Source organism: Mobula birostris, chromosome 15, assembly GCF_030028105.1.
Source record: "Mobula birostris isolate sMobBir1 chromosome 15, sMobBir1.hap1, whole genome shotgun sequence".
Taxonomy (NCBI): Eukaryota; Metazoa; Chordata; class Chondrichthyes; order Myliobatiformes; family Myliobatidae; genus Mobula; species Mobula birostris.
Window position 1 is genome coordinate 51,069,254 of NC_092384.1, and position 139,109 is coordinate 51,208,362.

General features: G+C 42.7%; 1 protein-coding gene across 2 annotated transcripts; it reads right to left on the bottom strand.

Moving 5' to 3' along the window:
• Positions 1–53,312: 53,312 nt before the first annotated feature.
• LOC140210628 (cadherin-1-like) lies at positions 53,313–112,459 on the bottom strand. Of its 2 annotated transcripts, none has more exons than XM_072279759.1 (15): positions 112,300–112,459; positions 111,904–112,003; positions 100,132–100,325; positions 95,898–96,056; positions 93,688–93,843; positions 91,587–91,731; positions 83,776–83,948; positions 72,645–72,773; positions 70,675–70,860; positions 65,158–65,402; positions 63,860–64,002; positions 60,616–60,840; positions 59,422–59,643; positions 57,824–57,943; positions 53,313–53,398 (listed from the first exon to the last, which is right to left on the bottom strand). In XM_072279759.1, exons 1-14 carry the CDS (start codon positions 112,348–112,350, stop codon positions 57,867–57,869), a joined length of 2,205 nt encoding a protein of 734 aa, XP_072135860.1. In that variant the 5' UTR covers positions 112,351–112,459; the 3' UTR covers positions 53,313–53,398; positions 57,824–57,866. The 2 variants fall into 2 exon arrangements, with proteins under 2 accessions (XP_072135860.1, XP_072135861.1); XM_072279760.1 differs by lacking the exon at positions 53,313–53,398 and adding an exon at positions 54,555–54,631.
• Positions 112,460–139,109: the final 26,650 nt, after the last annotated feature.

The following is a 139,109-nucleotide window of genomic DNA, read 5'->3' on the forward strand; positions in this document are numbered from 1 at the left end:
CCCTGTATTGTTAAAAACCCTGTGATGGACATTTTTTAAAAAATCATCTTCGACAATTTTTTTTCCCTGAGGAAGGGGAGTGTGAGGAAATCCAGGAGTGCCCCTATTAACTGATTGAAGAGAGACAGAGAGAGACATTTATCATTGATGGTTTGTTTGGAAAGGAGAGAGAGACAGAGTTATTTACCACCGATATGTTGCTTTTGAAAAGAGAAAGAGAGAGTTGAAGATTAACGGTTGGACTGTCACTTTAAGGCATTGGAAGTAACTTTGGATTTTTACTGAGTTTGGAGTTGGAGACAGCACCGAGCAGCTCGTAAGTTGCTATGGTGACCGAAGGCAGTGTTATTTAATGGACACCCGATGTTATGATTTTCAACCGGTTGTTGATATTTCTTCAAGGACTTGTTGCCTGCTTGTGCATTTCCTTTACAGACAAAGGAAGGAGGGACTCTTTGAATGACAGGTGATGCTCAGCCTGGTGAAATAAGTAGGAGGTCAGATGATACAGACCTCAGACACATGATCTGGACACTGAATGAGCATTGTTGTGCCTGCAGGGAAAGTGGGTTTTGGAGGATCGATCAGGCAGATCGATCCAAATTGCTATTCCAGTTTGAGGAGAAGGGGTTGACTGGTGGGGAGTTGTCTATGTGTCCACCCTCGCCTGGGTGATAGCTCCACCACAGAAAACCGGTCCCCCTGGTTAAAGTCACAGTCGGTGACTTGTAAAGGATTTCGGAGGACGACGAGAAGATCAACGGCATCAGCTCACCTGAAGACTCAAATCTCTCCCTCTCTCTCTCTCCCCATCACTACTCAACTCAATACCATGAACTGAACTGAACTTTACTCAACATCATAAGACTGTATCTTTTTACCCCTAGACTTAAAGAAGCTTGGTTTTCATACATATATATTCCATACTTACTTTTATATATAATCATTGCTAACCTGTTTGATTTATTTTCATTTATATTACTGTATTGCATAGTTACTAATAAATATTATTAGTTATAGCAATACGAGACTCCAAAGTGGTTTCTATTTCTGCTGGTTCTTTATCCCCGTCACGGGGTACATGACAGATGAAACAGGAGCACACTGTTGACTCGGAATCCCATACTGTAAATGTGTTCAGGAAAGTTTCCTTCATCAGTACATAGAAGTCCCAATGAGAGAACATGTGAAACTGGATATGCTGTTAGGGAATGAGTCAGGGCAAGTGACAGAAGTTTCTCTAGAGGAACAGTGAATACAATGCCATTAGTTTCAAAGTAAATATGTAAAGAGATAGGTCTGGTCCATGGGTTCAGATTCTAAATTGGAGAAATTATCTTGCAAATGTGGATTGGGACAGGCTGTTTTCAGGCAAAAGTGTACCTGGAAAATGGGAGGCCTTCAAAAAATGAAATTCTGAGAGTACAAAACTTGTACGTGCCTGACAGAATAAAAGATAATGATAACAATTGTAAAGTATCTGTCATCCGGGTTGGGGGGGGGGGGGGGCGCGTGGCTAGTGAGTGAACCCAAATGCAAGACACAGACAGTGAAGTACTAGGAACAGGACTTGACTAGAGAGCTGGAACAAGAACACAGACTTGGTCTAGGACATTGGCTAGGCAAGCGGGACCAGGACAAGGAACTGGGAACTAGGAGCCTGGGCTTGGACACCGAGTTGGAGACTGAACAAGGACCCAGAACCTGGGTTTTGACTCAGGCTTGGACTCCGGAACTAGGTGAAGACATGACATGGTCTTGGGAGACAGGGCTATGCGAGGCTACAGGACAGAACGAGAGACTCCTAGGCAGGACGAGAGAACTCCAGGACAGGATGAGGGAAATCCAGGACAGGACGAGAACATGAAGCCTTGACTTGATACTCAGGAACAGCCAAGTTTTGGACTTGGGACAGCAGGAACCGCGGAACCTTGGAACCTTGGACTTGGGACAACAGGAACACAGAACTCAGAGCCTTGGTCTTGGGGCATGGGAACATGGAGCCTTGGACTTGAGAGACAGGAACATGGAACACAGAGCCGGGACAACCTCCTTGGGAGCAGGACGTAGGGCTGGGACTCATACACAGAATGCTGAACACAACAAGACGGTTCCCAACATTAGGTAGCGGCAAACAGCCAGACCTACCTAGCGAAGGCGTGGACACAGAGACAGTTCCCAAATCTAGGTAGCGGCAAACAGCCAGGCCTACCTAGCGAAGGTGTGGACACAGAGACAGTTCCAACTCAACGATAGACAGTTCCTTATCATGACACAGCAAGACTCCATTCTCGCTCCATTGGTTGAACTTGACAAGGTTGCAGGCAAGGCTCCAGAAGGAAGGGGAAGGGAAGGAAACAGTCCAGCCTCAGAGTAACAGCAAAGACAGCCTGGTTTACCCAGCAGAGGCAAGGACAGGAAGGGACAGATCCAACCGCAGGGTAATGGCAAAGACAGCCTGACTTACCCCACGGAGGCGAGGACAGGATACTGAGGAGATGAACAGCAACTACACTTGAACCCAGGGCCACTTATATTCCCAGCTCCAAGACGAGCATCAGGTGCTTATGATTAACCCCAACTGAAACAAGGGACAGCTGGAAGACCCAGAGTCCGAAGTTCACGGACCGGACTGTGAACCGGAATGTGGACTTCACGGACTGGACCATGACAGTATCTTGATTTTCAAGAGATATTGAGGCTCTGGTTAAGAGAAAGGAGGAGATGCATAGCAGGTATAGGCATGTAGGAACAAATGAGGTACTTATGGAGTACAAGAAATGCAGGAGGACCCTTAAGAAACAAATCAGGAGTTTAAAAGAAGGCATCAAGTTGCTCTAGCAGATAAGGTGAAGGAGACTGCTAAAGGATTCTACAGGTATGTGAAGAGCAAAAGGACTGCTAGGGACAAAATTGGTCCTCTAGAAGACCAGAATGGTTATCCATACATGGAGCCAAAACAGATAGGGGAGAACTTAAATGCATTCTTTGCATCTCTGTTTACTCAGGAGATATACAGAGACTATAGAAGTGAGGCAAAGTGGTGTCAACTTCATAGACCCTGTACAGATTATGGAGGAGGTGGTGTTCACTACCCAGTGGCAAATCAGGGTGGATAAATCCCCAGAGTCTGACAAGGTGTCTCCTCAGATCCTATGGGAGGCAAGTGCAGAAATTGCCGGCGCCTTAGCAGAGGTATTTAAAACATTCTTAGTGACAGGGGATTGGAGAATAGCCACTGTTGTTCTGCTGTTTAAAAAATAGAAACCAGGAAATTATAGGACAGTGAGTCTGAATCAGTTGAGGGAAAGTTGTTGGAAGGTATTCTAAGGGACCAGATATACAAGTATTTTGGATAGACATGGATTGATTAAGGATAGTCAGCAGAGCTTTGTGTGTGTTAGGCCATGTCCAATCAATCTAGTAGAGTTTTTTGAGGAAGTTACCAGGAAAGTGGATGAAGGCAAGGCAGTGGATGTTGTCTACACGGGCCTTAGTAAAGTATTTGACAAAGTCTTGCATGGGAGGCTAGTCAAGAAGGTTCAGTCACTCAGCATTCAGGATGAGGTTGTAAATTGGATTAGACATTGGCTTTGTCGGAGAAGCCAGAGAGTGGTAGTAGAGGATTGCCACTCGGATTGGAGGCCAGTGGCTAGTGGAGTGCTACAGGGATCGGTGCTAGGTCCATTGTTGTTTGTCATCCATATCAATGATCTGAATTAGATAATGTGGTGAACTGGATCAGCAGATTTGTGGACGATATCAGGTTTGGGGCTGTAGTGGACAGTGAAGCCGGCTATCATGGCTTGCCGCGGGATCTGCATCAGATGGAAAAATGGGCTGAAAAATGCCAGTTGGAATTTAGTGCAGACAAGTGCAAGGTGTTGCACTTTACCAAGCAGGGTAGGTCTTACACAGTGAACAGTAAGGCATTGAGGAGCATGGTAGAACAAAGGGATCTAGGAATACAGGCACATGATTCATTGAGCATGGCTTCGCAGGTAGATAGGGTCATAAAGGAAGCTTTTGGCAAATGGCATTCATAAATCAATGTATTCAGTACAGAAGAGGGATGTTAAATTGAAGTTTTATAAGACGATAGCTCCTGACAAACCGGGTTAGGGAACTGGAGCTGGATGAACTTTGGATCATTTGGGAGGCAGAGGCAGAAATAGAGAGGAGTTACACGGAGATAGGTACCCCTAAGAGTCAGGAGACAGGTAGCTTGGTGACTGTCAGGAGAGGGAAGGGGAATAGACAGAATGAGCAGAGCACCCCTGTGGCCATTCCCACCAATAATAAGTACATCGTTTTGGATGCTGTTGATGGGGATGACCTACCAGGGACAAGTTGCAATGGTTGCGTCTCTGGCACCGAGATGGGACCCTCAACTCAGAAGGGAAGGAGGGAAAAGAGGAGAGCAGTAGTGATAAGGGATTCGATAGTTAGGGGGACAGATAAGAGGTTCTGTGGATGAGATCGAGAATCACGGATGGTCTGTTGCCAAGGTCCGCGATATCTCGGATCGAGTCCTCGATATTCTCAAGAGGGAGGGTGAGCAGCCGGATGTCGTGGTACATGTAGGGACCAATGACGTGGGTAGGAAGAGTGAGGAGGTCCTGAAAGGAGAGTTTAGGGAGTTAGGAGCCAAGTTAAAGGACAGGACCTTCAGGATAGCAATCTCAGGATTGCTACCAGTACCACGTGCAGGCAGGTTTAGAAATAGAAAGATAGCGCAGATCAACACGTGGCTGAAGACATGGTGCAGGAGGGAGGGCTTCAGATTTATAGATAATTGGGCAGTTTTCCAGGGAAGGTGGGACCTTTTCTGGCAGGACGGTTTACAACTGAACTGGAGGGGGACAAATTTTCTTGCAGGTAGATTTGCTAGAGAGGCTCCGGTGGATTTAAAGCAGATACGAGGGAGAAGAGGAACCAGAGTGTAGGAACAGATGTAGGGAAGAAGTAAGAAAATAAATAGTAAAATTGTTTGCGCTGTTAGTGATAAACAGAGAGTAGGAGGTGGAAAATTCTTTAAATGCATCTATTTTAATGCTAGGAGCTTTATAAGAAAGGTGGAGGAGCTTAAAGCATGGATTAATACCTGGAAGTATGATATGGTAGCTATTAGTGAAACATGGTTGCAGGAGCAGTATGATTGGCAACTAAATATTCCTGGATTTAATTGCTTCAGGTGTGATAGAATGGGAGGGACAAGAGGGGAAGGTGTTGCATTGCTTGTCAGAGAAAATATTACAGCAGTGCTCTGGCAGGATAGATTAGAGGGCTCATCTAGGAAAGCTATTTGGGTGGAATTGGGGAATGGGAAAGGTGCAGTAACCTTTATGGGGGTGTATTATGGACCACCAAATGGGGAGCGAGAATTGGAGGAGCAAATTTGTAAGGAGGTAGCAGATATTTGTAGTAAGCACAAGGTTGTGATTGTGGGAGATTTTAATTTTACACACATAGACTGGGAAGCCCATACTGTAAAAGGGCTGGATGGTTTGGAGTTTGTAAAATGTGTGCAGGATAGTTTCTTGCAGCGATACATAAAGGTACCAACCAGAGAAGGGGCAGTGTTGGATTTCCTGTTAGGGAATGAGATAGGTCAGGTTACAGAGGTTTGTGTTGGGGAGCACTTCTGGTCCAGTGATCACAATACCGTTAGTTTCAATATAATTATGGAGAAGGATAGGTCTGAAGCCAGGGTTGAGATTTTTGGTTGGAGAAAGGCTAACTTTGAGGAGATGCGAAAGGATTTAGAAGGAGTGGATTGGGACAATTTGTTTTATGGGAAGAATGTAATACAGAAATGGAGGTCACTTAAAGGTGAAATTTTGAGTGTACAGAATCTTTATGTTCCTGTTAGGATGAAAGGAAAGGTTAAAAGTCTGAGAGAGCCATGGTTTTCAAGCGATATTGGAAACTTGGTTCGGAAAAAGAGAGATATCTGCAATAAATATAGGCAGCATAGAGAATCTGAGGTGCTTGAGGAATATAAAGAATGTAACAAGAATCTTAAGAATGAAATTAGAAAAGCTAGAAGAAGATATGAGGTTGCTTTGGCTAGTAAGGTGAAAATAAATCCCAAGGGTTTCTACGATTATATTAATACCAAAAGCATAGTGAGGGATAAAATTGGTCCCTTACAGAATCAGAGTGGACAGCTATGTGTGGAGCCAAAAGAGATGGGGGAGATTCTGAACAATTTCTTTTCTTCGGTATTCACTAAGGAGAAGGATATTGAATTGTGTAAGATAAGGGAAATAAGTAGGGAAGTTATGGAAACTATGATGATTAAAGAAGAGGAAGTACTGGAGCTTTTAAGGAATATAAATGTGGATGAGTCTCTGGGTCCTGACAGGATATTCCCTATGAGCTTGAGGGAAGTTAGTGTGGAAATAGCAGGGGCTCTGACAGAAATATTTCAAATGTCATTAGAAACGGGCATGGTGCCAGAGGATTGGTGTATTGCTCATGTTGTTCCATTGTTTAAAAAGGGCTCTAAGAGAGGTGGTGGCATCCGTTAGTCTCGCGAGACCATGGCTCTGCGCCTGGAAGGTCTTGCTTCAGTCTGTGTTAGAGCAGCATCTGTTGTGGCTGTAGAGGCCCATCCGGGAGTGACAGTCTCGGCTGCAGTGACTGCACTTGAAGGCGCTGTCCTCCAGTGTTGTCTTGGTGCTGTTTTTCCGACGAGTGCGCTTTTCTTCAACAGCAAGCCTCAGCTTCTCTTCTCCTTTTTTTAGACCTCTGTGTAGTTCCAGCCTCCAGTGACAGCGATCGCTTGCGATGTCCTCCCACCTCTCGATGTTCATTTTCAGTGACTTCATGTCTCTCATTCAAACGTCTTTGAAACGAAGATGGGGCCGCCCTTGTGCTCTCTTGCCGGAGACTAGGTCCCCGTACAGCAGGTCTATCGGGATCCTCCTGTCTGACATGCGGTGTACGTGGCCCAGCCAGCGGAGACAGCATTGTTGGAGCAGGGTGAAGAGGCTGGGTATCTGGGCACGTGCCAGGACCTCATTGTTGGTGACTTGGTCAGGCCACCTGATGTCCAGGATGTGTCTCAGGCTGCGAAGGCGGAAGGCGTTGAGACGCTGCTCTTGTCTGTAGTAGAGGCTCCAGGTCTCGCTGCCGTTAAGCAGTGTTCTGAGGACGCAGGCCCAGTAGACTGCAACCTTGGTGTGCGTCGTCAGCTTTCTGTTCTTCCAGACTCTCTTTGTCAGCCTGGCGAATATTGAGGCTGCTCGTCCGATCCGTCTATTGATCTCGGGGTCTAGGAAGAGGCTGTCCGTGATGGTGGAGCCAAGTTATGTAAACTCGTGAACTACCTCCAGCTCGTAGTTGTTGATGGTAATGGCAGGGGGGTGCTCAAATGCTCCACAATCGACATGATCTTCTCCCTTCGACAGCTACAAGAGAAATGCAGAGAGCAAAGACAATCACTCTACGTCGCTTTCATTGACCTCACAAAGGCCTTCGACCTTGTGAGCAGAGACAGCCTGTTCAAAATCCTCGCCAGGATTGGTTGTCCCCCGAGGCTCCTCAGGATAGTTCAGTCATTCCACACAGACATGAAGGGCGTCGTTCAGTTCGACGGCTCTTCTTTGGAGGCCTTCAACATCCGCAGCGGTGTGAAACAGGGCTGTGTGCTTGCCCCCACCCTGTTTGGCATCTTCTTCACTGTCATACTGAAGCACGCCTTTGGAACATCAACTGATGGTGTCTACCTCCACACCAGATCGGACGAGAGGCCGTTCAGTCTGTCCCGGCTGAGGGCAAAAACCAAGGTTTGTGAAGTACTCATCAGGGACATGTTGTTTGCAGATGACGCGGCACTGGCAACACACCCTGAACAGCAACTGCAATGTCTCATGGACAGCTTCTCAAGAGGCTGCCAGGACTTCAGCTTGACCATCAGCCTGAGGAAAACCAACGAGTTGGGCTGAGGCATTGAGCACCCCACTGCCATTACCATCTAAGTGTAAACCTAGCAATTGTCGGCCTGTGAGTTTGACGTCAGTGGTGGGTAAATTGATGGAAAGTATTCTTGGAGAAGGTATATATAATTATCAGGATAGACAGGGTCTGATTAGGAGCAGTCAACATGGATTTGTGCATGGAAGGTCATGTTTGACAAATCTTCTTGAATTTTTTGAACATGTTACTAGGAACGTTGACAAGGGTAAAGCAGCGGATGTTGTCTAAATGGACTTCAGTAAGGCCTTTGACAAGGTCCCACACAGAAGGTTAGTTAGGAAGGTTCAGTCGTTAGGTATTAATATTGAAGTAGTAAAATAGATTCAGCAGTGGCTGGATGGGAGATGCCAGAGAGTGGTGGTGGATAACTGTTTGTCAAATTGGAGGTCGGTGACTAGTGGTGTGCCTCAGGGATCTGTACTGGGTCCAATGTTGTTTGTCATATACATTAATGATCTGGATGATGAGGTGGTAAATTGGATGAGTAAGTATGCAGATGATACCAAGATAGGTGGCGTTGTGGATAATGAAGTAGGTTTTCAAAGCTTGCAGAGAGATTTAGGCCGGTTAGAAGAGTGGGCTGAAAGATGGCAGATGGAGTTTAATGCTGATAAATGTGAGGTGTTACATTTTAGTAGGACTAATCAAAATAGGACATACATGGTAGATGGTAGGGCATTGAAGAATGCTGTAGAACAGAGGGATCTAGGAATAATGGTGCATAGTTCCCTGAAGGTGGAATCTCATGTGGATAGGGTGGTGAAGAAAGCTTTTGGTATGCTGGCCTTTATAAATCAGAGCATTGAGTATAGGAGTTGGGATGTAATGTTGAAATTGTACAAGGCATTGGTGAGGCCAAATTTGGAGTATTGTGTACAGTTTTGGTCATCGAATTATAGGAAAGATGTCAACAAGATAGAGAGAGTACAGAGAAGATTTACTAGAATGTTACCTGGGTTTCATCACCTAAGTTACAGAGAAAGGTTGAACAAGTTGGGTCTTTATTCTTTGGAACGTAGAAGGTTGAGGGGGGACTTGATAGAGGTATTTAAAATTATGAGGGGGATAGATAGAGTTGACGTGGAAACAAGAGGACATGAGTTGAGAGTTAAAGGGCAAAAGTTTAGGGGTAACATGAGGGGGAACTTCTTTACTCAGAGAGTGGTAGCTGTGTGGAACGAGCTTCCAGCAGAAGTGGTTGAGGCAGGTTCGATGTTGTCGTTTAAAGTTAAATTGGACAACTATATGGACAGGAAAGGAATGGAGGGTTATGGGGTGAGTGCAGGTCGGTGGGACTAGATGAGAGTAAGAGTTCGGCATGGACTAGAAGGGCCGAGATGGCCTGTTTCCGTGCTGTAATTGTTATATGGTTATATGATAGTGAGGTTTAATTTGGAGTATAGTATGCAGTTTTGGTCTCCTGCCTACTGGAAAGATGTAAACAAGGTTGAAAGAGCACAGAGAAAATTTACAAAGATGTTGCCAGTCAGATCTGGAGGACCAGAGTTATAAGGAAAGATTGAATAGGTTAGGACCATATTCTTTAGAATGTAGAAGATTGAGAGGAGGTTTGAAAAAGGGACATATACAAAATTATGAGGCATATAGATAGAGTAAATGTAAGCAAGCTTTTTCCACTGAAGTTGGGTGGGACAACTACCGAAGGTCATAGGTTAAGGCTGAAAGGTGAAAAGTTTAAGGGGAACATGAGGGAAAACTTCTTTACTCAGAGGTCGTGAGAGTGAGAATGAAAATTATCAGTACAACTATAACTTATGAACCTCTTGAGGGAACTTGTGGAGAAACTGGTTCTACTCACTATTCATTTTGCAAATATGTTGCGTATGCTTTCCAACATGTTCCAAGGCCTCCTGTTCTCCGAGCCACAATGAGCAGACTAATGTCAGATTACAGAGTGGGATAAGAGAATCAGATGAGATCCTTATCCAGAGTATAGAAAATTATTTTAGACACATTCTTTGGCATATTTTCACACCACATTGGAAACAGAGATAATATTTCATTAGTAGTTCAGCACTTTGGGTCATCCACTCAACAAATATAAGCCTTTCTGAAGCAGGAAAGACCTGGAGTGGGAGATTAGCCATTGTGATTCATATTTATAAGCTCTTGCTCTATGTTAGCAAGTCTCGGTAAACTCAACAAGTTAAATCGGAATAAAAATACAAACGTTTGTACTTTGATTTGTTGGACTTCAGGTCAATAATGAATTTGAAGGCTTAACCAAACTTGAATATCAAGGATTGGTTGAATTGAGTGGTAGACATGCAGTGTTCAAAACTAGTTCATACACAAAATTGGGTACAATTTTAGTCCCAATTTCAAAGAAAATGGAACCATCGTTCTTCAAACCAGTGTGCTGAGCTGTGTAATTTCAACCACATCTATTAATGCTATTCATCATGTCCTTACTCACTTTGACCACAGAGCATGAACATCCTTGTCTGCAGTAAAATACTCAAAAGTTGCAGAAACTGATAACAAAGACAATTATTTTGGAAGCTATATATAAGATTAACTAAATTATGGAATTATTTTAATCTCCCATGCTGGGTTGCAGCAGGGGCTCCAAACAATTTATTTATAATAGATGAAACCTTCAAGACAAAGAGCACATCGGTAGTGTCGATGAGGAATCGCAATGAGTGTACATGGAGAGCAAAGCTACGTAACTTTAAGAGCCAGTTTTCAGTTGTGGTGTCTTTTTAGATGAATTCTGTACAATTGACAGTACATTCTGACAAGTTCAAAAAGCTGAAAGAATGCTTATAATGGTCGTAGCATGGCTCTCAGAAGCCATGTAAAAAGTAATGCAAAATGATTGTCTTGATAGTTTTCCAAACCTATTCGATACACACCTGTTTTTTGCTTTCTCTATTGGCATTTGTAGGCCACAGATGTGCTGTTGAGGAGGTGAGGGGCACTTATTCGAACCAGGCATTTTCAAGTAATAAACAATAGTCTGAGGAAGGCTCTTCTCCACTTTAAACCATGTGTCAGAAACACTTTGCAGATCAGAAGCTTGTTTCTCGGGGAAGTGAATCTGTGGGTTTCAGAATATTGACACTTAAAGCAGTTTGAGCCACAACTTCAACATTTTGTACACTGTGCACTTTAAATAGGATTATGTTTATCGTTGTCTTCAAAAATAGCATTGAATTGTGTTTCATCTGCTCTATAACCATTCCATGGCAGATTTCTCAACATTGCAATCCTACCCCCATCATCACACTGCTGATTCTCTGGTCATTGTCACACAGTACTATATGTGGGAGCTTGCTGTGCACACACTAACTTCTACTTTTCTTAAATTACAACAATGTATAATTTATAAGTACTCCCTTGATGGTAAACGCTAAACATCTGTTGTCACCACTTAAATGTACAAATGCATGTCTATTTTTTGAAAAACTACTTTTCTTTTAATTTCCTGAGATCTTAACAGTAAACAAATCTGACCTCTGGAAGCTGGAACAGGAATGTAAATACCAGCTTGCCTTGACAGCTTTATTTTTCAATGATATTGTCTAATGGCTAACAGGCCTTTTGGCCCATCAAGTGTAGTGGTGAACTGTTACTTTCAGTTGTTTAATAAATCCCCACCTTACAGTGAGTTCATCAAGGAAAATCTACAGCTACCAAAAGATGGAACTGAAACCTGAAAATGCTAGAAATACTCAACAGTTCACACAACACCTCAGAAGAGAGAAGGAAAATTAACATTTCACATCCATGAGGTTTAGTTGGTCACAAGTCTGCGACATGAACGTGGTTTGTTTCTTCAATGGTAGTGAGTAATCTGAGAATTTCAAGCATTTTCTGTTTTTAAGTCTCAGGTCCTAAACCCCTTCACGCCTCCACCCTCAGAATAAGAATGTTCATCCTATTGCCTTGTCAAGGTAACAATATGCAGAAGCAAAGAACTGAATCAGATAAACCACCAGCCTTTGCAAATTCCTGATGTTGGAGAGTTGTATCAGCTCATTAGGTGTTTAACATCACACCTAATAGAAGAACATTTCTGCTGAGGTATTCGTGTCAAAGCACGGCAACCCAAATAGTTAGACATTTAAATCAGCACTTTACTCCAAGTACTGACCAACTGCCTGGAATAGAGAGCAGATACACGGTGGCAGGGCCTCCGGCACTGAGTCTGACCCTGTGGTCCAGAAGGGTGGGAGGGAGAAGAGGAGAGCTGTCGTGATTGGAGACTCTATAGTCACGGGAGCAGACAGGAGATTTTGTGGACGTGAGAGGGACACCCGCATGGTTTGTTGCCTCCCGGGTGCCAGGGTCCGGAGTGTCTCTGACCGGGTGCACGACATCCTGGTACGAGAAGGAAAGCAACCAGAAGTCATGATACATGTTGGGACCAACGACATAGGCAGGAAGAGGGATGAGGCAAATTATGAGGCTATAAGGCTAGAACTTGCATGTGTGAATTGGGATGATGCTTTTGCAGCGAAATGTACTATGGACATGTGGTCGATGTTTAGAGATCTCTTGCGGGATGTTAGGGATAAACTTGTCCTGGTGAGGAAAATAAAGAATGGTAGGGTGAAGGAACCATGGGTGACATGTGAGGTGGAAAATCTAGTCAGGTGGAAGAAGGCAGCATACATGAGGTTTAGGAAGCAAGGATCAGATGGATCTATTGAAGAATATAGGGAAGCAAGAAAGGAGCTTAAGAAGGGGCTGAGAAGAGCAAGAAGGGGGCATGAGAATGCCTTGGCGAGTAGGGTAAAGGAAAACCCCAAGGCATTCTTCAATTATGTGAAGAAAAAAAGGATGACAGGAGTGAAGGTAGGACCAATTAGAGATAAAGGTGGGAAGATGTGCCCGGAGGCTATGGAAGTGAGCGAGGTCCTCAATGAATACTTCTCTTTGGTATTCACCAATGAGAGGGAACTTGATGATGGTGAGGACAATATGAGTGAGGTTGATGTTCTGGAGCATGTTGATATTAAGGGAGAGGAGGTGTTGGAGTTGTTAAAATACATTAGGACAGATAAGTCCCCGGGGCCTGATGGAATATTCCCCAGGCAGCTCCACGAGGTGAGAGAAGAGATTGCTGAGCCTCTGGCTAGGATCTTCATGTCCTCGTTGTCCACGGGAATGGTACCGGAGGATTGGAGGGAGGCGAATGTTGTCCCCTTGTTCAAAAAAGGTAGTAGGGATAGTCCGGGTAATTATAGACCAGTGAGCCTTACGTCTGTGGTGGGAAAGCTGTTGTAAAAGATTCTTATAGATAGGATCTATAGGCATTTAGAGAATCATGGTCTGATCAGGGACAGTCAGCATGGCTTTGTGAAGGGCAGATCGTGTCTAACAAGCCTGATAGAGTTCTTTGAGGAGGTGACCAGGCATATAGATGAGGGTAGTACAGTGGATGTGATCTATATGGATTTTAGTAAGGCATTTGACAAGGTTCCACACGGTAGGCTTATTCAGAAAGTTAGAAGGCATGGGATCCAGGGAAGTTTGGCCAGGTGGATTCAGAATTGGCTTGCCTGCAGAAGGCAGAGGGTGGTGGTGGAGGGAGTACATTCAGATTGGAGGATTGTGACTGGTGGTGTCCCACAAGGATCTGTTCTGGGACCTCTACTTTTCATGATTTTTATTAACGACCTGGATGGGGGGGGGGGGGTAGAAGGGTGGGTTGGCAAGTTTGCAGACGACACAAAGGTTGGTGGTGTTGTAGATAGTGTAAAGGATTGTCAAAGATTGCAGAAAGACATTGATAGGATGCAGGAGTGGGCTGAGAAGTGGCAGATGGTGTTCAACAGGAGAAGTGTGAGGTGGTACACTTTGGAAGGACAAACTCCAAGGCAGAATACAAAGTAAATGGCAGGATACTTGGTAGTGTGGAGGAGCAGAGGGATCTTGGGGTACATGTCCACAGATCCCTGAAGGTTGCCTCACAGGTGGATAGGGTAGTTAAGAGAGCTTATGGGGTGTTAGCTTTCATAAGTCAAGGGATAGAGTTTAAGAGTCGCGATGTAATGATGCAGCTCTGTAAAACTCTGGTTAGGCCATACTTGGAGTACTGCATCCAGTTCTGGTCACCTCACTATAGGAAGGATGTGGAAGCATTGGAAAGGGTACAGAGGAGATTTACCAGGATGCTGCCTGGTTTAGAAGGTATACATTATGATCAGAGATTAAGGGAGCTAGGGCTTTACTCTTTGGAGAGAAGGAGGATGAGAGGAGACATGATAGAGATGTACAAGATAATAAGAGGAATAGATAGAGTGGATAGCCAGCACCTCTTCTCCAGGGCACCACTGCTCAATACAAGAGGACATGGCTTTGAGGTAAGGGGTGGGAAGTTCAAGGGGGATATTAGAGGAAGGTTTTTTTTACTCGGAGAGTGGTTGGTGCGTGGAATGCACTGCCTGAGTTAGTGGTGGAGGCAGATACACTAGTGAAGTTTAAGAGAGTACTAGACAGGTATATGGAGGAATTTAAGGTGGGGGGGTTATATGGGAGGCAGGGTTTGAGTGTCGGCACAACATTGTGGGCCGAAGGGCCTGTACTGTGCTGTACTATTCTATGTTCTATGTTCTATACTAAAAGGAAAAGTTGGTCAAACTAGAGTTGTTTTCTCTGAATTGGCGGCAGCTGAGGGGAGATCTGATAGGTTTATAAAATTATGAGAGGCATAGATATAGTCCACAGCTTGTATCTTTTTCTCTGAACTGGAATGTCTAATAGTAAAGGGTATGCATTTAGGGTGAGGGGTGAAACTCCAAAAGAGTTGAAGGGAGTGTTTTTTTTAAACACAGTGTGGTGGGTAGCTGGAAAGTGCTGCCATAGTGATGATGGAGAGAGATATGACGGAGGTTTAATCTGCTGTGAGATGGGCACATCAATAGAATGGAAAGATATGGATCATGTCTGGGCAAAAAGGGCTCCACAGTAGCGTAGTGGTTAGCACAATGCTTTACAGTACCAGCAACCCACATTCAACTCCCGATGTTGCCTGTAAGGAGTTTGTACATTCTCCTGGTGACCACGTGGGTTTCCTCTGAGTGTTTCCATTTCCTCCCACAGTCCAAAGACCTACAGGTTGTTTGGTTAATTGGTCATTGTAAATAGTCCTGTGATTAGGATAGGATTAAATCAGGATTCGTTGGGTGGTGAGGTTCATAGTGCCTACTCTGCATTGTATCTTAACAAATAAAAGGGTTTCAGTTAATTAGCATCATTAGCTTAATCAGTTCACAATAACATTGTGGAACACTGTGTTCCTGTGCTGTACTGTTCTTTGTTCCTGCTCTACGAATAGAGGATATATGCCAAGGCCAACAGTTTGCATTCTCTCAATAACTCCAGGCAAAGTCAGCAGGAAAAAAGAGGAGTCCAGTGGACAACAATAGAAAATCACAGCATTGTCTGCACTTTGATCCTTTCAATGTTCTCCACACAAAGATTGTTCCTGATCTTCTTGCTCTGTGCCAGCTGCTGGAAACAGTTCTAAATCCCTTTACTCTAACATACACAAATTCATCAGTCTTGGCTTTGGATTAACTCAGTGCCTGTACCTCCACAGCTCGAGAATTCCAAAGATTCACAATCCTGTGTGTAGAAATTTCTGCTCATTTCAGTCTTTAATGGTACAACACTGGCAGAAAAAATAAACAGGCAGACTATTATTTAAATAGAGAAAGAATTCAAAGTTCTGAGATGCAACGGGACTTGGGAGTCCTCGTACAGGATACCCTTAAAGTTAACCTCCAGGTTGAGTCAGTAGTGAAGAAGGTGAATGCAATGTTGGCATTCATTTCTAGAGGAATAGAGTATAGGAGCAGGGATGTGATGTTGAGGCTTTATAAGGCGCTGGTGAGACCTCACTTGGAGTACTGTGGGCAGTTTTGGTCTCCTTATTTAAGAAAGGATGTGCTGACGTTGGAGAGGGTACAGAGAAGATTCATTAGAATGATTCCGGGAATGAGAGGGTTAACATATGAGGAACGTTTGTCCACTCTTGGACTGTATTCCTTGGAGTTTAGAAGAATGAGGGGAGACCTCATAGAAACATTTCGAATGTCAAAAGGCATGGACAGGGTGGATGTGGCAAGGTTGTTTCCCATGATGGGGGAGTCTAGTACAAGAGGGTATGACTTAAGGATTGAAGGGCGCCCTTTCAAAACAGAAATGCGAAGAAATTTTTTTAGTCAGAGGGTGGTGAATCTATGGAATTTGTTGCCACGGGCAACAGTGGAGGCCAAGTCATTGGGTGTATTTAAGGCAGAGATTGATAGGTATCTGAGTAGCCAGGGCATCAAAGGTTATGGTGAGAAGGCAGGGGAGTGGGACTAAATAGGAGAAAATGGATCAGCTCATGATAAAATGGCGGAGCAGACTCGATGGGCCGAATGGCCTACTTCTGCTCCTTTGTCTTATGGTCTTATTGTAACACTGTGAATCTGGTTTGAGGTTCATCAGCCAGCGGAAATATCCTCGCTGCAATCAGCCTGCCAGGCTCTGTAAGTTTCAATGAGATTGCCTATCATTCTTCTGGACTCACATGTCCAGGATACTCAGTCTCTCCTTACACTGTAAACCCACCATCCACTGCATTCTCTCCAAAGCAAGTACCAGGTAAGCAGATCAAACTGAAATCAATGCTTGCCTCATTGATGCAAACATCACTCCAGGGCCTTGACCAGACAAATCTACACCCCGTGGCCGCTTTATTCGGAATAGAAGATATTTAATAAAGAGGCCAGTGAGAGTCGAATGACACTTTTGAGTGAGACTTCAAAACTGTAAAGAGAATTGCAGAGACAAATAAGGGTTCTGTTTGATCTGGTGGCTGTCTCACCCGGGCAGCAGAACTTTCAGGTCAAACTGACAAGGCAGTAGGGACAGACTCTTAGTTCACCATTTCAACTTCAACTTTTGGTGTCCAGAAACTACTGCCACTGATCAAATCCTCTTATAAAGGGAAGTAGTGTGTGTTAGAGAGAAAATTCAGCACTTCCATTTGATAGCCATGCTAAAAGGGATGAGTAAGACAAGGGAATCAGCAGATGCTGGAAATTTCAAGTAATGCAAACAAAATGCTAGAGAAACTCAGCAGGTCGGGCAGCATCTATAGAAAGGAATAGAGTCCACGTTTTGTGCTGAGACCCTTCATCAGGAAGTGTATCCCGAAACACTCTTTGTAAGTGGCAGAAAGCTTTTGGTTTATCAGGTTAGCAGAATGGGCAAAGAAATGGCAATGGAATACAGTGTTGGGAAGTGTATGGTTCTGCACTTTGGTAGAAGAAGTGGGAGACGAAAGATCGAAAGCAGCAAGCTGGCTGCTGGCTGTGTGCCCAGAGACCTGAGTTCTTTGGGCACAGAGCTTGGAAAAAGCGACGCAACAGACTTTTAACCTCGTAACTCAGTGAGCTGTTTGTTATGTCTCCCCTCTCGCTGTGAAACGGAGACACCTCTTTTTCCTTTATTAGTGGGAAGAGAGAGAGAGCCTGTGGTATGTCGAATACTGGGTGAACGAGTAGCCTTTGGGGTACTGCAAGTCTGTGTCCTTATTGATGCTTTGCTGCACACTTGAATGCTCAGTGGAGGGTGCCGATGCTTTTTTGCTGGTAGGGGAGGGGGAATCGTTGCTGAGGGCTTTGGAGTTCTAACATTTAACTGTCATTCATTCTTTGGGGCACACCTCTGTTTTCATGAAAGGTCATGAAGAGAAAACATTTCAGGATATGTATTGTATACATTTCCCTGACATTAAATGTATCTTTAAAACCTTTGAAATGAAAGGGTTGACTATTTTCTAACTGGAGAGAAAATACAGAAACCTGAGATGCGAAGGGACTTGTGGGTCCTTGTGCAGGATTTTCTAAAGGTTAATTTGCAGTTTAGTCTGTGGTTGTTGCAAGGATGTGGCTGGGGACGAACCCAAGAGCGGGACACAGGCACAGAGACAGGGTTGGGAGGCGTTAGCGCAGCCGCGAACATGGTACAGGTATTCAGGAGAAACTTTACACGGAGACAAGGTTTACGTAGATTATCCAGAGAATGGTACGGAGCTTAGAACTGACAGTCCTAAGGAATCAGGAAACGAGGTTTACACACACTAAAATAGACCAACGAACTGGCGAAGCGTGACAGTGACACCAGGGTTCTTATCCTCAGTTCACTGATGGAAAGCAGGTGTGCGGTAATTAATGAAAACGGGGAAAAATTAGAAATCAGGGGGCTGGAATGCGAATTGTTTTGGGGAGTGGGCGCATGCGTGAATGTGGTTTGGAACTTGTTGAGGGAAAAGGAGTGGGGAAGGAGCGGGAATTGCTGGGAGGGGGTTGTGTGGGTCCAGTAATGGCGGACAAGGTGAGAGGGGGAGTTGAGGGAAAGAAAGTGGAGAAGGAGCAGGATAGGGATTCGGGATCAGAGGTAGACAGCTGGGGAGAGATGGATTATTGTGAAGGGAGAAATAAAGGGAATGAGGAGATAGTGAGGTGACGGATGAATGAAAACCGAGACAAGGGGAATAAAAGAATAAGAAATGATAGTTGAGAAAGCTCTGAAAGTGAGGAAGATGAACAAGTTCAGAGAGAAGGTGTTGTCATAATTAGGTTTAATGAGAAGGCTCAGGGACATATGGGTTAATTTTCTTCATTTGTGCTAACAACTGGCAAATAAGAAAGGGGAAATAGTATTTGCGAAAGTCCTTACTGATGGCAACTTATTGGTAAGATGTGCGAATGAGGAACGACTTGAGAAAGCACTCAAGCTAAAAGAGATAGGAAAATGCAAGGTGGAATACACTGGGAGGGTGGGAGCACAAAATAGTGGTTGTAAAGGAGTGATCACGGGGGTACCAATGAGTATAAATATGGAGGAGTTAAAGAGAAATATCAACGGAGGGAAAGTAATGAATGTTCAAAGACTGAAAACAACAAAGGAGGGAGTGAAAAAGGAAAGTGAATCAGTATTGATTGAATTTGAAGAAAGAGTGCCAAGGACAGTGTTCCTGGGTTTCATGAGTTACCCAGTAAGGGTGTATGTGCCAAAGCCATTGAGGTGCTATAATTGTCAAAGGTTTGGACATGTGGCTAAAAACTGTAAAAGGCAGAGGAGATGTGCTAGATGTGGGGGTGATCATGAATATGGAAAGTGCGGAACAGGAGTGCAACCAAAGTGCTGCAATTGTGGAGGAGCTCATAATGTGGTATATAGTGAGTGTGAGGTTATGAGACGGGAGAATAAAATTCAAGAAATAAGAGTGAAAAGAAAGATTGCTTATGCAGAAGCTGTAAGAATGTCAAGAGAACAGAATAATGCTCCTAATGAACAGGGAGCAATAGGGATACGAGAGATGTAACAAAGAACAAATGACAGGATTTATGTAGACAAAAAGGCTCTAGTAACATTCATTGCAGGAGTGATTAATAGTACGGCTGAGGTAAAGTCAAAAAGTGACAAAATTCAGCTGGTGGTCAAAGCAGCAGTAAACCATTTAGGTTTAGTAGGACTGACATGGGAGGAAGTGAGGGAAAACCTCACTAATCAGTCAAGCCAGGAAGTGTCATGAGTTGGTTAATACTAATTATGGTGATTCTTTTACAATGGAGCTTACTGGCCAATAGCCAGGAATTCAAGCACTTTATTAAAGAAATGGTTGTAAAACCGGATGTAGTGTGTATTCAGGAAACTTGCTTGAAACCAACTTTAGACTTTGTGGTATATGGGTATACAATGATAAGGAAAGATAGAAATCTAGGGGGAGGAGGGGGTTGTGCTATGTTAATCAAGCAAGGTATACCATATAGGGTACTGGAAAAAGGAGATGATCAGGAATACATAGTGGTGGAAGTGTGGGAGAGAGGGGAGGGAGTGGTTATAATTATCTACTACAATCCATGTAAAAGGTTGGATTTGGACAGCCTATTAAGGATACAAGGACAAAACAGACATAAAATAGTGTGGTGTGCAGATTTCAATGCTCATAGTACAATATGGGGGGATCAGATTACAGATCCAAATGGAAAGGTAATTGAAGATTTGATGGAAGAAAGGGATTTGGTGTGTATGAATGATGGTAGAGGCACAAGGATAGACATAACAACAGGAACTGAATCACTGTTAGATATTACGTTAGTGTCTAATACCTTGGCTGGCATTAGTAACTGGGGAGTTTGGACTGTTTCAACAGTAGGCAGTGATCACTACCCAGTTTTGTGTTCAGTGGGTGAAAGAGTTGAAGTAAGACCAGGTGGCAGAATCCCAAAGTGGGTGTTTGGAAAAGCAGATTGGGGTAAATTCCAGAAGTTGAGTGAAGAAGGGTTGACAAAGATTGACATTTCTGGAAATATAGATGAATACAGTCAGGTGACTTCAGCAATTATTATAGCAGCAGAAGGATCTATACCCAGGGGTAAAAATAGGATGAATAGGAAACTGGTACCATGGTGGACAGTGAAATGTTGTCAGGCTGTGAAAAACAGAAACAGAGCTTTCAGGCTAGTTAAAAGAACTCATAATATGCAGCATTTGGTTCAATATAAGAAAGCACAGGCAGTGGTGAGAAGAACTATACGTCAAGCTAAAAGGGCAAGTTGGAGGAGTTTTTGCAACAAAATAGGAAGAACAACACCTGTGGGAGAGGTATGGGGAATGATTAAGAGGATGAAAGGAGATAGAAGGGAATGGAAATATCCAGTAATGATATCTGAGGAGGAAACGGCAGTCTCCAGTAGGGGTAAGGCTGAGATCATGGCCAAGTCATTTGTACAGATACGCAGTTCAGAAAATTTGTATGAAGAAGGGAGAACGAGAAGGGAAAGAACAATGAGCCAACACTCAGGTGTGTTAAACAGGAGGGAAGGAACAGATGATATAATTGATGATCCATTTACGTTAGCAGAAATGGTAAGAGCAATAAAGAGATTGAGACCAACCTCCCCAGGGAAAGATCTGATATGCTCTGTGATGCTTAAAAATCTAGGAGAAGTTGCTGCATTTTTATAACAGAGTGTGGGAGGAGGGAAGATTACCAAGTGCATGGAAAGAAGCAGTAGTAATTCCAATAAGGAAGCCTGGCAAGGATCCAGCAAAACTCACTAGCTACAGACCAATAGCATTAACATATGTAAGATAATGGAAAGGATAACAGAAAGGTGTCGTATGACGTTGAGAAGAGGGGAATGCTGGCAAGTTATCGGAGTGGTTTTAGGAAGGGAAGGAATTCCATGGACTCAGTGATAAGGTTAGAGACTGAAATAAGGAAGGCCCAGGCAAATAAAGAATCAGTAGTTGCAGTGTTTTTTGACATTGAAAAAGCCTATGATATGATGTGGAAGGAAGGAAGGATTATTAATTAAACTGCAGAAGATAGGGGTTGGTGGGAGAGTTTTTAATTGGATTGAAGATGTTTTGTTTGGTAGAAAAATTCAAGTTCGGATTGGATCAGAATTATCAAAACAGTACATAGTGGGACATGGCACAACTCAAGGTAGTGTGATTAGCCCGTTACTTTTCATCATTATGATCAATGATGTCTTCACAAAGGTTCCAGTGGATATGGAAACATAGAAACATAGAAAATAGGTGCAGGAGTAGGCCATTCGGCCCTTCGAGCCTGCACCACCATTCAGTATGATCATGGCTGATCATCCAACTCAGAACCCTGTACCAGCCTTCCCTCCATACCCCCTGATCCCTTTAGCCACAAGGGCCATATCTAACTCCCTCTTAAATATAGCCAATGAACTGGCCTCAACTGTTTCCTGTGGCAGAGAATTCCACAGATTCACCACTCTCTGTGTGAAGAAGTTTTTCCTAATCTTGGTCCTAAAAGGCTTCCCCTTTATCCTCAAACTGTGACCCCTCGTTCTGGACTTCCCCAACATCGGGAACAATCTTCCTGCATCTAGCCTGCCCAGTCCCTTTAGGATTTTATACACTTCAATCAGATCCCCCCTCAATCTTCTAAATTCCAACGAGTATAAGCCTAGTTCATCCAGTCTTTCTTCATATGAAAGTCCAGCCAACCAGGAATCAATCTGGTGAACCTTCTTTGTACTCCCTCTATGGCAAGGATGTCTTTCCTCAGATTAGGGGACCAAAACTACACACAATACTCCAGGTGTGGTCTCACCAAGGCCTTGTACAACTGCAGTAGTACCTCCCTGCTCCTGTACTGGAATCCTCTTGCTATAAATGCCAGCATACCATTCGCCTTTTTCACCGCCTGCTGTACCTGCATGCCCACTTTCAATGACTGGTGTATAATGACACCCAGGTCTTGTTGCACCCCCCCTTTTCCTAATCGGCCACCATTCAGATAATAATCTGTTTTCCTGTTTTTGCCACTAAGGTGGATAACTTCACATTTATCCACATTAAATTGCATCTGCCATGAATTTACCCACTCACCTAACCTATCCAAGTCACCCTGCATCCTCTTAGCATCCTCCTCACAGCTAACACTGTCCCCCAGCTTCGTGTCATCAGCAAACTTGGAGATGCTGCATTTAATTCCCTCATCCAAGTCATTAATATATATTGTAAACAACTGGGGTCCCAGCACTGAGCCTTGCAGTACCCCACTAGTCACTGCCTGCCATTCAGAAAAGGTCCCGTTTATTCCCACTTTTTGCTTCCTGTCTGCCAACCGATTCTCTATCCACATCAATACCTTACCCCCAATACCATGTGCTTTAAGTTTGCACACTAATCTCCGGTGTGGGACCTTGTCAAAAGCCTTTTGAAAATCCAAATATACCACATCCACTGGTTCTCCCCTATCCACTCTACTAGTTACATCCTCAAAAAATTCTATGAGATTCGTCAGACATGATTTTCCTTTCACAAATCCATGCTGATTTTGTCCGATGATTTCACTGCTTTCCAAATGTGCTGTTATCACATCTTTGATAACTGACTCTAGCAGTTTCCCCACCACCGATGCTAGGCTAACCAGTCTATAATTCCCTGGTTTCTCTCTCCCTCCTTTTTTAAAAAGTGGGGTTACATTAGCCACCCTCCAATCCTCAGAAAATAGTCCAGAATCTAAAGAGTTTTGAAAAATTATCACTAATGCATCCACTATTTCTTGGGCTACTTCCTTAAGCACTCTGGGATGCAGACCATCTGGCCCTGGGGTTTTATCCGCCTTTAATCCCTTCAATTTGCCTAACACCACTTCCCTACTAACATGTATTTCCCTCAGTTCCTCCATTTCACTGGACCCTCTGTCCTCTACTATTTCCGGAAGATTATTTATGTCCTCCTTAGTGAAGACAGAACCAAAGTAATTATTCAATTGGTCTGCTATGTCCTTGCTCCCCATAATCAATTCACCTGTTTCTGTCTGTAGGGGACCTACATTTGTCTTAACCAATCTTTTTCTTTTCACATACCTATAAAAGCTTTTACAGTCAGTTTTTATGTTCCTTGCCAGTTTTCTCTCATAATATTTTTTCCCCTTCCTAATTAAGCCCTTTTTCCTCCTCTGCTGAACTCTGAATTTCTCCCAGTCCTCAGGTGAGCCACTTTTTCTGGCTAATTTGTATGCTTCTTCTTTGGAATTGATACTATCCCTAATTTCCCTTGTCAGCCACGGGTGCACTACCTTCCTTGATTTATTCTTTTGCCAAACTGGGATGAACAATTGTTGTAGTTCATCCATGCGATCTTTAAATGCTTGCCATTGCATATCCACCGTCAACCCTTTAAGTGTCATTTGCCAGTCTATCTTAGCTAATTCACGTCTCATACCTTCAAAGTTACCCTTCTTTAAGTTCAGAACCTTTGTTTCTGAATTAACTATGTCACTCTCCATCTTAATGAAGAATTCCACCATATTATGGTCATTCTTACCCAAGGGGCCTCTCACAACAAGATTGCTAATTAACCCTTCCTCATTGCTGAATACCCAGTCTAGAATAGCCTGCTCTCTAGTTGGTTCTTTGACATGTTGGTTCAAAAAACCATCCCGCATACATTCCAAGAAATCCTCTTCCTCAGCACCCTTACCAATTTGGTTCACCCAATCTACATGTAGATTGAAGTCACCCATTATAACTGCTGTTCCTTTATTGCACACATTTCTAATTTCCTGTTTAATACCATCCCCAACCTCACTACTACTGTTAGGTGGCCTGTACACAACTCCCACCAGCGTTTTCTGCCCCTTAGTGTTATGCAGCTCTACCTATATCGATTCCACATCCTCCCGGCTTATGTCTTTCCTTTCTATTGCGTTAATCTCCTCTCTAACCATCAACGCCACCCCACCTCCTTTTCTTTCATGTCTATCCCTCCTGAATATTGAATATCCCTGAATGTTGAGCTCCCATCCTTAGTCACCCTGGAGCCATGTCTCTGTGATCCCAACTATATCATATTCATTAATAACAATCTGCACTTTTAATTTATCCACCTTGTTACGAATGCTCCTTGCATTGACACACAAAGCCTTCAGGCGCGCTTTTACAACTCTCTTAGCCCTTATACAATTATGTTGAAAAGTGGCCCTTTTTGATGCTTGCCCTGGATTTGTCGGCCTGCCACTTTTACTTTTCACCTTACTACTTTTTGCTTCTACCCTCATTTTACACCCCTCTGTCTCTCTGCACTTGTTCCCATTCCCCTGTTGTGAACTAACCTCCTCTCGCCTAGCCTCTTTAATTTGATTCCCACCCCCCAACCATTCTAGTTTAAAGTCACCTCAGTAGCCCTCGCTAATCTCCCTGCCAGGATATTGGTCCCCCTAGGATTCAAGTGTAAACCGTCCTTTTTGTACAGGTCATGCCTGCACCAAAAGAGGTCCCAATGATCCAAAAACTTGAATCCCTGCCCCCTGCTCCAATCCCTTAGCCACGCATTTATCCTCCACCTCATTGCATTCCTACTCTCACTGTCGCGTGGCACAGGCAGTAATCTCGAGATTACTACCTTTGCGGTCCTTTTTCTCAACTCCTTTCCTAGCTCCCTATATTCTCCTTTCAGGACCTCTTCCCTTTTCCTGCCTATGTCATTGGTACCTATATGTACCACGACCTCTGGCTCCTCTGCGGATGATGGGGCTTTGTTGAAAAGAGGCAGGAACATGGAGCTACAAAATCAAGAAACTACAAGAAGCAATTGATGAAGTGGTGGAGTGGGGTTATGATTGGGGATGTAGATTTTCAGTAGAAAAAACTCAAACTGTATTTGTTTACCAGGAAAAGAATTGAGATAGGGAAGAAGTTAAGGATGTATGGGACTGAATTAGAAAGGGTTGGATCATTTAAATTTCTTGGAGTTATATTTGATTCACGATTAACATGGGCAGACCATATCAGGAAAGTTGAGGAGAAATGTAAAAAAGTAATAAATGTGATGAGATGTTTGACTGGTAGGGAATGGGGAGCAAGTTGTTCAGCGATGAAGAGAATGTATGTGGCTTTAGTGAGATCTGTGTTGGACTATGGAAATATAGTATATGGATCAGCAGCTAGGTCTCTTATAAGGAAACTGGATGTGATTCAGGCTCAGGCTTTGAGAGTGTGCAGTGGGTCTTTTAAAACATCACCAGTGTCAGCCCTACAGGTAGAAATGGGAGTAATGCCTTTGGAACTAAGAAGGATGCAATTGATGGCAAACTACTGGGCTAACTTTCAGGGGCACAACGATTCTCACCCCGCTAAAGGAGTGTTGCAGGAGTGCTGGGAAAATAGGAGGTTTCAGAGGGATAACTTTAGTCAGGTAGGGAATGATATTGCTAAAGAATGTGGAGTGTTTGATCTAAGGATAAGTCCTTCAGTAGTTTATCCGGTTGTAGCTCCATGGAAGCTTGTATGGCCTGACATAGACTGGCATTTGTTAGAGGTAAAAAGGAAAGGAAAATATAAAACTGATTTGGTAAATGCATTTAACTGTCATGTGATGGAAAAGTATAATGATTATACTCACATTTATACGGATGGTGCGAAGGAACCTGAAACAGGAGTGACAGCGTTTGGGGTAGCTATACCAGCAAAAGAAATTGGAATCAGCAGAAGAACATCTAATAAGTTAGGGGTGTTTACAGTGGAGATGCTGGCAGTGTTGGTTGCGTTGCAATGGGTGCAGAAAGCCAGACAAGTCAAAGCATTGATATGCTCAGATTCATCCTCAGTTCTAGCAAGTTTAAGGTCTTTTCACTCAAACAGTCGGCAAGATGTACTTTATGAAGTCCTTCAGTTAGTTACAAGAATTGCAAATCAGGGAGGTCAGGTAAAATTTCTATGGGTTCCAGCACATGTAGGGGTGAAGGGGAATGAGAGGGTGGATGAGTTGGCAAAGAAGGCATTAAAGAAAGAAAATGTAGAAATGCACATTAGTATCAGTAAAGCACAGGTTAAGTGTGTAATCTGGGAAAAAGTCAACTGAACGTGGCAAGAAAGATGAGACAGGGAGGGGAAAGGGAGGCATTTATATCAAATACAAAGAAGTGTTGCAGGTAGGAGGTGGATACAGGAGAGAGGAAACTGTGTGGACTAGGTTAAGGCTAGGCCACTGTGCATTAAACAAAACATTGAAAATGATAGGGAAACACCAGACAGGATTGTGTGAGGAATGTCAGGAGTCAGTAGAACATGTAGTTCTGAGTTGCGGGAAGTATGGGATACAGAGAGAGATGATGAGAATTAAACTAATTGGGGAATTGGGGGTGCAGGAATTCACATTAAGAGGGTTGCTGGGCATGGGTGAGAGAGCACAGGTTAGGGTATTTTTAGCTTTCTTAAAAGGTACAGGGGTTTTTTATAGGATATGATGGATAAACAGGAATAGGGTACTCAGATGGCCAAAGAGGGGAGGGTAAAGTGTATGTTAGGGTATGTGTGTGTGTGTGTGTGTGTGTGAGAGAGAGTGATTGGGTGAAGGGATTTAGAATGTAAGTCTATTGCACACTCCGGAGCAGAAGGTGGCGGTAATGCACCATTAAGCTGGGTGCCAACTGCCATAAAACAAGACAGAGAGAGAGAGAGAGAGAGAATTAGAAATCAGACAAGGGGATTAAGACCTAATCAAGGAGATAATAGCAAAATGGGGCATTGCCAGATGGGACCATGACAGTGGTGAGGCCTCACTTGGAGTATTGTGAGGAGTTTTGCTTAGAAAGGATGTGCTGAAACTGGAGCGGGTTCAAAGGAGTTTCATGAAAATGAATCCAGGATTGAATGGTTTGTCATATGAAGAATGTTTGATGGCTCTGGGCTTGTGTTCACTGGAATTCAGAAGAATTATGTTGACCTCTTTGAAACCTATCAAAAAGTGAAAGGCCTTTATAGATTGGATGTGGAGAGGATGTTTCCTATGGTGTGAGAGTCTATAACCAGAGGACACAGCCTTAGAATAGAGGGGAGTCTTTCAAAATGGAGATGAGGACAATGGGCAAGTTCCTTTGCTGTGTAACTCGGTAACCCAGGTTAATTCAACCCAAAATTGCAATGCTATAAAATTCTACCTGTGGAGGGATGAAAACGAGGTTTACTGATTTTAAAAAAAGAAAATTTGGACAAAAAAAGCTGTGCGAGGGCAGTGCGGGCAGGACATAGGACAGACGAGGAGAGAAACGCAGCAACAATTCGAAGCTGAAGTCATGAACTGTTAAGAGTGGAATTAGTAGTGAATATCTTTACCCTAATAACTTGAAACCCTCAGTGTGAAACCCCTGGAGGAGACACAATAACGAGAAAAGATTTATTGAATCTACAGCTATAAGATGCAGCAGCTTTAACAAGACAATATTGACAGAGAAGAGTGTCCAAACTCCCTACTGTGTAGACGGGAATTAGTTCTGCAAAATCATACCAAGGCATTTGGTCAAGTTTTGTACAAGTTTGTGAATTGACTTTCCGTGGATGGTCAACTATTTCATTTCAAAGAACCAAGAAACACGATGGCGAGTCACCCAAGATGCAGAAGCAGTGTGGGAGCAAAATGTGTAATGACGCAGAGGATCTAATACGGTTGGATGTATAAATTTATTTTCATTCTAAGAATCCGAATTTGATTTTCTTTAAGAATTGATTACTTTTGCAAGAACTTTGATAAGTTACTAAATGAGATTGTTTAAGAGTTGGAGAATTGCTGTGAAAGGAGTTAAACTGCGTACATATAATTTTTGAACTTGAATTTGAACTTGCAGATATACTGCTGGAAGTGAAACTACAGTTAACTATAATACGTGAGAATCGGAATTATATTGAGTTTTCTATCTAACAAGGGTAAGTAAAAAGGGAAGTTTAGTCTGTAAACTTTTAAATAGGGAATAACACTGGATCTATAGTTAGAGAAATCAGAGCAAAAAAGGTTATTCTAATGATTATTACTGACTCTAACTAAACAGTAATTTGGCTTTTGTTGATATCTAAGAATTGGAACCTAAACAGAATGTTTGAATTTTGAATTGTTCTTGCTCATGAAAATATTTTGTACATACTGTATTTTTCTTATAAACAAACTTTATTTCCAAAAGTGTGTGGTTTCTATTCCCTGCCTTGTTCCGATACCTGGATTCTTCTGATGGTCTATTAGCACCTAGTGTAATTTGATTTCCTCTGGAGAGTGCGACGACTAGTCACACACGATAGGACTGGTGCTACTCAGGTGTTACAACTCTACGACTGTTTGCCAAACATCAATTAACCTGTGTGGCATACCTGTAGATTACAAGACAATCTACCTGAAAATGAATACTGTGGTTGCAGGAAGCACATACAAGTACTTCAGTATGACACTTTTGATCGGCCAGAGGGATGGATGCTCAAGGGCTACCCTCCACCTCCAGGGTTGTTCACATCAGTGCACTGTCCAATGCCTACAGCTGCTACAGCGAGAGACACCAAACAGCCAGGATCAGGAATTGCTGTAGATTTCCTCAGGCTGAGATTCCACTGTCTGATCAGAGCAAGCAGACCTGGATTCCCTGGATTCACGCCTGGTGGCAGTGATGATGTGTTTGTTCCTTGAATAGTGACTGAGTAGCCTTGGCCTATATTCTCTGGATTTTTTTTTAACAGATCCCATTGATGTTGTCTGTTTTTGTCAATCATTTAGCAAAATTATTATTAGGCATAAAATCTTAATACTGAAATTATTCAGTAGCAGTTACAGGGGAAAAAAGCCCTGGGACTGATTGATGTTGCTGTGTTGATAGCAGCTGAGAACACAATGGAATAATCAAAACTAACTTCTCCCATCAACACACTCACAGAGACTCAGAGACTCACAGCATCAGTTGTTCACCCATATCTCAGATCTCAACATTCCGGCTTCTAAAACACAAAATATTAATTCTTTGTGTTGACCATGTGAACTCTCACCTTATGTTTGCAATCTCCAAATGCACACTTTGTAAAAGATTAATTTGCTTTGATGTGATATATTGGGCACATTTAGAAGTTTGCCCTGGATCACAAGCGTTAATACTGTGATTTGGTTGGGTTGGTCTCTGCATATGTTCATTACCTTTTTTTGATACTAGCACACATTCCTATCCTCCTTTCTTCAGAACTGTGCTTTCCACGCTCTCCCCCAGTTTTTCAGTCTGTCAACACAGATAAGTCAGTTCAATTTCACTCTCTGCATCTCTTTTTGCGAATCCCTTCACGTTGAAAGAAATTTAACTGTGTGGGTTTCCTCCGGGTGCTCCAGTTTCCTCCCACATTCCAAAGACATAATTCATCGGTAAAGGTCAGTAAGTTGTGTGCATGCAATGTTGATGCAGGAAACGTGCCGACACTTGCAGACTGCCTCCAGCACACTTTCAGACTGTGCTGGTCACAGATGCAAACAATGCATTTCACTGTATATTTTGATGTTTTGATGTACAATGTATGTGACAAATAAAGCTAATGTTTAAAACGAAATCTGTAATCTTTCTTTTCATTAGCTGAACAACCTCATTTCCATTCTCATTATAGACATTCCCTCTCCAGTTCTCCCCCTACCACCCCCTCAGCGTATTTACTGTAGTAGGCAGCCGTTGCTCCCAGGGGATCATGGGTTTGAGCCTCTGGTGGACTGTGGTCTCTCCAGGGCCCAAACCTTGGCGGGATGTTTTGAAGAACCGGCTGTGCCCATGCAACGGGCTCCCCTTCTTCACGTCACTGATGCAGTCCAAGGGAAGGGAAAACACCAATAGAGCTTGGTAGCAGTGTCGTCGCAGAAGTTGCCAGAGTGAAGTTGTAAACAACATCAAACTGCCTTAGGGACCCCGGCTCTGGATTTCTTCCTCGGGGTTTACTCCCGAAGCCTTTCCCATGGATGGGTATGGCCGCAAGGCAGCGGAGGTTTAAAATCAGAGTTTTCCTTCTCCTAGGTGGGCTGCAGTGCAAAGCTGACGAGCCCTGCCTGCCCGAAGCAACTGGTTTTGAGGCGCCAGTGGTCTGCTTTTGCCCCTTCTGTTGTCAGTAGAAACAGTCTGCTGGGCCTAGTAGCTAAACCACACGTGAAGGCCAAGAGGTGGACTAGGCTGTCAGAGTCAAATGCCATTTGGAATACTATAGGTAGTGGGAGCTTATCCCCATTACCACCCCCTGGCTATGACAACCTTAGGAACCAGCATATTAATACACACACATTTTCTGACTTTTCCCAATGAAGGCTCATTGACTTGAAAACATTGACCCTGTTTTTTTTTCACAGATGCTGCCTGATCCGCTGAGCGTTGCCAACTTTTGTTTCAGATTTCCAGCAGCTGCAGTATTTGCTCAAGTTAGCTGTTCCCAAGCACTTGTAAGTGGCACTTTGTAACAGGATGAAAACCAAACAGACCGCATGTGAGGAACTCATTCATACATCAAAACTCTTCGATAGCTGGCTCTTTTAATATGTTTGTGTGGAATAGCTCAATGGGGTTTCCTTGCAAGGTGCCTGCATACTGTTATTCTGCTCAATGAATCCGCAGTGACTTAGGGCATGATAGGTATTGCCATGGAAATTGGTACTTTTTACACCCTTGCTAAAAGTGTAAAATTGATGCAGAAGCGTATAATCAATGTGCTTTAATTCTTCCAGTCCTGCTGAAGAGTTTTGGCCCGAAGCTTTGACTGTACTCTTTTCCATAGATGCTGTCTGGCCTGCTGAGTTCCTCCAGCGTTTTGTGTGTGTTGCTTGGATTTCCAACATCTGCAGATTTTCTCTTTTTGTGCTTTAATTCCACTCAGAATTGCACAATGGTCCCATAACCTGACTGAATGGTGAAAACAAGCTTGAAGAATAGAAACAGTTGAGCCCTATCACAGTCTTGATGTGATAAAAGGCATTTTCTATGTCATAATGAGTATGTAAAACGTGAGTTATCAGAAACATGAATCACTCATCAGCTCCAGTGGAGGGCGCTCATGTTGTGTCTATAGATAATCTACACATCAGCAGCCTCATATCTTATTGTCATTCCTCTGATGTAACCAATGAATAATTCTTTTTAACTGAAAGTAATTAAAATGGATTTTAATATATGAGTGTTGTAAGGATGTACAACCATCTTTTGTGGTTGAATCATATTCATTTAACAAAATATATGATTTATTTCCTCAGGCCAGTTTGGTGTCAGCGAAATTTATAAAACCCATTTGGTGTGAGAGACATGCGATGAAGACGAACATTACTGAACGTTTCAGTAAGAATGCTGCTTTCAGAGCAGGTGCACTTCCTGCTCGGTTTTGGTTAAACAATCACATTGCTTGCAATTCTCCATTCTGTTTTGCAATATTGTATTATTTTCACAGCAGTGAATTATTCAAGATATATATTGCATTTTCTCCTATTTATAACAATGTTTCAGTGGTACTTCCTACATCATCTGATTGAATATTAACAACATTTCAAGAATAAGTGTTTAAGATTCCTGCTTGTATTATACCATAAGATCATAAGGCATGGGAGAATTAGGCTACCCTGCCCATTCAGTTTGCTCTGCCATTCCATCATGGCTGATTTATTATCCTTCTTAACCCCATTCTCCTGTTTGACACCGTGACGAATCAAGAACCTATTAAACTCACTTTAGATGTACTCAATGACTTGGTCTTCACAGCCGTCTGTGGCAATGAATTCTACAGATTCATCCAGCATTACTCCTTTTACTAAATGGATAAGCACCTTACCCAAATATCCATTCCTTAAATGCAATTTGTTATAAGCAAATTTAACAGTTTTGCTTGGCTTATTATTTTTTCTGAGAAGACTTGGCAAGTATTGTCATGATGTTGTAGCAAACTATATGAACTCTCAGAAACCTCAGCAATTGCCTCTAAGGAGCAATGCCCTTCTCATATCGGTATGTGGCAGATTATCAGAAGTAGCTTCTAAATGAGCCTTGTCAGTCGGGATGTTCACATTTCCTGTTTTATTGCATGATTCCTCTTTATCAGCAAAATGCTTTTAATGTATTTTCCCTAATCTCACGATTTTTGAAGATGTGCCTGTGCTTGTGAAATTCTGGTTTCTCCCGTAAGGTATCTCCCTTACAACAATTTTTCAACTTCCCGGTTCCCCGGGATTGCCCTCCCCATCTGTGGTTTCTGCTAAGCCCACCCCGTGAAGATAGCTCTCACTTTTGTTCCCTTGTGTAAAATGTAAGTTCCAATTCCCAAATAATTATGTGCATGTTATTGAGTTACCTTTCAAATCATTCTACCACAAACATGAATTGGTGGAGGAACTAAATAAGCATTTTGCATCATTCTTCACTGTGGAAGACACTAGCAGTATGGTGGAAGTTCCAGGTGTCAGTGGTCATGGAGTGTGTGAAGTTATCATTACCAGGGAGAAGGTTCATGGGAAACTGAAAGATCTGAAAGCAGAGAAGTCACCTGGAAAAAATGGTTCTAAACGAGATGGATGAAGAGATTTTGGAGGCATTAGGAACGATCTTTTAGGAATCCCTAGATTCTGGAATGGTTGTGGAAGAATGGAAAATTGCAAATGTCACCCCACTCTTCAAGAAGGGAGAGAGGCAGAAGAAAGGAAATTATAGGCCAGTTGGTCTGACCTCAGTGGTTGGGAAGATGTTGGAATTGATTGTAAAGGATACGGTTTCGGGGTACTTAGAAGCACATGATAAAACAGCAAAACTGTGAAATTTGCTTATAAATAGGTGGATCCTGGCACCTAGGGGGCAATTTATCATCTGGGAATCTAGCTCTCACCCACAGAGCCTCCTGTCCATTCTGCTGACTAATGAATCCCCTGTCACCACAGCTTGCTTTCTCTCCATTCCCCCCCCCCCCCCCCGACTTCCTTTCTGAGTCACTGTGCCAGAGAGCCAACCACTGTGACTTTCCTCTGTTAGGTCATCTCTCCACCCCTCCCAAGTGGTATTCCTGTTGCTGAGGGGGACGGCCACAGGGGTACTCTGCATTGGCTCCTTAACCCCTTTCCCTTTCCTGACTGTCACCCCGTTTCCTGCGTCCTGTATCTTGGGTGTAACTACCTCTCTAGATGTCCTAGCTATCACCTCTTCAGCCTCCCAAAGGATCCAGAGTTTGTCCAGATCCAGCTCCAACTCCTTAACGCAGATTACTGAAACCTGCAGCTGGATGCACTCCTCACAGCTGTAGTCGTCAGGGACACTGGAGGTCTCTGTTTTCCACATCCTGAAAGAGGAACATTCAACTATCCTGACCAGCATCACTACTGTCCTAACTGAGCAGATGTAAAGGAGGGAAAGGAAAAAAAAACTTACCTAGCTAGAGCTTTTCATTTGGCTCTCTCCCTGATTGAAGCCTCTCTTCACTGAAGCCTTGAAGAGCTAAAACCTCAAGATCACCTCTCTGACCGTGTCCACTCCACTGATGGCTGCTGCACTTGCCCCTGCCTTCCTTTCATTTGCTTTTACTGGCCAATCCCAAATGCTGATCGGTCGCCGGTCAACGCTCCAGATAAACTGCTGTGAGTCGCTGCCTTTTCTACTCGGTCACTGAACGCTAAAACAAATTGACGTATCAAGTAATTAGGTCAGAAGGTACAGCCAGATTTAGGAACCACACATTGTAAACTTATGCACAACCAAAAATACGGACCTTCAGAATGATACAGGCTTTGTCTGAGGAAACCAAAGGTAGCTTGTAGTCATAAAGGCAATCGCAGAGTCTACGCTGACCTTCAACCACCATCTAGTCCGTTGATGGCTGGTTCTTCGCTTGTGAAGATCAGGAGGGAAGAAGTGTCCTCAGGATCTCTCTTGCCCTGAGAATTCTCTGTAGAGTACTGCTCTCAGTCACCCAGGGTTGTCCATGCGAGACACATGGCCTGGCCAGTGGACCTGCTTGAGCAACAAAGAAGTTTCAATGCGTGGAGGTTGAACCTTCTCCAGGACCTCGTCGTTGGAGTCACGACCCTGCCAGCTGATACCCGCAATGGAGCAGAGGCAATGCTGATGGAAGCATTCAAGCAACCGAATTTGCTTGTGGTACAAGACCCAGGCTTCAGAACCATATAGCAGTGCTATGACAACAGCAGCCCTCTACACCTGGATTTTTGTCCAGCTGGTAGCTCTTCCACGCACAATTCTGGAGGCACCCAAAGGCACTGCTGGCTCTGGCGAGTAAATCGTCAACGTCCCTTACTACTGTAGTGTCGTTGGTGATGACACTGCCCAGGTGGGTGAAAAGGTGGTCGTCAATGATGATCCGAGGAGGACACCATGAGGGGGCTTCTGATAGAGGATCATGGTTTTCTTCAGACTGAAAGCCCTTGCAGCCTTGGCAAACTGTGAATGCAGCCTGTAGTGCGTCCTCTGTGTGCGTGAGAAGTCCACAGTCGACCGCTCGAGAATGGGCTCTTGCATGGGTTCTGTTCAGGCGAGAAGGCAGCAGAGGTTGAAGGTATTTCTGTCAATGCGGAACCGAATGTAGATGCTCTCTGAGCTGGTCTCTTTCGCTTCCTGCAGCACCATGCTGAAAAAGATGGCAAAGAGCATTGGTGCCAAAACAGAGCCCTGCTTCACGTCAGTTCTGACGGGGAACGGGTCAGACAGGTCAATGTTGTGTTCAACTTGACCACTTTGGCCTTCATGTAATTGCTGCAGGATGGTGAGGAAATTCGGGGGACAGCCGAGCTTTGACAGAATCTTCCAGAGACCATCGCGGCTGACTGTATCGAAGGCCTTGGTCAGGTCAATGAACAGCTGTTACAGTTCCATGCTCTGTTCACGACACCTCTCCTGCATCTGGTGCACGACGACGATCATGCTGAATGTGTCCCTGTTCACTCTGAATCCGCACAGACTCTCTGTGAGGTTGCCTTCAGCAATGTTTCTGTCGAGGATTGGCAGGATAACGCCTCTGTAGTTTGAGCAATCCGATTTCTTCCCTTTGATCTTGCACAGGGAGACAGCATTGCATTGGTCATTTGGGACTGAACCTTTCTCCCAGCAGAGTGTGAACAGATTTGTGAGTTCACTCAGAATGTCTCCAGCCAATTTGTACACTTCTGCTGGGATCCCATCAATGCCTTGGGGCTTAAGGCATTTCAGCTCGGAAATTGCAGCTTCGACTTCGTCCAGAGTTGGCGGGCCATGAAGCTTAGGCCAGACTTCATGCTAGGGGATCATTTCAATGAATTCTTCTTGTACTTGACGATTAACCCCAAAAAGGCTCACATAGTACTTTGCTGATTGCCTCATGATGGCTTCCATGTCTGTCAGCAGGGCGGAGCCATTTGATGAGCATGGAGGAGCTTGAATCTGACAAGTCAGACCGTATAAGGCTGAGTGTTGCCGGTGTCTGCATAGTGCTGCATTCGATTTGCATCTCTCTCAGTTTGGATTGGAGGCTGCTGCATGTAGCTCTGTTTTCTGCCTTGGCTGCTTGGTTGTCGGGTATAGACAGCACCACTTGATGGCAGGAGTGTTTCTTCTGCAGCAGGTTCCACATTTCAATGTCATTTTCATCAGACCAATCCTTGTTTCTTCTTGAGGGGTACCCAACTACCTCGACAGTTGCATCTTGGATGGCATCTTCAGGTGCTCCCATTTCTTTCCTGTGTCAGAGTATGTGCTTGGGGAGTCTTTGCGTCTATGCCCCCACACATCAAGCAGACACTGCTGTCAAAGAGCGGTTCTATCGGGGAGCTGAAGTCTCTCCTATTGGAAACCATCTAGTCCAATCCTACATTAATTCTATTTTTTTTCTTTCCCCCTACTTTCTTGTCAACTTACCCCAGATTCTACCAAAGCACTGGTAGCATTTTACAATGCGCTAGGAACTGACCAACACATGTCCTTGAGATTAGTGCCCAGAGGAAACCTACAGTTACAGAGAGATTGAGCAAACTTAACAGCACCCAGCCTTAGGATTGAATCCAAGTCTCTGGCGTTGGAAAGCAGCAACTGTACAACCTCCGTCTCTGCGTCACCATCTTTATGTCCACCATTCTGCTTGTGTGCGGCTCTTGTTCCAGCGGCATTTACTGTAGCTCCTGGGGAACACACTGACGCCGGTTGCCAGGGTAGGCTGTGTTCCGCAGGGGACACCCAGGCTGCAACAAATGTTCAACAGTGCAGTCTCATGTTGTGTCAGAGAGAGCCTGCTGTGATGCCAAAGTGTTGGGATGGACAGAGGTTTTTGATGGACTCTCGATCACGGTGTTTGGGGCTTGCTATTGCTTGCATGGTGGTGGGGGTCGGGGGGGGGTGTTGATGCTTTTGCGTGGGAGGAGCAAAGGCCTTTGCGTTTCTAATGCTTTCCTATCCTTTGTTCTTTGGAATTTTTCCCTCTGTTTTGTGGATGTCTGCAAAGAATAATGATTTCAGTTTATGTACTCTGATATTAAACTGAACCATTGATTCATGGATCCATTTTCCCCCTTAGCCCCAATCTCCTGCGTTCTCCCAGATCCCTTCATGCCGTTACCAACCAAGAATCTATCAACCTCTGCTTTAAATATACCCAGTGACTTGGCCTTCACAGCCATCTGTGGCAAAAAGATTCCACAGATTCCCCACTCTTCGGTGAAAGAAATTCCTCCTCATCTCTGTTCTAAAAGGATGTTGTTCTATTCTGAGCCTGTGTCCTCTGGTCGTAGGCTCCTGCACCATGGGAAACACCCTCTCCACGTTCTCTCTATCAAAGCTTTTCAACATTTGATAGGTTTCAATGAGGTCACCCCTCATCCTTTTGAATTACAGTGAGCAGAGGCCGAGAGCTATTAAATGCTCATCATATGACAAGCCCTTCAATCCTGGAATCACTTTCGTGAAACTTCTCCAATGTCAGCATGGCCTTTCCTACATAAGAGGCCCAAAACTGCTCACGATACTCCAAGTGGGACGTCACCAATGCATTATAAAACCTCAACATTACATCTTTGTTTTTATATTCTAGTCCTCTCGAAATAAATGCTAACATTGCATTTGCTCTCCTCACCACTGACTCAACCTACAAATTAACCTTTAGTGAATCCTGCACTAGGAATCCCAAGACTCTTTCCACCTGCAATTTTTGAATGTTTTCTCCATTTATAAAATAGTCTACGATTTTATTCCTTCCAGCAAAGTGCATGATCATACACTTGCCAAGCACACTGGGCATATGGTGAGGAAAGCTGAGACTTGCAGCAGCAAGAACAGATTTTTTTGAACTCAGTTTGTTGTTTTTATTTTTATATCCTCCTTCTGTATTAAGACATTCAAACAGATAAAGGATTTAAAGACCCAAAGAAGTATTTGTTGCCCTGATTGTATTTTCCCAGGCTACACAATTTGGGTACCAGGAGTGGGGTCATGCCAAGTCAGTTTAGAGGGTTTTTGATGTTTGTATGCAGTACAATGTACAGTTGTGGTGAAGAACAGGTCAGCTGATCCCATATATTGGAAGCGGAACCTGGTGTCGCGTGGAGACTGGTAGAGTCTGTGACTTGAGACTTGGCTGTGATATCAGGAGCTGACGCCAAGACAGTGATCCAGAGAAACTGTGCCAGTGAAGTCATTTTTTTTTCTGCAGGAGACTTCAGCAACCTTTTATCCCTTTTCTGGGCTTGTTGCAGAGACTTTAAGGACTTGCATTTTCACAAAGTCAAATTCATAGGATGAACAAACTGAACCTGATTTAAGTGAATAAATTAATGAGTTGTGTGGAGGGATGAGGAAGCCATGGCAACTATAGATAAACTAAGCAAGAGGTCCTCTGTATATGTTCCAGCAGAAAGACAGATTGTTCCATTTACGGGTGATGTTGAGGAAGACAGGAGCTCTGTTGATGACTTTATTGAAGAAGTTAAATCTGTGCTTCGTGTTAGAAATCAGTCTGACCAGGATCAGTATGATTCTGTTCTGTCATTGCTTAGGGGTGTAGCCTAGAAGAAGAACTGATGCGCAGTGATGCGGAAGGAGAGGCATCTGAAGACTTGTTTGCCTATCTCAGAGAAGCTTTTAGAGACGAGCGTGGTGCACCCAGCTGTTGCATAGCTTCTATAGTAGCAAACAGCGTAGGGGTGAAGACATAAAAGAGTATTCATATGTCCGAGCACCAGCCCTTAACTTGCAACTGAAGTGTTACCCGGAGTGCTGTGGTCAATGAGAGGGTGGTGCTCAGAGATCAATTTATAAAAGGCATCAGAGACCCTTCCCATAGAACAGAGCTCCACCGATTGGTGCGGAACAACTTTGAGTCCTCAATGATAGAAGTGCGAAGGGAGGTTCATTGTGGTTTTTAGAAGAGTCCTCAGGAAATGTAAAGCCTGTATAGTCAAAATGCAGCAGTTGCCAGGCACAGTGCTCAACTCTTAAAGCTCAGGGATGTAAGTCTGTCACTCTAGACAATGTCTTTAAAGTAGTCGCAGAGCAGGGCAAAGCCATTAGTGAGTTGATTCAAGCAATGAAAGATCTTGCTGTACAGAGAGCTGTTGCACACGCTACCAGCAGTAGATCTAAGTTATAGCCTAGGTTCAGAGGATGGGCAACCAATATGTTTCAAGTGTCAGGTGAGGGGCGTTGTGTCTAAGAATTGCCTACAGAAGCAAATTGCAAGGGATGTAAAGCCCACATCCTCCAGCCCTCGGGGAAACTGGGACACCCGGTTGTTGTGTTTCGTGAATTCAGGGGAACCTCAGAGACTTAGATAATGTACAGCCATCCCATGGCTGGTTACGGCAATGTCCTGACATTGAGAGGGTAACAGTTGTCGCTGTCCATTGCCCGTTGGACACAGGTAGTCAAGTGAGCGCCATGACTGAGCAGTTCTTTTGAAATCACTTGAGTGGAGAGGATGAGGATATGCTGCCCCTCCTGGCTGACTTAGGTTAAAAGCCACTAACAATCTTGATATTCCTTACAACACACATCAAAGTTTCTGGTGAACACAGCAGGCCAGGCAGCATCTCTAGGAAGAGGTACAGTCGACGTTTCGGGCTGAGACCCTTCGTCAGGACTAACTGAAAGAAGAGCTCATAAGAGATTTGAAAGTGGGAGGGGGAGGGGGAGATCCAAAATGATAGGAGAAGACAGGAGGGGGAGGGATGGAGCCAAGAGCTGGACAGGTGATTGGCAAAAGGGATATGAAAGGATCATGGGACAGGAGGCCCAGGGAGAAAGAAAAGGGGGAGGGGGGAAACCCAGAGGATGGGCAAGGGGTATAGTCAGAGGGACAGAGAGAGAAAAAGAATATGTGTATATAAATAAATAACAGATGGGGTACGAGGGGGAGGTGGGGCAGTAGCGAGAGTTTGAGAAGTCAATGTTCATGCCATCAGGTTGGAGGCTACCCAGACGGGATATAAGGTGTTGTTCCTCCAACCTGAGTGTGGCTTCATCTTTACAGTAGAGGAGGCCGTGGATAGACATATCAGAATGGGAATGGGACGTGAAATTAGAATGTGTGGCCACTGGGAGATCCTGCTTTCTCTGACGGACAGAGCGTAGGTGTTCAGTGAAGCGATCTCCCAGTCTGCGTCAGGTCTCACCAGTATATAGAAAGCCACATCGGGAGCACCGGACGCAGTATATCACCCCAGCCCACTCACAAGTGAAGTGTTGCCTCACCTGGAAGGACTGTCTGGGTCCCTGAATGGTGGTAAGAGAGGAAGTGTAAGGGCATGTGTAGCACTTGTTCTGCTTACATGGATAAGTGCCAGGAGGGAGATCGGTGGGGAGGGATGGGGGGGACGAATGGACAAGGGAGTCATGTAGGGAGCGATCCCTGCGGAAAGCAGAGGGGGGGGAAGGGAAAGATGTGCTTATTGGTGGGATCCCGTTGGAGGTGGCGGAAGTTACGGAGGATAATATGTTGGACCCAGAGGCTGGTGGGGTGGTAGGTGAGGACAGGGGGAACCCTATTCCTAGTTGGGTGGCGGGAGGATGGAGTGAGAGCAGATGTGCATGAAATGGGGGAGATGCGTTTGAGAGCAGAGTTGATGGTGGAGGAAGGGAAGCCCCTTTCTTTAAAAAAGGAGGACATCTCCCTCATCCTGGAATGAAAAGCCTCATCCTGAGAGCAGATGTGGCGGAGATGGAGGAATTGCAAGAAGGGGATGGCATTTTTGCAAGAGACAGGGTGAGAAGACGAATAGTCCAGAAAGCTGTGAGAGTCAGTAGGCTTATAGTAGACATCAGTGGATAAGCTGCCTCCAGAGATAGAGACAGAAAGATCTAGAAAGGGGAGAGAGGTGTCGGAAATGGACCAGGTAAACTTGAGGGCAGGATGAAAGTTGGAGGCAAAGTTAATGAAGTCAACGAGCTCAGCATGCGTGCAGGAAGTAGCGCCAATGCAGTCGTCGATGTAGCGAAGGAAAAGTGGGGGACAGATACCAGAATAGGTTTGGAACATAGATTTTTCCATAAAGCCAATAAAAAGGCAGGCATAGCTAGGACCCATACGGGTGCCCATAGCTACACCTTTAGTTTGGAGGAAGTGGGAGGAGCCAAAGGAGAAATTATTAAGAGTAAGGACTAATTCCACTGGACGGAGCAGAGTGGTGGTAGAGGGGAACTGATTAGGTCTGGAATCCAAAAAGAAGCGGAGAGCTTTGAGACCTTTCTGATGAGGGATGGAAGTATATAGGGACTGGACATCCATGGTGAAAATAAAGTGGTGGGGTCCAAGGAACTTAAAATCATCGAAAAGTTTAAGAGCGTGAGAAGTGTCATGAACATAGGTGGGAAGGGATTGAACAAGGCGGGAATAAAACAGTGTCAAGGTATGCAGAAATGAGTTCGGTGGGGCAGGAGCAAACTGAGACAATAGGTCTGCCAGGACAGGCAGGTTTGTGGATCTTGGGTAGGAGGTAGAAACAGGAAGTGCAGGGTGTGGGAACTATGAGGTTGGTAGCAGTGGATGGGAGATCCTCTGAGCGGATAAAGTCGGTGACGGTGTGGGAGACAATGGCCTGGTGCTCCTTAGTGGGGTCACGATCGAGGGGTAAATAAGAGGAGGTATCCGCAAGTTGTCGTTGTGCCTCAGCAAGGTAGAGGTCAGTACGCCAGACTACAACAGCACCCCCCTTATCAGTGGGTTTTATAGTAAGGTTAGGATTAGTGCGGAGGGAGTGGAGAGCAGAGCGTTCAGAAGGAGTGCGGTTCCCGACATGACTCCCTTGTCCATTCGTTTCCCCCCCCAATCCCTCCCCACCGATCTCCCTCCTGGCACTTACCCTTGTAAGCGGAAGTGTAAGTGCCCTTACACTTCCTCCCTTACCATCATTCAGGGCCCCAGACAGTCCTTCCAGGTGAGGCAACACTTCACCTGTGAGTCGGCTGGGGTGATATACTGCGTCTGGTGCTTCTGATGTAGCCTTCTATATATTGGTGAGACCCGACGCAGACTGGGAGGTCGTTTTGCTGAACACCTACGCTCTGTCCACCAGAGAAAGCAGGATCTCCCAGTGGCCACACATTTTAATTCCACATCCCATTCCCATTCTGATATGTCTATCCATGGCCTCCTCTACTGTAAAGATGAAGCCACACTCAGGTTGGAGGAACAACACCTTATATTCTGTCTGAGTAGCCTCCGACCTGATGGCATGAACACTGACTTCTCAAACTTCTGCTAATGCCCCACCTCGCCCTCGTACCCCATCCATTATTTATTTATATACATTTATTCTTTTTCTCTCTCTCCTTTTTCTCCCTCTGTCCCTCTCACTATACCCCTTGCCCATCCTTTGGGTTTTCCCCCCCTCCCCCTTTTCTTTCTTCCAGACCTCCTGTCCCATGATCCTCTCATATCCCTTTTGCCAATCAACTGTCCAGCTCTTGGCTCCATCCTTCCCCCTCCTGTCTTCTCCTATCATTTTGGATCTCCCCCTCCTCCTCCCACTTTCAAATCTCTTACTATCTCTTCTTTCAGTTAGTCCTGACGAAGGGTCTCGGCCCGAAACGTCGACTGTACCTCTTCCTAGAGATGCTGCCTGGCCTGCTGCATTCACCAGCAACTTTGATGTGTGTTGCTTGAATTTCCAGCATCTGCAGAAATCCTCGTGTTTGATATTCCTTACCTTGGATATCTAGAGCTAGAGGTTCAAACAATGGGCATGAGGATATCCAATTGTGGCTTCCTAGTAGTCAGGGGCCTGTCAGCACTGAACAACCTGTCCCAGGATAAATGGAACAGGATTGTGGGTTTCAGTCCATTTGGGCTCATTTATTTCCCATTTAAGAGAGAAAGAGACTGCAGATGTTGGAAACTGCATCAACAAACGATATCCTGGGGGATCTTGATGGGTCAAACCGCATCTCTGAGAGAGAAGAGATTGTCAATGTTACAGGTGCATCAGGACTGAAAGTGGAGAGGTAAGGTGGCTGGCGTAGAGAGTGACAAGAAAGGAATCCGAGGCATTTGATGATCTGAGGAGGGGTGTAGGATGACAGGCAGGTGGAGGAGGTGAGCGGAGGTGGAGCTGCAAGTCTAGTGGGTGAATGATACACGGAGGCAGAGAGAGAGAAAAGGGGAAAATAAAGATGGAGCAAGATGGGGGAGGGGAGTGTGAGGTTGGGAGGCAGCTACTGCAGGGAGTTAAACAGGCACACAAAATGCTGACAGAACCAGATTCAGAACTTCCTCCACCCACCTCCATCCCCTTCCCCCTCCTGGCTTCAGCCATCCATTTCTCATGTAGGTTCCCCCTTCCCCATTTCGTTCTAACTGTTGTTCACCTCTCCCAGAATGGTTTCCATTCTCCCCTCCTTAACCTACCTAAATCCAGCACTGGTAGCATGTTGTGTTCCTGTTTAAATCCCGTAGCAGCTGCCTCCCATCTTCACACTCCCCCACCCCATTTCCCTTTGTTTTTCCCTCCCTCTCTGCCGGCCTCTGTCTACCAACACGGCCCCTTACTCTCCTCCCCAATCTGGCACCATCCACCTACCATCTTACAACATCACCCCAGTCCCCAGACCATCAATTGTTTTGGGACCCTGTCTCACCTCTCCCCCTCTCCTCTCTATTCCAGTTGACACGCCTCTCCACGTACAGTCCTGTTGCAGTGTTTCAACCCAAAACATTGACAAGTTCTTTCCTCTCTCACACACTGCCTGGCCACTGAGATCCTCCAGCACATCGCTTATTTCTCTTAGTTCCTACATAATGCTGGTAATTCAGACCAGATCTCTAAATCAGTTCTGGCCGTTCCAAATTATGATCTGTATGTTTACATAATGTTGGTACAGAATAGGATTAGCCATATGTCAATTAATAACCTCCATGAACCATATCAGAAAGAAAAGACGAAACATTTTATCATCCTTGATTCCATACCAGTTTCAGAAATTAATTAACTGCCCACTAAATAATGGTACTTATTTTATCAACAGAAATTAATGTTCTTTTCCATTGTTCAAAGGGTAGGCAAGGGAATAGGAAATAACAGGCCCCAGGGTTCAATGAAACAACAATGTGATTTATGACTTCACTGTTTGAAGTGTTAATCACTGTGATGTTTAACATGTGGCGCAGTTGCTCTTGTTCCTTGCATTAACTGTTTATTGTCTTGTATGAACATCCTTTATTGGAGCCATGTTCTCCGATGGTTCAGCTAAATGCAGAAAGAGTCCAGCCAGAAGGACTTGGATTTGATTTTTCAGAGCTGCTCTGTTGATCTCTGCTAGTTATGAGCTACAGAACTCCAAACACCCAAGGCCAGCCATCTGGAGAGATTAAATCAGGCCTAAAACTTCTGATCCTCGCCCAGAAGCCTCTGCTAGGAAGTATGCATGCTGTTGAGGTGTAAATATAATGATCTCTTGCTTGGCCAGACTATCTGCTCACTTTCTACACTCACAGTTACATCAAAAAGAGTACAGTACTGAGCCCAAGGAACTGAAAGTCAGCAAAAGTCAATGTCCATACGTGGAAAGAAAAATCCCATCCTCTAAATGTGGTTGGTAATCTTTTCTCTTGGAAATTTGTGTCAAGTGTTGTTCGCACTGGTAGATCTTCTGTCTCTTCCATCAGTAAATTCGCTATCAAAAGTCTGTTAACTCTACAGTATAACCCCACTCCTATTACTACTACTATGTCGACTCAGGCCTAGAGGGCTGGCGTCGGGCACAATGACGGGACTCTCCACAACTATGTTGCGATTGTTCTCACTTGGGAGCAGAATTATTAGATTATGTAATTAATATATTTTTCCAGGTGTTTCTGCAATCATTTAAAGAGCAATTGTGGAAAAAGAACATGTAAAACCAAACACCAAACATCACCAGATGCTTAATTTCATATCAGCAAAAGCATTCTGACTTTTCTTTCACCGCCTTTGGTGTGATAAAACATCCTAACATTATTCAAAGAGGATTTGATATTGAACAGTGTTAGATGTCAGGCATGTAGCGAGAAGCTCAGTCAAAGTAATAGCTTATAAAGGGCACCTTAACGAAGGGAAAGCAGAGAGGATTATCGAGGGAATTTCAACCTCAGCAGCAGAACTCTTGTCCTCAGTGCCAGAGTAACTGAAATCAGGGATATGAAAGACCTCAGGTCTGGAGAGGCATAAATATCTGAAGATAGAGATGCAGATGCTTACAGAGAAGAGCCAGAAGGGAGTACGATGGGGGTGTTTGAAGCTATGGAAGGGCTTAAAAACAAAAATGAAAGGCATGCTGTGTTTTACTGAGAGCTCATGGTGATTAATGAGTGAATAGTGAATAACTTCATTTGTGAACCAAATTGATGTGGCTTGAACATTTTCTATTAGTGTAAGTTTACTGAAAGTGGAAAAGCAAAATATTAGAGGACAGTTGAGATTTGTAACAATAGTAATATTTAAACAACTTTTGGAGGTTGAGGAGCAAACAGAAGAAATTTCAGCCTTCAAATTCAACATGCAAGGTAGCAATGTGGTAGCCTTCATTGAGAATGAATAGCAATGAATTGAATCGGCAGACAGGAAATATAGACAGACAATCTCTGGAAAGTATGATAATGGCTGTGGTCACCCATCTTGTAAAGATACTGTCCAGAAGAAGACAATGACAAACCCCTCCTGTAGAAAAATTTGCCAAGATAAATCATGGTCATAGAAAGACCAGGATCTGGCATGTCATAAGACACAGCATGTAACGAATAAAGAAGAAAAATAAGGAAAGTGGTAGGTAAGAGGGAATATCCTTGAGGATTAGATTGAAATCACTCAACAATTGGAGGCAAGCAAGTAGTGAACAACTGATGGATGCCATAAGTTTAAAGGTTGGCTCAACCTTGTGGGCTAGTGGGCCAATATAATGCTTTATGTTCTGGGTCTCCATTCCCCCACCACCACTCTCCAACACCATGTGTCTCAGGCCCCACCATCACCTCTTGGGTCCTCAAAGCCTCCATCTTCCTCTCATCCCACCTTCCTCTCATCTTACCTTCCCTGAACACCCAAACTGTTCTCTGTCCTCTGACACCACCAACTCTCTTCCCCCTCTGATCCCAGCTCTAATCTTTGCCGCATCTTCCCAATTCCCACTGACCTTTACATCTGTGAGGCAGAATGTTCTGTCCTCAGCAAGGGCCTCACCTTTGCCCCCTTCACAGTGAGTTCTGCACCCACCATGATGTCGAGCTCTACTTCTGCCACCTCCGTCTCTGAGCCCACCTCTTTGGCAAGAATTCCACACCCCACACAGATAACTGCTTCTCCCACCTTCAGCCATCCTCCTCTTCTTACAGCGATGTAAGACCTTGGTCAGTCCCCACTTACAGTACTGTGTTCATTTCTGGTCACCTCACTACAGGAAGAATGTGAATGTGGCCTTTTCTCCTTGGAGCAACGGAGGATGAGAGGTGACCTGATAGAAGTGTATAAGATGATGCAGAGCATTGATCATGTGGATAGCCAGAGGCTTTTTCCCAGGGCTGAAATGGCTAACACAAAGCTTTAAGGTGCTTGGAAACAAGTACTGAGGGGATGTCAGGGGTAAGCTTTTCACGCAGAAAGTGGTGGGTGCGTGAAATGCAAAGCCAGCAGTGGTGGTGGAGGTGGATATGATAGGGTCTTTTAAGAGCCTCTTAGATAGGTAGATGGAGCCTAGAAAAATAGAGGGCTATGCACTAGGGAAATTCTAGGCAGTTTCTAGAGTAGGTTGCATGCTTGGCACAATATTGTGGACCGAAAGGTTTGTAATGTGCTGTAGGTTTCTATGTTCTATATTCTTGGACACCCCACTCTGCCTGTTCTGGATCTTTTCCTCTCAAACTGCCGACAAGACAACAACCGGTTTGACTTGAGCGCATCTCTCTCCCCTCTGAACTCTCTCCACACCAATCCGACTTTACCATCAAGCCCACAGACAAACAGGGTGCTGTTGAAGTGTGGTGGAGCTACTGCTATCTCGCTCAGGCCAGGCGGCAACTCTCGAACACCTCCTCACACCCACCCATTGAAGAGGATCCCAGACTGAACCATCTGAAAACTAAATGACACCATCACTGTCATCATCAATTCTGGAGAACTCCCATCCACTGCCACCAAATGCATAGTTCCCTTACCCCACACTGCTCGCTTCTACCTCCTACCCAAGATCCACAGACCAGACTGTCTGGAAAGCCTATTGTCTCTGCCTGTTTCTCCCGCCCCACTGAACTAGTGTCTGCACACCTCGATTCCATTCTATTCCCCTTGGTTCACTCCCTTCCCAGCAACATCCACAACACTTTCCATGCCCCTGATGTCCTCACTAACTTTCAATTCCCTGGCCCTGACCGCCTCTTTTTCACCATGGATGTCCAGACCCTGTACACTTCTATCCCCATCAAAAAGGCCTCAAAACTCTCCATTTCTTTCTTGACAAAGAAACCAACCAATTTCCCTCTACCACCCCCCTCCTCCATCTGGCAGAACTGGTCCTCATCCTCAACGATTTTTCCTTCAGGGGTAGCCATGGGCACCCACATGGGCTCAGTTATGTGGGATTCTTTGTTGGCAATGTAGAACAGTGCATGTTTGAGGCTTTTCCCAGTAATACTCCCCAACTCTTCGTCCACTATACTGACAACTGCATTGGTGCTGCTTCGTGCACCCATGCTGAGCTTGTCAATTTCATCAAGTTTGCCTCTAACTCCTGCCCTGCCCTTAAATCCACTTGCCCCAGCTCTAACACCTTCCTCCTCTTTCTCCATCTTTGGAGACAAACTGTTAAAAGACATCTTTTATAAACCTACTGATTCCGATGGTTATCTTCCCACCGTCTCCTGTAAAAATGGTATTCGTTTTTCTCAGTTCCTTCCCCTCTGCCGCATCTATTCCCAGGTTGTGACTATCCATTCCAGCACATTAGAGATGTCCTCCTTCTACAAAGAATGGGGTTTCCCTCCCTCCACCACTGATGCTGCACTCACCCGCATCTCCTCCATTTCCCAGTCATTCATGCTCACCCCATTTTCCTGCCGCCTTAACAGCGACAGAATTCCTCGTCCTTAACCACCACCCCATCAGCCTCTGCATCCAACACATCATCCTCCACAATTTCTGCCATCCCCAAAGGGATCCTACCACCAAGCATATCTCTCCATCCCCTCCTTTCCACAGAGATCACTCCCTCCTTGATTCCCTTGTCCATTTGTCCCTCCCCACTAATCTCCCTCCCAGCACTTATACCTGTAAATGGCCCAAGTGGTACACCTGCCCATTCACTTCCTCCCTCACCTCCATTCAGATCCTCAAACAGTCCTTCCAGGTGAGGCAACACTTCACCTGTCAATCTGCTGGGGTCGTCTGTTGTGCCCAGTGCACCCGATACAGCCTCCTCTACATGGGTGAGACCCGTCATAAGTTGACGGACCATTTGGTTGAGCACCTCCCCTCCATCCGCCAAAAGTGGAGCTTTCCGGTGGCCGAACATTTTAATTCTGATTCCCATTCTCGTTCTGATATGTCGGTCCATGGCCTCCTCTTGTGCCTAAATGCGATCACCCTCAGGTTGGAGGAGAAACACCGGAATATTCCATCTGAGAAGCCTCCAACCTGATGACATAAACATCAATTTCTCCTTCTGAGTTAAAAAAAAATCCCTCTTCCTCCATCCCCTACTCTAGCCTTTTACCTCTTCGCACCTGCCTATCACTTCTCCCAGGTCCCTCCTCCTTCTATTTCTTTTATGGTCCACTCTCCTCTCCAGCCCTTTACCTTCCCTTTCACCTGTCACCTTCCAGCTAGCCTCCTTCCCCCCCCTCCCCCACCTTTTTATCCTGGCGTCTCTCCCCTTCCTATCCAGTCCTGAAGAAGGGTCTCAGCCTGAAACGTCGACTGTTTATTTATTTCTATAGATGCTGCCTGACCTGTTGAGTTCCTCCACCATTTTGTGTGTGTTTCTATGTTCTATGTTTAATTCAGAAATAAAAAGGGGGCACATTGTTGCAGAGGTAGAGCAGCAGAAATTCACAAATGGGAAGGTTAGATGAGCATTTTCAAGGCCGGAGTGGCTTTAATAAGGAATTGGAACTTTCCTATGTTGGATGAACAAAGTACTTCACACGTAGAGAAGTCCATTCCTTGAGGATAATTATGTCCAACAAAATGCAGTGGATAATTGATGTAATAATGATCAAGTTCAAGATGTGCTCATTTTATCTAGTAATAATAATATCATCCAGTTCTGAATATCACAAACAAATCTAAAGAGCTAACGAGAATATAAATCAAAAATGGAAAACTAAAGAGAAGTTACAAGCTCTCCCGCAGCCTCACAAAGGGACACAAAGTTTTTTTTTAACATGGCATTATAAAGTAACAGTCACAGAAACAGACTGCGTAAGAAAACTAGAAAGGGTACCAAAATAAACACAGGAATAGTTTTATATTTACGTGAAAGGAAACAGGAGCAATATCAGATCCTTGAAGGCTAACAACTGAAAATGATCAGATATTGTCAATGAGAAAAAGGAGACAGTGGACGTGCTGAATTATTATCCTGTGTGCCAGTTTAAGTGGAGGAACAGGATGATGTGCTGGGCATCTTAAGGAAACATCTTGAATCAAGGACAGGAATTCATTAACATTAACATCAGCAGAATTATAGGTCTGAAGAAAAATACGGCAGAATATTGCCAGGATAAGATATTTCCCATTCACTGACTTTAAAAGATGTAATTGTCAATGTTGCAAATGCTCAGATCCCAATCTACCCAAATTCCTTCATTTGGATATACCCTGTACAGCATTAAATGCACATTAAACTCTAAGAGACACTCGGAAGTTCAGAATAGGTACTAATTCTATTAGTCGAACAAATAACTACCCAGTTTGTTTTATAAGATGTACAATTCCTTCACATACACTCAAGATTCATTCACATATTTAGATGCTGCACAACAATTTCCCTCATTAAAAATGTATTCCACATAGGTGATACAATTACCATTTTGGGTTAATGACTGGCTTTCTCGCATTGTGTTTGTGTATTTGGCTTCTTGTGATATTTTATTCTGAAGAATGTGTATTTCAACTCGCTGGAGTGTCTCCTGAGTCCCGGACAGATTGTTGAGTTTCCTGCTGTAGGTGTGACTACCCACGATAGAACAGTCTGTGCTTCTTGTGTGTTTTCCCTCTCAGTGCATGGTTGGAGAATTCATTGAAGCAGGTCTTGATAAATTCTGTGGTGCCAGTGTATACTTGCTGATATTTTTCTCTGCTCACTGATCTGTTGTGCCAAGCTTGGAACTTCCTACAACTTCAAATGGTTATGTGTTGAACTATTTTTTTCAATACTACTTTGTGAAGAAAACAGCTTTGGCTTTCTGTGGGCATTACTGGCTTAATACTCATATGGTAGATCTCAGATTTAATTGCTGTCAAAAGAGTAACTTCATTGCATCCCAAAACAGAGTTCTGTATTATGGGATTTTGAGTATGATTCTTCTAACAAATTTTTTGTAGCAATGAATATTCCTGTTCTTTCCACATGCTATGCTCAATTGTACGCCGCTGCCTTATACAATGTTCAAGCCACCATTTTGTCCCATAATCCCAATAAACAGAGGCACTGCTGTATTGCCGAACTGTTTAAAATTGTCTGTGCTGTCTCTAATGTCACTACTTTTCTACCTATCCCGGTGCTTTGACTTAAGGGCACAGTAGTAGAGTGGTTTAGTTACTGGACTTGCAGACAGACATCTAGACCACTGACCTGAAATCTGCTTTGAATTCATCACCGTAGCTCGGAAATGTTAAATAGTATGACCCTGGACGGTGTTGTAGAACAGCGAGTTAGGGATACTTGTAGATACATTTCTGAAAGTAGCACCACAGGTAGACAGGGTTGCTAAGAGGCAACACACACAAAATGCTGGAGGAACTCAGCAGGCCTGGCAACATAAATGGAGAAGAGTAAACAGTCAATGTTTCGGACCAAAACCCTTCACCAGGACTGGAAAAATAGATGAGAAATCAGAGTAAGAAGGTGGGGAAGCCGAGGAAGAACTACTAGGTGATGGGTGAAACTGGGAGTGGGGGAGGGAGTGAAGTAAAGAGCTGGGAAGTAGACTGGTGAAAGAGATAAAGGGCAGGAGAAGAACCTTGAACCTTGTGATCACTAAATAATATCTGTTCTATATTTGGATTTTATGTAGATATGTTTTAAAGTTTGCCATACTCAGTGTTGGTGATATTTGGATAAACTTGCTTAAAGAAGAATCTGTGGTTGAAATTGAAGAAATTCTTGCTATATTAGTCTTTGTTAGGAAATATCTGCCTTGATGTTGTTCTGTTTTCCACAACTACTGCTGGTAAAAATGCTATAGATGCCCAGATCTCCATTAAATCCGTGGGAAGGAATGAAGGAACTAATATCCCACCCTAGAAAGGCCTTCCTGAAGTCCATGTAGATGATGTCCATTAACCTGCTATCACGAGCAAAATATCCATTCTGTGAGACACCACTTTCCTGCTCGCTAAGCCATATTGACCGTCCTTAATCATTCCTTGCAGTCCTGAAGAGCTCTTAGTTCTCACCTGCAGCAAAGGACAATGTAAATATTTGCCAGAGCTTCTACAAATTCTTCCATTGTTTCTCACAATGTCCTAGGATACACTTGGTCAGGTCAGACTGATTCTGACATAAACACAGAAGAGGAAAATGTCCACAACAACTAAGATGAGGAAGATATTAAAAAGGCAATTCAGTTTCTTCATGTTTTATATGAAAACACTCAGGTTTTGAAAGCACATTAGTAAAAACCACAATCAGGCTCAGATGCACAGGATCAGAGGCAAATGTTATTGCTAAAAACATTTATTAGAGCACATACACTTGAACAGTGAAAGCTGAATTAAATTTCAATGGCCTAAAATGAAGCAAGTATTAAAAATAGAATACATTTACAGGCAATTTTAAATGCACAAAAATAGACTACTGCTTTGGTTGTCAAATTTTAAAAAATGGAAACATAGAAACATTACTGACTCAGCCCTATCACCAGGAAATGTTCCATTCCATATTATATAAATCTCTGCAGTTCAAATGAAATCAGATATTTTATGTTCTACCAAAGGCAAGTCAGTAATTATAAAACGTTGCAGTAGGGAAAAGCCTTTTGTAACTTAAGACAGTGCTAAACTATGATATTAAGCTCTTTCATGAATGTTGTCAACCAGACAGCACATTTCACACACAGTGACAACTGCAGGTACACGAGCCCAAATCCAATTTGCGCAGATATGTGAGTGCAAGAGAAATAGAAGGAGCACAGAAAGTGCCAAATGTTTGTATTGCTGTTATGATGCAAGTCTGTTTATTTTCCTAACCAAATCATTGCATGTATTAAACAGTTTAGGTGTGAATTCATGGCATTTTGGGAAGTGTGGGATGGAATGAGAAGGGTCGTGAAAGATGATTTAATTGACAACAACATCAGGAATCAATTTTTAGTTCTAAAGAACTTTGTCCAACAGACTGTTATCCAATTCTACTGATTTTCTTTTTACCTCCACCATTATATACAGTGGAACAAAGATGAAAGTGGATTTAGAAATCCCCACATTAGGTTCCATGACAAAGTCATTTTCAGTGATAAATGCGGAACATGCTACAGACAAACCACATCCACTGTAATAATTACAATCAGTATAAAATTATACAACAGTTAATTTCATATGATGCAAAGATCCTGTCATGTATTTAAAATATACCATACCTGCCAATTATAAAACCAAGTTTCAAGGAAATAGCAAAATTAAGAAGTATTTTTAGTTACTCAGTCAATAGTACATAAATAGGGCGATAATCCTTTCTATTTTTATTTGGATTTTCCAATGTAAAGCAGCTTCTGGCTAATAGCTGTGAGAATTTTGATTGCTTTAATGCCTTTAAAAGCATTACAATAAAGACTCTGCATATGGAATTGTCAATCATTCGAAAGCAATACTACCTTATAAAACATTGCATACTTATACCTCAACTTCACTAACATTCCCAATTTTACTCAATGGGCTACGGGCAAAGGTTATTTGAGCAGTAGCATATTGAAACAAGAGCCTAGTAGGGAAAAAACATAAAACTGAAAAAAAATTGGCTCAATTAAACTTTGGGAAAATTGAAATTAAACTTTCGATAGATGAAAATAAAGCTCTGAGCAATGATTTATTGCATTTAGCTCAGGCAAACCTTGCTTTTCATCCTAATGGTTTAGTAACTCCAAGTTCAAACACAAGATCAACTGGAATATAATTTCAATTCAACTTGTCACCTAATACTGCCATGCACTCCATTTGTCACTCATATTTTGAATCATTAGGTGGTTAAAAACACAAGTCTCTAAAGTTTCTGTTTATTTTCAACTCCTCAATCCTTGCCATCGCTATACATTTCAGCAACTTTCCGGAAGCATGAGCCCCATTTGTTCAAATAGTTGTAGTCCTGGTCTGTATCAGAGTTGATGGATGAATTCACTGAACTTAAAGATTCTGCCTTTGAACCACCACTTTCATAATCAAACACCAAGAGGGAGTCTTTGGGAGGAGCAGTTGGATCATTGTCAGCAGTCTTCAGATTCTGTGGTGATAAAACCAAGGGAAAATAGGTACCTGTATAAATCTCGTATAACCCTGGTAAATGGTGAAGCTGATCATGATAGCAACAGTGCCGGTAGCAGGGTTGTTAATGACTTTGTATTAAGATGATGGCTGCTAATTAATTTAATTCAATTAGAGTTGCAGGGAGATGGGACCCAGAGCACCAGGACAGATAGTGGAGTGGTTGTGGGAAAAGATGTTAAACCTGCATACAAAGGCAAGGATCGAAATAGTTGGGTATGGTGGGAATAATGTTCAGAGTTGTGTCTATTTCTATGTAGGTATAGTAGGAAAGACAGGTGACCTTAGAGCAGGGATCAACACGTGGAATTATGACATTGTAGCCATAAGTGAGTCTTGGTTGTAGGAGGGGCAGGACTGGCAGATCAATATTCTGGGGTTCTGTTGTTTTAGACGTGATAGTGCTGGAGGGATGGCATTACTAGTCAGGGAAAAAGTCACGGCAGTACTGAGACAGAACAGACTGGAGCACTCATCTACTCAGGCCACTCGAGTGGAACTGAGGAACAACAAAAGGATGATCACATTAGTGGGATTATATTACTGACCACCCAATAGTCAGCAGGATTTAGAGAGGCAAATTTGTAGAGAGTTGCAAGAAACACAAGTTTGTGGTAGTAGGCGATCTTAACTTTCCACATATTGTCTGGAATTCCTTTGCTATAAAAAGGCTGAATGGGGTAGAGTTTGTCAAATCTGTTCAGGAGAATTTCCTTAATTAATGCATTGAGATTCCAACCAGTTAGCTAATGTTGTTCAAACAACGCACACAGAGATCAAAGTTCAAAAATTTCAAAGTTCAAAGTAAAATTTATTATCAGAGTACAGACATGTCAGCACATATAACCCTGAGATTCTTTTTCCTGTGGGCGTACTCAGGAAACCTTTAGGATAGTAAGTGTAAACAGGATCAATGAACAACAAACCGCAAATGCAAATATTAATAAAAAGCATGAAATAACAAGATAAATTGTCCTTAAAGTGAGATCATCAGTTGAGGGAACACCAGAATGGTGTTCAAGACCCTTTTGTTCAAGAGCCTGATGTTTCAGGGGTAGTAACTCTTCTTGAACCTGGTGGTGCGAGTCCTGAGGGTCTTGAACCTTCTACCTGATGGCAGCAGCGAGAAAAGAGCGTAGCCTGGGTGGTGAGGATCTTTGATGCTGGAGGAACACAGCAGACCAGGCAGCATCTACGGAAAAGAGTAAACAGTCGACTTTTTGGGCAGTGACCGCTCATCAGGACCAGAATAAAACGATGAGGAGTCCGAGTCTAACATTTCATTGTTTCTTCCTGTCCTAATGAAGGGTCTCAGCCCAAAATGTTGAAGCTTTACTCTTCTCCATTGATGCTACCTAGCTTGCTGAGTTTCTCCAGCATAGAAACATAGAAAACCTAGAGCACAATACAGGCCCTTCAGCCCACAAAGCTGTGCTGAACATGTCCTTACCTTGGAACTACCTAGGCTTACCCATAGCCCTCTATTTTTTCCAAGCTCCATGTATCCATCCAGGAGTCTCTTAAAAGACCCTATCAATTCCACCTCCACCACCGCTGCTGGCAGCCCATTCCACGCACTCACCACTCTCTGTGTAAAAAACTTGCCCCGACATCTCCTCTGTACCTGCTTCCAAGCACCTTAAAGCTGTGCCCTCTTGTGCTAGCCATTTCAGTCCTAGGGAAAAGCCTCCATGTCATAAGGGGAGCGGAAACAAATGCAAGACACAGACACTGAAGTACTAGGAACGGGACAAGGTTTATCAAGAAAGCAAGGGGAGTAAGGAAGAAATGATGCTGGACATGGACACCGGCCCTGGACGAGACAAGGACACTGGGCCTGGGCTAGGACTAAGACTAGGAAAGTGGGACCAGGACAAAAAACTTGGAACTAGGAGCCTGGGCTAGAACTCCGAGCCAGAGACTGGTCAGGGACCCGGAATCTGAGTCTTGACTCGGGCTTGGTCCCCGGATCTAGGCAAGGATAAGACGTGGCTACAGGACTGGAAGTGGAACTCCTGCACAGGACGGGGCGAGGTTCTTGGATGTGGAACTCCTGCGCAGGACTCAGCTCGGTTAGGCCCTAGGGTACAGGGCCGGGACTCCTCCTTGGAGCACAGGGCCGGGACCCTTTCTTGGATGCAGGGCCGGGATGACTGCCGAGGATACTTGCCGAGGTAAACAGCCGAGGTAACTGTCAGGGATTTGGATGGGGAGGGGAAGGGAACAGTCCAGCAAGCGAAGCTGAATCCCGAAGCTATTTATGTAGCCAGCACAAAACTAGAATCAGGTGCCTTCATTAAGGAGCCCAACGGAACCGGGGAAAACAGGGAAAACCTGGAATACGGATCAATGGACCAGACCGTGAACCGGAATGCGGACTTCACGGACCGGACCATGAGACTCCAACTATCCACACAATCAATGCCTCTCATTTTGTGTGTGTTACTTGCATTTCAGCATCTGCAGATTTTCTCAGCTAATGGTGTTCCATTGTTTAAGCAAGGCTGTACAAATAAGCTGGAAAATTACAGACTTACAAATCTGGCCTCTGAAAATATCTTCAAATAATCTATCCACCTAGTGAGTGGGCAAGTTATTGGAAGGTATTGTAGGGGATCGGATTTAGACAGACAGATTAGAGATAGTCATAGCAGGTGTTGTCTGATCAATCTTAAATAGTTTTGAGGAAGTTACCAGGAAAGTTGATGAAGGAAAGACAGTGATGTTGACTACATGGACTTTAGCAAGGCTTCTGATAAGGCCTCCATGGGGGGTTTGTCAAGAAAGTTCCATTCAATTAGACACTGGCTATGTGGGAGAATCAGAGAATGGCAGTAGATGGTTCCGCTCTGTGGTGTGCCACTCCGCACTAGTGTCGTGCCACAGGGGACAGTGCTGGGACGTCGTTGTTTGTCATCTATATCAATGATCTGAATAATAATGTGGTAAACTGGATCAGCGAATTTTCCGGTGACACAATGATTGGGGGCATAGTGGACAGTGAAGAAGTCCATCAAGGTTTGAAGTGGGATCTGGACCAACTGGAAAAATGGTAGATGGAACTTAATGCAAACATGTGAGATGTTGCATTTTGGGAGGACAAACCAGGGTAGGACAAATACAGTGAACGCTACAGATCTGCGGAGTGCAGGATAGAAGAGTACGGATCTGTAATTCCTTGAAAGTGGTGTCATATGTAGATAGGGTCATAAATAGCTTTTTGCACATTGTCCTTCATAAATCAAAGTATTCAGTGAAGTAGTTGGGATGTTATATTGAAGTTGTATAAATCGTTGGTGAGCCTAATTGGAGTACTATGGAATCTGAATGCTCTCAAACTTATTGATATCTTTTCTGTAGTTTTGGTCACCTACCTAGGGGAAAGATATCAATAACATTGAAAGAGTTCAGAGCAAACTTACAAAGATGTTACCCAGATTTGAGGACCTGATTTGTAGGGAAAAGTTGGGTAAGTCTGGGCTTCATTCCCTAGAGCAAAGGAGAATGAGGGGAGATTTGATAGAGGTACACAAAATTGTGAGGAGTATAGACAGGGTAAATGCAACTAGACTATGAGGTAGGGTGAACAACAGCTAGAGGTCATGGGTAAAGGGTGAAAGGTGAAATATTTAAGGGGGAAGCTTCTTCACTCAGAGTGAGTGTGGAATGAGATGGTAGTGGAAGTGGTGGATGTAGGCTCGATTTCAACATTTAAGAGAAATTAAGACAGGTATATTGATGAGAATGGTATGGAGGGCTATGGTCTGGGTGCAGGTCAGAAGAATAATTGGCAGAATAATAGTTTAGCACCTACTAGATGGGCCAAAGGGCATGTTTCTGTGGAGTAGTGTTCTATGATCCTATAACAATTTCAATAATTTTTCATTTTCCTGAATATATATTGGGATATATCCATAGTACAAACCAAACTGCGAATTTTGCTAATTCGACTTTTGTGCCAAATATTTCCCAAGACTATGGCTATGTTGGTAATGGTAAATATCGTGCCTCCTCAATAAAGTTACCAATCTCATCTGGGTTTGCAGAGCATGCCAGATATTGTAGTGCTAAGAGTGCAGGAGCCACATCATAATAAGGCATTTAGTAATTGCCCATATTACCATCTCCCATAGCAGAGCTCATGCTGAATGCTTCTACTTGGAGGAGGACTGGTCAAGCTGATGATGGCAGACAGAGGTCTGGCTCTAACAGGCATAATGGCCGTAGGCTTAAACACCACTTTAGAATTCATGCTCAGCACACCTCCCTGTGTAAATTACAGATTCCACAAAATACAGATCCCATCAAGAAACTTCTTGTGAATCCTAGTTAACTGATCCACACAAAAAAAATCTAAGAGTTAAGCTGTGCTACCAGCACTGACCTGGTCTTCTTCACCACCAGCCTCTTCATCATTCTGGTAAACATTACCCCGAATGTCCTCTTTGGGCATTATTAGCTTGTTTTTTGACATTTCGCCTCTTCCTTATGAAAAACAGGAGCACTAAAAGTGGAAGAAAATACAATTATGTGTAGCCTGGTATAGCTCATCTATAAATTTGCTGATTGTGGATTGCAGATTGAGGGGGGGGGGGCGGTGCAGAGACACAGAGACAGAAATCTTCAAAATTTCTACAGATGTACCGTGAAAAGCATTCTGAAAGGCTGCATCACTGTCTAGTATGGGGGTTGGGCTACTGCAGAGGATCAAAGGAAGCTACAGAAAGTTGTAAAATTAGTCAGCTCTATCTTGGGTACTAGCCTCTGTAGTATCCAAGACATCTTCGAGGAGCAGTGCCTCAGAAAGGCAGTGTCCATCACTAAGGACCCTCATCACCCAGGACATACCCTCTTCTCATTTTTACCATCAAAAATAAGGCACAGAAGCCCGAAGGCACACACTGAGTGATTTAGGAACAGCTTCTTCCCCTCTGCCATCTGATTTCTGAATGGGTATTGAACCCATGAACACTACCTCACTACTTTTATTATTTGTATCTGTGTTTGTAATTTAACTATTTAATACACAGATATTTACTGTAATTCATACTTTCCTAAATTTATCATGTATTGCATTCCATTGCATTCCACTGATGCCACTAAGTTAACAAATTTCACAAAATATGCTGGTGCTATTAAACCTGATACAGATTATTTTTTAAAAAAAGATACTAGATGTTATGAAATTAAACTCCTCGTTCAAAATTTATAACTGGAAATACAACTACTTTTACAGATTTGTACTTTTATAGATATGCGTTTCATAGCAAAATGGCCAGGAAGGAATGGAGTTCTTAAAAATGATATCCACAAATGAGCCAAGTAGCTTACTATGGTAGAGAGTGCATTTGTCACCAGATAAATGTCATGGAAATTTTAAACAATTCATGTTGATCACAAGAGAAATAGGACAGAGGTATGAATAGAATAAAACTCATCTGTGCAATCAGGGATTGCTTTCCTTCAAAGGAGATTGTTCTTTAGAAATTAAAATCATGGAAGTGTTAATTAAATAAATAAGGGGCAACTGGACAAATTTATGTAATTGACAAAAGAACCAGAGAAAATGAGATTTCCTTCTACAAAAACACAGCAAGTCATTTTAAATAAGTGATTGAAGTGCAATCGATAATATCTTTTGAAAATGGCCTTGACTATATAGTATACAAAAACACACAGGGGAAAATCAAACAAACACAGAAAAGAGAGACTAATTGTATAATTCTTAGTAAAAGCCATAGCAAACACTGGGCACATAACTTTCCATTCATTCTCATTTCCAAATCAAGTGCCAGTTCCATATAGCAATGTACCTGCATTTCCTCTATGTTCAGTCTCCGATGTTCTTGAGGGAGAAATTGTTATATTGTGTGAGAATTGAACAGAAGGAATATGCTTTAAACTTAATCTACATCCTAATTTTCAATAAAGCTAAAGGGAATTAAGATTGATTGTTTTAAATTGTATGCAAATGATACTCACTCAACAAAGCCAAGATAACACCCAGAATAGCCAAAATGCCAGGAAGGCTACAGCTGCCAGCAGCAATCTTCTGGCTACAAGCACCATTTTCACAGTCACACACCTCCACTTGCAATCTTGTAACCTGAGAGAGTTGTGGTGTCCCACCGTCTGTCACTTTTAGAGGGACTTCATACGTATTAGGTTCAATTTTATTCCTCAGCTTTAACAGCTTCATGTGAGCTAAATAAAAGAAAGCATGTTGTTTTGTAAGTTCCACACAAGAAAGTATTGCTTAACTTGGAACATGTTTGGGTGTCAGTTTGCAGACAGCAGGACAAATGTCCCTTGTGTTAATTCTCATCACCCGAGATTACTAGCCTCACTGCAATCTGCACTTTGATCTGGCCCACATCTTCATTTCCTTAGTCCAATGGCATTTGTTACTCTGCACCCAGTATACACTGCGCATACTGATCTTAGTCCCATTGGCACTGACACACCAGCTGCAGCCATTTTAACCATCCTTGATTGTTTTGGAGGGGGTGATGGTGGGGGGGGGGGAAGAGATTACAGCAACAGAAACACATTCTCTAGGAATGTGGCTCCACAGGTTTCCAAATCTTCGCTTCCACCATCACCATGTCTCCCTCCCCAACCCCAAACACCATGACCATCCGTTCATGTTGCTGATCTATAGGTCTATCTGTTACATGAGACCATCATTTCTCCCAAATTCTTGCCTTGATGTTGGTTTCCTTAAACCCTTCGTCTAGCACCTTGCAATACTTCATACCATTGGAGGCATGTTGAGATGACAAGCAAGGGCACAATGTAAGTGCATCAAGGGAAGGTGGTGTGAGGACAAATAGATAGATAGATAGACATACTTTATTGATCTCGAGGGAAATTAGGTTTCATTACAGTTGCACCAACCAAGAACAGAGTACAAACATAACAATACAAAACCACAAACAATCAAATAATAATATGTAAACCATGCCAGACGGAAATATGTCCAGGACCAGCCCATTGGTCCAGGGTAGTGAGAGTAAAGGAATATTCATTTACGATTCTCACAGCTGATTACTTCCAGTGTGAAGAAAGCATCAAATTTTAAGGAGCGATAAATATCCACTAGGGAAGAATGAAGGAAGGTTAAAAAAACATATATAGTTATCGTTTATAAATCTGTTTTCAATTTAATAAGCTTACGATTCTCTGTTGATTCAATTGTCCAGATTCTCTCAGCTCCATGAACCAGCATAACCACAAAAGGAGAAGTATTGGGTGGGATGTCTTTGTCTATAATGGTCACATTCACAGGGACAGGATCTTCATTGCACACACGGTTAATAAGTGAAGTAGCAATGGGTGGATTATCATTGATATCTTCAAGCTGCAGAAGAATGGTCCCAGTACCAGTGGCAGGTGGACTCCCTGCAAACACAAAAATGAAACTCTGAACCCAATAGCAAAACTTCAGTAGAAAAGAAAAGTTCATAAATTAATGGCCTTTTTATATATGAACACTTGGAAAAAGGTTGACAATGACCATTTTAATTCATTCATCCAGAGTTACATTAGAGTCTCATCATCTTAACATTTCTTTCAAGGCATACTCATTCCAATTATGAAGCATGTTTTCTTCGATCTTAAACTTTTATTAATTTTAAACCTCTATTCCTTTGACACCGTCTCATAATGAAAACATTCTGGTTTTATCTATTAAATTTGATGTATACTCAGTGGCCACTTTATTAGGTACACCTGTACACCTTCTCATTAATGCAAATATCTAACCAGCCAATCATGTGGCAGCAAGTCAATGCATAAAAGCATGCAGACATGGTCAGGAGGTTCAGTTATCGTTCAGACGAAATTTCAAAATGAGGAAGAAATGTGATCTAAATGACTTTGCTGTGTAATGATTTTGGGTATCTCAGAACCAACTGATCTCTTGGCATTTTCATGCACAACACTCTCTAGAATGGTGTGATAAACAAAAAACTTGAGCGGTACTTTTGTGGTCGAAAGTGCCTTCTTAATGAGAGAGGTCGGAGGAGAATGGCCAGATTGGTTCAAGCTAACAAGAAGGCGGCAGTAATTCAAATAACCAAGCATTACAACAGTGGTGTGCAGTGGAGTATCTCTGAACACACAACACATTGAACATTGAAGTGGATGGGCTACAGCAGCAGAAGACCACGAATGTGCACACAGTGGCCACTTTATTAGGTACAGGAGGTACACTCAGATAGCCATTGAGTGTATTTCCACATTTATAAGATTGCTCCATTCAAAGTTGAAAACCTTTCCTATAAAAATGTGCTGGATTTAAGAATGTCAAGGATTTCTCTCAACAATGACTTTCCATTGAAAAATACAATTATCACCATGTATTCAATCAACTTTAACTTGTCCAATGTACCATTTACCACATGCTCCATGGTGCCTAATACAGGCAAGGAACACTCTGATGTGGACCGGTAAGGTCCTCTCTATTTTAGTACTGATGATATTATGGTAATAACAGATTACTGCCCATTACCAACTAAATCAGTGTACCTGCATTGGGTTGGGTACAAGTATACAGCTGTCAGAGATAAACAGTGGATTGCACAATTTTTGGTTCAGCTGACTAATTTAAATGATACGGATGAACCACATCATGGATTAAAGGACACACAAACTATTTAAAACATTGTAGAACCAATCCCATTGCAACTCATTTTGAAATTGGTTTTAGTTACTTCTTATCATTTACAACTCAATTCACTAATACATTTTGAAACTACATGCACCAGGTTTTCTTGAACATCTATCTTCGCAAATGGACTTGGGGTAGACAAGAGTAGCACTCAAAGGAGGCTCACTATATCCCTGCCCATTAGAATGTGGATCTGATGCCCAAGTCTCACCCATGTTGCACCAACTTATAATAGGTTCCATGACAATTTAGTTGAAAAACTGTGTTCAATTCTGCCCTCAGGTGCTGTCAGTGTGAAGTGTATTTGTCCTCTCTTTGACCATGTGAGCTGCTGTTTGCTACTCCAGATATATTAAGTCAGCACTGTGAATTACCCCTTAATGTAGATGGCTGAAGTCATACCAGAGGGAAGCTGATGGGCTTCTGAGAGACAATCAATGGTGGGTTTATAGGGATATTGGAAAAGAGAATGGAACTGTTAAGATTGCCCCTCTGTGAGCTGGCATGGACCAAGGGGCTGAAGGGCCTCTGTCAGTGCTTTAAGCAAGGAAATGGGAGATACTGGTCCAAATTTACATCACCTTCCCCACCAGAAGACACTTTTAACACATGGAGATTCCAAATAAAATCTCTAATATGAAGGTGTTTTTTCAGATTTTTCCCCATCACTGATGTGTATTGGCACTGAAGAAGCATTTGAGATAGCAAAGGGGATTTGAAAATAATTCTTCAAGGGCAAACTACATGAGGGGTCAGATAAATTCTTTCAAAATGTATCCTTACTTTCAAATTATGAGTTAAATTCACCAAAATTAATCACATTTACTTATCTATCTATTGAAATGCAGCGAAGACGAGGCCCTCCTGAACCTTTAAGCTGTGTTGTCCAGCAATCTCCCGATTTAACCCTAGTCAAATCATGAGACAAGTTACAACGACCAATTAACCTACCAACCAGTACAGTCGGCCCTCCATATTCATGGGGCGTTGGTTCCGGGATCCCCCGCAGATACCAAATTCTGTGGATGCTCAAGTCCCATATATAAAATGGCGTAGTATTTGCATATAACCTACGCACATCCTCCCGTATACTTTAACTCATCTCTAGATTACTTATAATTCCTAATACAATGTAAATGTTATGTAAATAGTTGTTATACTGTATTGTTTAGGGAATAATGACAAGAAAAAAAAGTCTGTACATGTTCAGTACAGACACAACCATCGTAGCTCTTCTGGGAACGTTGATGCTGCCTCGGCATCAGTCGATGCCGATTCTCCCGTGATCTTTTAGTTCTTGAGGCTGTAGCGCTTTACATAGCCAGCCAGCCATCCCTTACTAGCCTTAAACTCCTTCCTCTCACTCACAACACAAGTAGCAAACAAACAAGACGTGAGGCGAACAATGCTCAAACGAGTGCTGGAGAGAGAACTTCCAGGTTTTTCTTTTTCAATCCCGATCCGTGGCTGGTTGAATCCAGGGATGCGGAACCCGTGGATACGGAGGGCCAACTGTACACCTTTGGACTGTGGGAGGAAACTGGAGCATCTGGAGGAATCACAGTCACGAGCAGAATGTACAAACCTACAGACAGAGGCGGGAATTGAACCCAGCTTGCTGGTACTGAAAAGATTTCTGCTAACCACTACACTACTGTACCTTCTCCTGAACCACTGGATAAAAAAAATTCACTGATGAAGGTGGCTAAAATATAACAGCATGTGCCTTGAGAACCCACAGGGTCTCACCATTATCAGAAGCAAGGACTGTTGCGGTATAAATACTATCTTTAACAAATTCTGACTCTCGATCCATAGGGCTGATGAGTTTAACGATGCCAGTCTCCGCCTCAATGTCAAACCAGTTTGCTGGGTCACTTCCCATCCGGTATCTGGAATATATGCAGCAACACAAATAAATTATTAGCCACAAATTCCAAAATTTAAAAAAATGAACAGAACTAGTTAATTTCCACTTAAAATATAATGTAACTCTAAGTGCTGCCAAATGGATTATCAGATGTTCCATCACTGAGTTATGAACTTTAAGAAACACTGTCACACCCATAAGTAGTAGTAATGGGGGGAAGAGAGAGGGGAAGAGAAGGGGGGAAGAGATAGGGGAAGAGAAGGGGGGGAGAGAGGGGGAGAGAGGGGGAGAGAGGGGGAGAGAGGGGGAGAGAGGGGGAGAGAGGGGGAGAGAGGGGGAGAGAGGGGGAGAGAGGGGGAGAGAGGGGAGGAAGCGAGGGGGAAGATGGGGTGGAGGAGGGAGGGGGAGGAGGCTGAGAGAATTCTGGATTTCCTTATTTAACTGTATAAGTTATGATGGTAATTGTTAATCCTGCTGTAACAAACTGTATACACAACATTCCAATTCCAAGTACTGTGGTGCCATTCTATTTTAAGGTGGATAGAGAAATCTTAACTATTGGCTGCATGTCTGCAGGCTGATAATATACACCAGTTTTATAGCTTCATGCCGAATCCCAAAGTTGGAATGTTGAGCATCTATTGAGAAATTACCTTGCAGAAACATGAAGATTCTGGGATGATGCTCAAGATGATTCAGGAAGTTTGATGCAGAGGGCAACTGAGAGTGAGGGTAGTATTTCAAAAACAGAATTTAAAAGGGAGAACAGACTTAATTGCAGGATGTCAGAAACCTTTGGAATTCCCCATCACAAAGAGCTATGTAGACCAAATCATTGAGGACATTCAAGACCATAAAGAGGTTTTGGTCTGTAGTAGGGTCATAGGTTATCGGAATCAGGCAGGAATTTGGAGCCAAGGCCAGAGATCACATCAGTCACTATCTTATTGAGTAATGGAGCAGGCTTAAAAGATGCATGTGCTCCTCTCGCTCCACTGTGCTTTATAAGATCTAACTCAAGGTCCCAGCATTCCGAATCACATTAACTATACCCAAGTGTGCCCCTTGCAGTTCTCAATTAATAGTTCTTGTCTGCAGGCACAAATATCTTCTCTGTACACTTGAGGAGAGGAACATACTGCTAACTTAAAAGTGTTCCCACAAATCCATCTCATACCTGATGGTTTCCTCCTGAGCTGTGTCAGGGTCCTTTGCCTTACATGTAGTTACTATACTCCCAACTGGTAGATTCTCGGACTGCTTTTCGGTCTTGGTTTCTGGATTAAATATTGGAGCTTCGTTGACATCAAGCACGTTGATGGTTACTGTAGCTGAAGACAGTGGCATGGTAACGGTGAATGGTATCTCATTCTTTACTTCAATTATCACCACATGTTGTTTGCTCTTCTCAAAGTCCAAAGGCTATATTAAAAAGTTCAACATAACATCTATGAAGTATTTTCTTCAAGAAAACACAAAATGGTAGCCAAAATGTGCATGACATGTAACATCACATTGAGAGGTAGTTTCTTTCGAATAAAAAGTAAGGTAAGGATCCCTGTTTTTAAGGGAAAACAGCAAGATGGTTTTTATTTCCCTAAGTGAACCATTTCACCACAAAACCAAATGTATCCTGGTAGATTCACAATGATAAACATTGCCTCAATCATAGCAGTGTTCCATTGTCTCCACCGGAAATTGCAAAGAAATACCCACTTTTCCATCTGTTGAGCGATGGCTCGACTTTTCTTCAACTCTGAAAACATTCAGTTTGCCTTCCATACTTTTGACTTTTCCTATCATTATGTATATCTAAAAGCAAGCTAAACATCTGTTTAAAAATTTGAAATTTGTGAGTTTTCATTTTATATTAAATTTGAATGCATGGAATTACAAACTAACTTTTTTCACATCATAATGATACACAATATTGATCCATTTGCACTACACAGCTAGGTACATTCCCATTAATAGATACCTGGTGACATGAGAATAATCATATTCTCAGATGAAATATCTGGTCATTACAACAATTATTGTGGATCAAAGAGCCTGTTCTTGTTCTATACTGCTCTATACTTGCATGACCAACAGAGAAATGAGAACCACACTCACACATTTCTCCAGATTTTACTTTATTGCAGGATATGGGTATCATTGACAAAGTCAATTTTCATTGCCATCCTTGACTGCCCGAGGAAAACATTGGTGAGCTCCTGCAGCCTTTCTAATGAAGATATTCTCAGTGTTGTTGAGCTAATAGTTTCAGGATTCTTAGATCCAGTGGGAATGTAGTAATACACTTTTTCTAATCAGGATCCATGTAACTTGGAGGGGAGCCTGCAGATGGAAGGAGTTCCCAAGTGTCTGTTGTCTTCGTCTTCCCTGGTAATCTCTACAGAGTCCATGAAGTTGATGCCACTGTTTTTCCAGTCATGGTGAAGGGTCTCAGCCTGAAACGTCGACTGCACCCATTTCTATTGATGCTGCCTGGCCTGCTGCGTACCTCCAGCATTTTGCATGTGTTGTTTGCACTTCCAGCATCTGTAGACTTTCTCTTGTTTGTGATCGAATCATGATTGGTCCATTTAAGTTTCTGATAATAGCAGCCCCAGGAACTTGGCTGTCAAATCTGTAGTAATGTCATGAGTTCACAGTCATAGAAAAGCAAGTAGAGAAGCAGGCCATTTGGCCCATCTAGTCCATGCTGAAACATTTTAAACTGCCTACTCCCATCGTCTTGCACTGGGCCACAGCCCTCCATATCCCTACTATTCATGTACCCAACCAAACTTCTCTTAAACATTGAAATCGAACTCGCATGGACCACGTGTGCTGGCAGCTCATTCCACACTCTCACAACACTGAGTGAAGAAGCTTCCCGTCATGTTCCCCTTAAACTTCTCACCTTTCACCCTTAGCTCATGACCTCTGATTATAGTCCCACCCAAACTCAGTGCAAAAAGCCTGGTTGCATTTACCCTATCTATACCCCTCATAATTTTGTATACTTCTATCAAATCTCCTCTTAATCTTCTACATTCTAAAGAATAGTCTTAACCTATTCAATCTTTCCTTATAACTCTGGTCCTCCAGACCCAGCAACATCCTTGTAAATTTTCTCTGTACACCTTCAACCTTGTTTATAGCTTTCCTGCACATAGGTGACCAAAGGTGCACACAATATTCTAAATTAGGCCTCACCAATGTCTGAACAACTTAAACATAAAATCCCATTTTCTGTACTCAATACATTGATTTATGAAGAGCAATGTGCTAGAAACTTTATGAACCCGTCTACCTGTGGCACCATACTCAATGAATTACGTACCTGTACTCCCAGATTCATTTGTTCTACCACACTCCTCAGTGCCCTACTGTTCACTGTGTAAGACCTACCCTGGTTGGTCCTACCAAAATGCAAAACCTCACACTTCTCAGCATCAAGTTCGATCTGCCATTTTTCAGCACATTTTCCCAGCTGATATGGATCCCTCTGCAAGCCATGATAGCCCTCCTCACTGTGCACTATACCCCCAAACTTGGTGCCATCTGCAAATTTGCTAATCCAGTTAACCACGTTATCACCCAGATCATTGATATAGATGACAAACAACTACAGACCCAGCACTGGTCCCTCCAGCACACCACTAGTCACAGGCCACCAGCCAGAGAGGCAACCTCTACTACCACTCTGGCGTCTCCCACAAAGCCAATGTCTAATCCAATTTACTACCTCATACTGAATGCCAGGCGAATGAACCTTCTTGACCAACCTTCCATGTGGGACCTTGTCCAATGCCGTGTGGATAACTTGCACAGCCTTGCCTTCAGCCACTTTCCTGGTAACATCCTCAGAAAACTCTAAGATTGGTGAGACATGACCTACCATGCATGAAGCCATGCTGACTACGTATACTTAATCAGTCCATGTCTATCCATATACTTATATATCTGATCCATTAAAATACCTTCCAATAACTTTCCCATAACTGATGTCAGACACACCGGCCTGGTTTCTGTTAAAAGCCTTTTTAAACAGTGCAACAACATTCGCTATCATCCAACACCTCCTGTGTTGCTAAGGATATTTTAATTATCTCTACTAGGGCCCTGGCAATTTCTGTAGTGCCTACCATAGGGTCCGAGGGAACACCTTGTCAAAACCTGGGGGTTTATTGCCTCAGGGTAGCAAACACATCCTCCTCTGTAATTTGTACAGGGTTCATGAAGTTGATGCGACTTTGCCTCACTTTTATACACTCTATCTATCTCCCGGGTAAATAGAGATGCAAAAAATGCACAAGTTCTTTGGTATCCTGGGATCAGACATTATGAGCTGTTTCCATAATAAAAGCACTTGCGGGAAGGTTCATTTATGTTTCCCCGTCAAACCCATCTGTTTTGGTTCCACACATGGATGACCATTCTAGTTTTACAGAGGACCAATTTTGTCCCTTGTAATCCTTTTGCTCTTGCTGTGTACATACATCTATTGATGCTTCTGGACACATCTTCAGTGACGTTCCTGGAATCATCGGGTGTTTCGGGCCTTTCAACATCATACAACCTCCTCCAGGTGACCCAGCCGGAGCTGATCAGACCCCAGCTTGTGTCCAGATGGTTAGCTACTTATGACTCCATGGCTCCCCTCTTTTGAGCCACAGCCATCTTGAGGCCCTCTCTGCCGCATCGGTGGTACTGTGGATGGCTCTCCTCTTCCTCTCTCCGTCGATGCCCAAAATGCTGAAGGCTCTAACTAAAGAATGGGCTACGAATCCCCTACAACCAACCTCCACTGGGAGACACCTCGCTCTCCATCCAGCCTGCTGACAGTTGCTGACCAGTCCTGCGTACTTGGAGAGTTTCCTTTCAAAGGCCTCTTCCAAGCTATCTTCCCATGGGACTGTCAGCTCCAGCAGCACCACTTGCTTAGTAGACTCAGACACAAGGACAATGTCTGGTCGCAGGGTGGTGGCTGCGATATGGTTGGGGAACTTCAGCTGCCCTTCGAGGTCCACCAACAGCTGCCAGTCCCTTGCAGAGGTCAGAATGCCCGCAGATGTACTTTTGGCAGGTATCAGCTGCTCCCCAGCTCTGACAAAGGCAATGGTCTGCTTGGAGGGTCGGGACCGCTTCGCCCACTCAACTCCTGCACTGACAGCTTCAGCGATGGCCTTCAGGACCTGGTCATGCCTCCACCTGTACCGTCCCTCACCAAGTGCCCTTGCGCAGCTGCTGAGGATGTGCTCCAGGGTTCCTCACTTGGAGCACAGCGGGCACGCAGATGACTCTGCCTTGCCCCATGTGTGCAGGTTTGATAGGCTTGGAAGCACATCGTACACTGCCTGGATGAGAAATTGGATGCGGTGTGGTTCGGCTTTCCAAAGATTAGCCCAGGTAACTTTCCTCTCAACCGCATTCTCCCATCTTGTCCAAGCTCCCTGTTGCTTCATTCCCACTGCCTTGTAGGCTCTCGTCTCCTCCACTACTGCTCTTACCTCCTCCTGAATTAGACAACGCCTTTCCTTCCCTCTGGTGTCCATTTAGGGAGTTGGAAAGGATCCTAGCCCAGCTCGGCCTCGTGTGACCACTCCCACCAGCCTCCTGTTAACATACCTGGAGGATCCCTTTGGATGTACCTTCACCTTCTCTGATAGAGCACATTCATGCTTTCTTTTAGCCTTCCTGGTTTCTTTCCTAACTGTTTTCTTCTATTTCTTGTACTCCACAAGCACCTCATTTGTTCCTTTGCACCTCCTTTTTGCTCTTAACTAGGGCATCAATATCTCTTGAAAACCAAGGTTTCCTATACTTGTTATCTTTACCATTTATTCTGACAGGTACATACAAGCTTTGTACTCTCAAAATTTCATTTTCAAAGGCCTCCCACTTTCCAGGAACACCTGCACCCAAAAACAGCCTGTCCTGATCCACACTTGCCAGATCATTTCTGATACCATCAAAATTGGCCTTTCTCCGATTCAGAGTGCTACTGTAAGAGTTTCTTTTTCACCGCAGCTTTGCACGTATATGAAATTACTGGTCTTTCTAATTTTGCAATCCATGTCCAAATGTTATTCAGTTCTTGCAAGCTCGAACAGATCCATTTTATCTTGAGATGCTGTAAAAGGAACCGAACATTGTTTGATAGGAAATCATAAATGAACCCTCCCACGTGTGCTTTTATTGTAGAAACAGCTCATAATATCTGATCCCAGGATGCCAAGGAATTTCTGTGGCAGCCCAGGATTGGTGAGTGGGCATGGAAGGTGAGATTTCAACCATCAGCTGCAACCGTCTTCCTTATTGTGAATAAAGTACAACTTGTGCCAATAAAGAGGCTTGCCCTCAATTCCTAAAAACTCTTTGATAGATACCATTCTCCATCAAATTCCATGAGCAAATATTCACACTTTATCAGTCTGTCAAGTGATCTATAGAAAAGTAGATTGATCTTCAGTGAGCAGCTTATTGGCAAGTTATCAACATTGGATAATATTCATCCTTTGCTCATTATTAAGGGCAGACCAACTGAGTAGTTGGTCGCACAGATACATCTAGCCTTTTGTGGACAGGACATCGCCAAAAAATGTTCAGTTATCAAGTAGATGCCAAGGTTGTGGAAGAAAACCAAATTATTTACTGGTAAATATTAAAATGACTACAAACAGCTACTAGTAGACTGCCGTACCTTCACAGTTTTAAGGACTCCATTATTCTGTGGGTCAGTAATCACTGTGAACAGTTTTTCTTCATTCCCAAAGGTTATAGTGAAATTTGCTTTCCAAGCAGGTGTACCAGGCAAGTCATCATCAGTTATATTGTGTCTTGACACATCATCATCATCCACTTCATTTTCAGGGACTTCGACAGAAATCTGCAATTAGAAAAATAAAGTAATTTTACCTTTTCAGAGTTACAGACTGCCCTAATCAACACCCAAGCTCAAATTCAACTTGGGCTGATGCAATATGAGTATTTGTACAGATAGGAACTGATTAGGGATTGTCAGCATGGCTTCGTGCATTGTAGGTCATGTCTAACAAATCTTATAGATATTTTGGAGGAACTAACCAGGAATGTTGATGAAGCCAAGGCAGTGGACTTTAACAAGGTACTTGACAAGGTCCTGCATGGGAGGTTGGTCAGGAAGGTTCAGTCACATGGATTTCAAGATGAGGTAGTAAATTGGATTAGGCATTGGCTTTATGGGAGAAGTCAAGAGAGTGGAAGTAGATGGTTGCCTCTGACTGGAGACCTATAACTAGTGGATCAGTTACAGGCTGGGTCAATTGTTGTTTGTCATTTTTCTCAACAATCTGGATAATAATGTGGTTATCTGGATCAGCAAATTTGCAGGTGACACCAAGATTAGTGGTGTAGTAGGCAATGAGAAAGACTATTGGTGCTTTCACTGGGGTCTGGAGCAGCTGGAAAAAAAACGGCCGATGGAATTTAATGCAGACAAGTGCGAGGTAGGACTAACCAGCGTAAGGTCGAACATAGGAAACAGACAGGCACCAAGGAGTGTGGTAGAGCAAAGGTATCTAAGAATACAGGTCCATAATTCATTGAAAGTGGAGCCACAGGTGGATAGGGTCATTACAAATGCTTTTGGCACATTGGCCTGCATAAATCAATTTACTGAGTACAGGAAATGGGATGTTATGTTGAAGTTGTATAAGGCAATGGTGAGACATAATTTGGAGTATTGTGCGCAGTTTTGGTCACCTACCTACAGGAAAGACATAAATAAGGTTGAAAGAGTGCAGAGAAGATTTACAACAATGTTGCCAGGACTGGAGGACCTGAGTTATAAGGAAAGATTGAATAGGTTAGGATGTTATTCCTTGGAACACAGAAGATTGAGGGGAGATTTGATAGGGGTATACAAAATAATGAGGGATATTGATGTGGTAAATGCAAGCAGGCTTTTCCCACAGAGGCTGGGTGGGACTACAACTAGAGGTCATGAGTTAAGAGTGAAAAGTGAAATGTTTAAGGAGGACATGAGGGGAAACCTCTTCACTCAGAGGGTGGTGGGAGTGTGGAATGAGCTGTCAGTATAACAGATGCATGAAAGCTTAATTTCAAAGTATAAGAGAAGATTTGATAGGTAATAGGATGGGAGGGATATTGTTGGATATGGTTCAGGTGCTGTTTGATGGACTAGGCAGTTTAAATGCTTCAGCGTGATTTATACAGTCCAGAAGTCCTGTTTCTGTGCAGTTCGCTTCTATGACTCTAAATTCTTTCCCTTCTTCCAGCTACCCAATCCTCAACAAATCTATCCTCCTGAAGCTACTAACAAATTACTGCAGAATAGTTCCCAAAGTCCTCTGAAACTTTGTTTGCAATGACCTTTCATCAGATAAGGGCAGAGGAAGCCTTTGCCTGAATCATGGCTCAGCAATACTGACCTGGAACTGTTGATTTTCTTTAAGTGTGCAAGATGTAGGGTCTTTTTTCCCCAACAAAGTGAAAAGATAAATCTTTCATCATGGTGAAAACAAGATGAAAGTGAGCATGGTATACTTTTGATTAAACAATGCTTCAAATTCTTTTTCAAAACAATTAGAGGAAATAATTGCATTTTTAATTGAAGAATCAGTTTATTATATTCAGAAGGAAATGTTTAAAAAGGTTTAGTGAAATCTTTACCAATGAATTCACAAATTTTGGGGCATTATCATTTGCATCGATGATTGTGATTATTGCTGTGGCAGTGGTCATCATTCCTTCACCTTCCATATTTGCTGCCTGAACAATCAACGTGTATTTATCCACTATCTGAAACAAGATTAATGGAATCAAAGAGCTTGTATGACGTGTAATTTTCATGCAGTCAGAAAGAAACAGCACATTCTGTCTACCACATTCGTGTATACTAGTCAGAAAAGGCTACATTCACTTCTCATATCTCAATCCATGGTCTGTGGGACCATTGTCAAAGGCTCATCTGAATATCTTCCAATATTTTTTATTATTAATTTTACATATAATACAGAGTACAAGAAAAAATATATCAATACATTATACTAAATTGCATATAAAGACTCCTTACCCTATAGTAATACAGATTAATTAATTCGTAACATTGAAATATAGTTGTTTTATTATATACTACTACCAAGACCGAAGCTGATTAGTAAAGAAAAAAAGGGGGAAAATATTATTAGTCATCATCTGTGCTTTAACAGCAAATCAAGGGTTTTGAAAATAATTCAAAAAAGGTCCCCACAATGTTTGAAGATCTTTGCTAGATTCAGAGATTGAACATCAAATCTTCTCTAAAATTAAACATGACATCACATCACGTAACCATTGGGCGTGAATAGGAAGGGTCGTATTTTTCCATTTAAGCAAGAGCGTCCTTCTGGTCATAAGAGAAATAAAAGCCAAAGTTTGCAAGTCAGATGACTCCAAAATAATATCCTTTCCTCCAACAATACCAAATAAAGTGGTCAAAGGATTAAGCTTAAAGTTTACTTTGAAAAGTATCGAGAAAGTTTGAAATACTTCTTTCCAATATTTTCAAAGACTCGGGCATGTCCAAAACATATGAATGAGTGAAGCTTCTCCATTATTACATTTATCACAATACGGATATATCTAAATAAAAACGAGACAACTTATCCTTCGTCATATGGGCCCTATGGACCACTTTAAATTGTAAGAGAGAGTGGTGGGCACACAACGATGAGTGTTAACCAATTTAAAAATTTGATACTTATACTGTAAACTTTATTGTCGTCAAACAATTGGTACTAGAATGTACAATCATCACAGCAATATTTGATTCTGTGCTTCACACTCCCTGGATTACAAATATTAAATATTAAAAATATTTAAAATAGTTAAAATTAGTAAACATTAAAAATTTAAATTATAAATCATAAATAGAAAATAGAAAATTTGAAGTAAGGTAGTGCAAAAAAACCAAGAGGCAGGTCCGGATATTTGGAGGGTATGGCCCAGATCTGGGTCAGGATCCGTTCAGCAGTCTTATCACATTTGGAAAGAAGCTGTTCCCAAATTTGACTGTACAAGTCTTCAAGCTCCTGAACCTTCTCCTGGAGGGAAGAGGGACGAAAAGTGTGTTGGCTGGGTGAATCGTGTCCTTGATTATCCTGGCAGTAGTGCTCCGCAGCGTGCGGTGTAGTGAGTCCACAGATGGAAGATTGGTTTGTGTGATGTGCTGCGCCATGTTCATGATCTTCTGCAGCTTCTTCCAAGTTTCCTCAGAAATTGAAGTCTGTAAATCTTGTTCCCAAAGATTTTTAATTTTTATCTAAAGGAACGCTTCTCATTCCCAACAGCTTATTATAAATATTAGATATAGATCCATTATAAAAAGGTTTCAAATTAAAAATTACATCTAATAGATTCTTATCAGGACTTTTAGGAAATGTACTTATTTGAGACCGTAAGAGATCTCTTATTTGTAGGTTTCGAAAAAAAAAGTTTTGGGTAAACTATATTTAGTTGACAGTTGTTCAAACGAAGAGACTTCCCTCTACAAACAAGTCATGAAAGCACTTAATACTTAATCTATTCCATTCTTTAAAAGCCACATCAGTCATAGAGGGTTTAAAAAAAAATTAGAAAAAATGGGACTCGAAAGAGAAAATCTCAGTAAGCCAAAGTATTTTTGGATTGTATCCAAATTCTCATAATGTGTTTAACTACTAGATTATCAGTTAACTTACTCAGAGACAAAGAAGGTGAGGATCCAAGAAGAGAAATAATAGAAAATTTATTGACAGAATTAGCTTCTAAAAAAAAACGCACATCGGGCAATACTCATGATTAATATAATATAATCAAAATGTAAGATTTCTTATATTAACTGCCCAATAATAACATCTAAAGTTTGGTAAGGCTAATCCGCCATTCTTTTTATCTTTCTGGAGATGAATTTTATTTAATCTAGAATGCTTATTCTTCCATATATAGGAAGATGTAATAGAGTCAAGTGAATCAAAGAAATATTTAGGAATAAAAACAGGCAATGCCTGAAAAGGATACATAAATTTAAGTAATATATTCATTTTAATAGAGTTAATTTGGCCAGGTTAGTGATAATGAAAGAGGCGACCAATTTGATAGTATCCTTTTTATGTGATTCAATAGGATAAGAAAATTTTCTTTAAATAGACGCTTACAGTTTTTAGTAATTGTTACACCTAAGTAAATTGGTTTCTTACAATTTTAAAAGGAAGGTTAGAATTTGTTGGTATCAAATTATTCAAAGGGAAAAGTTCACTTTTATATAGGTTTAATTTATAACCTGAGAACTGGCTAAAACAGGAGAGTAAAGAAAGCACATGGGGTAACGAAGTCTCAACATTAGAAATAAATAGCAGATCATCAGCGTACAGCGAGACTTAGTGAATAGTGTCTCTCCTTAAAATACCGGTGATATCACTAGATTCTTGAAAGGGAGTGGCTAAAGGATCTAAGGCAAGATTAAAAAGCAAAGGGCTGAATGGACAGCCTTATCTAGTGTCATGGAGCTCAAATGGTTTAGAATTATGAGAATTAGTGATAACCTTAGCGGAAGGAGCTAAATAAAGTAATTTAATCCATTGAATGAAAACAGGTCCAAAATTGAATTTTTCTAAAGTTTTAAATAAATAATTCCATTCAACTCTGTTGAAAGGTTTCTCAGCATCCAAGGATATCACACATTCCAATATGCTAGAAGGAGAATAAGACCATAAGACCAAAGACAAAGGAGCAGAAGGCAGCCATTCGGCCCATCGAGTCTGCTCCGCCATTCCATCATGAGCTGATCCATTCTCCCATTTAGTCCCACTCCCCCGCCTTCTCACCATAACCTTTGATGCCCTGGCTACTCAGATACCTACCAATCTCTGCCTTAAATACACCCAATGACTTGGCCTCCACTGCTGCCCGTGGCAACAAATTCCATAGATTCACCACCCTCTGACTAAAAAAAAGTTCTGAATGAGTGCCCCTCGATCCTTAAGTCATGCCCTCTTGTACTAGGCTCCCCCATCATGGGAAACAACTTTGCCACATCCACTCTGTCCATGCCTTTCAACATTTGAAATGTTTCTATAAGGTCTCCCCTCATTCTTCTAAACTCCAAGGAATACAGTCCAAGAGCGGACAAACGTTCCTCATATGTTAACCCTCTCATTCTCGGAATCATTCTAGTGAATCTTCTCCGTTCCCTCTCCAATGTCAGCACATCCTTTCTTAAATAAGGAGACCAAAACCGCCCACAGTACTCCAAGTGAGGTCTCACCAGCGCCTTATAGAGCCTCAACATCACATCCCTGCTCCTATACTCTATTCCTCTAGAAATGAATGCCAACATTGCATTCCCCTTCTTCACTACTGACTCAACCTGGAGGTTAACTTTAAGGGTATCCTGTACGAGGACTCCCAAGTCCCGTTGCATCTCAGAACTTTGAATTCTTTCCCCATTTAAATAATCGTCTGCCCGTCTATTTCTTCTGCCAAAGTGCATAACCATACACTTTCCAACTTTGTACTTCATCTGCCACTTCTTTGCCCATTCTTTCAATCTATCCAAGTCTCTCTGTAGACTCTCTGTTTCCTCAGCACTACTGGCCCCTCCACCTATCTTCGTATCATCAGCAAACTTAGCCACAAAGCCACCTATTCCATAATCTAAATCGCTGATGCACAATGTAAAAAGAAGCGGCCCCAACACAGACCCCTGTGGAACACCACTGGTAACCGGCAGCCAAACAGAATAGGATCCTATTCCCATTCTCTATTTCCTGCCAATCAGCCAATGCTCTATCCACGTATGTAACTTTCCCGTAATTCCATGGGCCCTTATCTTGTTAAGTAGCCTCATGTGTGGCACCTTGTCAAAGGCCTTCTGAAAATCCAAATATACAACATCCACTGCATCTCCTTTGTCTAGCCTACTGGTAATTTCCTCAAAAAATTGTAATAGGTTTGTCAGGCAGGATTTTCCTTTAAGGAATCCATGCTGAGTTCTGCCTATCTTGTCATATGTCTCCAGGTACTCTGTAACCTCATCCTTGACAATCGACTCCAACAACTTCCCAACTATCGATGTCAAGCTAACAGGTCTATAATTTCCTTTTTGCGTCCTTGCCCCCTTCTTAAATAGCAGAGTGACATATAGCAGAGGAACCACGCCAGAATCTATCGACTTTTGAAAGATCATCGCTAATGCCTCCGCAATCTCCACAGCTACTTCCTTCAGAACACGAGGGTGCATTCCATCTGGTCCAGGAGATTTATCTACCTTTAGACTATTCAGCTTCCTGAGTACTTTCTCTGTCGTAATTGTGACTGTGCACACTTCTCTTCCCTGCCACCCTTGAGTGTCTGGTATACTGCTGACGTCTTCCGTAGTGAAGACTGATGCAAAATACTCGTTCAGTTCCTCTGCCATCTCCTTACTTCCGATTACAATTTCTCCAGCATCGTTTTCTATTGGTCCTATATCTACTCTCACCTATCTTTTACTCTTTTTATACTTGAAAAAGCCTTTAGTATCCTCTTTGATATTATTTGCTAGCTTCCTTTCATAGTTAATCTTCTCTCTCTTAATGACCTTCTTAGTTTCCTTTTGTAAGGTTTTAAAAACTTCCCAATCCTCTGTCTTCCCACTAATTTTTGCTTCCTTGTATGCCCTCCCCTTTGCTTTAACTTTGGCTTTGACTTCTCTTGTCAACCACGGTTGCATCCGTTTTCCATTCGAAAATTTCTTCTTTTTTGGAATATACCTGTCTTGTACCTTCCTCACTTCTCGCATAAACTCCAGCCACTGCTGCTCTGCCGTCATTCCCGCCAGAGTCCCTTTCCAGTCAACTTTGGCCAGTTCCTCGCTCATGCCACTGTAATTTCTGTTCCTCCACTGAAATACCGACACATCAGAATTCGGCTTCTCTTTTTCTAATTTCACAGTGAACTCAATCATGTTATGATCACTGCCTCCTAAGGATCCTTCACCTCAATCTTCTAATCACCTCCGGTTCATTACACAATACCCAATCCAGTACAGCCGATCCCCTAGTGGGCTCAACAGCAAGCTGTTCTGAAAAGCCATCTCGCAGACATTCTACAAATTCTCTCTCTTGAGATCCCGTGCCAACCTAATTTTTTCAATCCACTCACATGTTAAAATCCCCAACAATTATCGTAACACTGCCCTTCTGACAAGCCTTTTCTATTTCCAGTTGTAATTTGTAGTCCACATCCCTGCAGCTGTTTGGAGGCCTGTATATAACTGCCATCAGGGTCCTTTTACCCCTGCTATTCCTTAGCTCAACCCATAAAGATTCTGCACCTTCCAATCCTGTATCACCTCTTTCTAATGATTTAATATCATTTCTTACCAATAAAGCCACGCCTCCCCCTCTGCCTACCTTCCTATCCTTCCGATACACCGTGTATCCTTGGACGTTCAGCTCCCAGAGACATGCATCCTTTAACCACGTCTCAGTGATGGCCACAATATCATACCTGCCAATCTGTAGCTGTACAACAAGATCATCCACCTTATTCCTTATGCTGCATGCATTTAAGTACAACACCTTAAGACCAGTATTTGGTACTTTTCGCTTTGATTTCACTGCAACTCATCCCAATGGCTACAAATTTGCTTGTCTTTCCTGACATCTTTACTGCTCACTATCTTAGATTTATTTCTGTTTTCCCCTTCCTCCGATGTCATTCCAGTCCCCATCCTCCTGCCAAATTAGTTTAAACCCTCCATAACAGCTCTATTAAACTTTCCCGCCAGGATATTGGTCCCCTTCGGGTTCAGGTGTAACCTGTCCTTTTTGAACAGGTCATACTTCCCCCAGAAGAGATCCCAATTATCCAAGAATCTGAAGCCCTGCCCCCTGCACCAGTCTCTCAGCCACGCATTCATCTGCCTGATCCGACTACTCTTGCCCTCGCTAGCACGCGGCACAGGTAGCAATCCCGAGATTACTATCCTGGAGGTCCTGCTTCTCATCTTCCTTCGTAATTCCTGGAAATATCTCTTCAGGACCTCCTCCTTTGTCCTATCTATGTCATTGGTACCAACATGTACCAAGACAACTGGCTGCTCACCCTCCCCCCTTCAGAATATTCAGGACCCGATCCAAGACGTCCCGTACCCTGGCACCTGGGATGTAACACACCATGCGGGTATCTCTATCAGGCTCACAGAATCTCCTGTCTGTTCCCCTGACTATGGAATCCCCTATGACTACCGCATTCCTCTTCTCCCTCTTTCTCTCCTGCACAACAGCGCCAGGCTCAGTGCCGGAAACCTGGTCACTTTGGGCGTCCCCTGTTGGGTCATTCCCCTCAACAGCATCCAGAACAAGATATTTGTTGCTGAGGGGGACAGCCACAGGTGTGCTCTCCACTATCCAGGCATTTCCCTTCCCTCTCTTGACAGTGACCCAGTTTTCTGACCCTTGTAGCCTAGGGATGACTACCTCCCTGTAGCTCCTGTCTATCACCTCTTCACTTTCCCTGATAAGCAGTAGGTCATCAAGCTGCAGCTCCAGATCCCTAACACGGTCTCTGAGGAGCTGCATCTTGGTGCACTTGGCACAGATGTGGCCATCAGGGAGGCTGGAGGTCTCCCAGGATTCCCACACCTGACACCCTGAACAAAGCACTAACCCTGCAGGCATGCTACCTAATTCTACAGGAACGAAACAGGAAAAATAAGTCTACTCACCCACTTACCTCGCCAAACAGATGAACTTTAAACCATTAGCGGGTACCGTTAGATGTGAGAGCCCTGCTGTTCCTGTCTGTCCGGGCCGATTCACGAAAGGTGGGGGGGGAGGGAGAAAGAAAGAGTTGGTGCTTCGTTCTCGCCTCGTCCCGTTTACCGCCAAAGTCCATTGAAGCCAAAGCCCTACACTCTGCTACCACTCACTCCACTGCCCGCTCCGACCGCTGCCCTCTGTGTAGGGTGGTCTCCTTTTTAAACTCTCTGCGCTGTCCTGTTGATGTCACGCGCCCATGCAGTCTTGTAATATTTAATAACTGATGAATATTAAATTAAGAATATTGATTTTTGATAAATCCAGTTTGGTTATCGGAAATGATATATGGTAAAATATTTTCAATCCTAAGGGCCAAAACTTTAGATAGGATCTTAGTATTAACATTAAGTAAAGAAATTGGTCTATAAGAAGAACATTCAGTTGGATCCTCATTCTTTTTAAGGATAAGTGAAATGGAACCCTCATAAAAGGATTGAGGGAGTCTGCCCAACTTGAATGAATGCAAAAAAAACTGAACATAGATGAGGTATAAGCAGTGAGGAAAAGATCTTGTAAAGCTCTCCAGAAAATCCATCTGGACCCAGAGCTTTCCTCAAATATAATGAGTGCACCACCTCAACAATTTCCTCAAAAGAAATAGGTTGTTCCAATAACTTTCCGTTGTCAGCAGAAATTGTAGGAATGCTTAGTTGGTCTAAAAAAATTGTTCATTACAGTGTTATCCTTAGAAGATTCAGAACTTTTTTTTAGAATAAAATGTTATAAAAGTATCATTTATTCCTATATAATCAGTTGTCCTCTCACCATTAGCTTTGTATATTTCTTTAATCTGCTGTTCAGCTATAAAGGTTTTAATTTGATCAGCCAATAATTTACCTGTTTTATCTCCATGAATATAAAATTGACTTTTATCTTTTAGAAGTTGGGTTTCAATTAGATAGGTTAAAAGGACATCATATTTAGTTTTAGTTTCAACACGTCTTTTATATAAGACAGGTTCTGGAGCCAAGGCGTTCTCTTGGTCTAATTGTTTCAGCTGATTAGCTAAATCACTTCTTTCTTTATTAGCTTTTTTCTTAATACTTGCAGTATAAGAAATAATTTGTCCTCTAGTATATGCCTTAAAGGTATCCCATCTTTTAAGGCTAGAAGTCACCTCTAACGTATTCTCTTCAAAAAAAAGAATAATTTGTCTCTCAATAAACTTTATAAAATCTTTATCAGATAACAAAGTTAAATTAAATCAACAAAACCTATTTGGTTGAAGAAGACCAGGGAGATTTAAAAATAAGAGCACAGGAGCATGATCTGAGACAGTAATCTCTTTATATTCACAGGATCGAACTGATGGAATCATTTGGCTATCAATAAAAAAAAATCAATCCTGGAATATGTATGATGGACATGAGAGAAAAATGAATATTCCTTGTCTACTGGATGAAAAAAATGCCAAGCATCAACAATACCACATTTCATTAAAGATTTAATAAACACAGCTGATTTATTTGGTATCATTAGTTTAGAAGATGAATGATCTAAAGCTGGATCTAAGCAACAGTTAAAGTCTCCACCCATCACCAATGAGTACAGACTTAGATCTGGCAAAAATTTAAAAAAAACGCACAAAGAAACCTGGGTTATCTATATTCGGGGCATATACATTGGCAAATACCATTAGCTTGTTATTTAGTTTCCCTGATACTACAACAAAAGGACCATTAGTATCAGAAATTACTTTATGTTCAACAAAGAGAAATTCATTATCTATAAGGATCGAAACTTCTCTGGCTTTGACCTGAAATGAGGAATGGAAATGAGAGTCCCTCCATCGATTAAAAAGGCGTGAATTGTCACATTTACATACATGGGTTTCTTGAAGAAAAACAATTGGTACCTTAAGTTTTTTTAATATGGGCAAAAATCTTATTTCTTTTCAATGGGTGATTTAGCCCTTTCACACTAAAACTAAGTAAATTAATACTTTGATCCATTTTAAAACTATCTATAAGAAAGGTGAAAGTAGCAATCAGAGAAATGTGTATTAAACCCAAATAATACACCCCGAGATATATTAACTAAACAACAGAATTGACTAGATTCCCAAATCAGCTTCAAGGAAAAAGAGCTCCCCATCTCCCTCTCTCCTCCCAAAGGGAGAAAATTGGTCAAAGAACAACCAGTATCTGCCCCCCACTGAAAACATCCCCTTAGAAAGCCTTTTGGAACTGCTCCAAAGAATTCAAGGTTATTTACTGTTCCAATCAAGACTAAATAATACAAATTTTAAAAAAAACAAGCTTAGACAGGTTTATCAAACAGAAGGAGCAATTATTCATACTGAAAAAATATTAAACAGTCATTTTTAATATATAGTATTTCTGTTTTGCAAGATTTTTAATCTATTCAATATTTATATACGGTCATTTTTTGAGTCTAAAAACTATTATGCCTGCTCCTTCGTACAAAACCATTTAAGTGATCCATCTTCCATTGTGATTCTCAGTCGAGCCGGAAAACGAAGAGAAGGCTTAAAATTTTGGCTGTATAGCTCCGCCATAACTTCTTAAAACTTAACACGTTCTGCCATAAAATCTTCAACAATACGAATCTTCTGACTTTGGTAGTTAATCATACCTTTTCCACAGCCATCAGGAATCAGACAGTCCTTTATTTGAAATTCATGGAAACATATAATGATTGATCTTGCTTTTGATTTTGAAGTCGATCTGTAGATAGGCGACTTGTGAGCACAATCAATCAAAGGCAGAGACTTTATAATGTCAGGGAATAATTCTATCAAAAGGTTTGCAAAGAATGCTTTAGGATTATATCCTTCCGTTAGCTCTTTAAGGCCCAAGATTCGTAAATTGTTTCTCCTACTCCTGTTTTCAAAATCAATAATCTTCTGTCTCAGTATTTCGTTGGACTTGGATTGTTTTTCATACAGCTTTTGCAAAATCATCCATTCTGTCATCCAGTATAGTAATAACCTCTTCATTTTACTTTATCTTCTTTTCATGCTTGGTTAGAATTGCTTGAATATCGTCTAATTTCATACCTATTTGTTTAATTTCAGTGCTGATTTGTTGCGAATCAGCCGACGCTTCTTTTCTGAGCTGTTGAAACTCCTCAGTAAGTTTTTGAATAGCTTCCAAAGCTGCTTTGGTAGTCATGGTAATGTAATAACCCATCCAACAGTAGTATTTCAAAAGGTTGCAGACAAAAGTAACTTAGGTGCACCAGAAGAGAGCTGTTACTCATCAGCGGCCACCAAGCAAATCTCTGAATATCTTAAGTGTAATAAGAGTTGCCGCTTTCGTCATGTATCCAGGCCAACCACTCCAGATTCCCACTTCTTGAAGAGCAAAATTTTTTCCTCAACTGCACTCTAATTCTTCTACTGGACAACTTCAAACTACAGATAAAGTACCTTTTGTTAAAATGGCAATGAATGCCATCTCATAGGGCACCAACACAAAATGTGTCTCCTGCAACATGTACAGAAATTTAAACAGGTTATTTCTTGGTATGATGAATGTAATTCAAATAAGATTTTTTTGCATTTGAATAAATCATTCGTTAAAATAATTTCAATATTACCAGACATACTTCACTACTAATCTTCCATATGTATTTTACATGGAACATAAATCTTACCCAGTATCTATACTTGCAATTTGACAATGTTTCTATAGTTTTAATTGTGTATGTTTCCACCTAGATTTCTTCCTTTCCATCATAAATGCATCTCCCATGAATCATTGAGTGACGAGGCAGACAGAAGCATTAACCTTATTGAACTGCAAGCAAGCAAGCACAGAATACTCATCATGGGCGCCCTCGAGCATGCTTCAATTGGAATTGAATTACATTTTAAAAGAGATTTAACATTACACATGAAAACAATTACTTACTCACTAAAGCAGGGGAAAGCAACGTAAAAGATGCTACAAATAGGAATAAACATTTCAGCAACAATCCTTTCAACTATGTGCAATGAGTTATCTCTGCCCACTTACCTCCCGGTCCAGACCTACACGCAGCACACTGATCAGTCCACTTGTTGAACTAATTGTAAACATCTGTGAATTAGGACTGGCTGGATCTTGACTGTCAATGGAGTATTTGATTATAGAATTAGCAGTGTCTTTCTGATCTGCATCTGTGGCTGTCACATTCATGAATGCAGTACCTATTGACAAATGTACATTAAAATTACACCGACAGCTTCATAAACATTATCTTCCCCCAAATCCATGGAAAGTAATAGGTTTAATTGGATCAATTTCATCACATAACTTTGCATCTTCTGAGATGGAACCAATGCATTGTTTTTCATAAATTAGCACTACTGCAATATTAGTTGTTATGTTTTGTAACTTCAAAACATTAAACTAATTCAAAGGAAGACACATGAGTCTGAAATATGAGCCTACCTTAGTGCTTACCTTTAGTGAGGTGCACACGTATCATGGGGTAGTGTGATGACCTATATAATTCACATATTTATATCTGTAACTCGTAATAGATTTTTTAAATGAACAAGAATGCTTAATCAACCAATATAGATACAAGATTCAAGTGTTAAATACACATTAGCCTCTCCACTCTCAGTAGAACACATTTATCATTGAATAAATAATGTGCAATTTTAGCCAGTGTACAGGAAATAATACTCGATTAAAAGAGAGTGCTTGTATTTTGAATGCATAAATATAGAACACTTAAATGACATTATGAATTACATTTTGAGAGATTTTTGGACTATAAGGAAAGATTGAGTCACCTGGGACTGGAGTCACTGGAATTCAGAAGAATGAGAGGAGATCTTATAGAAACATAAGATTTTGAAAGGGATAGATAAGATAGAGGCAGGAGAGCTGTTTCCAATGGTAAGTGAGGCTAGAACTAAGGGACATAGTTCAGGGGAGTAAGTTTAGGATGGAGATGAGGAGGAACTGCTTTTCCCAGATAGTGGTGAATATGTGGAATTCTCTGCCCAATGAAGCGGAGGCTACCTCAGTAAATATATTTAAGACAAGGTTGAATAGAGTTTTGCATACTAGGGGAATTAAGGTTTCTGGGCAATTGGCAGGTGATGAGATGAGACTAGATCAGCCATGATCTTATTGAATAGTGGAGCAGCTGCGACAGGCCAGATGGCCTTCTCCTGCTTCTATTTCCTATATTCTTATGTTATGACACATTCATGTAGAACTAGATGGAGAAAGTAAAGAACAGGACTTCATAAATCTCACTGCTGCTCAAAACTACTCCAGCCTGAGAAACTGCAGGAGGAGGTCATGGCCTCGAGCCTGCTCCAGCATAAAATGTCATGGGTCATCAGCAATTCACTCGCTCAACCAATAACCTCACTCCAGCTATCCAAAGAAAATTACCCAAGCTATGAGTGTGGCTCAGTAACCCCCAGGAGTAAAGACTTGCAAAGATTCACACTCATCAGAAGCAATTCCCTCTCATTAGATCATAAGAGGCTGATTTCATATCTAGCACAGTTTGAGCACCCCTTATCTGAAATGCTTGGGGCTGGAAGTGTTTCAGATTTTGGATCTTTTTGTTTTTTGGGATATATACTGCGATAGCTTGGGATCGCCATCATTTCCAACTCTGAATTTATGTGCGAAAGCTACGCAGTCTTTATCACACATATGTATGGAACAGTGAAAATTATTCCACAACATTACGATAATGAAAATATAATGTGTGCAGTGACAAACTTGGCAAACTCATCAATAGATTTCTGTCCTGCTTTGTATTCAGCTGACATGTTAAAAATTTATGCCATACCTTTTCTTAAATTTCTGCAACCAGCTTACTGAATATTTACCAATACCTTCAATTTTCAGTTCACTGTGATAGATCTTTGCGAGGTTCATGATCAGCAAACTTAAGTGGGATATGTGCGCTACCACTCTGACTCTCTTTCATTACACGATCGCGATTTTCATTTTTCACTTTATGCAGTGTTTTTCTATTTTTAATTCACTTCTCTTCATTACATATGTGAGCTCAGTTTTCAAAACTGTCTGTGGTACACAGAGACCTCTGCATACACCATAAGACCAAAAGATATAGACAATAGACAATAGGTGCAAGAGTAGGCCATTCGGCCCTTCGAGCCAGCACCGCCATTCACTGTGATCATGGCTGATCATCCACTATCAGTATCCAGTTCCTGCCTTATTCCCATAACCTTTGATTCCACTATCTTTAACAGCTCTATCCATCTCTTTTTTGAAAGCATCCAGAGACCTGGCCTCCACAGCCTTCTGGGGCAGAGCATTCCATATATCCACCACTCTCTGGGTGAAAAAGTTTTTCCTCAACTCCGTTCTAAATGGCCTACGCCTAATTCTTAACTGTGGCCTCTGGTTCTGGACTCACCCATCAGCGGGAACATGCTTCCTGCCTGCAGCGTGTCCAATCCCTTAATAATCTTATATGTTTCAATAAGATCCCCTCTCAGCCTTCTAAATTCCAGTGTATAGAAGCCCAGTCGCTCCAATCTTTCGACATATGACAGTCCCGCCATCCCAGGAATTAACCTTGTGAACCTATGCTGCACTCCCTCAATAGCAAGAATGTCCTTCCTCAAATTTGGAGACCAAAACTGCACACAGTACTCCAGGTGTGGTCTCACCAGGGCCCTGTACAGCTGCAGAAGGACCTCTTTGCTCTTATACTCAATTCCCCTTGTTATGAAGGCCAGCATGCCATTAGCTTTTTTCACTGCCTGCTGTACTTACATACTTGCTTTAAGTGACTGATGTACAAGAACACATAGATCTCGCTGTGCTTCCCTTTTCCTAACTTGACACCATTTAGATAATAATCTGCCTTCCCGTTCTTACCACCAAAGTGGATAACCTCACACTTATCCACATTAAACTGCATCTGCCATGCACCTGCCCACTCACCCAGCCTGTCCAAGTCACCCTGCATTCTCATAACATCCTCCTCACATTTCACACTGCCTCCCAGCTTTGTGTCATCAGCAAATTCGCTAATGTTACTTTCAATTCCCTCATCTAAATCATTAATATATATTGTAAACAGCTGCGGTCCCAGCACTGAACCCTGCGGTCCCAGCACTGAACCCTGCGGTACCCCACTGGTCACCGCCTGCCATTCCGAAAGGGACCCATTAATCGCTACTCTTTGTTTTCTGTCAGCCAGCCAATTTTCAATCCATGTCAGTACTCTGCCCCCAATACCATGTGCCCTAATTTTGCCCACTAATCTCCTATGTGGGACTTTATCAAAGGCTTTCTGAAAGTCCAGGTACACTACATCCACTGGCTCTCATAAAATCAGAATTAGGCCATTTGGCCCATCGAGTCTGCTCCATGATTCAATCATGGCTAATCCTTTTATTCCTTCCTCACCCCACTCCTCAGCCTTCTCCCTGTAACCTTTGATGCTGTGGCCAATCAAGACCCTATCAATCTCTGCTTTAAATATCCCAATGATCTGGCCTCCACAGATGCCTGAGGTAACAGACTCTATAAATTCACTACCCTCTGGCTAAATAAACCTCTGCATCCCTGTTTTAAATGGACGCACCTCTATCCTGAGGCTGTGTCCTCTTGTCCTAGATTCCCTCACCAATTGAAACATCCTTTCCACATCCACTCTGTCTAAAAGATTTCAATGAGAGTCCCCCTCAACCTTCTAAATTTCAACGAGTCCAGGCCCAGAGCCATCAAAAGTTCCTCGTATGATAACCCTTTCATTCCCGGAATTATCCTTGTGAACCGCCTCTGGACCCTCTCCAATGCCAGCACCTGTTTTCTTAGATAAGGAGCCCAAAACTGTTCACAATACTCAAGGTGAGGTGTTACTAGTGCCTTCTAAAGCTTCAGCATGACACCCTTGTGCTTATTATATGCTAGACCTCTTGAAATGAATGCTAACATTACATTTGCACTCCTCACCACCGACTCAATCTACAAGTTAACCATTAGGGTGTTTTGCACAAGGATCCCCAAGTCCCTTTGCACCTCAGGTTTTTGGATTTTCTCCCCGTTTAGAAAATAGTCCCAACATTTATTTCTTCTAACAAAGTGCATGACCATGCATTTTTCACATTGTATTTCATTTGCCACCTTCTTGCCCATTCTCCTAACCTGTCTAATCCTACTACAGCCTTCCTATTTCCTACCCACCCCTCCACTAATCTTCACGTCATCTGCAAACTTGGCATCAAAGGCATCTATTCCATCATCAAAATCATTGATATACAGCATAAAAAGAAGTGGTCCCAAAACTGACCCCTGCGGAACACCACTAGTCACTGGCAGCCAACCAGACAAGGATCCTTTTATTCCCACTCGCTGCCATCTTCCAATCAGCCAATGCTCTAACCATGCCGTAACTTTCCTGTAATACCATGGGCTCCTAACTTGGTAAGCAGCCTCATGTATGGCACCTTGTCAAAGGCCTTCTGAAAGTCCAAATATACAACATCCACTGCATCTCCTTTATTTACTCTACTTGCAATCTCCTCAAAGGGTTCCAACAGGTTTATCAGGCAAGATTTTCCCTGATGGAACATGCTGACTTTGTCCTATCTTGTCCTGTGTCACTAAGTACTCCATTATATCATCCTTAACATTTTCCCAACCACAGAGGTCAGTTTAACTTTTCCTCTCTGCTGTTTCCCTCCTTTCTTAAAGAGTGGAGTGACATTTGCAATTTTCCAGTGCTCCGGAACCATGCAAGAGTCCAGTGATTCTTGAAGGATCATTACTAATGCCTTCAGAATCTCTTCTGCTATCCATTTCAGGACACTAGGGTGCAGTTCATCTGGTCCGAGTGATTCATGTACCTTTAGGTCTTTCAGCTGTTTGAGCACCTTCTCCCATGTCATACTAACTACACTCACTTCTCTTCCCTCACATCCTTGAATACCTGGCACACTGCTAGCATCTTCCATAGTGAATACCGGTGCAAAATACTCATTTAGTTCATCTGCCATCTCCTTGTTCCCTGTTGTTATTTCTCCAGCCTCATTTTTAGAGGTCCTATATCCATTCTCATCCCTCTTATTTTTTTTACATACTTGAAAAAGCTTTTACTAACCACTTTGATGGTGATTGCTAGCTTGCTTTCATATTTCATCTTTTCCCTCCTAATGGTTCTTTCAGTTGCTTTCTGCAGGTTTTTAAAACTTACCCAATCCTCCAACTTCCAGCTAATGTTTACTTTGCTGTATGCCCTCTCTTTTGCTTTTACAATAGCTTTGATTTCCCTTGTCAGCCACAATTGTACTATTTTGCAACTTGAGTATTTCTTGTTTTTGGAATACATCTAACCTGCACCTTACTCATTTTTCTCAGAAACTCACCCCATTGCTGCTCTGCTGTTATCTCCTTCCAATTTACTAAATCCACTCTCATACCACTATAACTTCCTATAGTGCACTGAAATACTGCTTTGTCAGACTTTAATTTCTCCCTATTAAATTTGAAGTTGAACTCAATCATTATGATCACTGCATCCTAAGGTTTCCTTTACCTTAAGGTCCCTAAACCGCCTCCAGTTCATTCCATAATGCTCAGTCCAGTAAAGCTGATCCCCTGGTAGGCACAATGACAAACTGCTCTAAAAAGACATTTCATAGGCATTCAGCAAATTCATTCTCTTGAGATCCATTTTCAACCTGATTTTCCCAAACAACCTGCATGTTAAAATCTCCCATGACTATCATAACCATGCCCTTTTGACACGGCTTTCCTATTTCCCACTGTAATCTGTAGTCCATATCCCAGCTACTGTTGGGAGACCATCAGGATCCTTTTACCCTTGCCGTTTCTTAACTCAACCCACAACTTCCGATCCTACGTCACGTTGTTCTAATAATTTGGTGCCATTCTTCCCCTCTGCCTACTTTCCTATCCCTCCAATACAATGTGTAAACTTGTTCATTCAGCTCCCAACTACAACCAACCTTCAGCCACGATTCAGTGATTCAACGATATGCTACCCTTCTTGATTCTTCATTCCTAATGCACTGATACTCACTCTGCTGGCTGCAATTTTGTCCTATCATCTGCCTGCCCTTCCTGACAGCCTGACTGTATTCCATTTTTGCTTTTTTTTAAACCATCCATCCTATCCCGATTCCCTTCAGTCCGGTTCCCTCCCCCAGCCAAATTAGTTTAAGCCCTCTCCAACAGCTCTAATAAACCTGCCCACAAGAATATTGGCCCCCTCAGGTTCAGGTGCAACCCGTCCCTCTTGTACAGGTCATACCTTCTCCAGAAGAGATCCCAATGATCCAAGAACTTGAAGCTCTGCCCCCTGCATCAGCTTCTTAGCCATGAATTTATCTGCAGAATCATCCTGTTTCTACTCTCACTGGTGTGTGACACAGGTAGCAATCCAGAAATTACTACCCTGGAGGTCATGCTTCTCAGCTTTCTGCCCAGCTCTCCAAATTCTCTCATAATGACTTTCTGCTTTTCCATCCTATGTCATTGGTACCAATATCTACCAAGACATCTGGCTGCTCTCCCTCCCTCTCCAAAAACCTGTGGACACAATCTGAGATGTCCCTGACCCTGGCACCTGGGAGGCAACATACGATCTGGGTGTCCCATTCATGTCTACGTAATCTCCTGTCTGTTCCTCTGACTATTGAATCCTCTATCATACCTCTCCCTTCTTCTCCCTCCTTCCCTTCTGCACCATGGACCCATAATCAGTGCCAGTAACTCAGTCTCTGTAGCAATCCCCTGGGAGGTCACCCCCACAACAGTATCCAAAACGGTATACTTATTATTAAGGAGAATGGCCACAGGGGTGATCTGCGCTAACTGTCTATTCACATTTCCATTTCTCCTGACAGTCACCCAGCTACTCGCCTCCTGCAGCTTAGGGGTGACTACTTCCCTGTGACCCTGATCGATGATCTCCTCACTCTCATCACCTGCACTTCACCTGGGAGCTTTCCGCGTGCCTTGCTGAATTTTCCAAATGTGACGTCATGTCAGCACTCAAAAAAATTTCAGATTTTGAAGGTTTTTGGATTTTGGATTTTCACATAAGGGGTACCCAACCTGCAATTCTTGAATGCCCATTGATAGCAAAAGCATCTACCCTGTTGAAGCCCCTCAGAATGTTCCCTTTGCAAATATGTTCTCACTCTGAATGAACACCCTAAACAAACTCTAGGCTGGAGAGTTTAAGACACAGTACATTCTCCATATGGGAGAAAAAAGCAGAGAGGCTGCTGCACTGTCAGAATTAGTGATGAAAGCCGTCAGATAAACACATGGCACCTTTGGAAGAATCAGTCATGTGCCCTTTCCTTTGTAGCGATCTGCACACAGTAGGATACGTTAATGCCCGTTTTAAGTTTTCTTAATTTACTTAGTCAGTTTCCTGGCCAAAAGAAGATTAAGTGCAGTTATTCCTGTGAATAGATGATATTGTGTAACTGATGTAAACGCAGTAGGAACTGTATTATTGGATGTGGAAACTTCTTCATTAGCCTGCTTGTCCAAATAATCATTGCAAAAATTAAATAACGTGGCTGCTTATTTGAAATGGTGGTTCTTGGGAGACAAGACCTTTCACTGATCTTACAGAAAACACACAAATTCAAAAGCTTCAGAGGAAACAAGTGAAACTTTTTGGCAGCAAAGTGCAGTAGAATTGTAACATTTGATCCATCCGAACACGCTGGATCAACAAACATACATTAAGAGTAGGAATAATCTATTGAGGCAAAAAAATCAAGATTCACTGTCATTTAATTGTCTCAATCTCAATTCAGAAATAAGACAAAACAAAATGTTCCCCTTACCTGGTGTAGCTCCTTCTACCACCCTGCCATAGAAAGTTGGATCAACAAATTGTGGCTTATTATCATTCATATCAATGACTTCGATGACAACATCCACTGCATCTTCAAGTTGAACCCCATTTTCATCTAGTGCATGAGCTAACAGCTATTTCAGTGAGATAAGAATATTGGTTGTTAGGGTACAATAGCTTCAAAAGTACTGCAATAAGAAACATTCATTCAATATTGAACCAGAAACCCAAGACGTTTAAAAGTTGTGTGTTGGTTAGTTGGTTCACAATGGATTGAAAGACCCATGTCCATTTCACCTTGACTATTAACAAGTCAGTTATTATCACAAAGACGCAGGTCTGGATTTTGCTTTGCACAGCACCTCCCTCTGATCAGTGAAAGATGATTACAAAAATACTGTACTTAATTCAGAAGCCTGAATTTAGATCCTTTCTGATCATGATTACCAAAAATCAGTTCTCCACCAACAAACAGCAGTCATTAAAGTGTCCTCACAGTGAGAAAATCAGAAAGAAAAACAGACAAATTAATCTGTTGTGGTGCAAAATTGAAATCATTATATGCTTCAGTTGAAGTATAAACAGAAATATGCCATGAATAAATGTTTCCATCTTAAAACCAATTACACTTCGGCAGAGTTTACCAAATGCAGGAATGGCTTAGTAAACTAAATCAAACTCACTTGTCTTTCACTCAACAACAGAATTTGATGAAACTGTATAATTGACACATATCTCCAGTATTTCCCTTGATTCTGCTGGAGAAATCTGTCAACAGCTGTTTGTGGAGAAGCTCACTGATCACCAGCAGCAACTTGAGATAAACTGTGTATCCACCTAATTGCAAATACTGTGAACTTTCCTGCAGTTATTACATCCATAAAATGCAGGCCAGTGAGTTAATATGAAACCACTGAACCCTAAAGACTTTTGTAATCATTCAGTGTTATTGTAATAAATTACTCCTTTCAAAAAATCAGTTGGGAGAGTTAAAGGAAATGGTATACAAACTATACATTTATTTTATGTTGTTTTTCAAAAATATGAATGCATTCGTGCTGCTAAAGCTATAATTTTGACCCAATGTAACACACACATAATACTGGAGAAAATCAGCCGATCAGACAGCACCTATGGAAATGAATAAACAGCCAATGTTTCAGATCGAGACTCTTCTTCAGGACTAGATAGGGTGGGGGAAGATGCCAGAGTAAAAAGGTGGGCGTAAGGGAAGGAGGACAAGCTAGAAGAGGGTAGGTGAAGCCAGGTGGGTGGGAAAGGTAAAGAGCTGGAGAAGAGGGAATCTGACAGGAGAGGAGTGGACCATGGTAGAAAGGGAAGAAGGAGGGCCGTCGGAGGAAATGATAGGCAAGTAAGAAGTGGTGAAAAGCCCGAGTGGGGAAAAAGGAAAGGGTAGGGGGAGGAGAAAAGGAAAATTACCAGAAGGAAAAATCAATGTTCATGCCATCAGGTTGGAGGCTACCTAGATGGAATATGAGCTGTGGCCTCTCCACCCTGAGAGCTTCCTCATTGTGGCAGAAGAGGGGCCCATGGACTGAAATATCAGAACGGGAATGGGTAGAAATTAAAATGTTTGACCACTGGGAAATTCCACTTTTTGCAGAAGGAGCAGAGGTGCCTGCCAAAGCAGACTCCCAATTTACATCAGTTCTGACGAATGTAGAGGATATCGCATTGGGAACTCCAGATACAATAAACAACTCCAACAGATTTACAGGTGATTTGTGCCCTCACCTGGAAGGACTGTTTGGGGTCCTGAACGGAGGTGAGGGGGGAGGTGAATGGGTGGGTGTAACATTATTATCCAATATGCAATGATAGAGCTGATGAATTAGCATGGGAAAGGGCAAGAAGGTTTTGATAACAAATTACAGCAATAACCATCTGATACTGTGATCTGTCCAAACAAGTGTTGTCCCTCAAATTTTAAGGTCAGTTATTTGAGCAACATTATACTTACATTGTGTGAATCAAGAATCAGTCTTGTACAGAGAAATAATTGAGAACAAAGTTAACTTTCTACTATAAATCACTGTGGTACAGGAAGGATTATAATTAATGAAACTCACTTTGTATTTGTCTCTTTCTTCTCTGTCTAAAGGTTTATGCACATAAATTTTACCATCGTCTCTATTTATAGAAAAAATGCCGACAGGTGGCTGATTGGCTCCTGGGCCTGTTATAGTGTAAAGTACAGTTGTTTCTTTTTGCCGATCGGACTTGATCTGTTCAGAGGAAAAAGAAATGTCAGCATAATATTCACAGGCACATTGTGACAAGTCAGAATAAAATACCCATTAATGTATCGACAAACAAGAGAAAATCTGCAGGTGCTAAAAAATGCTGGAGGAATTTAGAAAGACAGGATAAAATACCCATTAAAGTAACATTCAGTGTGAATTACCTCAAGGCATCACAGTAAAGCACTGAAGGTTAAGAAGCAAAAATCCCGTATTTAATTCAATGTCTTTTCTAAATTGCCTGAATTAGGTTGAGAGAGCTAGGTGAAGTATGCGCAGTATCATCTCCTCATAAATATTCCAACAACCCTGGCTGAAAATCAGGGGATCCAAGTCAAGGGGATGCAAGCTGGGGAGAACAAAGAGGTGATGGGTTTCCTGGTGAGAAGAAGAAATAGAAAGAGTTCCGAATTTGGGGGCAGGGGTAAATGTGACAGTTGTGACAGAAAGTGAGAGCAGGATTAAATGGGGAGATTAGAACATCTCCAGCTAATTTTGGCTCCAAAGAATAACTTTTGTTCTTTATTGCTGGACACCCCCAAGCACCAGTTGGCTAATAACCAACTCATTGTGGAACCAGGATTTCAAACATATTATATCACTCATTTGTAGATCTGACATATGTTCTGCACAAGTGATGTTTCAAAAGGTAGGTGGAAGAGACAGAAAGAAAGATGAGGGGGTAAAGTGAGCTTAACAAGAGTGAAATCTGGTCAATTAAAACACTTTACAGAGAGCTTTTCTTAATATTTACAAAAAACAGCTTATTTTATAAATATACAGGATACGCTAAGGCAGAACTTGCAAGATGTAGCAAAATTAACCTCTCAAATGTAATTCTAAGAAAAAAGAAATGAGTTACTCAGTAATGCAAAATATATGAATACATTAAACTGAGAAATATGACTTCAGAAGTAGGATCATCTGCACCTCAGTCTTCTAACCATTACTTCCCTGAAGTTTTTAAACAGAAATATAAAAAAAAATTTGTATCAAAAACACAAGAAGATCTACAAATGCTAGAAATCCAAAGCAACACACAAAATGCTGGAGGAACACAGCAGGTCAGGCGGGATCAATGGAAAAGGGTAAACAGTTAATGTTTTGGACTGAGATCCTTCTTCAGGAATGTTTGATTAACATAATTAGAATGTTTCCCAATTATTTGCAAGCCACCCAAGAAATCTGTGTCATTGACAATTCAAATTCAAATATAGCAAATATACTTTTCTTTCTGAATAGTTCTCTGAACACAATGATTGGGCTCACTGTACATGTGAAGAATTTTTTTTGATTGCGATACAGTGTGGAATATGTCCTTCTGGGACTTTGAGCCGTGGTGCTCAGCAACACGACATTTAACCCTAGCACAATCACAGGACAGCTTACAATGACCAATTAACCAACCAAATGGTATGTCTTTTGACTGTGGGAGGAAACCAGAGCACCCAGAGGAAACCCACACAATCACAGGGAAAACAGACAAACTCCTTTCAGACAGCAATGGGAATTGAACCTAAGTAAAGCATTGTAAGTGCAAATGTAAAACCGTAAATGCAGATTTAGGGTAAGTAGAAACACAGAAAAGCCACACTTTCATTCCACTTACTTGCAGAAATTCTTAAACTTGGGGGTTATTTGATTGTTTATTGCAAATTTTAACGATTTAGTGTATTTGTCAACATGTTTATCAATCCGGCAGGAGCAAATTTTGTTGGGAATGAATGATAAGGGTGGAGCACAGAGGCAGGGAAGGAGTGCAAGGGGCAGAGGGATGTCATGAAATTTGTTTTTGTTTTGCAGCAGTACAGTGTGATATATAAAATTACTGCAATACTGTGCAAAACCACCTCGCTAAATAGAAGTGCCTAAGACATTTCACAGTACAGTACTGCACTTGCTGCTTCCTTGCTTCTGATGTCTACACTCCTTATTCTTTATTCCAAATGTTACCAGAAGCTTGAACTGAATCAAAATGATAACAGTTTGATTCAATCCCAAAGCAGAATTCCACTACAATTTGAACTATAAAGACAAACCTGTGCAAGGTACTTCGGGAATGGGCCTTGCTCATTTTCTGAATGCTTGATAACTAGAATCATCCAATCTCGCTTCCTTCGTCTCAACGCAGAATGAGAAAACCGTGAAGGCCACATGAACACTGGTACATCTGACTTGTCCTCTGCAGAACCTTTCACCTGTAACTCAAAAATCAGAAGGGAGGTTACAATAAGTTTACTACTTGTCTACTATAACAGGTCAGCAGCAGATGTCATTTCATTGACTCTTCACTCAATCCTGGATCATCTGCACAGCAAATCTACATACTACATCAGGATGCTCTTCATTGTCCACAGCTCAGCATTCAATACTATCATCCCCTCAAAACTAATCAATAAGTTTCAATTCCTAGGCCTCAAAACCTCCTTGTGCAATTGGATCCTCCATTTCCTCACTTGCAGACCCCAGTCAGTTTGGATTGGCAACAACATCAGTAGTTGGGAAATTGTTGGAATCAACTGTTTGGGATGAGATTATGAAATACAGGGAGGCTCATGTCAAGACGGGCCAAAGCCAGCATTGTTTCCTGTAAGGAAAAACCTGCCTGACTAATCTACTGCAATTTTTTGAACAAATTACAAGCAGGGTAGACAAAGGAAAAATTGCAATGGATGTGGTGTACTTGGATTTTCAGAAGGCCTTTGACAAGGTGCCACACATGAGGCTACTTAGCAAGATAAGAGCCCATGGAATTACAGGCAAGTTACTAGCATGGGTGGAGCATTGACTGGTCGGCAGAAAACAGAGAGTGGGAATAAAGGGATCCTATTCTGGCTGGCTGCCGGTTACCAGTGGAGTTCCACAGGGGTCAGTGTTGGGACCGCTGCTTTTTAAGATATATGTCAACGATTTGGATTATGGGATTAATGGATTTGTGGCTAAATTTGCACTGGAGGAGTGGGTAGTACTGAGGAAACAGAGAGGCTGCAGAGAGACTTAGATAGTTTAGGGGAATGGGCAAAGAAGTGGCAAATAAAATACATAGTTGGAAAGTGTATGGTCATGCAGTTTGGTGGAAGAAATAAACGGGCAGACTATTATTTAGATAGGGAAAGAATTCAAAATGCAGAGATGCAAAGGGACTTGGGAGTCTTTGTGCAGGATACTCTAAAGGTTAACTTCCAGATTGAATCGGTGGTGAAGAAGGCGAATGCAATGTTGGCATTCATTTCTAGAGGTATAGAATATCAGAGCAGGGATCTGATGCAGAGCCTCTATAAGGCACTCGTGAGACCACACTTGGGAGTATTATGTGCAGTTTTGGGCTCCTTATTTTAGAAAGGATATACTGACATTAGAGAGGGTTCAGAGAGAATTCACGAGAATGATTCCAGGAATGAAAGGTTTACTGTATGAGCAGTTCCTGAGCTGTATTCCCTCGAGTTCAGCAGGATGAGTGGGGACCTCATAGAAACATTCCAAATGTTAAAAGGCCTGAACTGATTAGATATGGCAAAGTTATTTCCCATGGTAGGGGAGTCTTGGACAAGAGGGCATGACTTCAGGATTGAAGGACATCCATTTAGAATAGAGATGCAGAGAAATTACTTTAGTCAGACAGTGGTAAATCTGTGGAATTTGTTGCCATGTGTGGCAGTGGAGGCCAAGTCATTGGGTGTATTTAAGGCAGATACAGATAACTTCATGATTAGCCAGGGCATCAAAGGGTATGGGGAGAAGGCGGAGGAGTGGGGTTGTATGGAAGAATTCGATCAGCCCATGACTGAATAGTACAGCAGACTCGGTGGGCTGCCTGGCCTACTTCTACTCCTATATCTTATGGTCTTAACATCTCCTCCACAATCTCACTCAGCACAAGCGCTATAAGGCCGTGTGCTTCCATCCCCCCCCCGCCCTCAACCCCACTGTATGCTTATGACTGTGAGGCTAAACACAGTTCTAAAGCCATATTTACATTTGCGAATGATACCACTGTCGTAGCCCAAGTCAAGGGTGGTGACAAATTAGTATAAAGGAGGGAGATTGAAAATCTGGCTGAGTGGTGTCACAACAACCACCTCTCTCAATATCAGCAAGACCACAGACATAATTATTGACTACCGGAGGAGAACACCAGAGTTCCATGAGCCAGTCTTCATCAGGGAATCAGAGGTGGAGAGTTTCTGTAGCTTTAAATCCTCATTATTATCATTTCAGTGGATCTGTCCTGGGTCCAGCAAGTAAGTGCCATGATGAAGAAAGCACAGCACCCACTTTACTTTCTTAGAAGTTTGCAAAGATTTGGCATGTCCTCTAAAACTTTGACAAACTTCTACAGATGTGTGGTGGAGAGCATAATGACTGGCTGCATCACAGCCTGGTCTAGAAGGGGCAATGCCCTTGTACAGAAATACCTACAAAGATATTGGATATGGCCCATCCATCACAGATAAAGCCCTTCCCACCATTGAGCTGTCATAGGAAAGCAGCATCCATTGTCAACAACCTCCACCATCCAAGTCATGCTTTCTTCTTGCAGCTGCCATCAGGAAAGTACCAAAGCCTCAGGACCCAAACCAGCAGGTTCAGGAACAGTTAATACCCCTCAACCATCAGGCCCTTGAACCAGAGGGGATAACTTCACTAGCCTCGTCAATCAATTGTTCCCAGTGTACTGGACTCACTTTCAAGGACTTGTCATCTTAAATTCTCAAAATTTATTGTTCATTTATTTACCTATCTATTTATCTATCTATTTATTTATCTCCTTTGTCTTTCTGTATTTGTAGTTTTCTTTCACATTAGTGATTGTCTGTCCTGTTGGGTGTGGTCTTTCAATGACTCTATTGTGTCTCCTTTATTTACTGTGATCGCCTGCAAGAAGATGAACCTCAGGGTTGTATATGATGACCTTTATGTACTTTGATAATAAATTTACTTTAAACTTTGACATAAATGTTTCTAACTGGGCCTCAATAACCCCGTCTGCAATGGGATCCTGCATTTGCTCTCGTGCCAACCTCAGTCAGCTCGGATTGGTAAAAACACCTCCTCCACAATCTCCATCAGCATCGGTGCTTAGACCCTGCTCTACTTGCTTTACACCTGTGACTGTGTGGCTCAGTACAGTTCCAACACCGTATGCAAGTTTGCTGATGTCACCTCTGTTGTGAGCCGTATCAAAGGTGGTGATGAACCATCAGAGAGGAGGGAGATTGAAAATCTGGCTGAGTGCTGTATATCAACAAACTCTCACTCAATGTCAGCAAGATCAAGGAACTGATTGTAGAATTCAGGAGAGGGAATCCAGAGATCTGTGAGCCTGTCATCATTGGAAGATCAGAGAGGGAGAGGGTCAGTAGCTTTAAATCCCAGTGTGTCACTATCTCAGAAGACCTGTCCTGGACCCATCATATAAATATAATTACAAAGAAAGCACAACAGTGCCTCTACTTCCTCAGGAGTCTGCGGGGATTCAACACGTCATCAAAAACCTCGACAAACTTCTATAGATGTATAATGGAAATGTACTGACTGGCCACATCAGCCTGGTATGGGAACACTAATGCCTTTGAACATTAAATCCTACAAAAGGTTGTGGATTCAGCCCTCCCAACCATTGAGCACATCTACATGAAACACTGCCGTAAAAAAGCAGCATCCATCATCAAAGATCCTCATCCCCCAGACCATGCTCTCATCTCACTGCTGCCATCAAGTAGAAGGTAACAGAGCCCCAGGACTCACACCACCAGGTTCAACAACAATTACTACCCCTCCACCATCAGACTCTTGAACAAAAGGGGATAACTACACTCGTCTATTGAGGTGTTCCCACAAGCAATCATCTCAATTTAAGGACTCATTATCTTGTTATTTCATGCTCTCGTTATTTATTGCTATTTATTTATATTTGCAGCTGCACAATTGTCTTCTATGCTCTTGCTCTTTTATTGATCCTGTTTACAGTTACAATTCTATAGATTTGCTGAGTATGCCCGCAGGAAAAAGAATCTCAGGGTTCTAGGTGCTGACATGTATGTTCTCTGATGATAAATGTTACTTTGAACTTTGAAATAAGTGTTTCTGCATTAAAAACCATGAATGCTGCATTTCATGACAACATTCATTCAGGTGGGAATTTTCCCATTCATCAATTCACCAAAACTCATTAAAGTAATTGTTTAAAAGCTCCATAACATTTCAATGCTTTGGCATTTACTTTGGTCATGACTATTTATCCATTCATCCCAAAATCTCTGTTTAAAGTACCTTGTCACCATTTACTAGCACGGTAACAACTGTTCTCCATGTATCTTCTGCCTTGCTCGATGCAATGATGATAAAGCTGGTTTGGTTTGTTGATGGAATGTCACTAACAAGAACCCTTCCATCAGATTCCACTTGTAAAGAGGGATCATCCGTATGGAATTTCAGGCCATTCTGTTCATTGCAGTTGAAGTGAACTACAAAAATAAAAAGGAAAATAACACATAAGCAGATTATCATCCAAACACCATTCCTGACTGATTGGTTTTACAGAAGAAAAACCTTCACACAAACTACAAATGTTGTATTATAACAATGTACTTTGTGCTTGGATGTAATGGACTTTGCACATTCTAACCATATGTCACAAGGGACAAAGATTTACCTTCTCATTCCCCATATTTCACTGTGTTGATTAACCCTCCCACAATTTTCATCAGATTTTTTAGAATTAGAATTAGAATTTATTTAAATCTTACATCACGAGAATGATTCCAGGAATGAAAAGGTTACCGTATGAGGAACGTCTGGCAGTTCTTGGGCTGTATTCCCTGGAGTTCAGGAGCATGATGGGGGGCTCTCATAGAAACATTCTGAATGTTAAAAGACCTGAACAGATTAGATATGGCAAAGTTATTTCCCATGGTAGGGGATTCAAGGACAAGAGGGCACGACTTCAGGATTGAAAGACGTTCATTTAGAACTGAGATGCAGAGAAATTACTTTAGTCAGAGGGTGGCAAATCTGTGGAATATGTAGCAACAAGTGGCTGTGGAGGCCAAGTCATTGGGCGTATTTAAGGCAGAGCTAGATAGGTTCCTGATTAGTCAGGGCATCAAAGGATAAGGGGTGAAGGCAGGGGAGTGGGGATGTCTGGAAGAATTGGATCAGACCATGATTGAATAGTGGAGCAGACTCGATGGGCTGACTGGCCTACTTCTGCTCCTATGTCTTATGGCTTTGTGGACACTGGGGGAGAGGTTGCTACCCTGGCACCACTGTGTCAGGCTGTCAACACAGTTAATGTTCTACACAGAAGTGATAGAAGTGACAGATTGTTGGATTAAAAGCATAACAGTACTGGACAGCATGTAGACTCCCACACAACTTGTTAAGCTAACTATAGTATTATCATACTACTAAACATGAGCAGGGACAACTGTCCTGATGAAATCTGGATATGGGGTATGAACAGTAATGGAAACCATACCAACATGTACCTTATACACATTCTTTTTAAACGAGTTCTCTTTATGTTTTGTGATGAAAATCATACACATATATATGGCTAGTGTGCAACAGATTTCAAGACAATAGGAAACAATGTATATACAAGTCAGGAGGAGCAGTACTTGGCAGATGCATGGACTGCACGCCCGAGGTGTGGATAGCAGTCAGCAGCAGCCAGGGGGCATGTACTCAATACGGGAGAAGATAGGCCTGGCCCGGGCTACAACACTGCAGAATACCATGGCATAGTAAACATTTGTAACTCAAGTTTCAGGAACCAGTAACACAAATCACAGGCAACCCCTATGAATCTTCACCTTTGTTTCCAGACTGGTCTGAATTCACTCTCCTCAGCAACTGATAGGAAGGGAAGGAGAGGCCAATATTAGCATCATGATGAAACAGTACATGTTGAACAAAATGGCGTAAATGGGTACTGGATTTGGCTCAGGACTCATTCTTTTAATAATACAACCACAGGATAAGTAGCAGCAAAAAAAAGGCTATTTGGCTTCTCGTGCCTGCTCCACCATTCAATACGATAATGGTCCTTCCTATCACCCTTATTCCCATCGACATCCAAAAAGTATCAATCTTTGTCACTGATAGTGACTTTATTATGGTCACAGGCACTGAGATACAGTGAAAATCTGTTTGCATGCCATCACTATAGATCATTTCAGAACACAAGTACATCGAGGCAGTTGAAAGGGAAAAGCGCAAAAGAATGCAGAATTTAATGCAACAGTTTCAGAAAAAGTGCAGTTCAGGCAGACTAAAAGGGAACAAAGACCAGGTGGCAACTCCAGTGCACTGTGTGTGTTGCTTTGGATTTCCAGCATCTGCAGATTCATGTCTTTTTGAAGGGCCACAATGAGGTGGATTGTGAGATCAAAATAAGAGCCTTTTAACAGCAAGGTAAAAGCTGATCTTGAGCCTGGTGGTGAGTTTTCAAGATTTTGTATCTTCTAGCCAATGAACGAGGGGAGAAGAGAGAATGAGACAGGTAGGAGGGGTCTTTGATTATGCTGCTGCTTTCCTGAGGCAGTGGCAAGTGTCGACGTAGGCAATGAAGCGGAGGCTGGTTTTCATGAGGGACTGAGCTGTGTCCATAACTCTGCAATGTCTTGTGGTCTTGGCCAGAGTGGTTGTCTTACCAACCTGTGATGCCTCCTGATAGAATGGTTCCTATGGTACATCTCTAACAACTGGTGAGGGCCAACTAGTTCATGCCAAATTTATTTAACTGGGGGGGGGGCGGTGCTTCCTTGGCCAGAGTGCTGATGTGATGGGACCAGGACAAGTTATGACCAAGATATTCAATACACAAGATAAATTATATACATAGATTGATTGTATATCCATAAAGTCACACTGAGATGCACACAAGATGACTGACAGGTAATAATAAAGTGGTGGTGGAATTAGTGGGTGGAGGTGATGATCAGCCTTACTGCTTGGGGAATGTAAATGTCTTTGTGTCTGGTAGTCCTGGCATAGATGCTACGTAGCCTCCTCCCTGGTGGCAGTGGGAGAAGCAGTCCACGAGCAGCGTGGGTGGGATCCTTCATGATGTTATTGGCCGTTTTCCAGCACTTTTCTCTACACATGTCCTTGACATCTGAAACTTTGACCAACTTCTATAGATATTTAGTGCAGAGTATATTGACTGATTGCATCACAGCCTGATATGAAAACTCCAAAACATTCAGAGGATTGACCACAAAAGAACAGCACAACCTCCCTACGTCACAGTTGAGTTTCTGTAATGATGACCAGTCAACTAATGGAGAAGTATATAATGGCCAAGCATATGGAGGACACACCAGAAATGAACAGCATATTGATGATCTCTCCTTGTATGGTGGTAACACGTTTACAAGTAAATTGCCAAGATCAAGTAAATTGCCGAGATCAGCAAACATCTCATCCCAACCAAAGTAAATTTTCATCAATACAAATATTGCATATGGAGAAATTGAAAATCATGGTGAATGCTCTTAAAAAGGTAAAAAAAACAATACATTGCACGAAATTATTACCCTGGAACCTACAAGTTAGATTTTATAATTACTAAGGTAAATCAAAGAAACTATGGAAAGACCATAACTCCTAACTTAGTAAACAATGACTTTTGAAATCTTACTTCATTCATTTTGAGGAGGTGACAAAATACAGGAGTGCAAAATGATACACAAACTGTAATTCTCCCCAAGGTGGGCTCTAGATTCTTTGGGAGTTCACTACATACACTGACAGGGTCTATCAACGGGTGATAATTCTAACTCTGACAGTTTGAAGCTCATAATCTCACACACTGATGTCAAAATTCTCCCAATGTGTCTTATTTACTCAACAATACTCAAATACATCACACTGCACTTTCTCCTCAAAGGCAAGTACTTGAACTCCAGGAACAAGTAGAATCTCAGTTCCATTTGGTGACTCCTCAACAATAATTTAACATAAACACCAAGATTAGATTGATCATATATTGCTTCAGCTCTGTCTCTTGCTATGATAACTTGATCTCCATGAACCATCCAATAAAACAAAGGTATTGGAAAACCTACCATTATAAATTGTAGATTGAAAAACTGAACTTTCACTATCAATACTGTACCAGGCAGTTCATGTGGAAATCCAGAAAGAACACCACACTGACAATAAACACCTGTCAAATCAATTTTTCTATGTTGGAAACCAATTTTATCTGTCATCATTTTCATTATTTTCTTGAAAATGATTCTTATTTGAAAGGGCATTAAATGGAGAAAGGCCGTACTATGGTGGACTGAGGAACGTGCAAGGGTAATTAGGGTTTTTAGAAAATTTGGAGATGTTGAGGAATGATTAAGAAAATGGAGGGGGGGATTTGTAGGGATCATAGCATTCCAGTATTGATTAAAGAAGGTAATATGACTGTTACTGCAAGAGAGAAGGTTGAGTTACTGGCTGGGCCATTTGCTGCAATTCATAACCATGATAATTTAAGTGAAGAGACTAAACAATATAGTGATAAGGTTCTAAGTGAATATCTTGATGTATTGGAAGCCAGCTGTAGCAATGTTTGTATTAGTGGTGTAGAGTTTCCATTGTAGGAATTTAAGGCGGCTATTAATAGCGCAGGTCAGATGTCTCCAGGAAAGGATGATACATGTTCTCCTATGGTTAAACATTTGAAATATTAAAATTTATTTCATATTTGGAGGTTAGGCCGCCTTCCTCCCTCATAGAAAATGGCGGCAGTATTGCCTACTCTAAAACCTGGGAAACCAATATCACTAATGTCTCATCTGTGTAAACTTATGAAACGTATGGTGATAGAGTGGTTGAATTATACTTTGGAAAGTGAGGTGATAGTGTTTTATCAGAGCAGATTTCAGAAGGATAGAAAGACTTTGGATTCAGTTTTATGTTTGGAAGATGATATTAGGGAAGCACAGGGAAATAAAGAAATTGTACTGGCAGCATTTTTCATATTGAAAAGGCAGATGATATGTTATAAAACAAAGGGCTTTTGATTAAGTGCTGGAAATCAGGAGTGAAGGAAAGACTATAATTTTGTTTTGAGTATTTTATTTGGACAGTCTATGCTGGTAAGGGTGGGTAAGGTATATTTCAGTTTCTATGAGATAGAGAATGAAACCCAACAAGGCATTATTTGTAGCACTTTATTATTTAATATTATGATTAATGATACTGTATTTTCTCTGAGATTTTTCTCAGCCATTCATGTCCAAAAAGTGCTGGCCCTCTGCTTTTCAACAGATAAACTCTAACTTCTGTGTTTAACTTCCATACATCACATTCACTTTGCCTTTCGGAGACACTTTTCCACCTACATAGGTCTTTAGCATTACTGAGATCTTCTCTCATGGTAGTTTTGAATACAATCTGTTGTAGTCATCCACTGAAATTATAGACAAGGTTGACCCTGTATCCAGCACCACTTTCAGTTTTACACCAGACACATCTATCGTGATCTGCTTCAGTTATACTGTGCAGTTCTAGGCAGAATGGCTCACCTTCGTCAGACCGTGATTCGGTTTCACATTCAGTCACTTGATGCAATTTCTTAGTTTTGTGTTTGAAACTTTTCACTGCGTGGTCTGTCCCTTTGGTTGTGCTTATTGTTTGCCTTGTACACTCTCTCGATGTGACCTTGTCTCTGACATTCTCAGCAAAGTTTTTCTTTGAACCAACAGGTTTGGCAGAACTTTGGAGGGTTAATGGCGTTGAACGGTGACTCCTTTGCATGCATCTTTGGAAACAGCTCTATTTCCACCTTCAATGTCTTTATTTTTCCCTTTTGCGGTTCTTTTGAAGACCCTGACCAGGAGTTACACACAGGCTTTGATTCTTTGTGGGAATGGGAATGGGACCTGTTCACGGGGTTCCACTACTGGCCATCATTTGACATGCCAAGGGTTTGGCCTGAGAGTCAGAACGAAGGGTCTCGGTCCGAAACGTCGACTGTACCTCTTCCTAGAGATGCTGCCTGGCCTGCTGCATTCACCAGCAACTTTGATGTGTGTTGTTTGAATTTCCAGCATCTGCAGAATTCCTCATGTTTGCATTCATACTTTGAATGGTTCCTTTTGTAAAATCTAAATCACTCAGCTACTACCAGTGGTTTAGGGTTCAAGTAATTTTGTAAAATTGTAACAATTTCATCAAACGTCTTGCTTGCTGGCTTTTCAGGAGTTATGAAGTTGCGTAAGGGCCTGTACATTTTAGAACCCATTACAGCGGTCCCCAACCACGGGGCCGCAGACCAGTACCAGGCCGCAAAGCATTTGCTACCGGGCCACGAGGAAACGATATGATTTGGCGATATGAGTCAGCTGCACCTTTCCTCATTCCCTGTCACGGGTGGCACCTTTCCTCATTCCCTGCTGGGCCGCGAGGAAACCTTTCCTCATTCCCTGTCACACACTGTTGAGCCATTACGCATGCGAGGTCATTACCCACGCGTCATCCATATCAGCGTGGGAAGAAATTCAACTCCTCGAGCTTGCAAATGACAGTGGGCTGAAAAGTATGTTTGACATAACATCTCTGCCAGTATTCTGGATCAAAATCAAGGCTAAATATCCTGAGATAGCCATGAAAGCACTGAAAACGTTGCTTCCATTTCCAACATATCTCTGCAACGAATGCAAGGAAAACTAAATTGCGGAATAGACTGGACATAAGGAACCCCCTTCGAGTATCGCTGTCTCCTGTCACCCCTTGATGGGACCGTGTTGTTGCAGGGAAACAAGCCCAGGGCTCCCACTGATTCAGCGATATTGGTGTGTTGCAATGATTTTATATGTTCATACAAGGAAAATATGTGCTGTGTGTTTAATATCCAAACGTTACTTAAAATGTTATGATGCTATTGACTTACTTATACAACCATATAATAATTACAGCACAGAAACAGACCATCTCGGCTCTTCTAGTCCGTGCTGAACGCTGCTCTCACCTAGTCCCACCAACCTGTACTCAACCCATAACCCTCCATTCCTTTCCTGTCCATATACCTATCCAATTTTTCGTTAAATGATAATATCGAACTTGCTTCTACCACTTCTACTGGAAGTTTGTTCAATACTTACTTCAAGCTCTCCTGTCCTCCCCTGATAATTGACTTATCACTATATTCATGCGAGGAAAATATGCGCTGTGTGTTTAATATTGAATTCGTTAGATAAACCCTTTTAGAAACGAAATTGAGTGTATTAGCCACTTATCATCTATATTCCGGTCGTGATCAACAACCCCCCCCCCCCCGAGCAGAACCGCCAAAAACGATTTGCTGGGGGAAAAAAATCGGCAGATACACGCATGGGCAGGTCACGCATGCGTACTGGTGCCCGCGCAAGGCTTCATGGTTATTGTAGTCTTTACAGGGTAATCACAACGTATTTGACTGCTACTCTTGTCCGTTGGCAACCCTACATCTCCCCACCCCCACCCCCGGGTTGGCCGGTCCGCAAGAATATTGCCAATATTAAACCGGTCCGCAGTGCAAAAAAGGTTGGGGACCCCTGAGCTAACAAGCGTGCATACTTTCTTCTCCTCATCCACGTTGTTCGTCTTACAGTACAGTTCAACTCTTTTGATATACGACTATCAGCCTTCATTCCCTGTATCAGATTTGTCAACATTCCTGACTAAAGCCCTCGCCACGTTATTTTCACTTTACCTTTGCTAGTTGCGCGTGTACTATGCAGTTACTTACACGTCCCTTTGTTAGCGTAGGTGTCTGCTTTCTCCATACCGTTTTAACTCTTTCCTCACGCTGTCTCATTCCGTACCTGTCGGTGCAGTTGGCGATATTCTCTGACGTTCGTACTCGTCTCCAATTTGTTGTATCTGTGCAACTACATATCAATTAACTAAAAGCCTGCACGCGGGCTTTAACTGGTGTATTCACCTGGGGTGATGGAGAGGGAGGAATGGAGAGAAGATCAATGCGCATAGGCAAGTTATCAGTCCATACGTAGTACTAAGGGAATTATTGCTCTGAAAGAAATATGTCACAACCACTGATTCGGTAGCGCAGCTGATGTGGTAATTGCGCTCATGAATATGCACGTATCAGCTAATTATTATTTCATTCTGATGGCATTTAGCTCCATTATTTTTTCCTGGTAGAGCTTGTTGAGACTTGAGCAAATCACAGTAACCTACTTGCATTCGGCTTTGCCTGAGAAATTAGACTGTCCAGTCAACTGACTGACAACTAGCGGTATTTTGTTTGATATTTAGTTATTCTTTTCAGCTGCAGTGTTGGCTTCATTTTCCATTTGAGTGTAATAACTAATGGCCCTGTTTGGTCTAGTGTTTATTGTTTTCCATTCCATCTAACTCTGTTTGCATTAAAGTCTGAACTATTGACCCGCTTCAGGGTCTCTCTTTCCCGGCACTCGGGCTATATCCGAACGTAGTGACAGCAAGTCTCAAGCACAGAAAGATGGACCCAGCAGAGTGAAATTAGCTGCCCTTGGCGCTGAGATTCATATTGATCAGGTAGGGGACAAGCTACCGGCAATTATCTGTTCTGAGTGAAGTTACAGAGACAATGAGGCAGATAATCTCGTGCCGACAAGCCCAGTCTCACCTGGAGGAACAGGTATCGTCCTTGGCCGCAAATGTTGAACAGCTCACCGCAGACAATCGGGCTCAGGTGGCTGCGATTTCCGCTCTCACTGCGGACAGCCACTAGCATTCTCGCCAACGCAACTGAGCAGCCTCGGGCCGCCTCAGTCCCACTCCCAGCATCTCGCAGGTTCTCTTTTTCTGCTGCCCCGACAATCTCTGCTACTAATACTCCCGCTCCCGGACCAGAACTGAGTCCCGCCTTCGGACCCCCACAGACTCCCGCGACTGCACAGGAACAGGGAATTCCACCATCTGGCAGATATTCTAATGATGCCGGTGACTGAAGGAATTTTATTACCCAATGCGAGCCGACATTCCAAGCCCAGCTTGGTCGTTTATGTGAGGATGCGCGAAAACTGGCGTACATGGTCAATCTCCTAGGTGGACCTCCACTCAGCCTGTTCGACGCTTAACGGAAGCAAGCATAGTCGTTCCGACATTTCGTGGCGGTGTTACGGAGATTTTTTGACATTCTAGTACGGGGTCAAGAGGCTGTCCACAAACTTGGACCTGCGCCAAGGTAGGAACAGTGAGAGCCTATGCATTCAAATTCCCCACACTTGCAGAGGAGACGGGTTGGAATGAGTGATCTCTCATCATTGCCTTCCAGCGTGGACTGAACGCGGAGGTCCGGTGTGAGAACCTGTCTGGGGCGAGCAGGATAGTTTGGATATCCTGATTAATCTAACTTTTCAAGTTAACGACTGGGTAACTGAGTGGCGCAGGGAAAGAATGTTTGAAACTTCCTCCGAATAGGAACTGATCAGCGTCTTTCCTCACCCACCCTCCATTCCTCACCGCCCATCCCATTGAGGAGCTTATGCAAGTAGGACTCTTGCACCTGTCTCAGGAGGAACGAGAGCGGCGCGGGAGAACATTGTGCCGATCCAGGACATTTCTGGGCGGCAGGTCAAAAGCGTCCAGTAAAAGAAGATGCACGTCAGCAGCGAGAGGAGTCCTGGCGGGTCAGTTCTCCCTTCAGTCGGCTTTCCCCAATTGTGTAATGCTCGAAGTTTCCTTATCGTGGAGGTCTCTGATCAATGAACTTGGAGTCTATCGACTCCGGTGCAGCCAGCAATCTCACAGACAAATCTCAATTTCAAAGGTGGGGAGTTCCAACTCGGGAATTAAGAGAAAAGATTAACGTCAAGGAGCTGAGCGGTCGACCTCTGGGCACCGACCAGAACCACTTTTCCACCGAACCCCTCCAAATGGTGCTCGAAGGCAACCATAGTGAACTACTCTCTTATCTGGTTGATTCGCCTGAAGCATCACTGGTACCTGGTCTCCCCCGGTTATCCCGACATACCCCACGAATCGATTTGTCTGAGTAGGGACCGGCATGCCTGTCTACCTGTCTGGGTCCAGCTCAGTCTCCGCTCCTTGAGTCCCCTCCGCTATCAGCTAAGGACGCAGGCCTGTCTGGGATTTGGCTGAATATGCGCATCTTCTTGAGGTTTTAAGTAAAAGGAAGGCCGTTCCCCACACCGGCCGTAACACTGTGCTGTATTACGTAATTGTGACTGAACTGCCGGGTTTAAGAGAAAAGAACGCCATATCAATGCCCTCATTAGTAAATAAGGATGTGTCATAATGATAACGCATCAATTTTCCTCGAACCAGCCACCGATATTCACAAAAGAAACGAGAATGCTAAGAAATTTCAATATTCGGTGCTAAATTTCAATAAGTGAACACGAATGAATCACCACTTGCCCCATTAAAATCAGTCCACTGCTGAGAATCAGACAATTGTTACAGTACAGGACATGGGCATTCAGTCCGTCTCTGGAAAGTTAGTATCCATCAGTCTACTGCGATAAGGATTTTTCCTGCAACACACATAAAAGTTGCTGGTGAACGCAGCAGGCCAGGCAGCATCTCTAGGAAGAGGTGCAGTCGACGTTTCAGGCCGAGACCCTTCGTCTAGTCCTGACGAAGGGTCTCGGCCTGAAACGTTGACTCCACCTCTTCCTAGAGATGCTGCCTGGCCTGCTGCGTTCACCAGCAACTTTTATGTGTGTTGCTTGAATTTCCAGCATCTGCAGAATTCCTGTTGTTAAGGATTTTTCCTGTTGCTTTTTACGTTACTCTTAAGGCTGATTTGTAATTCTGCGTCAAATGTACGCTGTAGGTGTACACATCCTACTCAAAGTGGAAGTATGAATACAATGACAAATAGGTTGTAGAGGTTGAGCTGGGGTGGTGGAGGAAAGCGATCAGCCGTAGTTTCTGGATATTATTGAATTTTCCAGCAATTAAACCTCTTTGCTCACAAGAATTAAAACCTTGACAATGAAACACTTCATCGATCCCTTTTTAATATCATTCAGGACAACGTACAGTGGGTATTTCAAACAAATCTAGGTAGACTCAGTAAATTTCAGTGACACCCTACTGCTGAGGGAACTGCTGCAAGGTGCAACTATACCGAAAATCCATGCATTTGTAATTATGCAAAGTGAAACTACAAACTGGACTGTTGCTGCATTACATGAATTTCGTGACTGATGTGGCATCATTTTAACCAATACAAAGTTGTTGGCAATCCCATCAATAAAAACTATACAACCTCCTCTGAAAGTTTCAGACACTTGACAATCGGATTAGTTCCTCAAAGACTGCTCAAGCGACACAAGTCCAACTCAAGGAAAGTACAGCATTTTAGTAGAAAACTCTTAGTATAAAATAACTTTCCGACAAAATGAAGGAACACATCTCGTGCGGCCAGAAGACTTTTCCCAAAGTGGGTGGAGTCCGTTTTTGAAATTGGTATCTCATCCATCTCGTATAAACTTGATCCAAAACCGAACACACAAAAAGCAGTTGAAAATGTACGGAACATAAACTAAAGTTGCCATTTGTAGTTATAAACGTCTAGTACACAAAGCGCAAATTCGCTTGAAGGTTACTATCTGTCAGGTAATATGGAACGGCATACCTGAACCTTTTCTGGAAACAAAACAGAAAATTGACTGAAAACACGACACCAAACTATTCACAGTTCTTAGCTAATCTGGAGCAGATGTTTTGAATTTGGGCATAAAGTGCACAGTTATAATTCGCAGATATGCCGAACTTCCAGTGGAACGTAACCGAGAACGACAGATACATCTGCAGAACGACAGATACATCTGCGTAGAGAGGGAACGATGATCAAACTCTCAGTCTGCAATGTTGTGCCTTGCACATTGAGAAGCTAACGACCTTGTACCTCTCCGATATCAGAACCCCTCTTCTGCAGTTCATATCCACTCCCCGGATAATTTGCATCCTTTCCCGCCTGATCTGTCTCTGTGAATTGCAGTCTGAGCCTTAAAACTCGCTCTGCCTTTCCCATACACCCGACGTTATTCCCCGATGAGACTCGAGTGTTTTCCTCGTTCTCACCTCTGCCAAGTACTTGACCCACCGCCAGAGACTCCACCTCGAAAACGTAGGAGTCTTTATCGAACCCCTCGCATCGCTGTGATCCTTCGCCACTGCAAACCTGTCGGACAGAGTCGTTTCATGTTAGATAACGTGAAGCAACCGCTCGCCGCCTGCACAGCCGATCCCCGAGGTCTGTCTAACCCGCCTGGATTTAGACCCCACTCGAAAATCTCGGTTTTAATTAGATTAAAAAGATGGGCGAATATATTGCGACGGGAAACCAGAAGCCGGTGTTGGGGCAAGAGTGACCCACCCACACCTGGCGATCCGAGCGAAAAACAATCACACATGAAAAAGCTCACGGCGGCATCTCAGATGAGTTGGAGACGATCAGTGTTGGGGACTGCGGCTCACCTGTAGCAGGAAGGCGAGGATTCCCAGACAGGAGAAGGTGAAACTACTCATCGGAGCCAAAGTGACTGTCCACGGATCCGTGTTGTGCCCGATCTCTGTTTTATTTGTGGGTTTCTCTCCGCTTTCGCTGCGCTGTGTCCTCTCCCCGCTGCTGCTTAACACAGACTTCCTCTTCTGATAAACATTCGGTAATTCTTCAACTTTAGGAGGCGTTTCCCTCTGTCTAGGACACGAGAAAATCTGTAGATGCTTGGAATCCAAAGCAACGCACACAATGTGCTGGAGTAACACAGTCGGCCAGGCAGCATCTATGGAAAAGAGTAAATAGTCGACGAGAGAGACCCTCTCTCATTCACTCATTGACAGGGTAACCTTGTTTATACTAACCCATGATTACCCTGGTTTTACCTCATCAGACATATTCCCCCTACCCCCACACCATTCCTGCGATTTAACAAGCTTCATTTCTCTCCTACCCACTTCTGACAAAAACTCATCAACACGAAACAGATGTGAACTGACCTGCTGGGTATTTCCAGCATTTTTCTCTTTCCCTTTTAGATTTTTAACATCCACATTTTTTTCTTCATATCTGATGTTTGTCTCTTTATCTGAACATTTCCTTCAGTGGACAAACTATTCAAATACAAACATGTGGTTCCACATATTTTTAGCCATTCAGTCAAGTTGATTCAGCAATCAAGTGGTAGCCAATGAGGGAAGTTACACATGGTTTGAATAAACTAAACAAAATCCTACATTTTTGTGAGCTTACTGAAACACATCCATTAGCTTCTAGGGAACTATTTGGGGGAGTTTCTTTGGCATATTTTTGCATCACATTAGTAACGGAGTCAATATTTCATTAGTAGTTAGCCACTTTGGGATATCCACTCAACAACTGTGTCTCTTTTACAGCCCAGCAGGAAAGTCCTGAAGAGGGAACTAAACGACGAGAGAGGTTAGACATAATGATTCATATCTATGTGTTTTTATTGTATTTTACCACTTGGCCCTTGATAGAGGCACTGAAGCATGGAAGGAAGGCAATTTATGACAGATGTTTACAGTGCTAATGCCTGACTGTAGTAAGTAAACAGTTATGGTCAATCAAACAAAACCCAGCCATCTGACATTGCACAAGATAAAGATGTCTTTCTGTTCAACACTGTCATGTGCTGTAGGACTTTTTGTTTAATAAAGAACTTGTAGAATCTTCAGTACTTTCCTGAGCAATGAAGAAGACTCCTCCGCTATCAGTTAACAAAATCATGCCTGATCTACCACAACACCATTTTACTCATATTTGTATTCATAAATCTATTGATTACCATTTTAAATGTAATGACTGATCATGCCTGATGATCTAGAGCAGGGATTCCCAACTGTTTTTATACTTTGGACCCTAAACGTTAACTGACGGGTCTGTGGAATACTGTTTGTGTACCCCTGTCTAAACTAGGGAATTCCATATATCTGAACCTTTTTAGAGAATTCTCCTCATTGCAGTAACTCCTTAGCTGGACAAATAGCTGTTCTGCATTTCCCTGGTCAAGCATTTAAGAATGTTCTATGTCTCAATGGGGACAGATCTTCTTAGAGTCATACATCTCAGAAATAGCCCTTGGGCTCATGAAGTCCATGCTGAAAGTACCATTTACCCTCGTCCCATTTTATTCTCCTTATCAACTCTCCTCAGATTCTAGCACTGACCCATACACAAGGAGCCATTTACCATATCAATTCACCTCCCAACCCATGCTTCCTTGGAACATGGGAGGAAACAGGAGCACACTGTTGACTGGGAATCCCATACTGTAAAAGGACTAGGGAATTCCATACTGTAAGTGTGTTCAGGAAAGTTTCCTTCATCAGTACATAGAAGTCCTGAAGAGAGAACATGTGAAACTGGATATGCTGTTAGGGGATGAGTCAGGGCAAGTGACAGAAGTTTCTGTAGAGGAACAGTGAACACAATGCCATTAGTTTCAAAGTAAATATGTAAAGAGATAGGTCTGGTCCATGGGTTCAGATTCTAAATTGGAGAAATTATCTTGCAAATGTGGATTGAGACAGGCTGCTTTCAGGCAAAGGTGTACCTGGAAAATGAGAGGTTCAAAAATGAAATTCTGAGAGTACAAAGCTTGTATATGCCTGTCAGAATAAAAGATAATGATAACAATTGTAAGGTATCTTGGTTTTCAAAAGATATTGAGGCCCCGATTAAGAGAGAAAAGGAGGTGCATAGCAGGTATAGGCATGTAGGAACAAATGAGGTACTTATGGAGTACAAGAAATGCAAGAGGACACTTAAGAAAAAAATCAGGAAGTCTAAAAGAAGGCATCAAGTTCCTCTCGCAGATAAGGTGAAGGAGAATGCTAAGGGATTCTACAGGTATGTGAAGAGCAAAAGGACTGCTAGGGACAAAATTGGTCCTCTGGAAGACCAGAATGGTTATCCAAGCATGGAGCCAAAACAGATAGGGGAGAACTTAAATGTATTCTTGACATCTCTATTTACTCGGGAGATACAGAGACTATAGAAGTGAGGCAAAGTGGTGTCAACATCATAGACCCTGTACAGATTATGGAGGAGGTGGTGTTTGCTACTCAGTGGCAAATCAGGGTGGATAAATCCCCAGAGTCTGACAAGGTGTCTCCTCAGATCCTATGGGAGGCAAGTGCAGAAATTGCCGGAGCCTTAGCAGAGGTATTTAAAACATTCTTAGTGACAGAGGATTGGAGAATAGCCACTGTTGTTCTGCTGTTTAAAAAATAGAAACCAGGAAATTTTAGGCCAGTGAGTCTGAATCAGATGTGGGAAAGTTGTTGGAAGGTATTCTAAGGGATTGGATATACAAGTATTTTGGACAGACATGGACTGATTAAGGTTAGTCAGCAGAGCTTTGTGTGTGTTAGGCCATGTCCAATCAATCTTGTAGAGTTTTTTGAGGAAGTTACCGGGAAAGTGGATGAAGGCAAGGCAGTGGATGTTGTCTACATGGGCCTTAGTAAAGTATTTGACAAAGTCTTGCATGGGAGGTTGGTCAAGAAGATTCAGTCGCTGAGCATTCAGGATGAGGTTGTAAATTGGATTAGACATTAGCTTTGTCGGAGAAGCCAGAGAGTGGTAGTAGAGGATTGCCTCTCTGATTGGAGGCCAGTGGCTAGTGGAGTGCTACAGGGATCGGTGCTAGGTCCATTGTTGTTTGTCATCGATAGCAATGATCTGAATTAGATAATGTGGTGAACTGGATCAGCAGATTTGAGGATGACGTCAGGTTTTGGGGGTATAGTGGACAGTGAAGCCAGCTATCATGGCTTGCAGAGGGATCTGCATCAGATGGAAAAATGGGCTGAAAAATGGCAGGTGGGGACTGCCCATTAGCGTGGTCAAACCAAGGGAAAGTCTGGCTGAGCAGTTATCCCGATCTGCTTGGGAAATAGTAAGAGAACTGAGAAAACAGGGGGCGGGAGGAGGATGAGAGAAGGATATTAGAAAGAGACTGTGAGTTCTCCAAAGACAGCCCTCACCTCCTCCAGAAGAGCCATAAGGTTTGGCTAACTTTAAAAGTGCTGATAAACTAAACGGAAGCAAAACTAGATGGTAATATACCTATCTCAAGGAATACGTATTATAATGTGGATTTTATATTACTCAATTTTTTTATTCATTCATTCACTCCTTTTCCCCACCTAAATGAGAATATATATATGGGAGGAATACACAGGGAAATCATTTCTGTGTAATGGACATAGATTTTTTTACTTACTTTTCTAGGTACTGCAGCGGGGGCCCTTAACTCACAGGTAGGAGGGGCTATCCCCCACGGCTAGACATTTCCTCTAGTTCACCCAGGGTAATCTAGAGACCCCAGCCTTGGAATCACACCTTGGTTACATTTTTTTTATTATTCGCGTTTCTTGGTTATTTGTTCAAAGAGTAGATCGATCAAGTTATATTCTGCAAATTTCAATGATATACTGAAAGATAAATACACATGGCTAAGGACAAAGTAAAATTCATTTCTTTTAATGTCAATGGGCTATTAAATCCAATCAAACGAAGTAAAATTCTCTCAAAAATGAAAAAAGAACAAGCCCATGTAGTATATTTACAGGAAACTCACTTAAGTAAAAATGAGCATAGAAAATTAAAGAGAATGGGCTTCACTAATTTGTTTTTCTCCTCATATAAATCAGGACATAGACGAGGAGTTGCTATTCTCATCTCATGCAAGCTAAATTTTGAAAAAGTATTTGAAATGGGAGCTAAGAAGGGCAGATATATTCTGGTAAGGGGGAATATAGATGGAAATCCAGTTACTTTATTGAATATATATGCACCCCCAGGAAGTGATATTAGTTTCTTCCAGAAAATTACTAATATTATGGTAACAGAAACAGAAAGTCTCTTGATATGTGGGGGAGACTTAAATTTACAATTACAACCAAAGCTAGACTCTTCCAATAGAAAAACTTATGAAACAAAGTCCTTTCATAAGAAAGTTAACACTCTTTTGAGGATGTTGGTCTAATTGATACATGGAGGGATCTTTTCCCCGATAGAAGGGATTACACTCATTATTCTGCCCCTTGTTCCGTATATACAAGAATAGACTATTTCATAACATTTGGAAAAGATAGAGACAAAATAAACACCTGTGGAATTGGGATAATAGATGTAAGTGACCATGCACCTATATATTTATCTGTTGATTTTGACCTACACCCAAAGAATACTATTTGGAAACTAAATTCAAGTCTACTCAATGATCCCTATTTTAAGGAAGAAATTAAAAAAGAAATTGGTCTTTACTTAGAATTCAATGATAATGGAGAGGTTTCACCTCCCATTTTATGGGACACTATGAAGGCTGTCTTAAGAGGGAAAGTTATAGTGGTATCTTCATATAAGAATAAAATAAGGAATACAACATTAGAGAAATTACAAAATAAGCTGAAGGAACTAGAAAAAAGCACAAATTGAGTTTGGCACAGGATACACTAGAGAAAATTTTAGAAATTAGGAATGATATTAATAGTTTGGTTACACAAGAAATTAGAAAAAAAATTATTGTTTCTGAAACAGAGACACTATGAAAGTGGATCTAAATCTATGAAAATAGTGGAAACTGAAAAAAAAATAGCAGAAAATACAATTCATAGAATTAGGGATCCAAGAACAAGTGATAAAAATAATAAGCTCAGTGAAATTCAAGCAGCTTTTGAAATGCTTTACAAAACTCTATATTCCAAAGCTCCAGGGGGAAGCATAGCCCAGATTGACACCTTCCTGAATTCTTTAGAGTTACCCACTTTAAGCCAAGAACAAAATAGAACGATGACTGCTGACATAACTGAAGCTGAACTAAAAACTGCAATTAGTAGGCTTAAATTAAGCAAGTCACCAGGATCAGATGGATATACGGCAGAGTGGTATAAAGAGTTTAGAAGTGAGTTAGTTCCTGTTTTACACCCCACACTGAACTGGGCCCTAAGAAAGGCGCAAATTCCACCCAGCTGGAAGGAGGCGATAATCTCAGCTGTACCGAAAGGCAAGGATAAAATGGAATGTGGGTCATTTAGACCAATATCTGTTCTTAATGTGGATTATAGAATATTTACCTCCATCATGGCCAAATGATTAGAAGAGTTTCTACCCACACTGATACATAATGATCAGACAGGTTTCATACAACAACGCCAAACACAAGACAATATATGAAGGACACTTCACATTATGGATTATATAAAAAAAATAAATTGAAGCAATAGTGATAAGCGTGGACGCTGAAAAGACATTTGATTCGGTTAATTGGAATTTTCTTTACAGAGTTTTACATTGATTTGGTCTACGTGACACAATTATTAAAACTATACCGGCACTATAGGACAATCCTACTGCTAGAATTAAAATCAATGGATATTTATCTAATAGTTTTACCCTAGAAAGGGGCATGAGGCAGGGTTGTGCATGGTCACCGCTACTCTTCGCATTATATCTGGAACCATTAGCTCAATACATCAGACAAAATGAAGATATCAGGGGAATTACTATTAAAGGGACAGAGCATAAATTGCCCTGTTACGCGGATGACATTTTGATCTATCTAGAGCAACCAACATACTCTATACCTAAATTGATGCAATCATTTGAACAATATAGCTAATTACAGTATCAGGATACAAGATTAACATAGATAAAACCCAACTACTTTCATATAACTATAGCCCACCAAGAGAAATTGAAAGTAGATATCCTTGGGCACGGCAAACAGAGTCTGTCAAATATTTGGGCATCATTATGCCAAAAGATTTGGCAAAATTATCAGAATGCAATTATCAGCCTATATATATATATATATATATATATATATAAATTAAGGGAGATATAACAAGATGGAACCTAATTCCTTTTCTTGGTCTCAATTCAAGGATTGGATCTATTAAAATGAATATACTGTCCAGACTACTATATCTCTTTCAGACCCTACCAATAGAGATTAACCAAAATCATTTCAATGAATGGAACAAGATGCTATCAAGATATATATGGCAAGGTAAAAGGCCTAGAATTTGTCTCAAGACTTTGCAATTAGCTAAGGAAAAGTGGGGGATGGGGCCTACCTTCTCTTAGAGATTACTATTTTGCAGCACAGTTGAGAGCCATGATATGTTGGTGCAATCCATCATATGACGCTCAATGGAAAAACATTGAGGAGAGGATACTTTCCATCCCCATACAGGCAATTTTGGCTGATAACAACTACAAAGTTACATAAATACTGTTGATAACCCATGGCTGAAATGGACTCTTAAAATATGGAAAACTATTATAAAAGGATATAAACCAGAGAGAGACATTGCAATTCTTAAATGGTGTGCATATGACTCAGATTTTACGCTGAGCAAACTGAATGCTAGATTTAAGGACTGGACAACTAAAGGAATAACAGCTATTTGCAGTATAATGAAAGGAGAAACATTGTTCAGTTTTGAAATGCTGAAAGAGAAACACTTGTTAGAAAAACAAGACTTTTATCGACATTTACAGATGTGACAGTACGGTTAAAAATGTAACCAAGGCAAGTACATGTTTGATAGAGCTACTTAGAAAAGCATACAATTCAGACAAAGGTAGTAGAATAACTTCAAGCGTGTATAAGGGTTTGTCAAATCTTGAAACACATTCGATTTCATACATTAAAACAAAATGGGAGAAGGAAGGAGGGATAATAATATCTGAGGAAGAATGGACAATAATATGGAGGTATCAATGGAAGTGTACCAGTTCACAGAACTGGAGAGAGTTCGGGTGGAAAAACTTGATAAGATATTTTATTACATCTTCTCAGAAATCCCATTATGATAGTAACTTCCCGGTTTGCTGGAGAAATTGTGGAAATCAAAATGCATACCATTATCATATTTTCTGGGAATGCCCCAGTATCAAAGACTATTGGAGTGGGACACACAATGCCCTACAAGACATCTTTAAATGTGAAATACCCTTAGAAAGTAAGACCATATAATTTGGGTATATACCTCAAGAATGGTTGAAAAGAGACAAATATTTAATGAATATACTGCTGGTGGCTGGTAAAAAGACCCTTACCAGGAAATGGTTATCACAGGAGAGCCCAACTTTAAATGTATGGATGGAAATTACAATGGACATTTACAAAATGGAGAAGATAACAACATTTGTTAATCATAAGTTGGAACAATTTGATTCACACTAGGAAAAATGGTTTAACTGCATAACACCTCATAGGCCTGATTTTATTCTCACAAGTCAATGAATATGTTGTAAAAAAAAATCACTCTCTACTTTGCATATAATTTTCTTCTTTTGATTGTTCTTTCTTTCCTCTCCTTTCTATAAGTGTATACCTCAGATAAATATTATGTGGAGATTTGTGACAAATATGACTATACGATATATATGTACAGTATCTGAAATGTATCTTATGGAAAGTTTTGTTTGATGATGAACTTCAATAAAAAATAAATTACAAAAGAAAAATGGCAGATGGAATTTAATGCAGAGAAGTGCAAAGTCTTGCACTTTACCAAGCAGGATAGGTCTTACAGTGATCAGTAAGGCACTGAAGAGCATGGTAGAACAAAGGGATCTGGGAATACAGGCACATAATTCATTGAGTGTGGCATCACAGTTAGACAGGGTCATAAAGAAAGCTTTGGGCAAATGGCCTTTATAAATCAATGTATTGAGTACAGAAGAGGGATGTTATATTGAAGTTGTATAAGACGATAGTGAGGTACATTTTGGAGTATTGTGTGTAGTTTTGGTCACCTACATACTGGAAAGATGTAAACAAGGTTGAAAGAGTACAGAGAAAATTTACAAAGTTGTTGCCAGTCAGATTGTCATAATGGGGGCACTGGTGGCAGACCCAAATGCAAGACACAGATACTGAAGTACTAGGAACTGGACATGGCTAGAGACTAGTGTTAGGGACGTGACTGGATGCAGACTAGGAGCTGAGACAAGAACACAGACTTGGGCTAGGATTTGACTAGGAAAGCGGGACCTGGACGAGGAACTAGGAACTAGGAGCCTGTACAAGGACTCCAAGCCAGAGACTGGCCAAGGACCCAGAACCTTGGACTTGACTCGGGCTCGGACTCCAGAACTAGGCGAGGACAAGACATGGCTACAGGATGAGGAGTGGCAACAGGACTGGACGTGAGACTCCTGGACAGGACAAGGAAACCCCAGCACTGGGCTGGGCAAGGTACTCCTGGGCTGGGCGAGACACATGGACAAGACGAGAACACAAATCCACTGCTTGGCCAGGACAAGTTTCTTGGATCGTGGCTAGGACTGGACGAGACAGGAATGCAGAGCCTTGGTCAAGGGAGAGACAGGAACATGGAACACAGAGCCAGGACCCCTCCTTGGAACAGGACATAGGGCCGGGACTCATACACAGAATGCAGAATACAATGAGACAGTTCCCAACACAAGGTAGCAGCAGACAGCCAGACCTACCCAGCGAAGGCATGGATATAGATGCTTCTCAACACTAGGTAGCGGCAAACGGCCGGATCTACCTAGAGAAGGCGAGGACATAAAGACAGATCCCAACACTAGGTAGCAGCAAAAGGCCAGACATACCTAGTGAAGGCGTGGACACAGAGGCAGTTCAAAACAACGATAGACAGTTCCTTATCTTGCTCCAGCAATTGAAATTGACAGCAGTGCAGATGAGGGTTACAGGCGAGGTGAGGCTTGAGGCAAGGCAACAGAAGACAAGGGAAGGGAAGGGATACAGACAGGGGGTTTGGACAGGAACAATCCAGCAGCCAGAGTCGTCTTCTTCTTCTTCTTCTTCTTCTTCTTCTTCTTCTTCCTGTTTAGACGCATCTAGGCATATTACAGCCCTCCACAGGATGTATAATAAATTATAGAACTTCAAGGAACTCAAATTCTCGAATACAACCTAGTCTCACATATAGACTGAATAATAGACTCTTCAATCAGATGTTGATTCTCTTGATGGCCAAACAAAGATTTAATAGAAAACCAAAATAAATTTAAGCCAGATAGCCTCTTGAACAACATGCTTCTTTCAATTTTGTATCGATTACAGCTCAGCAAAACATGCTGGACTGTCTCTGAACTACCACAGTCACATAATCCAATAGGATGTTTTCCTATTATCTTTAAGTAATAGTTTAACCCACAATGCCCCAACCTAAGTCTTGTTAATTTCACCATATCTCAACGACTTAAAAGGTGACAGTCTGACACCTTTTTAACTAGTGGGTGACTAGAAATATAATGCCTGACCCTTAATTCATTTTTCCAATCCTCCTGCCACTTCTTCTCTATACCTTTTTTAATCCTACTTCTCAATTCTGTTCTGCCTAGGGGAACTCTAATTTCTACTTGCCTGCTCTGTAAGGAAGACCTTGCAATGCCATCCACAGTTTCATTTCCCTCCACCCCAGCATGCTCAGGTATCCATGAAAATCTAACTGCACAACCCATCTTTCCTACTCTAAACAACACTGAGAGAATCTCAACAACTATGTCAAGACGAGCTTTTGACTTATTCCCTTTTATAGCCTCTAATGCAGCAGTAGAATCTGAACAGATGATAACTCTACCTGGTCGAGAGTCTTCTTTCCACCATAAGGTCCAGAGGATTGCTAATAAATCTGTTGCAAAGACCATCTGAAACCCAGTGACCAATCTTAACTCCAAGTTGAGACATATACATCCCAAATCCTGCCCTACTGCTCTCTGGGTCCACTGAGCCATCGGTAAAAATCTTCAGATAAGATTCATATTTATTATTTAAATATTCATTTGTGATCAACACTGATGAAATTGCACTGCTTCCTTGAAGCTGAAAAAGGAGGAATAGGTCTACTTCTGGTTCTGGAAACAGCCAAAAAGGGACGGGTGGCAAGCAAATTTGGTCAACTATGCCTTCCTCAGTCAGTTTCAATTTCACAGCCCAGTTATTAACCAAATCTAATATTGGGTATCTTTTAATTTTACTTTGGCATTCCGACCTCCCCTGCAAAAGACACTTTGGTGGACAGCTGTGATTGAATCCATTTAGTTTTGCCCAATACTGCAGGCCCAACTGAATTCATCTTAAATGCAGAGGCACTTCTCCCATCTCCACATCTAATGCCAGGACTAATGTTGTTCTAAGAGCTCCACAACAGAGTCTCAGTGCTTTGGACTGCACAGTTTTCCAAGCAGCAGAACCATAATCTATAACTGATCTAATCCAGCCAGAGGCTGAATCCTGAAGCTATTTATGAAGCTAGCCCAAATGAGAATCAGCTGCTTCAACAGAAACGGGGGGGGGGGGGGGGGGGGACTGGAAAACCTGGAATAAGGAACATGGACCGGACCATGAACCAGAATGCAGATTTCACAGACCAGACCATGACACAGATCTGGAGGACCAGAGTTATAAGGAAAGGTTGAATCGGTTATGACTGTATTCTTTAGAATATAGAAGATTGAGGGGATGTTTGATAAAGGTATACAAAATTATGAGGGATATAGATAGAGCAACTGTAAGCAGACTTTTTCCACTGAAGTTGGGTGGGACTACAACCAGAGATCATAGGTTAAGGGTGAAAGGTGAGAAGTTTAAGGGGAATATGAGGGAAAACATCTTTTCCCAGAGGTCACGAGAGTGAGAATGAAAATTATCAGTACAACTATAACTTATGAACCTCTTGAGGGAACTTGTGGAGAAACTGGTTCTACTCACTATTCATTTTTGGACTTCAGGTCAATAATGAATTTGAAGGCTTAACCAAGTGTGAATATCAAGGATTGGTTGAACTGAGTGGCAGATATGCAGAGTTCAAAACTGGTTCATGCATAAAATTGGGTATAATTTTAGATCAGTTTTCAAAGAAAATGGAACCATCATTCTTCAAACCAGTGTGCTCAGCTGTGTTGCTTCAACGACGTCTATTAATGCCCTTCACCATGTCCTTACTCACTTTGACCATAGAACATGAACATCCTTGTTTGCAGTAAAATACTCAAAGTTGCAGGAACAGATAACAATGACAATTATTTTGGAAGCTCTATATAAGATTAACTAAATTATGGAATTATTTTAATCTCCCATGCTGCGTTGCAGCAGGGGCTCCAAAGACTTCATTTATAATAGATGAAACCTTCAAGACAAAGAGCATGTTGGTAGTGTCGATGAGGAATCGCAATGAATGTACATGGAGAGCAAAGCTACGTAACTTTAAGAGCCAGTTTTCAGTTGTGGTGTCTTTTTAGATGAATTCTGTATAATTGACGGTACATTCTGACAAGTTCAAAAAGCTGAAAGAATGCTTATAATGGTCGTAGCATGGCTTGGGAAGCCATGTAAAAAGTAACGCAAAACAACTGTCCTGATATTTTTCCAAGCCTTTTTATTCTATACACACCTGCTTTTTCCTCTCTCTATTGGCATTTGTAGGCCACAGATGTGCTGTTGAGGAGGTGAGGGGCACTTATTCAAACCAGGCATTTTCAATTAATAAACAATGGTCTGAGGAAGGCTCTTCTCCACTTTAAACCATGTGTCAGAAATACTTTGCAGATCAGAAGCTTGTTTCTCGGAGAAGTGAATCTGTGGATTTCAGAGTATTGACACTTAAAGCAGTTTGAGCCACAACTTCAACATCTTGTACACTGTGCACTTTAACTATGACTGAGTATGTTTGTCGTCTTCAAAAATAACATTGAATTATGTTTCATCTACTCTATAACCATTCCATGGCAGATTTCTCAACATTGCAATCCTACCCCCATCATCACACTGCTGATTCTCTGGTCATTGTCAAACACTACTATATGTGGGAGCTTGCTGTGCACACACTAACTTCTACTTCTCTTAAATTACAACAATGCATAATTTATAAATATTCCCTTGGTGGTAAACTCTAAGCATCTGTTGTCATCACTTAAATGCACAAATGCATGTCTTTTTTTTAAACTACTTTTCTTTTAATTTCCTGAGATCTTAACAGTAAACAAATCTGACCTCTGGAAGCTGGAACAGGAATGTAAATACCAGCTTGCCCTGACAGCTTTATTTTTCAATGATATTGTCTAATGGCTAACAGGCCTTTTGGCCCATCAAGTGTAGTGGTGAACTGTTACTTTCAGTTGTTTAATAAATCCCCACCTTACAGTGAGTTCATCAAGGAAAATCTACAGATGCTAAAAGATGGAACTGAAACCTGAAAATGCTAGAAATACTCAACAGTCCACACAACACCTCAGAAGAGATAAGGAAAATTAACATTTCACATCCATGAGGTTTAGTTGGTCACAAATCTGCGACATAAATGCAGTTTGTTTCTTCACTGGTAGTGAAGAATTTCACTACCAGTGAAATTTCACTGGTAATCTGAGAATTTCAAGCATTTTCTGTGTTTAGTCTCAGGTCCTAAACCCCCTCATGCCTCCACCCTCAGAATCAGAATGTACATCCTAAACACAGGATAATCTGCAGATGCTTGGATCAAAGCAACACTCACAACACGCTGGAGGAACTCAGCAGGTCGGGCAGCATCAGTGGAAACGTTGAGTCGACATTTCGGGCCGGAACCCTTCATCGGGACTGTAGAGGGAAGGGGCAGAGGCCCTATAAAGAAGGTGGGGGGAGGGTGGGAAGGAGAAGGCTGGTAGGTTCCAGGTGAAAAACCAGTAAGGAGAAAGGTAAAGGGGTGGGGGAGGGGAAGCTGGGAGGGGATAGGCAGGAAAGGTGAAGAAGGAATAGGGGAAAACACAATGGGTAGTAGAAGGAGGCAGAACCATGAGGGAGGTGATAGGCAGCTGGGGGAGAGGGCGGAGTGACATTGGGATAGGGGAAGGGAGGGGGAGGGAATTACCGGAAGTTAGAGAATTCTATGTTCATACCAAGGGGCTGGAGACTACCTAGACGGTATATGAGGAGTTGCTCCTCCAACCTGAGTTTAGCCTCATTATGGCAGTAGAGGAGGATTGGGGGACCGCTTCGTCCAGCACCTCCACTCCATCTGTCACAACAGACAGGATCTCCCGGTAGCCACCCACTTCAACTCTGCTTCCCATTCCCATTCAGATACGTCCATACATGGCCTCCTGACTTCTGAAACACTTATCTCTTTCATGTCTCCGTTTCAGGTGATGCTGCCACATTCTCAGTCTCGTAAATCTCTCTCTCTCTCTCAGTTATTCTGTAAGTGACACATTTCTGCACAACTGCCATTACACCACTCTGTTGTACTTCGTACCTTTGCACTCGTTACTGTATTTTTGTTGCATTTATTATTACCATTTATACTGTTGACTCTGTGAGCTACATGTGAACAGGGAATTTCATTGCATCCTGGTGATTGTGACAATGAACTGATCTGAACATGTGAGAGTGACACCTATCCAGACCAGATCCTCTCCTGAGCCCGGAATTGCTGGCGATACAGCGTCATGAAAAGTAACATTCACAGAAAATGGGGAAGCAAAATGTTTAAGGAAGTGGATAATAATGCCACCCATTCCTAGTTCAGGCACAAGGAGTTAAGCTTCTTGCATTGTTCAAGGATCGATTTGGATTATTGTGCTTTGTTTTAGTTAGCAGACTATAGGAAGGAAGGATGTGATTAAGCTCGAGACAGTGTGGAAAAGATTCATAAATTTATCTCCTGGATTGGAGGGCTTGAGTGATCAGAGGAAACTGAACGGCTTCGTCTGTTTCCCCTGGAGCTCCAGAGGCTGAGAGAGACATTAACTGATGACGGGGTGGATGGTGTAGATAGCTGGCGTCCATTTCCTATGGGAGGGATGTCCAAAACTTGGGGGGGGGCATAGGTTTAAGGTGACAGGGAGGAAGTTGAAATGGGAAATATCTGAGGGTTAAATCTTTCACACAAATAATAGCTGATATCTGAAATGAAATGTTGTCGGAAGCTGGGGGCAAGTATCGCTAAAAACATTTAAGAAGCATCTTAACATGTATGCAAGTGAATAAGGCACAAAAGGGTGTGGAATTAATGCAGTCAAGTAGGATTAATATATGACGGTTGGCACAGAAGGCCTTTGGCAAGGTGCCACACATGAGGCTGCTTAACAAGCTACAGGAAGGATTCCAGTAAGGATAAAGCAGTGGCTGACTGGCAGGAAGCAAAGAGTGGGAATAAAGGGAGCCTTTTCTGGGGCTGCCAGTGACTAGTGGTGTTGTACAGCAGTCCTCGACTTCTCGACTCCAAGCATGCCCAGTAACTCACAGATGAGTCTGCTCTCAAAATCCTGTCCCTGATCGCTATGTATTCGCCTGGGAAGGCCATAATAAATGAAATACTTTTCCCATAACACCTTTGCCACTGTAGGTGCCCTCTGGTCCTTGGTAGGAAAAGCCTGTTGTAGTGGTCCGTGGTGACTAAGACATTCACCAAGTTGCTGGCATCAGTTCTATTGACAGGAAATCCATACACACCAGGTCCAGAAGCCCCACACTCTGCAGGTGGGACAAGGAAGCTGCCCGCGTAGGCAGTGTCTTCCGGCGAATGCATCGAATGCATGACTTGCAGTATTCTTCAACCTCCAACTTCATTCGGGGCCAGTAAAACCGGTCTTTGAGCAATCCATCGGTCTTTTCCACCCCCAAATGTCCAGAATCATCATGAAGTGACTTCAAAGCAATCCTCCGATACTTCTCGGGCAAAACCAGTTGGCAACGCCAAGGTCGGTCTGGGAGTGACGTGACCTGGTATAAGATCTGGTTCTTCAACTCCAACCGAGGTCATTCTCATAGTAATGGAGGCACCGACACATGTTTTGTACTCTCCACCTGAGCCATGTCTCCCTTTTTGACCACGGCCCAAATGGCACCAATGCCCAGATCATCTCGCTGAGCAGCTGCCACTTCCCCAGAACTCAATTCTGGCAGCTGATTTGTCTTCAGAGCAGTCAGGTTAAAATAAACTGGGAGTAGGGCATCATCAGAAGCCCCCAGATAATCCACCGCTCGCTCCTGCCTCTCCTTTTCCTCTGCCTTCACGCTGATGGCAAACTGACACAGGGCCTCTATCCCCAGGGCAGGAACGCTCTCCCATTCCTCGTCCCTGACCAGTCCCTGACCTATTTTTTTCCTCAGCAGTTGAACAGGGCAGGACTGCACAAGCGCGTGTAAGTCAGCCCGTGAGGCAGCGGGAGTACTTAAAAGAGAGCAGTCTGACGGAGCGGGCGACGTTGTAGCAGGCAACGGAGTAGAGGGAGACAGAGTAGGAAGGCTTTGGCTCAAGAGGCTTTGGCGAGCAGAGGATGAGGACGAGCTTCACTCCAAGTGAGGTAAGGCCGAGTATGCCCTGGACAAGCCTACGTCTACGCCCACCTGGACAAGCCAGCGAGCACTGTGAGGGTCATGTTTTTTGACTTCTCCAGTGCGTTCAACACCATCCGCCCTGCTCTGCTGGGGGAGAAGCTGACAGCGATGCAGGTGGCTGCTTCCCTGGTATCATGGATTCCTGATTACCTGACTGGCAGACCACAGTATGTGTGTTTACAACACTGTGTGTCCGACAGAGTGATCAGCAGCACGGGGGCTCCACAGGGGACTGTCTTGTCTCCCTTTCTCTTCACCATTTACACCTCGGACTTTAACTACTGCACAGAGTCCTGTCATCTTCAGAAGTTTTCAGATGACTCTACCATAGTTGGATGCATCAGCAAGGGAGATAAGGTTGAGTACAGGGCTATGGTAGGAAACTTTGTCACATGGTGTGAGCAGAATTATCTGCAGCTTAATGTGAAAAAGACTAAGGAGCTGGTGGTAGACCTGGGGAGAGCTAAGGTACCGGTGACCCCTGTTTCCATCCAGGGGGTCAGTGTGGACATGGTGGAGGATTACAAATACCTGGGGATACGAATTGACAATAAACTGGACTGGTCAAAGAACTGAGGAGGCTGTCTACAAGAAGGGTCAGAGCCGTCTCTATTTCCTGAGGAGACTGAGGTCCTTCAACATCTGCCGGACGATGCTGAGGATGTTCTACAAGTCTGTGGTGGCCAGTGCGATCATGTTTGCTGTTGTGTGCTGGGGCAGCAGACACCAACAGAATCAACAAACTCATTCGTAAGGCCAGTGATGTTGTGGGGATGGAACTGGACTCTCTGACGGTGGTGTCTGAAAAGAGGATGCTGTCTAAGTTGCATGCCATCTTGGTCAATGTCTCCCATCCACTACATAATGTACTGGGTGGGCACAGGAGTACATTCAGCCAGAGACTCACTCCTCCGAGATGCAGCACAGAACGTCATAGGAAGTCATTCCTGCCTGTGGCCATCAAGCTTTACAACTCCTCCCTTGGAGGGTCAGACACCCTGAGCCAATAGGCTGGTCCTGGACTTATTTCCTGGCATAATTTACATATTACTATTTAACTATTTATGGTTCTATTACTATTTATTATTTACAACGCAACTGTAACAAAAAACAATTTTCCCCAAGATCAATAAAGTATTACTATGAATATGACTATGACTAAGTTCCTTTAAAAGGAGAACGGTCTGCAGCGGTATTTTATTTGAAGCAAGGAAGGCGGTGAGACTGTAGCGTATTGGGTAGGTCATGACAGCAGAGATCGGCCCCGTGGTTTGTTCCTCCTGCAGCATGTGGGAAATCAGGGATTCTTCCAGTGTTCCTGATGACTATGTGTGCAGGAAATGTGTCCAGCTGCAGCTTCTGGCAGACCGCATTGAGTGGCTGGAGCTGCGATTGGATTCATTCTGGAGCATCGGCAATGCTGAGAAAGTCGTGAATAGCACCTTCAGTGAGTTGGCCACACCACAGGTAAATGCTACACAGGCAGAAAGGGAATGGGTGGTCACTAGGCAGCATAGCAGTAGGCAGGTAGTGCAGGAGTCCCCTGAGGTCATCTCTCTCCTAAACAGATATACTGTTTTGGATACTGTTGGGGGAGATGTCTCATCAGGGGAAGGCAGCAGCAGCCGAGTTCATGGCACCATGGGTGGCTCTGTGGCACAGGAGGGAAGGAAAAGGAGTGGGAGAGCTATAGTGATAGGGGATTCGATTGTAAGGGGAATAGATAGGCGTTTCTGCGGCCTCAAACGAGACTCCAGGAGGGTATGTTGCCTCCCTGGTGCAAGGGTCAAGGATGTCTCTGAGCGGCTGCAGGACATTCTGGAGCGGGAGGGTGAACAGCCAGTGGTCGTGGTGCACACAGGTACCAACGATATAGGTAGAAAATGGGATGAGGTCCTACAAGGTGAATTTAGGGAGTTAGGAGATAAACTAAAAAGTAGGTCCACAAAGGTAATAATCTCTGGATTACTACTACTGCCACATGCTAGTCAGAGTAGAAATAGGAGGATATATCAGATGAATATGTGGCTTGAAAAATGGTGCGAGGGGGAGGGATTCAAATTTCTGGGGCATTGGAACCAGTTCTGGAGGAGGTGGGACCAGTACTACATGTAGATTGGGTGAACCAAATTGGTAAGGGTGCTGAGGAAGAGGATTTCTTGGAATATATGCGGGATGGTTTTCTGAACCAACATGTCGAGGAACCAACTAGAGAGCAGGCTATTCTAGACTGGGTATTGAGCAATGAGGAAGGGTTAATTAGCAATCTTGTCGTGAGAGGCCCCTTGGTAAGAGTGACCATAATATGGTGGAATTCTTCATTAAGATGGAGAGTGATATAGTTAATTCAGAAACAAAGGTTCTGAACTTAAAGAGGGGTAACTTTGAAGGTATGAGTCGTGAATTAGCTAAGATAGACTGGCAAATGACACTTAAAGGATTGACAGTGGATATGCAATAGCAAGCATTTAAAGATCGCATGGATGAACTACAACAATTGTTCATCCCAGTTTGGCAAAAGAATAAACCAGGGAAGGTAGTGCACCTGTGGCAGACAAGGGAAATCAGGGATAGTATCAATTCCAAAGAAGAAACATACAAATTAGCCAGAAAAAGTGGCACACCTGAGGACTGGGAGAAATTCAGAGTCCAGCAGAGGAGGACAAAGGGCTTAATTAGGAAAGGGAAAAAAAGATTATGAGAGAAAGCTGGCAGGGAACATAAAAACTGACTGTAAAAGCTTTTATAGATATGTGAAAAGAAAAAGATTGATTAAGACAAATGTAGGTCCCTTACAGTCAGAAGCAGGTGAATTGATCATGGGGAACAAGGACATGGCAGACCAATTGAATAACTAGTTTGGTTCTGTCTTCACTAAGGAGGACATAAATAATCTTCTGGAAATAGTAGGGGACAGAGGGTCCAGTGAGATGGAGGAACTGAGCGAAATACTTGTTAGTAGGGAAGTGGTGTTAGGTAAATTGAAGGGATTAAAGGCAGATAAATCCCCAGGGCCAGATGGTCTGCATCCCAGGGTGCTTAAGGAAGTAGCCCAAGAAATAGTGGATGCATTAGTGATAATTTTTCAAAACTCTTTAGATTCTGGATTAGTTCCTGAGGATTGGATGGTGGCTAATGTAACCCCGCTTTTTAAAAAAGGAGGGAGAGAGAAACCAGGGAATTATAGACCGGTTAGCCTAACATCGGTGGTGGGGAAAATGCTAGAGTCAGTTATCAAAGATGTGATAACAGCACATTTGGAAAGCGGTGAAATCATCGGACAAAGTCAGCATGGATTTGTGAAAGGAAAATCATGTCTGATGAATCTCATAGAATTTTTTGAGGATGTAACTAGTAGAGTGGATAGGGAGAACCAGTGGATGTGGTATATTTGGATTTTCAAAAGGCTTTTGACAAGGTCCCACACGGGAGATTAGTGTGCAAATTTAAAGCACATGGTATTGTGCTTTACTTGGCATCCAGTTTCACTGAGGTCAGGATATAAGTCAGGGGGTTGTTGTCTGTCCTCACCTCAAACTTGGCCCTGTACAGATAGTCACTCAGCTTATCCACCACCGCACATTTCAATGCCAGAAATTCCAACTTGTGCATAGGATAGTTTTTGATGTGGAAGGAGAATTGGTTGGCCGGCAGGAAGCAAAGAGTGGGAATAAACGAGACCTTTTCAGAATGGCAGGCAGTGACTAGTGGGGTACCGCAAGACTCAGTGCTGGGACCCCAGTTGTTTACAATATATATTAATGACTTAGACGAGGGAATTAAATGCAGCATCTCCAAGTTTGCGGATGACACGAAGCTGGGCGGCAGTGTTAGCTGTGAGGAGGATGCTAAGAGGATGCAGGGTGACTTGGATAGGTTAGGTGAGTGGGCAAATTCATGGCAGATGCAATTTAATGTGGATAAGTGTAAGGTTATCCACTTTGGTGGCAAAAACATAAAAACAGATTATTATCTGAATGGTGGCCAATTAGGAAAAGGGGAGGTGCAATGAAACCTGGGTGTCATTGTACACCAGTCATTGAAAGTGGGCATGCAGGTACAGCAGGCGGTGAAAAAGGCAAATGGTATGCTGGCATTCATAGCAAGAGGATTCGAGTACAGGAGCAGGGAGGTACTACTGCAGTTGTACAAGGCCTGAGTGAGATCACACCTGGAGATTCCTGTGTGCAGTTTTGGTCCCCTAATCTGAGGAAAGACATTCTTGCCATAGAGGGAGTACAAAGAAGGTTCACCAGATTGATTCCTGGGATGACAGGACTTTCACATGATGAAAGACTGGATCAACTAGGCTTATATTCGCTGGAATTTAGAAGATTGAGGGGGGATCTTATTGAAACATATAAAATTCTAAAGAGATTGGACGGGCTAGATGCAGGAAGATTGTTCCCAATGTTGGGGAAGTCCAGAACAAGGGATCACAGTTTAAGGATAAAGGGGGGAAGCCTTTTAGGATCGAGATGAGGAAAAATTTCTTCACACAGAGAGTGGTGAATCTGTGGAATTCTCTGCCACAGGAAACAGTTGAGGCCAGTTCATTGGCTATATTTAAGAGAGAGTTAGATATGGCCCTTGTGGCTAAAGGGATCAGGGGGTATGGAGAGAAGGCAGGTACAGGTTTCTGAGTTGGATGATCAGCCATGATCATACTGAATGACGATGCAGGCTCAAAGGGCTGAATGGCCTACTCCTGTGCCTATTTTCTATGTTTCTATGTCCCTCATGCGCCCGTCGGGACAAAGTATCAGCGTCAACGTTCCTGATTCCCAGCCAGTACTTCAGGCTGAAATCATAGGCAGACAACGCCGCCAACTCGGCATCCAGTTTCACTGAGGTCAGGATATAAGTTAGGGGGTTGTGGTCCGTCCTCACCTCAAACTTGGCCCTGTAGAGGTAGTCACTCAGCTTATCCACCACCGCCCATTTCAACGCCAGAAATTCCAACTTGTGCATGGGATAGTTTTTCTCAGAGGGTGACAAACTCCAGCTGACAAATGTCACAGGCCTCAACCTGGAGCCCTGATCCTGATACAGGACGCCCCCTAAGCCCTCTTGTCTGGCATCCGTGTGCAGTACATACGGTAATTGGGGGTCCGCAAAAGCTAGCACCGGCGCCTGGGTAAACAGCTCCTTCAGCGACTGAAATGCATCCTCACATTTTGCATCCCACCTCGGTCCAAAGGGCTCCGACAGGTTTAGATATTCTCCAGCCTCTTGTCCTTTTCCCCCTCCCTTTCTTCGCCAAGGGAGGGTAACTGCACAGATGCTTTTCACGAACCTCTGATAGTAACCACAGAACCTGAGGAACAAGCGCAGAGCGCTCACAGTCTGGGGTCTTGGCCAAGTGGTAACCACCTTGATCTTAGCTGAGTCTGTAGCTACTCCATCTGGTGAGACTATGTGCCTAACGTAGCTTACAGACGTTTGGCAGAACTGGCACTTGTCCAGGGGAAGTTTTAACCCTTCTGCTTTCAGGCGGCCCAGCACCTTCAGCAGCCTCGCTTCATGTTCTTCCAAGGTGGATCCAAACACTATGAGGTCATCCAGATACACCAATACCTCAAACAAGTTCATATCCCCCACTGTCTTCTCCATGACCCGCTGGAAGGTTACAGGAGCTCCTGAGATGCCCTGGGGCATCCTTTCACACTGGAAAAATCCCAGGAGACATATAAATGCTGTTTTCTCTTTGTTGGCCTCCCTTATGGGGATCTGGTAGTATCCACTCCTCAAGTCCAGCACACTGAACCACTGTGCACCACTAAGGCAGGCCAGAACATCTTCAATCCTCGGGGCAGTATACTGGTCAGGGACGGTGTGCCTGTTCAGAGTCTTATAGTCCACACACATCCCTACCTTCCCATTCTTCTTTCAGGCCTCTACTATTGGGGACGCATAGGGACTTTGGGACTCGGTGATGATCCCAGCTTCCTTCAACTTACACAAATGCTGCCGAACGTCCTCCACCTCTGCATGGGCCAGTCGCCGCGACCTTTCTCTGAACGGGGTATTCTCAGTCACCCGGATAGTGTGAAGAGTGCTCTTGGAACAACCCACATCAAACTCGTCAATGGAAAAGACACCTTCCAGCTTCAACACCTTCTCTACCAGTCTCCTCTTCCAACCCGCAGGAGCCGGGGAGTCGCCGAAGTTGAATGACTCAGCGGTCAACTTTTCCCCCCTTTTCCAATAGTTTCTCCCCGGCGTGCCTCACGGGGGCACTAGACATTACCGTCACCGGGAACAAATGCGCCAAGGGCATCCCCCACTTGAAGGTGACCTCCCTCTTCGTAGTGTTCCTGACAATTACTGCCATCCTGCTCACCTGTACAACCGAGGGCTTCTGCAATTCGGGTCTCACCAGTATCCCAGCAGGAAATCCCGACTCCCCCTCGTGGTCTTCCTGAGCGTGCACTAAGAGGGTTTTGCCCTCAGGCACTCCAGGAAAATTGAGGATCCCCATCACTCTCACTACTTCCCTGGGCCGTACCACCATTGGCTTCGACTGGGTGAACCACACAGTCCCTCATTTAAGTTTGGTATCCAGCCCAATGCTGCCACGCACTTCCTCAAAAGCAGCTCAAAACACTGGGTGCATGGACAATGTTCCCAGAAACCTCTCGCCAGCCTTCTCCTTGCAAGGAGGGTGTTGGTCCCCACCAGAATTGAAACGCCGCCTGTCTCAACAGGGTCCGCACAAACCAGCATCAATGTATCTAGGACCTCAGGCACTCTCACATCAGCTTCCGAGAATTCCAGTTTCACTGACAAATAACCGTGGTATGGATAATCACCAGCACTGAGACTCCAGATCTCCACTGTCCTGAATGGGTCAATGGGAAATGCTTCAGATACCAGTTGTAAAACCAACGGTACAACATGACCTGTGACCCTGTGTCGAGTATGGATTCAGCATAAATACCCTCTATTCGTAGCGACACACTGGAGCATGGTCCCACTGAACCTTCAGGAATTGGGCCTTTTGCTTTTGGGGTTTCCTTGGTACATTGCTGGGAATGTACTCCCCCAGAGACACCAGGCAGATCCCTCACTGGGTCTCCTCTAGGTTTTCCCAATGACTCTCCCTACTGAGGTACCCGGGGGCTCACTCTCCTTCTGGCATGACACCTGCTGCCAGCAGCCCTCCGCAATGTTCGTCCCCTTGGGAAATCCACCGCCCCCCCACATCAGCTCCATCATGTGGGGAAGGAGGGGGTCACTCCCGCTAATAACAGCCGTCGTATTTCCATTCTCAACTCTGCCATAATCTCCTCTACTGCTCTCCGGGGCAGGCTATCTGTGGTTACCACCGCAGGGGACTACTACCGAGGACAGTACCTTGCTGACTGAGTCCTCCCATGCCTCTGCCGCATTCTCCTCTTCCCGTATCTCTCTGATCAGCTCAACAAAAGATGGAAGGGGGCATCTTACGAGAGTGTCGAGACCCCAAGCAATCATGTCATGGGACTGGGAGCCCCTGGCTCTCTGGTTCATTCTTAACTGATCCACCTCAGCCGCCCGAATGACCCTCTGCGCCGCAAGCAATTTAAGCTGCCTCTCTAGCTGAAAAATGAAAGCAGAAAGCTTCTCCCCTTCTCCTGATGCATGTTCTGAAACCCCACCATGAGCTCCATTGGGCTTCCCGTCCCGCCAAAAGCATTGTCCAGTGCTTGCAGATAATTGACAGCTGTCGCTACAGGAGATTTCAACCTGACAGCTCTCACGTCAGCGGCCAGCTCATTCAAACTTTCAACCAATCTCTGTCGCTTTTCATCATCAGAGCACTGCCACTCATCTAACAACTGAGAGGTCTGCTCCATCACATCTCATGCTCCTCCTCCCCTTTAGGGGTGGGCGATAATCCAGAGAATAGGTGGAGCCTGCCATAGTTGGGACTTTGAATCTGATTTTTCCATTTAATCACCAGAGAAGTAAGGGCAGATACTAACTCAGACTTCTCACTCATCACTGGGGGACGTGGACCCCGAAATAACAAACAGTACACAATATGCGATTAAACTATTAAGCTTTATAATTCATGCTTTGACTATATGGTGTCATGGTCCGGTCCATGAAGTATGGATTCCGGTTCACAGTCCGGTCCATTGTTCCTTATTCCAGGTTTTCTGGTTTTCCCTTTTTCTGTTGGTGGGTGCTCTAATTGAAGCAGCTGATTCACATTTTGGGCTGGCTACATAGTCATAGTCATAGTCACACTTTATTGATCCCAGGGGAAATTGGTTTTCGTTACAGTTGCACCATAAATAATAAATAGTAATAAAACCATAAATAGTTAAATAGTAATATGTAAATTATGCCAGTAAATTATGAAATAACTCCAGGACCAGCCTATTGGCTCAGGGTGTCTGACCCTCCAAGGGAGGAGATGTAAAGTTTGATGGCCACAGGCAGGAATGACTTCCTATGACGCTCTATGTTGCATCTCGGTGGAATGAGTCTCTGGCTGAGTGTACTCCTGTGCCCACCCAGTACATTATGTAGTGGATGGGAGACATTGTCCAAGATGGCATGCAACTTAGACAGCATCCTCTTTTCAGACACCACCGTGAGAGAGTAAATAGCTCCTTGGTTCAGCTTTGGTTGCTGGATTGTTCCTGTCCAAACTCCCTGTCTGAATCCCTTCTCTGCCTCTTTCTCCTGAAGCCTTACCATGCAACCAGTGTCTGAAGCCTTGCCTTGACTGTAACCCTTGACCGCAACCTTTGCCTGCACTGATGTCAAGTTCGACTGCTGGAGCAAATTAAGGAACTGTCTATTGTTGCTTTGAACTGTCTCTGTGTCCACACCTTTGCTAGGTAGGTCTGGCCATTTGCCGCTACCTAGTGTTGGGAACTGTTATTACATCCATAAAATGCAGGCCAGTGATTTAATATGAAACCACTGAACACAAAAGACTTTTCTAATCATTCAGTGTTATTGTAATCAATTACTGCTTTCAAAAAAAAAGTTGGGAGAGTTTGATAAAATTAGAACTGCCTGGGAGCATGATTTAAATATTTCTGTGTCTGATGAGGTTTGGGATTCAATTCTTAATTCAGTTAACTCAACCCCTTTATGTGCTCACCACTGTCTTTTGCAGTTCAAGGTTGTACATAGGGCTGATATGTCTAAAACTAAATTATTGTGGTTCTATCCTGATATTAGTCCCTTTTGTGACAAGTGTAAAGGGGGCAAGGCTCCTCTTATCCATAAGTATTGGGCTTGCCCTAGTTTGGAGAAACTTTGGAGAGAAGTTTTTTAAACTTTATCCCTTATTCTTAATTGCCACTTAGAACCTAACCCTTTAATTGCTCTTTCTGGCACCTCGGGTGAAGTTGACATGCATTTGAGTCCAACTAAACGTTGAACATTATCTTTTGGCTAGATGTTTAGTTCTTCTTAGGTGGAGAGATGTTGTCCCACCTCTCTGTTTAACTTTTCTTTATGTCAAAATGGTTGGCTTGGAGTTGCGCAGTGGGAGGGTGGGGACGATACTAACTTTACATGATTTTATTTTGGGTGCTTTTTCTTTATTGTTATGAATTGTATATTAGACATGTTTGTTTTGCACTGTATAAATCTCTTTTTTGCTGGTGGGTTTTTTTTGTTGTATTGTAGAAACTCATAAAAAATTATTTAAAAAATGGTATATGAAATATACATTCACTGTACATTGTTTTTCAAATATATTAATGCATTCGTGCTGCTAAAGCTGTCATTTTTACCCAATGTAACACACACAAAATGCAGGAGGAAATCAGCCGGTCAGAAAGCAGCTATGGAATTGTCAATGTTTCAGACCGAAACCTCTCTTCATGATTGGAAAATATCAGAATAAACAAGGTAGGAGCAGGAGGGCATGCTAGAAGAGGGTAGCTGAAGCCAGGTGGATGGGAAAGGTAAAGGGCTGGATAAGAAGGAATCTGATAGGAGAGGAGTGGACCATGGTAAAAAGGGAAGAAGGAGGGCCGTCAGAAGAGATGATAGGCAAGTAAGGAGAACTGGTAAAAAGCCCGAGTGGGAAAACGAAGAGGGTGGGGGAAGAGAAAAGAAGAGAAAAATTACCAGAAGTTGAAATGGATGTTCATGCCATCAGGGTGGAGGCTACCTAGATGGAATATAAGGTGTTGGCCCTCCACACTGATAGTTGCCTCATTGTAGCAGAAGAGGGGGCCATGGACTGACATTACAGAATGGGAATGGGATAGGAATTGGAGCGTTTCACCACCCAGAAATTCTGCTGTTTTTGCTGATGGAGTATAGGTGCTCGCTGAAGTTGTCCCCCAATTTACATCGCGTCTCACTGATGCAGAGCAGACCACATTGGGAACCCCAGATACAATAAACAACTCCAACAGATTTACAGGTGATGTGTGCCCTCACCTGGAAGGACAGTTAGGGGTCCCGAACAGAGGTGAGGGAGGAGGTGAATGAGTAGGTGTAATATTATTATCCAATATGCAATGATAGAGCTGATGAATTAGCATGCGAAAGGGCAAGGAAGTTGTGATAAAAAATTACAGCGATAACCATCTGATACTGTGGATTGCCCATGCAAGTGTTGTTCCTCAAATTTTAAGCTCAGTTATTTGAGCAATATTATACTAACATTGTGTGAATCAAGAATCAGTCTTGTTCTCATGGTCCGGTCTGTGAAGTCCGGATTCTGGTTCACGGTCTGGTCCATCGTTCCTTATTCCAGGTTTTCTGGTTTTCCCTTTTTCTGTTGGGTGCTCTAATTGAGGCAGCTGATTTACATTTTGGGCTGGCTACATAAATAGCTCCTTGGTTCAGTTTCAGTTGCTGGATTGTTCCTGTCCAAACCCTCTGTCTGAATCCCTTCTCTGCCCCTTCCTCCTGATGTCTTGTCCTGCAACCAGTCAGTGTCTGAAGCCTCACCTGGAGCCTTGCCTTGCC

What these genes read in the sequence shown, in the direction of transcription:
- LOC140210628 (XM_072279759.1), bottom strand. Translation starts at nt 112,350, where the DNA reads ATGAGTAGTTTCACCTTCTCCTGTCTGGGAATCCTCGCCTTCCTGCTA. An exon ending in GGGTCAAGTACTTGGCAGAG is followed by an intron (nt 100,326 to 111,903) that starts GTGAGAACGAGG and finishes TTATTTTTGTAG; the next exon opens with TTCACTTCAACTGCAATGAA. An exon ending in TGTTATCTTGGCTTTGTTGA is followed by an intron (nt 57,944 to 59,421) that starts GTGAGTATCATT and finishes TTCCACTTTTAG; the next exon opens with TGCTCCTGTTTTTCATAAGG.